Source organism: Anomaloglossus baeobatrachus, chromosome 12, assembly GCF_048569485.1.
Source record: "Anomaloglossus baeobatrachus isolate aAnoBae1 chromosome 12, aAnoBae1.hap1, whole genome shotgun sequence".
Taxonomy (NCBI): domain Eukaryota; kingdom Metazoa; phylum Chordata; class Amphibia; order Anura; family Aromobatidae; genus Anomaloglossus; species Anomaloglossus baeobatrachus.
The window spans coordinates 68382229-68507002 of NC_134364.1; the positions used below are offsets into that span (position 1 = coordinate 68382229).

General features: G+C 48.6%; 1 protein-coding gene and 1 pseudogene across 1 annotated transcript; both read left to right on the forward strand.

The window, feature by feature from the left end:
• The first annotated feature begins 2065 nt into the window (after positions 1 to 2065).
• On the forward strand, positions 2066 to 20118 carry LOC142257557 (cholesterol 24-hydroxylase-like; annotated as a pseudogene).
• Positions 20119 to 46260: 26142 nt separating this feature from the next.
• Positions 46261 to 118206, forward strand: LOC142258225 (cholesterol 24-hydroxylase-like). The gene is made up of 15 exons (XM_075330735.1): positions 46261 to 46414; positions 49206 to 49283; positions 57146 to 57227; positions 71530 to 71600; positions 75420 to 75506; positions 76405 to 76543; positions 82080 to 82194; positions 97684 to 97836; positions 101174 to 101236; positions 101434 to 101506; positions 102165 to 102249; positions 110506 to 110616; positions 117282 to 117370; positions 117454 to 117520; positions 117795 to 118206. Exons 1-15 carry the CDS (start codon positions 46278 to 46280, stop codon positions 117951 to 117953), a joined length of 1509 nt encoding a protein of 502 aa, XP_075186850.1. The 5' UTR covers positions 46261 to 46277; the 3' UTR covers positions 117954 to 118206.
• The last annotated feature ends 6568 nt before the right edge of the window (positions 118207 to 124774 follow it).

The window sequence follows — 124774 nt, forward strand, 5'->3', positions numbered from 1 at the left end:
CCAAAAGGGGAAATAATAATATTAATGTATAATAACATATTGCAGCACAAATAATACGGATCAGAGTTGTACAGACACCCAGTCCTGTATTTTAGAGTGAGTAACTTGTTGGCAACTGTCCATTCACCTATAGCTTTGGCTCTCATGAATATGATATGAACTACACAGGTTATGCTCCGTACTGCTACTGGTGATGACTGCTAGTTTCCTCGCTTTCTCCTTCAATGAGAGGCATCAAGTGACACTGATTGTCTGCAGCGGGCATAATGTGTCCTAACTGGAAGAAAGAACCAGGTGTCACATAGTGACTACGAGAAGTCTGGCGTACGGCGCAACACACAACAAAACAAGGGGTACAGCGAGGAAACCATAACAACGGTGAGCCCTAGTGCTAGTGTGGGGGAAGATGGGACACCCCTTTCACTCACCTTCAGCTATACCCTGCACTCCTAGCCAGTTCCTATACAGGTTACTCACTTGTTGCCGAACAGGATAGGTGAGACTTTGGCAGACCCTGTAATAACCCTGACTAGTGAGTTGGCAGGTGAGGAGCGCTAGCCCCACTGCTGCACTAATATAACATCAGGGAAAGGAAAGACAGGTGATAACAAAAGACAACGTCCAACTCATGGCTGCAGTCAGAACCAGGACTGCAGCCTACTCAGCAAACTAGTGATAAGGGCTCCACCAGCTCCTTCCACCTCAAGGCCAAGCATCTAAATGAAATCAGAATAACCGGCGCCCTATATTGGGAGAAGAGGGTATATATAGGGACTGGGAGTGGTCCCAAACCGGAAGCACCTGAGGAGAGGTAAGGAGAATGCTGCTGGCAAGGAAAAACTGATGTTAACTCTTTGCTCGCCAAAGGAAAGAGTACTACGTTTTAATATGGAATGTATTACTTGGCAATGAGAGACTCTAACCCTGAACCTGCCACTAGTCTCATACAGAAGAGAGATGGCCGTGACATCAGGACACTGTTTCTAAAAACTCATGCGAATCTTGGCTGCTGCAGCCAATCAGCAGAGTATGTTTAAACTATAAATTTATGATCGGAAAGGATCTATAAATCAAAGAGGTTGCAATGCAAAGACACCAAGTTGGATTAATATACTGCATTTATGATAACAAAAATGCTCTAGTTTTGATATTTTTTAAATAGAAAGTAAACACATTGTCCTGATAGTGTGGTAGTATGATGCTTCACCCCTACATGAGTACGGTTCACACCTCCCTTCTGTGCCTCCCAGAAATAAGCGCTTGCTTCAGGGAGTTTCCTCTCTATGTGTTCTTGCTTCTTGGATGACAATATATTGTGTTAATTGTAGCTTGTTAAAAACAAACTAACAATGGCTATGTCAAGTTCATTAAATTAACTTATATGGGAAAAATACAGCACAGTGACTTTTTGGATTTTGACCTCAGTGAATACGTCTGAAACAAAAATGACCGTAAGTCGTAGAAGTTGTTTTTTCTTTTTTTCCAATATTTCAGCGCTCATTGGAATTTTTGTTACGGTTTTTCAGTACAATAGTGAAGTAAATTGAATGAAGGTATCCAAAACTACAACCCATCCCGCGGGAAAACAAGCTCTCATGCAGCCTTATAGGTGGAAAAATAAAAAAGTAATGGCTCTTGGAAGAGGAAAAAAAGTGAAAGTGCAAAAAGTGCAAAAAAGTGAAAGGGTTGAAACTCATAATATTTTGCTTTTATTATATAGTCTCAGTTCTCCTCATACATTACTATATTGCTTTGATCATCAAGAGTGATCATGCTAAGCATCCTACTACTAAATACAAACTGTAGAACAGAGCTAAGAGAGCAGGGCATCTATATGTAAATAATGTTGAAAAACATAACAAAAAAAGAAAAAAAAAACAACCACTGAATCTTAATGTTTTTGTTAGAAGTTGGTGACTGAGCAACATCATATCAGACTGAAGCAAAAACCCAGCCCCGTCCTCTCTGTGCCCTGATATGAAGACTTAATGGCGACAAACTGTGCCATCCACAGAGCTATAACTTACAGCGTATAGTGTATATAGAGATCTGTTGTGCTTCAGACATGAGTATGTGGATTTGGATTCCGTGGGCTTTTATTTTGCTATTGGTCTGTTTTATATTTTACAGTGGATATATCTATTACATACATATGAAGTATGACCATATTCCTGGACCACCCAGAGACAGGTAGGCAACATTAATGCTCTGTGCTACCGACTTCACCTTTTTTTCACACTAAGATTTTTCCCTTTAATTTCTAGTTTTTTCCTTGGGCATTTGCCCTCCATATTGAGGGTTCTTGAAAACAATGGGCTAGTACATGATCTCTTCCTTCACTGGTAAGTTGCTTTCTGAATATACACATTAGACCTTTCGGAAGTTTGTTATTTTTGTTGGCTGGGGCTTGGGTGTCTTTTGCATGTCTGACATTCTTATGGAGGTATGGAACTGCTACTAATAATGGGGTATTATGGCTGATGCTTATATAGACAACCTGTGGTTGGCTCTACTATGGTGGCACTGGTATAAGGGCTGGTGATAATATGATAATATGGGGTCAATAAGGATGGGGTTGATATAAGGGCACTGTGGTTGGTGCTGATGCCAGGTCACTGAGGATTACTCTGCTATGGACACACTGGCTGGCTCTAATATGTGGGCACTGTGGCTGGCACTAATATGAGGACACTGTGGGTTAAGTTTATATGGGAGTAGTGTGGCTGGCGATGATATAAGGGAACATGTACTTGTTGATATGGGATCACATGCCTGGTGCGGGCATTGTAACTAGTTCTGCTATTGAAGCTGTGAGGATAACATTGATATGGGGCCAGTGGCTGATACTTTATTTTAGACACCCTGTGGCCGCTTCTGATATGTGGGCACTGTGGTTGGCAATTTAGATGGTGATAGTATGGGAGTCCTGTTGCTGGTGATGTTGAATTGTGAGGGTAGGCCTGGGCTATAGGTCGTTTGTCCAGATGTAATAAAATGATCTGTGTATGTAAATAATCAAAGTATAGCTGTCGTTGCATAATTATCTGTGTGTCTATATGACAATCGCATAGAAGCTTCATAATATGATTCTAAGATGTGTATTCTGCAAAGTGATAACAAAGATAAGGTCGAAAAAAGGAACAATGAATAAAGAGGTATTCATAACACACTGAGAGAGTTCATAATTAGTTGGTTCACACCATGTGGAATGTAAGATGTGGGATGTTGACTCCTTGTTCTTGCTCCAAGGCTGAAGTTGAATATTGTATTGTATAATTATAAGATTCTTTAATACACGGGTCAGAAGCTGGCTTCTGCTCAAGCAGTGAACACGTTTCATTGTCTGATTCATTTATACCTGCGCAGATCGATTTGAAATCCGTCTCTGTTACCCTGAAAAACCCCATTTGCGGTTTTCCCTAAATTCCAAACCTTAATAAAATATCTGAGGAGGGTGTTGTTTTTTTAAGGCCATTATGGCTGGCATTGATATGGGGGTGTCTAGCTATTGTTTGAGTTTTCATTTGTCCGTGAGTGTGCCACAGTTTGTGTCCATTCCTATACCTTCTGGGCCTCTGTCATATTCCATTATTATGTATCCTCCCCAAATTGTGGATTGTGGCAGATAAAAAACCATAAGGAGACTTACTATTCATAAATATGTAAACTTTTATTTAAAAAATGTTCTGTGCTTGCAGGGTTCAAACTTATGGTCCAGTAGTTCGCATGAACACTTTTCATAATGTGAAGATTCTTCTTTGTAGCCCAGAAGGAATAAAGGTATAAAATGAGATGCACTTACTGTATATGTACACCAAATATGTTTTTACTAATGGCAATTTTAGGTGTTGCATTACCTATAAAGAAGAACATTTAGATTTTTAGGCATAGAAAATTCTCTCATACATAACAGTGCAGCCTGTGGCTCAATGATAGGCCTCTTTCTGATATCCATTAACATCAGTCTAATCTCTGATCCCATTGCGTTTCCCGACCTAAGCATGGTAGTCTCATATAGTTCTATGAGACTGTCACACTCGGGTCGGGAGACGCATGGACAGACTATGTATTACGATCCAAGATTGGACCAATGATAATGGACGTCGGAAGGAGCCCTTAGAGTTTCTGACGTCTTTACTACAGATCCTGAGTTTGATTCCCAGGCTCAGCTACAAAAAATCAAAGCCAAAGAATTACTTACACTTATAAAGGCATCCACTGAGCATGCTCACAATCGGATCTAATCAGTTGATTTTTGTACATTGGCCCTTAGATTACTATAGAGAACAGAAAACTTAACAAATGATGATGGAAGGAGACACATAAATTCTGTTTCATTTCAGGAGATCCTTATGTCACCAAAATATAAAAAGGACGCAGAATACAGACATGCTCACAGCTTGTTCGGGGAAAGGTAGGAGGTTGTGTCCTGTTTTATTTTATACTTATTTATACCATACCATTACAATTATAGTCATATTATTAGGCAAAAGTGTTACAAACTACATCAGACCATCATAGGTTCAATGATGGACTCTGCTTAACCCATTCTGCAGACAGCAATAGCACAACACAGATGCTATAAAAAGCAAATCATGCAAAAAATTGTAAGCAAACCCAATAGCCAAAATGATCTTTAGCACTAATTACAAAATAATTGTCTTAATAAAGAATGAGTCATGATGATATGAATATATAGTATATGGATAAAAGTGGCACGAAATGCATTTGTGAGGTCAGGCACTGATGTTGGACGAGAGGGCCTGGGTGACCGTAATCTCTTTGTTGCTCATCCTAAAGGCGTTGGATGGGATTGAACTCAAGACTCTGTGCAGCTAGTCATGTTCTTACACACCAAACTCCCCCAACTATGGTGCTTGTTAATAAAGCTCCCGGTGAGGGCACAGTTTGAGCTAATATTAACATCAGAGCAGGTATGGACTCTGCAGAGTAACTTTTCTGGCCTCTGCTCCTCACCACTCGGCCTCTCGCTCTACAATATTATGAGGCCTCCACTTGCTGAGTTGCTGAGGTTCCTTCCACTTCTCAATATTATCACTCAAGAGTGATGGGGAAAGATTTATGATAAGAAAATGTCATGAATAGACTTGTATACCAGAGGCTCCTATTACAAGACGTGCTGTTATCAGTGAGCTACGCATCAGATGTTAGTAAAGGAAAACGGATGGATGTTATACATTTGAATTTAGTGATTAACATGTGTGTCCCAACAATGTTCTTTATACAGTGTACACCTTTCCAATTACTCCAACTATTCAGTGGTATTCCATTGGTCTTTGTTTACTTGGCTGCAATGACGACAAATTATCCATGACTAATGAATTTTCAGGTTCATGGGTAATGGTCTTGTGACGGATCAAGACAATGATCACTGGAGTAAGCAAAGGAAAGTGATGGATCCTGCTTTCAAGAAAGAGTAAGTCATGACATACATCAGATCTTCTACAGCAGTGGGGCACAACCTTATTTTTCTGAGTGCCAAATTTTGGGATTGTACCACTTGCAAGGGCCGTATAAAATTTGAAAGAGTAATCTGATCCAAACTATATATCGACAATACTATTCTTTCTTTCTTCTATCGCAATCTCGAGCCATGGTGACTTGATGGATGAACGCTCTGTAGGAAGATAGATCTTGTGCAGCCTCTAGACGTCCACCAGCGTTTTTTCCGCCTAGATAGGTCCACCAGGGTCTTCTCTGCCTAGATGGGTCCACCAGGGTCTTCTCCACCTAGATAAGTTCACCGAGATCTTCTCTGCCTAGATAGGTCCACCAGGGTCTTCTCCGCCTTAATAGGTCCACCAGGGTCTTCTCCGCCTAGATAGTTCCACCAGGGTCTTCTCTACCTAGATAGGTCTACCATGATCTTCTTCACCATTATCTTGATAGTATCAAGCCATTGGGTTGCTGGTCTTCCTATTCGCCTTGTTCCTTCTATTTTTCCGACCATGATGTTCTTCTCTAGTGATTGCTCTCTTCGTATGATGTGTTCGTATGATGTGACAGTACTATAAATGTCATAAACTAATAAGCGGGGATCAATTTCTGGAACTGCCACTATTGTAGACAAAGAAGATCTTCTGCTCCTGTATTTAGCATGCCTTTAAAAAGGAGTCAAGATGACCATACAATAAGCGCAGATATCCCTATAGTTTGAGAGTTACTGAACACAGAGGAGTCAGATATGGCTTTGGGGGTCAAACAGAATGGCATCATAGTCTTTCCTAGTTTTGCACCTTTGTATTCATTTTAGGAGGGGTCTGACTATACTTTTTACTATTTTGCTACATATTAATAAAGTGTATCTGCAATTTTGGCTCTTGAGGAGCATACACGTCTTTTTGCTTTTCCTGTGCCAGCTTCCTTATAAGATTAATGGAATCTTTTAATGAGAAAGCAGTAGAACTGGAGGAAAAATTATCAGAAAAGGCAGATGGAGAAAGTCAGATTGTAATGTACGAAATGTTGAGAAGCGTCACACTGGATGTAATTGCCAAGGTAATATTAAAAATCTCTCTCTTATTGTGTTTGTTTTTCCAATGCCCAAGCTAAGTAGGTATCACTCATTAAAAGGTTTAGAAGGCCTTCTTTTAGATACTCTATTAAATATTTAAAAGTTTAGGTCTCACAATGAGCTGGAGTATCCAACACATGCAAGTAGTAGTTGGGCAGCCGTCTATTTCTATGCCTGCTATGCAATACTTTACATACCCTGTGGTGGCGCTGTAGGGAAATTGAACGCTTACTGCTGAGTTCCCTAAAGATTATTGATGACCTCTGGAAATTAAAGTAGATAGACCATCTAGACTAAAGAACATTTTTAACCCCTTAGTGACATCTTCCAAATGTACAGCAAATTGCATGTGTGGACTCCGCTCAGAAGCAAAAAAAAAAAAAAAGGTGTTTCCAAAGGGTTAATTTGTTTTACATTTGTGCACACATGTAGAGATGAAACGGCAATGTAAATTCTGTTATAATATGACCTCCGACAGTGGCCTCAACCTTGTGTGGAAAAGTTTATGTACATACTGTGTCCTTGTACGCATCTACAACATATAGATTGACTGGTAATACCAAGCTGAACTCCTGTATGTACATGTGCACACAATTAAATAACTATATAGATCTATTTTGTGATTCCAGAATGGGACGTATGATCTCAAAGTTCATGGAAACTACCGTGGTCAATGATATTACACACATAAATGAACAAATACTCAGATGTAAGGAGGTGGACTGGTTGTTGTGTCCTTTCCTCCCACCTACCCCCGAAGACACGAATTGCGTTGTTGTAATGTGAATAATGTCTTGCGTTATTGTGAAGTAATGTACCATGTGAATTGTGATGTAATGTATAATGCGTCACATTGTTATATGAGTTTTGCCAGACTGTAGGGAAAGAGTTAGTTAACAGTTGGGACTAGCCCATAGTGGGAGGGGTTAGAATGCCGGGAAAGAGATGGTTTCCTGTTACATGCTGAGTTAAAACTCAGTGTGTCACGAAGACAGACCTACGGTCCGATTAGTTGTGTAGGCCACATGCAGTGGGTGACCTGCAATGGTAGAGAGGAGACTGTGACAGAGATAGCGTGCTCCTAAGGAATGGACTGAGACACTGAGAACTAACCAAAGACTGACAAAAGAATGGAGTCACCCAATAAGGAGTGTCTGGAGAAAATACGCCTAGCAGCAAGTCCACAAATGGCTTACAGCCCCATAAACATCAGAAGGAACAAACTGTGGACAAGAAAGCGCAATAGAGTCTTAACTGATAAACAGTATGAAAGGAAGGAAGGCTCACCTATAGGGGTTGTGCAAGTCACAACTTCCATATTGGCGTGATCACAGGGTGAATCAGCTGCAGCCCCGAAATATATAGGTATATGTGGTTGTAGTGGAGATCGGGTCTAATGCCGCGCTTTTCACCAATTCCAGGAGGCAGATAGGGTTAATCCATGTCTTTTCATTTAAACAAGAACAGGTCGTACAATTTCTCCTGATTCTTTTATATTGATTTAAAGGTATATTGGTAAGCCATTTCTGATAGTGATTGCTAGTATAATGAATATAGCCAGTATACTTTCTTCAAGGTAGTTGATAGCAATGGCTATATTCATTATACTAGCAATCACTATCAGAAATGGCTTACCAATATACCTTTAAATCAATATAAAAGAATCAGGAGAAATTGTACGACCTGTTCTTGTTTAAATGAAAAGACATGGATTAACCCTATCTGCCTCCTGGAATTGGTGAAAAGCGCGGCATTAAACCTGGTCTCCTCTACAACCACATATAGCTCCATAAACATAACAGGCCAAGACGGTATAGAATGGCAGCCGAAGTGACTGTCCCAGGCAAGAGTTCCCTATGCGTCAAAAAGCTTGAAACGTGAGTCCAACCATATTGGCAAACTCAATCCTCTAGGAGTAGAATTAGTTGTGGAACCGTGGGAAGATACAATGTCTTCTATGAACTGTAATGAGATGCTAGGTTGGGTTGTGCTGAATCACGCAAGACCTGTGAGAAGACTAACAACCCCAGTGAAAGAGGAAAAAGGATGTCTGAAGTTGCTCTGTGCTACTGAAACTTATGAGAAGTTGTGTACCCGCTATCTCATGTACATAGTTGCCATCAATGGAATGGTGAGTTATGCTATTATGTTGTCTTTAAAGAACTGTTGGTCTCCTTTCCTAAATGAGCCAACATTTGGTCCTGGCCAGCTGAAGCCATCGGTACCATCTGGCCTGTGTGGGTGTACCGCCCTCACGACACAGGTCCACACACCCAGCAACAAATCAATTTTTGTTGTACGGTGCTTGGATTTAAGACAACTGCCACTTGCCCATGACTACTGCCTCACACCACGTTGCACAGACATACATAAAGTAACAGACTAGTATTCAGTGTCAGCCCTTGTCTGTGTATTTCAGGCTGCTTTTGGTTTGGAGCTGGGGTGTCACACACTGATTCCACAAGCCATATCAGTTGTTACAAAGGGCCTGAATGAAGCACTTAATCCGCTTGCAAAGGTTTGTAATGAAGAGTGTTATCAGAAAATTACTTATTGTGTAAATCAAGTTTTAATGTTGAATGTAATTTTTTTTAATAACGTTTGCCATTTTTTTTTAGCCCTTTTTTATGTCTTTCACTATATATTAACACAAATCATTTCAGTCTGGCCAGAAAACTAAAATTAGGTTATGCTTCCTATTCTGTACAGATCACTTCTCCACAGTAATCTCATTATCATTACTGCATGATTACAATGAAAGGAAATGACTATTTACACGATACATGGGATTTACCATTCACAAAAGGTCATGTCACAGCTCACCTCCTCCTCCTCTCCCTCCTGTACAATGTGCTAGAAAATAGAAGCGCTAATAGAGTTTTACCCGATAAATAACAGGTTAGTAATGTAAATTAATACACTCACCCAAAATGGTTGTGAAGGGTCACAACCACCATAGATAGCATAGGATAATGGTGGCTGCCGCGGCCCCACGTGCAGAAGTCTTCAGTATAAGAGGAGAAAAGGGGGTTAAACCCGCGCACTCCGCCAAATAAGATGTAGAGATGTTGACAGATTAATCACTCTTTTATTCCATAGGTCTATGTGTTTCAAGGTAAGAGACCTCTTCCTCAGGACCAGAAAATCAACATATGAATGACTGTTAACACTTTTATATACAACAGCAACAAATTATGCAATTTGCATAAAAATAACTTTTATTAAATATAAAACATTAAAAAACACAGACAAGATGTCTCAAGCAAACAGACCCCTCAAAGGGTAAATATGTATCAAAAGATTATTATGTTGGGAACACCAGGTCAAAAAATCATGTAAAATTCACCCCGTATAGAGAAAATTATAATATATATATATGGATTAAGAGTACAAATAGTAACACAAGTGTGCGGTTATAAAGATATAATGGCTACAATAAACCATAAGAAAACCATAAGAAAAACAGGATCCATCATTCATAATAATAGATATCACAGCTCACCTCCTCTTCCTGTACAAGGACTGATAACACCTCTATATACAGTAGATAACAGAGGATCCACCATTTATAATATGAGATATCACAGCCCACCTCCTTCTCCTCCTGTACAATGACTGTTAACACCTCTATATGCTGAAGATATCACAGGATCCACCATTCACAATAGGGGATGTCACAGCTCACTTCCTCCTCCTCCTGTACAATGACTGCTCCCACCTATCTATATACAGTAAATAACACAGGATCCACCATTCACAATAGGTGGTATCACAGCTCACTTCCTCCTCCTGTATAATAACTGACAACATACTATATATGATTAGTTAGGCAGTGCTATGAGAACATTTATGCTTTTTAAGCTAACGTTTCTTTTCTCTATATAAAGTATATTCCATGGAAGCAGACCTTTATCAGGGAAGTCCAGAAAAACACCAGACTTCTTCGGGAAACGGGCAGAGAATGTATCAAAAAGCGACAGAAAGCAAAAGGGCGAGGGTAACAGCTGCCAAATGATGTACTGACACAAATACTCAAGATGGCAGGTATGCAGGTTATTATTACTCCAATGTGTCTGCAGCAGGCATGGCCTTAAACTATATAGAGAAAAACAAGTGACTGTGGCCTGAATCTCCCAAATTAACATTTACAGTTCATACTGAACTTTACCATATTACAGCACTGTCTAATAGACAAATGTTACAGCAGCACACATTACTTTATATTACTGACGTTAAAGACCAGCAGGGCACAGCAGGAGTTTCTTTGTCATAGGTCAAATCATATTGGCAAAGTCCAGTCTAATAAGATTACATTTTACCTGCTTTTTAATACACGTGACTTGAATATATATTCAGCAGTGTCCACTTCAGTCTGGCAGTGCAAATTATCAAGTATGGATGCTGAAAAACCAGATTGAGAGTTTTTTAAAATATTTTTTTGTCTTAGAACTACCATTATATTTTAGACAGATTAAGACTTTTCTTTTTTCCTGCAGATTTGTTTGGAAAATGATTGTGATCTTGAGAGTTTAGTGGATAATTTCGTCACACTTATCATTGGAGGTTTGTACATCATTTGTATCATATCTCACATTGGTTTTAGGGAGTCAGATAACCAGTGTGTGACGAGGGACTATGAAGATAGCAGGAAACCAGGATCCCTGAGCTGGCCCTCAGACAGGGGACCCTGTGCTATCTCTAGTCTCAGAGATACCCTTAATGGTAGGGATGTTTGAGTCTCCTTCTTGGCCGTGCTTCTGACCAGCACTGATCTTATGCCCCCTCCCCACCCCCATCCCCAGGGGGAGCCAGGACAGGGTTGTGATTTAACCTACAGCAATAGATAAACGAGAAACCAAAACTCTGTCACACGGCACATACACAAAGAGGTATAAGACAATAAGAGATTAGGAGGAAAACAAGAGCAGGGTGGAAACAACAAGAAGACGGATAAACTCCACAACTTCACCAAGCATAAAGCAGCTCCTTCTCCAGCGAGTCTGGGACATCACAACTCACAGACCAACACAGAATATACTATAGATGGCGTAGGTAGAAGATTTCCTCGTTTAAATATGAGAGAAGATGTGATTGGCTTCCTTACAACATGTGATCAAAGAAGCCTAACGAGCAAGCTAGCAGAGGTTAACTCTTGCTAGCCTGTCTATGAATAAGCAGACAACAGGTCGAAATCCCGGGTCTACCTGAGTTGATCAGAAACCCCAACTCTGCAATTTGAATAGAGTCTGACGCCGCCATGACAGTCGGTGAGTTTTATGCAAAACTCTGTGTGACACAATGGTATAACGAGGCTAGGCAAATTCTGTAGTCTTGGGTACCAAAGTCTGGGGGCATAACATTTTCCTCCCATCCCCAGTGTCAAATGCGTAGTAGTGAAAAATATTGATTCTTCTTGCAGGTGCGCTGGCACAATGAGTGCCCACCCAGCTCTGTTTATGTAGCTGAGACAGAGCCGGGGCTGAGAAGCTGATCAATGAAGGCAGAGCATGATTCAATATTGTCTTCATTCATTACTTCGAGATGCCTTTGCATTTTTACACCCTTTTTATAATCCATAACAAGCATTGGAGATAGGGTTATAGGCTATAGTTACGATTAGGGCTAGGTTTATGGCTATAGTAATAAAATAGTTATATAACAAAAAACTAAAAGATAAAATGTAAAAATTCAAAAGTAGAAGAAAATGCTACATTAAGGTGTTAAGGTGAACTCTTAACCAGAGATCACTAGTTGCCTACTGCCTGGTCTAATTGGTGTGGGTCGAGTGCATGCTTGAAAAATGAGATCAGACACAGTCGGATATTCATCTTTCCTCAACAGAAGTCAGCCCATGCTCTGCTTTATTACAACTGAGCTTGCTCTGATATAACCTTGCAAAGGGGCATGTCCGGATGTGTTCATTGGTCAGTGGGTCGAACAATGTATTAGTCCATGAGCTGATTGGTAGGCGTCATTGTAGGCGGGTCTATGACATCATTGGATGGATCCATGGCGAAGGTGATGGGAGGGACGTCATCTGGTGAATCCATGCTGGATGGTCTGGTCTGTAATGTCATCTGATCTTTGGGTTGATCTTCTCTTATATGGTATCTTCTTACACCTGGACATTCCTTGCATTCCAAGCAAGGTGTGGAGAAACAGGCAATGACAGCCACCTTTATATCTGTGTCATGTATATGATCTGAAACCTGAATTATGTAAGGCAAATCGACATATTTCCCACAATGCTCTATGTCCAGAGGTTAATTAAGTATTTCATTTTATGGCTCTCCTCAACAGTCCCCCCTAAATACTTTATTAACCTTCTGACCCTACCATGGTCCTCTAACACATCAGCTCTAATGCTTTAACTGCAACCTTTTTTTCGTTTTGCTATCCACTATACAAGCAATGCTAAGCCTTTGCCCCCGCTGGTACAGACTGCTGATCAGAGAGTTGATCACATCCCGCACACACAGTTCACAGAGGTATAGGTAACTAGAATAGACTATTTAATGCTGACGAGCTCACTCAGATTTCGAGATTAATCGATTAGAAAGAGTAAGGCAATTGTAAGAATAAGCTTCTTACTGTTATGCTGCAGCTTTTAGCGTTACTATTTCTGAAAGACTGATTCTCAGTCAATATCCAAGTGCTGTCCGCATCTTCGAGACTTTTCTACCTTAATACACCTAATTGTATCACAACACTAATGGATCTCTTCTTGTCTGGGGTCTATAATCTACCACCAGGAGGCCTTTAACAAGATTTCCCTTACACATGGATCCGATTACCTTCAGTAACACAGAGTAGCACTTTTACGGCTTCAAATACCAACAAATAAAACAATACCAGTTACCAATAAACGTATGTTATCCTTAAGTCACTTAAACCCTTAAAATAATTGATTGGTTCAGGTCAAATAATGTCTTTCCCACCATGAGCCCTTATTTGTGTAATGTTCCTGTACCCATTGTTCCCTTATGGTTATTTCCCATGTATCATCCCCAATCTAGAAATTCTCCATAAAGTTCTATGTGTGATAATCCAGCACTATGTGTGTTGTGACCCTCATTCTGCTGGTACGATGGACTCTTTACAGTGGTTGTTGTCTCCAGATGGGTTTTCCCTCAAGCTTCATGGAAGTCGCTGTGGTTGGGAAAAGCTGGACCGGTCCACCTGATTCTGACTCATGGCTCATTCTGACTTGTCTTTTTAGGATCACCCAGTCTCCTGGCTGGAGACCACGTGCTCCTGACATTGATTTAGGATCTGGAATTGGAGGATACACATGTTTAACACACTATACAGGCAGTTGTATATGTCTCATACATCACTGGTCAGGATATCACACTGTATCTGCAGTATCTGTGAGAAATATAATCACGTTCTAGGTACTAAACCAAAAATACCTTATGTAAAGATCTAATTATTAAGGAAAAGGAAAACGAACATTTGTTACATGATTTGCAGCATTCACCATTATCTTGTGGATCGTTACATGTTTATGTTATAATCATTAAAATTCCAAACAACATACACCCATTTGACTATAGACACAATTAAATATTCCAATAAAGGAGGGGCAGGGATTGGGGCAATAGCCCTAAACTCTCCCTACCTCGCAGCGGAGGTCGGCACCCTATAAGGCGAATTGGCGCCCCCGCTCACCGACGGCTCACCCTCCCTATCCCTACACTGCTAAGCTAATATGTGCTGCTAATGTCAGTGAGGGAATATAGAAACCGTGAGATACAGGGGATAAAAAGGCGTCAATATGCAATTATATATATCCAATTCATTCCCAAAGATTAAATATTCACACTCTGTATTTACATAGCTGTTTGGTAGCTTAAATCAATATGATACAGCAAATTCAAGAACCAAACCCTAAAAGAAATTAAATATCTCACATGTATAACATGTACCCACTGCATAAATATAATAATAATAAGGTCAGGTAAAGTCATGAGGAGATCTCGTCTGATCACAGACTCCCCACTGTCCAATTCACACTCAGGCTAATAAAATAAACGCATATTTATCAGACACTTAGCATGAAAGAAGCCCAACGAGTTTCTCCCCTCTTCGCAGTGGCAGATGGGTTAATCAGGGGCATCACCAGGTACTGTAAGATCTCTATAATGACCTGTGCTATAGAATATGTACTTTTACCACTTTTTTAGGAACTCCATCTTTACATACCACCAGCACCATGAGTTTTTCAGCAGTAATGTTTTCCATACTGGATATGTTTCAGAGCAGGCCTGAAAAGAAATTCACACAACACGCACAAAACTCATATAAACCTACTCATGGTAGATGTATATGACTAATCTGCAATCACCGGAGCAGTAGAGCGGATGAGGGGGGTGTTTTTACGAGGTCTTTACAGTTTTTCTATCTTAATAGGCACACGTCTTACAAGACTGGAGGTGTCTGGCCACCTGGGTACTGAGCAGTGGTGCCGGCCATATCTTGTCCATCCCAACACCTTTGTCACATGGGTTACCTGGGCCATTATTGAGTAGAACGCTCATGGCAGAGAAAGCTTACCGCCCTTTATCCACAGACCTTCCTCAGTCACTGGCTCCCTGCGTCTCACACTCCGTTCCTTGCTGAATCGCTTGTTCCTGTAAGGATTTAAGAACACAAGGAGTGACCAATGTCACGGACGACGTGACAGGAGCCACCGAGGTACTGGTCTGCTTTGTATAAGGACTCTCAACTCTAGGCCCATTCACTGCTTCTTTGTTGTGCACCTGTGCGAGCATCTCCTCCGGCTGCTGCCTATATCCACATTTTGACTATCTTACCCCTTTCCGCTCTACGAACCACAGTGATCGCAAATCTTCATCTCATTCTCCTATTCCGATGAGAGAGGAGTGGTTTGTTTTTTAATACCTCATGTTGTGTAACCTCAGCATATCCAGTGCAGAATCAACCAGCATCTTGGTATCTGGATCCATCTACGGAAAAACTCAAAATCTGCATTAGCAATGGCCTCATCTGAGACATGTTCAAAACCTGACAATTCTTGTTACATCAGAGCAATCATGAGATATGTCTGTCTACTGTATCCTCCTTACAGATAAAAATATAAAAAACACTTAATAGAAAAACCCAATCGATGAACAAATTAAAACCTTAAATAATACGTGTGATTTTCCACATCATCTTTCCCCCCCTTTTTGAATCTATTATCCAAAGCATAATTAGATTCAAAAAGTGTGTGGCCCCGGAGCTCTACATTTAGGCATGAAAGTCACATTGTGTAGATTGTACCTAATCGGGAACACCAGAAATATTGTGTTTATCTGTAACTTAATAATGGAAAACCCTTTCAATGGCTTTTATAACCTTTGCTTGGACCACAGAAATCTGCACTGCAATCATTCTTTCTATAAAAAGAAAGCAGATTATTCAATACATTAAATATAAAACACAGAATTCCATAAATCATCCACATTCCTTAAAACAAATTATTGTAATTATTAATAAATATATTAATAAATTATTATATTATTATTACTATTATTATTAATAACTATAATAACGTAGCACACCTTTGGATATTGGATGTAGGGGCGTTCATTTTTGAATCAGAGGAGATTATCAGCATCTCTGTGATACTGTCCTATAACTTGAAGGGATAAAAGAATCTAGAACAAATAAACTGGCCATGTGGGAAAACAAAATGTTGATTTGCCATAGAAAAATCATCTAACAGACCTCTATGCTTGAAAAGCTATCAATGAATGTAAACATGTCCACAGTTGACTTTTATTTCTTTGGGATAAAATTAGTAAAATAAAACTATTGTCAATGACCTTTTTCCAATATAATTTGCAATGAATTCCCCTTTTTTTTTTCTTTTTGGCTGCTCTCACAATAGATTCCAAGGGGAGACAAAAAAACCCTGTTCCACAAGTTTTTAAGATTGCTCCTCCCCCCCAAAACCAGATGGAAAGAGACCTCCTCAGCTGCAAGAGACAAGTCACATTTCCTTTCTTCTATTGATTTGTTTATTTTTATTTTTTTTTTTAAAACATGCAACTCTCAGGATAAATCTATCAGATCCATAACGGAAATATTTACTATTTACTTCTTTATCATGACCTCTACTGCAAAGGTACGTTATTTAAAGGTTTATTTTCTAATTTTATTGCATATTAATTAATAAGATATTCCTCCTTGTGACTGTCCTGACTCAATCCAACCTGCACACTGGATCTATATTTAGTGTTTTCCACAACTCCCAATCATTCAATGTTCCATCTTTTAGTGCTAATAACATTTACTAACACTTCATGTTATTCAGTGGCTGCAGTTTTGTCAGCTCCACTGAGGCCTATAGAAAATGGCCCCACAGCACGTGATTTCCTTCTCTTTGTTGGGATTGTAATCATGTGGGGGAGGGGAAGGTAAACTTTTTTTTTTTTTTTTTTTCAACTATTTCCCCCTATATTCTATAGTCTGGATATTATACATACACACCATTGCACATCCCCCACTCACTCTCTGTCTTTGTCTCAGTCATGCCTCAGCCATGTGCTTCATCCACCATTTTAAAATCTGTAGGAACATGTGGCAGAGGAAAGGGAAAACTGACCTCACACCTGCTCAAACTCTGTCTCCCCATTTTCTATAGTCTGTACTTATACATATATATATTTATACACACACACATATGTCCTAGATCTAAGTCTAATTATAGACAAAAACACTTATTTTTCGGTCTAAGTATATAGTACTCCATCCAATCCATTGCTCAAACATTTACAGAGCACATGGTCTTCTTCACACAAACCCCTGACTCACTTTGCTTTCTTTGTCTCAATCATGCTGTAGCCATGTGCTTCATCCACCATTTTAAAATCTTACCTAAAATGTCTGCCTCCATGACTAGCACATGGTTTATCACAGGATTGCGGCCTAGAGTCCCCACATCCCAACAAAGTCCACTTTCATCCGGATCTTTCCGGCACAACTAGACACCGCTTCATTAATTTTTCCATCTTTCTCTCAAGATAAACAACACCAAACAAGCAATCTTTCTCTATGCATACCAGATAAAAACAGACAAACAAAAAGACGGGGGAGATGACAAATAACTGAAACACTAAAGAAAACCTGCAGTTTGCAGCACACACTTCCAAATCCTTCCTTATACTGCCACGTGGTCCCTGTCTGATTTCTGCGTTCCGTAATATACAAAAAAATACCTAGTATCACCACTGACTACAAGGTGTCTATACCGGCCGATTCGCCTCTCTTGGAGGACTTACAACTAGCCTAATAAAAAACCACCTAGTATCACCCCTGACTACAAGGTGTCTATACCGGCCGATTCGCCTCTCTTGGAGGACTTATAACTAGCCTAATAAAAAAACACCTAGTATCACCCCTGACTACAAGGTGTCTATACCGGCCGATTCGCCTCTCTTGGAGGACTTACAACTAGCCTAATAAAAAACCACCTAGTATCACCCCTGACTACAAGGTGTCTATACCGGCCGATTCGCCTCTCTTGGAGGACTTATAACTAGCCTAATAAAAAACCACCTAGTATCACCCCTGACTACAAGGTGTCTATACCGGCCGATTCGCCTCTCTTGGAGGACTTATAACTAGCCTCTATAACACAGACTTCCGCTAACCTGCCTCTCTTGGAGGACATGTTAACTAGCCTCTACAACACAGACTTCCGTTAACCTGCCTCTCTTGGAGGACATGTTAACTAGCCTCTACAACACAGACTTCCGTTAACCTGCCTCTCTTGGAGGACATGTTAACTAGCCTCTATAACACAGACTTCCGTTAACCTGCCTCTCTTGGAGGACATGTTAACTAGCCTCTATAACACCGGCTCCCATTAACAAATTTGAGAGCTCGTGAAAAACACGTGCCTAACCTGACCAATTAAAACTTGCGCTTTATCTCTAGGCCTCTCGCCGAGTCATTCACTCTAGGCCTCGAGCCACAATTCTATTTAAATCTCCACCAGAACTGCAAAACATATGACAGGCAACAACCAAAAACCGTACTACATGGAGTGTCCTCCACGTTTCCAAACACCGCTCAAAAACTCACTTGCTATCCTAACTACCAGTCAATCTCCCCTCTAGACAAATACAGAAGAGACAGCAGGCAACTGAATATGTGACGGTTCTTCCGAGATTAATATGGCCAATAGCCGTGAGACCCGTCTGCCCGTCAACAGATACCCCAACAAACCGGACACAGTCAGGCAATCAGTGCCACACACCCCAACGAGACCAAGGGAAGACTACAGATTATGAAAAATCAGCAGACCTACCGTACTCTCGTTCGGAAGTGATCAGTTTCCTGGGATGTCCAGCACGTCATGCCATTCCAGTTGCCGGTTCATCAGGATTTCAGGTGTCTACGTCTATTGGCCCTACGTTGGGCGCCAATAATGTTAAGGTGAACTCTTAACCAGAGATCACTAGTTGCCTACTGCCTGGTCTAATTGGTGGTGTGGGTCGAGTGCATGCTTGAAAAATGAGATCAGACACAGTCGGATATTCATCTTTCCTCAACAGAAGTCAGCCCATGCTCTGCTTTATTACAACTGAGCTTGCTCTGATATAACCTTGCAAAGGGGCATGTCCGGATGTGTTCATTGGTCAGTGGGTCGAACAATGTATTAGTCCATGAGCTGATTGGTAGGCGTCATTGTAGGCGGGTCTATGACATCATTGGATGGATCCATGGCGAAGGTGATGGGAGGGACGTCATCTGGTGAATCCATGCTGGATGGTCTGGTCTGTAATGTCATCTGATCTTTGGGTTGATCTTCTCTTATATGGTATCTTCTTACACCTGGACATTCCTTGCATTCCAAGCAAGGTGTGGAGAAACAGGCAATGACAGCCACCTTTATATCTGTGTCATGTATATGATCTGAAACCTGAATTATGTAAGGCAAATCGACATATTTCCCACAATGCTCTATGTCCAGAGGTTAATTAAGTATTTCATTTTATGGCTCTCCTCAACAAAGGTATAACTTTTCTTTTTAAAACTTTGTCAGCTTTCAGAAGAAATTCTGAAAAAATAGAGGTCAAAATGCATGCTATAAATAAGTTGTAACTTTCTTATACATTACATGTGCTATTGTGGTTGTACAGTAATTCTAGGTTCAAGTTCATTTACATCTGCCTTTTTCCATTGTGTTGTCCCTGTGTATGTTTTACAGGGATGGAAACAACCGCCAATTTTCTCTCATTTGCAGTCATGAAGCTTTCACAAAACCCAGAAATACTAGAAAAGTGAGCATGAGATCGTGCTGAAAATCCTCCTTGTGATACATTGATGGTTATAGACTATTTTCCTATTTATCTGCAGGTGTATTTTACTCTTTTACTGTCATATTGTTAATTCAGATCATTTAAAGTTTTTCTACATGGGTTAATACATTAGTAGATCTATGATTACTTGGATTTATTATATGTTTTTCCACATGTAGGGTCCAGCTTGAGGTTGATGGAATTTTGCAAACCAAAGAAGACATTGGATATGATGAAAAAATCAGAATAAGGAGCCAGCACAAATTCTAAACTGTACTTATTAATAAATGGAGATTTTTGGCAAAATATTGCAATACTTTGAGCTACCCCGCCACTCCACGGCAAATCTCAAGGGGCAGTCCTACACTAATATTTTATTTATCTGAAGGGTGCCATGCGGCCTCACACATTAAAAGCAGGACTATTTAAAACAGCACCTACCTGATGCTTTGCAATCCCGTACCTGTGACTGACATCACAGCTGTGGGCGGGACAGGACCAGGCAAGTGCTGCTTGAATTAAATAGCCTGTGGACAGGGCTGATGGCTGTGTGTGAACAGTCACCACTTGCCAAAAACCAGACAGCTAGAATGACCAAAAAAGGGTGCACGGCTTGGTGGGGGCTAACCACCTGCCAATGAAAAAATCAGAATAAGGAGCCAGCATAAATTCTAAAATCTGTTTTTTGGACAAGCTTGTGATTTTTTTTAACCCCTTAGATACAAGCAAACCTATACATGTTTGGTGTCTACAAACTCGCACTGACCTGAGGCATCACATAGATATCTCAGTTTTACCATATAGTGAACACAGTGAATAAAATATCCCAAAAACTATTGTACGATCACACTTTTTTTGCAATTTTTCCGTACTTGGAATTTTTTTGCCGTTTTCCAGTACACTATATGGTAAAACTTATGGTTTCATTTAAAAGTACAACTCGTCCCGGAAACAACAAGCCCTCATATGGCAAGATTGATGGAAAAATTAAAAAGTTACGCCTCTCGGAAGAAGGGGAGCAAAAAACAAAAACGCAAAAACGGAAAGTGCCCGGGGGCTGAAGGGGTTAAACAAAATCCCTTTTACCTTGTACAAATCTCCCACTTTACCAGCACCAAAGCAGCACCAGGTCATAACATTACCTCCACCATGCTTGACAGATGGCGTCAGGCACTCATCCAGCATCTTTTCAGTTGTTCTGCATCTCACAAATGTTCTTCTGTGTGATCCAAACACCTCAAACTTCGATTCTTCTGTCCATAACACTTTTATCCAATCTTCCTCTCTCCAAAATTTGTGTTCTTTGGCCCATATTAATCTTTTCCTTTTATAAGCCAGTCTCACATATGGCTTTTTATGTGCCACTCTGCTCTGAAAGCCAGCATCCTGGAGTCGCCTCCTCACTGTAGAAAATGACACTGGTGTTTTGCGAGTACTATTTAATGAAGCTGCCAGTTGAGGACCTGTGAGGCATCGATTTCTCAAACTAGAGACTCTAATGTACTTGTCTTGTTGCTCAGTTGTGCAGCGCGGCCTCCCACTTCTCTTTCTACTCTGGTTAGAGCCTCTTTGTGCTCTCCTATGAAGGCAGTAGTACACACAGGTGTAGGAAATCTTCAGTTTCTTGGCAGTTTCTCACATGGAATATCCTTCATTTCTAAGAACAAGAATAGACTGTTGAGTTTCACATGAAAGTTCTCGATTTCTGGCCATTTTGAGAGTTTAATGGAACCAATAAATGTAATGCTCCAGATTCTCAACTAGCTCAAAGGAAGGTCAGTTTTATAGCTTCTCTAATCAGCAAAACTGTTTTCAGCTGTGCTAACATTCTTGCACAAGGGCTTTTAAGAGATTTCTAAACATCCAATAGCCTTCTAACACAGTTAGCAAACACAATGTACCATTAGAACACTGGAGTGGTAGTTATTGGAAATGGGCCTCTATACACATATGTAGATATTGCATTAGAAATCAGACGTTTGCAGCTAGAATTACCACATTAAAGAGAACCTGTCACCAGATTTGGTGTCTATAAGCTGCAGCCACCACCAGTGGGTTCTTATATACAACATTCTAACATACTGTATATAAGAGCCCAGGCCGCTGTGTAGAACGTAAAAAAACACTTTATAATACTCACCTAAACGGGCGGTGCGGTGGGGTTGGGTCAGATGGGCGTCTTTGTTCTCCGGTGCCGGCGCCTCCTCTTTTGGCCATCTTTGTCCTCCTTCTTCTGAAGCTTGGGTGCATGACGCATCCTATGTCATCCACACTCGCCGGCATTGAGGTCCTGTGCAGGTGCACTTTGATCTGACCTGAGCAGGGCGGATCAAAGTATTGTGGTGCGCCTGCGCTGGACCGGCGAGTGTGGATGACGTAAGACGCGTCATGCACACAGGCTTCAGAAGGAGGACGAAGATGTCCGAAAGAGGAGGCGCCAGCAGCGGAGAAAGGAGATGCCCATATGGCCCAACTCCACCGCAGCGACCGTTTTAGGTCAGTATTATAAAGTGCTTTTTACGTTCTACACAACGGCCTGGGCTCTTATATACAGCATGTTAGAATGCTGTATATAAGAACCCACTGGTGGTGGCCGCAGCTTATAGGCCCCAAATCTGCTGACCGGTTCCCTTTAACAATGTATAGAGTGTATTTTTGTTTAATTTAATGTTAGCTTCATTGAAAAAAATATGCTTTTCTTTAAAAAATAAGGAAATATTTAAGTTTAGAAACTTTTGAACTGTAGTGTATACATACAATAAACAGCGTCACTTCTGACACCATAAATCCCATAATAAAAATGACAACACTGTTGAAAGTAAATAAAACATTCATAAGAGATATATACCACTATTATATTTTACTAGTGCTACAAATCTACAACTCTAAAGGGGGCTTTACACGCAGCGACATCGCTAGCAATGTCGCTGGTGAAAGCACCCGCCCCCGTCGGTTGTGCGTCACGGGCAAATCGCTGCCCGTGGCGCACAACATCGTTAAGACCCATCACACGGAACTTACCTGCCTAGCGACGTCGCTGTAGCCGGCGAACCTCCTACTTTTTAAGGGGGCGGTTCGTGCGGCGTCACTAAGCGACCGCCCAATAGAAGCGGAGGGGCGGAGATGAGCGGGCGTAACATCCCGCCCACCTCCTTCCTTCCTCATTTTGAGCGGCCGCAGGTACGGTGATGTTCCTCGTTCCTGCGGTGTCACACGTAGCGATGTGTGCTGCCGCAGGAACGACGAACAACCAGCGTCCTGCAACATCAACGATTTTATGAAAATGAACGACGCGTCAACGATCAACGATAAGGTGAGTATTTTTGATCGTTAACAATCTCTTGGAGCTGTCACACACAACGGCGTCGCTAACGACGCCGGATGTGCGTCACAGAATCCGTGACCCCGGCGATATATCGTTAGATACGGTGTTGCGTGTAACGGGGCCTTAAATATACCCTGACAACCTAAAACGTCAATCCCAGAATACTGTCTTCGATTTTGTAAGACTTTGCAAATAAGAAATAATTAATGTTGATACATAAAGATGAACATATTGCCTTGCAGGTTCTAAAGGAAACTGAAACTTTATCCGCCAGCTCCAGGGACATCACAGGCTCTAGAGGATGAAATTTTCATAAATGGTGTGAGGATTCCACCTCCTGTCACTGTGATGGTACCTTAATATTATGGCTTTATCTTATACAGCTTACAAAGGGGATTTTTTTTAACAATATCTTGACAAATACGTAAGTTGTGGTATGCTTTTACATGATATATATTAGTGGACATACAGAACATACAATATAAGGGTATTCCTTCTACCATTTGCACCAGAAGTTGTAATCTTATGGCCAAATTAGAATGAGGTATGTATTCCCAAATATCGAATAGAGCAAATATGCTGTCACTCACTCAATGAATGCGGGGTACACTCATTCATTGGGTAATCGCATAGTTTACATCAACATAAAAATCGTCATTATTTGCAGCACATGGTGATTGTTGGATATCTCGAGAGTTGTTTCCAGCAAACAAATGCAAATGGCCTGTACTTTGTATTAAATGGCCTTGTTTTGTAAACTGTACATTGGTTCTTATGCAAATTTTGGTAAATATTTGCTCCCTCCGCGCTTCTGTATCCCATATATAAGTATTCAGATCCTAGTCCTCTTTGCCTAACCTACGCACCACTCAGGGTGTACTCACTATTTGTAGGACATTACAGTTCACTGAGAGTCAATTTTCTCTCATCAGACCCCAGACTCTAATGTTGCTTCTTCCACAAGTAATTTATATCTAGATCTGGCATTTGTAATAAAGAATCACTCCCATCAAAGTTTTTATCCTTTTAATATATTCCAAACATCATATTGTATAGCACTGTGTACTTAAAATTGCTTATGTTGCCTTTCTACCCAGTTAATTCTTCTCTTTTCTCTGCTGTATGTAGAAACAGGAAACCACTTTTCCCTTCATGAGTCATCCCCCACTTCAACTCCTGACCCAGCTGCTCCACTCCTCTTCCCTGACATTGACTTTTGCAATGATGACTCATTCAGTGAAAAAGGACATGCAGTTTTTACATAGAGCCTAGAAGGATTCAGCTAGTCTGTTTTTAATCACATGATGTCATAAACCTAATGGAAAAGAGAATAATTAACTGGCTGGAGAGGCAAAATGATCAATTGTGCTATACACGGTATTATATAATATGATAACTTCAATATATTAAGAGGATAAAAACTTTGATGGGAGTGCTTCTTTAATAGCTTGATCTTAGGGCATAGAGTAATACCAGGACTAAATTACAACAGATGCTCACTACAGTCTTAAGCTGCACATGTGCAGGACCTACAATATATCTGGTGACATTGCTGGCACTCAAAAAGGATGGGGTCAACTCTGAAAATATGAAGCATCAGTACTTTTTATTATACTACAACATCATCTATTGTGAATGGTGAATCTTGTGTTTACTACTGTATATAGTGGAGTTATCAGACATTGTACAGGAGGGGGGGGGAGGTGAGCTTAGGCATTATTGTGAATAGTGGGTCTATGACAGCCTCTGAATTGTAAATGATTTTGGAAGGCTGTCCTCCATTATTATACCAGGAAGACCTATGAGCCATCCATAGCTTCCTATTGTCTCTAATGAATAGTTTACTATGCAGGTTAACTCTTACATCATGGGTCTATTGGAGCACTGTTATTATGACCCCTTGATCTTCAACCCAGACAGATTTCATCCAGATGAAGCCAGGTATGACACTTTCTCCTCCAGATGCATCTATTTCAATGTCTTTTCTCATTATATTTAATCTTTGGGTTTTACTTTCTATTGATTTTATTTCACAATTCTGGTTGACTTCTTATGTGTGTCTTCACAGGCTCATGTTATCATCTTATGTGTGTCTCATATTTTCCATTTTCATTGGGGCCCCGCTCCTGTATTGGAAAAGAGTTTGCACAGGTAAGAAAATAAAATCCCTTGGATGTGTACTTGATTTTGGAATGTTGAGAATTTAATGCTCATCCAATATAATTCTGTGAATTTTTTACATCAATGAAGTGAATGTATCCCACATTTTTTTCACCTATCTTTGAGCTAAACCTTCTGTTTTCTAGATGATATCTAAAGTGATAATTGCTAAACTGGTTCACAGTTTTCATATTCAACTAGTAGAAGGACAGTCATTGAAGATCCTCGGTACTGGAACTTTGCACTTGAAGGATGGGTTAATCTGTAGGCTGAAACATCGCACAATTAAAGTAAGGGGTTGTCCACTACTTATTTTTATTTTACAAATGATCCCATGGTGGTTTTAAAAAACAAAATCATTCTCATTTACCAGACCATTGTTGTTCTTCAGCACTGCTTCTTGTGTACCCTCCTTGGTCCGCTCTCTTATTCTTCCAGCATGGGTGATTATGGGACTGCTGCAGTGAATTATCGGCTACTGATTGGCTGCAGCATTAACATTCTTTTTAACCCAGAAGAGACTGTGTCATCTCCGCTGCAGCCAATGAGCAAACACAGTGGTCGTGGGATGTTTGTTGCCAGAAAAAGGCATGAGGAAAAAGGCACATTGACACAGTCAGTGGTGCAGAGGATTCCTGGGGATTTCTGTGTTTTATTTTATAACCATCATGTCCCATTTATTACAACCCCCGTTTATTATTTTTTGTGAAGTCAAAGATGTTTCTTAAAATACAGAAAATAAAAATCTGGGGTCCGATTCCCATATTTGGAAAGGCAGTGCTGAATAATTTCTTAGGATTTTTCGTTCATCTTTTATATAGTATATTTTGATTTTCCCCCTTTTAAAGTTGTATTTAGGGTTAAAACCTAAAAATAGTTAGATGGTCTCATCCTCCATAACAAGTTAAAACTATTTTTGTTCCACATGCCAGTCTAATATATTCAGGCATTGTTCTGATTTTTATACTCTGTAACTTGCCATCCACTGTTTTAAGTGGGTGATTCCTCTTCATCAACATTGTACAAGGAATATAGGTACTGCCAGTTTTTTCACTCACTTATCAGCAGCTATCATTGTCTAAAGATTTGCCTATCCTGAACCAAAACCTTGCCTCTCTGTTATGCCTGTACTTGACGAGGAGCAGACAGACAAAGATTGGCCCCCACTTTCCGTAGAGGAGTAAAGATCCTCTCCTAATTCCTGTAGAGTGTTAATGACACACCCCTATTTCCTGTAGAGTGCTAAAGACCCACCCCTACTTTGTGTAGAATGTTTAAGACCTGCCCCCTACTTCCTGTAGAGTGTTAAAGATCCACCCCTACTTCCTGTAGTGTTAAAGACCTACCCCCTACTTTCTGTAGTGTTAAAAACCTGCCCCCTACTTCCTGTAGAGTGTTAAAGACCTGCCCCCTACTTCCTGTAAAATGTTTAAGACCTGCCCATTACTTCCTATAGAGTGTTAAAGACCTGCCCCTGAGTTCCTATATTGAGAAATAGCCTCACCCCTATATTGTGTAATCCATCTCATGCTTTCTGCTGTGAGAGACAAGTTACAATTGACAGCAGGCTGTGAATAGAGAATAAAACAGTGGAGAGGCACCTTGAGGATGGATTTTTGGAGAGATTTCTTTTTGGGGAGGAAGGGTAGAACAATATATTTTATAAGTAAAGTGATTTGCAGTTTGTCTGTTATCACCTTTATTAAATAAGATCAAGTTGTCTGAAATTGCAATGTCACGTAAGCTTATCTAGAAATAAAACAATATGGATGTTGAAACCACATAGAAGTATACAATTTCATGTTTATTTTCTCTGACAACACAGCAGAGACGCACAATATTTTTCTGTAGTTTTATATACATGCAGCTTGAAACTTGCCCATTTCCCTTGCATTTGTGCATCTGCAACCGGATATGTAATTGTTTATGAACAGAGTCCATTATTGTAGCATGTGTGACGAGCATTGTTCCTAGTGAGTCTACATTGTGTAATGTAAAGTGGAGAGTGAAATCAGTAACACAATGACCACCATAACAAAAAAACACACGGCCACCAAAGCAAGTCTGTGAACGGATTCTTACAGCCGTCCCTAATGTTTGCGCCTATTGCTTTTTTTCATTACATTGTTTGATTTAGCTTTATATGGGAGACATTTCTTCTTGAGCCATGTATTAAAGTTTGAAGTCCATTCACTCGAAGAAGTCCCCATTTAGCACTCATGGATATCTGGACCCTAAACTTTTTTTTTTCTCTCTGAAATGCAACATTGTGCAAATATGTTTCAGAGTTACCCTCCTTCATCAGGATCATCACATTTACCTGTGCGATGATCCTGATGAAGGAGGGTAATTCCGAAACATTCTTTTTTTTTCACCAATTCACCACACTTGTTTCTCCCCTCCCCCATTTTCACTACATTGTATAGATAAAGTGATGGTAACAATTAATGGCAGACAAAAGAAAGCCCCCATATAGAAATGTTGACAGAAAAATAAAGAGATTATGCCTCTTGGAAAATGGAGAGGAAAAATTGATGGAACCCCCCAAAAAAATTGCCTATCCTTAATGGGTTCTAATCATGTCAATTAGAATTTCTAGGTTATTTACTGTTTTTATTGGTTTTATGGTGCAGTTGTGAGGTAAATCTGGAGATATGATGATAAATTATGATATTCAGTCATGTCAGCCCTCCTGATGTCAACCCCCCTCCCCTCACACACAGAGCTGCTTCTCAGATGCCCAACATCTGGAAAGGTGTCAAATCCACTAACACATCCAAAAGCAATCTCCTATGATATGGAGATTAGGTGTCCTATCAGGCCTTTACAACAAAGAGAGAGGAAGACCCCCTGGGGGGTTGTGTCCATTCATCAAAGCGAGTGGACAGGGACCTAGCAAAATCAAAAGGAAGCTAGTCACAGCAGGAGAGCATACGGCTGGCTCCGTAATATCATACACAGTTATGATATTACCGTGCGTCTCAGCCATACACCCCCTACATCGTTAGAATCGGGACTTCGAGCCGAATCTCTGCATATCCTCGAAGTCTATGTGGCGCCCTGGGGCGGTGAGATATAGAGAACTGCCAGTAGGAGTCCGATAAATGAGTCGTGCTCGGACTCAAAATGCAGAGGGGTCCCGATCGGACCTCCCAGTCCGGAGTTGCGGGTAATAGTCCCTTCTGGGATATTATCTGACTCAAGGCAGGGGGAGTGGCAGTGCTTCCCTCTGAGGTCACGAAGGTAGAAGGGGACAGGGATCCGGCCAGGTTGATAACCACAGTTCGGACATTTTAGCTTGTTCTTTTGCCGGGGGTCACGTGTGGATACACTAGTGGGAAAAGTTCCTAGAATCCTGGTCTACAGCGCCCCCCTGTGGCCAGACGCACAAGGTAACTGCTTGAATTGTATGCCTATTTGTAAACCATGCTTTATTCGTAACTGTACTCTGACCTAACTGTATATTCTGTAGATTCCCTATTGTATATATTGTAGTTTCTAGTGTGGTTTAGGCCGATTAAATTATATAAATAATCTTGGGCTGTTCTGTTATCTCGATCTTGAATCCCACGTCTGTGGGCTCGGTTAATAGTTACCGTAAAACGGTTGGTGGCAGCGAGTTTATGCCAAGGATCATTGTGGGGCGGCCAGTGAGATTTGGGGAGGTTTTTATATATTCCGTCCGCGGAGGTCGGGGGAATATATACCCTACTCTCACCGGGAACCCTTCAATCATCGGCATAAGTAGAATAGCGGCCTCCTTGCTTATTGTCGGGCAATTCCATAATTGGTCTGACTATAAGAGGGTCGTCACGTGCTCTGTCTGTCGGTCGGGAGGTATAAAGGAGGGGTGTGACTCCCGCTTGTTACCCCCTGATCGTGACATATTGGTGGCAGCGGTGGCATCGAGATAATAGTATGTGTGAGTGTGAGACCCATACTCCCAGACACTAAAGACTGCCAGCAGCAGCTGTGGCTGCTGGGGTCTTCAGACCAGACCAACACTAGAGTGTCAGAGTGCAGATACTGTAAGGTTTGTGGGCACATCAGGTGGCAGTTCTGTGTCAGTGATCAAAGTCTGAATAATGGCTGAGGGTACCAGGAGCTACAAAGCTAAAGAAATGGCCGATGCTCTGGCCAGAGGCGCGGAGGTGGAGGACGGTGCTGTGGACAGCAATGAGGAGGTTGTCCACGAGCCCTCCAGGAGCCCGACGCCAGAGAACAGCTCTGCAGAGGACATCGCAAAACCTGGCACTCATGGACAAGATGAGGAGCAGCTCACCCAAATGTCCTCAGGGAGCCAGATGCCAGTCCTCCGCTCTGAAATGGACAGTGAATCACCTGGCTCTGCAGCGTGCCGCAGATTACCACTTGCCAATCCACAGAGCCTGGCAGGCTCGGATAGCCTTCTACAAATGGCTATGGCCCTACTCCAGGCTGAAGACCGGGAGGGCTACAAGGACCTCATGGCAGAGCGCAAGGCAGCGCGTGAGGCTGCGGAGCGCAAGGCAGAGTGTGAGGCTGCAGAGCGAGAGCGCCAGGCAGAGCGTGAGGCTGCAGAACAAGAGCGCCATGCAGAGCGTGAGGCTGCAGAGCGAGAGCGCCAGGCAGAGCGTGACCACCAGCTGCAGCTAGCTCAGCTCCGGCTCTCATCAGCCACCCGTGACCTTCGAGACACCAAACTTCCAAAGGTCCGTGTTGAGGACTTCCCAGTGCTGGAGAAGGATGGAGACTTGGACTCTTTTCTGACCGCCTTTGAACGGACTTGCCGGCAGCACGATCTGGACAAGGACCAGTGGGCCAAATACCTGACCCCCTGTTTAAGGGGTAAGGCCCTGGATATCCTTATGGACTTGCCTGCTGGGACAGATCAGGGCTATGACACCATCAAGCAGGCCCTGATCCAACAGTACAACCTCACTCCGGAGTCCTACCGCAAGAAGTTCCGGAACCTACAGAAGGGACCAAAGGACTCCTGGGCTGACCACCGGCGGGCACTTGCCTGAGCTGCCGACCACTGGACCCAAGGCCTGCAGCTTACCACCGGACCGGAGATCCTGGACTTGTTCATCACGGAGCAACTCTTGTGGAACTGCCCTGAGGATCTCTGCCAGTTCATCCGAGACCAGAAGCCAAAGGGGTCCACGGCTACAGCTGCCCTGGCAGATGACTACACCAACAATCGGGCCCCTGAGGCCAGGAGAGCGGCCGCCAGCAGCACCTGGAGAGGGGGTAAGATGAATTCTGCGACTGCCCCACCTGCCCCTAGACTGCAGGGGGTTTCCCCCTCAACTCTCCTCTCCAGGCCCGTGGCAGAACCAAGGCGGTACCACCAGTGCAACCAACCCGGACACTTCAAGGCCATGTGCCCTCAACGCCCCAAGGCACCGGCCCCGTCCCAAAAACCGCCCACGGTGTTGTGTGTGGGTGGGAGTGGTGGTAGGTCCCTGGACAACTTCCAACCTGTCACCGTTGGCCGATCTATGACCATGGGACTGCGAGACTGCGCCGCTGAGGTGACTCTGGTACGGCCTGAGATTGTTACGGGGGGCTGTCTGATAATAAAACCTAAAGGAATATCAGACAGTCAGGGTCCACCGTGCAAAGACTCTGCTGCAAACTATGGCAGAGTGCAATACCTCTGTTAAACTCACAGAGGAATATAATTAGTAAATAAGGCAATTCCTCCCTTACTTGGAGGGTGTGTGGCATGATCTCTGTTAATGATCACAGAGACAAAAGCAGTGAGTGTGAAATGGCACCTACCTAGGTCCGTTCCTCTAGTGGTGCCAGGAGACGGACAGCAGCGTAAGCCGCACAAAGCTCCTACCTGCGTTCGCTCCACTAGTGTGCGAGGACACGAACCACTAGATATGGCACCTGCCTAGGTCCGCTCTTCTAGTGGTGCAAAAGAGACGGACAGCAGCGTAAGCCGCACAAAGCTCCTACCTGCGTTCGCTCCACTGGTGTGTGAGGACACGAACCACTAGATATGGCACCTGCCTAGGTCCGCTCTTCTAGTGGTGCAAAAGAGACAGACAGCAGCATAAGCCGCACAAAGCTCCTACCTCTGTTCGCTCCCCTAGTGTGCGAGGATACGAACAACTGCCAGATGCAGTATAAGGAACGTTACCCTAGCGGCAACGTCCACCTACGAGTAGAATCACAAGGCCCAGCCGGACCATGTGCCTCAGGCACCTGCCTATGTCCGCTCCACTAAGAGGTAAGGATACGGACTCCAGCCGAAGCTGTAAGGTATAAGAACGCTACCCTGCCGGTAGCGCTCACCTAACATAGACAGAGAGATGCCTAGAGGGACGTGCACAGGGCGTCTACCCTCATGCATGAACCAAGAGGACTGAGCGCCGGGCGGCGTGCGTCAGGGTCTTATATAGACTTTGTGCCTCATCCAAGATGGAGGACACCAGAGCCAATCTGCTGCCAGAACGACAGGAATGACGTCACGCTGGCCTATCACCGAGCAAAGCGTCACAAGCACATGACCAGCGACCAATCGGCATAGAAGGTGTCAGAGACATGTGCCACGTGTCACAAGCACATGACCAGCGGCCAATCAGCTTAGAAGGTGTCAGAGACATGTGACCTCGTGTCAGCGATGATGTCACCCGCACATGTGCAATGGCTCCAAGATAGGACTTAGTCTCCAGCGCTTGCACATGTGCAGTAGCAAGAAATCCAAAGATAGTCTCGAGAGCCACAGCAACCGTAACAGTACCTCCCCCTCAAGGGCCCACCTCCCGGCGACGCAGGTAATCGGCAACTAAGTCGGGAGCATAGACAGCCTCCTCAGGCTCCCAAGAGCGATGTTCTGGGCCGTAGCCCTCCCAATCTATCAAGAAGAACCTGCGCCCTCTAACCATCTTAGAACCAACTATGGCTCGTACCTAATAGCTAGAGCGAGAGGAATCAGAGGCAGGAGAGTGCACTTCACGAGCGTGAGGTAAAATAGCTGGCTTTAGCAGCGAAACATGGAATTTGTCATGGATCCTAAGATGGACGGGTAACTTCAATTGGTAGACTACAGGATTTACCTGTCGAAGAACCTCATAAGGACCCAGGAAGCGAGGAGCAAATTTGACAGAGCTCACTCTAAGTTTCACGTGTTTTGCAGAGAGCCACACAAAGTCCCCTGGAGAAAAGACAGGAGCCGGGCGACGAAACCGATCGGACACCGTCTTCATACGGTCCTTAGCTGCTTGGATCGACTCTTGAGTCCAATCCCAAACCTCTCTGGCATTAGTTGCCCAGTCGGCCACAAGAGGAGGAGGTGCAGCAGCAGGAAACGGTACCGGTACCCTAGGGTGTTGCCCATTATTGAGTACGAACGGTGTCTGCCCAGTGGCCTCAGCCAGTGAATTGTTAAGGGCAAATTCTGCCCAGGGTAGGAGGGAGGACCAGTTATCGTGGTTCTCAGCAACAAAGTGTCGAAGGTATATAATCATGGATTGATTGGTACGCTCAACCAAACAATTGGTCTCCGGATGGTATTCCGAAGAGAGATTTAACTCAATTTGCAGAAGGCTACAAAGATCTCGCCAGAAACGAGAAGCAAATTGCGGGCCTCTATCACAAATGATACGATCTGGCATCCCGTGAAGCCTAAAGACATGCTTGAGGAATAGTTTGGCTAGTACCCTGGAAGATGGGATTCTCGATAACGGTACGAGATGAACCATCCAGGAGAAATGGTCCGTAATGACCCACACAAATCTATGTCCCTGTGAACACGGAAGATCACCCACAAAGTCCATGCCTACCACCTCCCATGGTCTATCTGGCACTGGCAAAGGATGCAAGAGCTCAGCCGGTCTCTGCCGTAACGGGCGGTTGCGAGCACACGAGTAGCAGGAACCGACATATCTCTTGACGTGGCTGGCTAAGTGTGGCCACCAATACCACCTCTCGAGTAACTCTCGTGTCCGTCTAATACCAAAATGCCCACCCACCTTTGAGGTGTGGGTCCACGACAGTATATCATTCTGTCGATCCAGGGCGGAACAAAGGTCTTGCCCGGTGGGATTTGGTCTAACGTCACAGGGGAGAGCGTATGAAAAACCCTGGAGGGAAGAATAATGCCTGCTTTACACGCTTCAATAAATCTTTCAATCCGTCATCGGGGTCAAGTTGTAAGTGACGCACATCCTGCATCGTTCGTGACGTATTTGCGTGTGAAACCTACGTGCGATCAAGATTGAACGAAAATACGGTGATCGCATACACGTCGTTTATTCCTCATACATTGGACGTTTTGTTGTATGAACCTAGTCAATTGTAACGTGTGACATCCCTCATACGATTTTGGTGTCTGAGGCTATGTGCGCAGGTGTGCGGTCTGCACCGCAGCTTAAAAAAGGTCCGCTTCAGAGCGCAGCTGAAAAGCTGCGTTCTGAAGCGCCTCACAATGTCTGTCATTCACTAATCTCTGTCAGTCCGTCACTATCTCTGTCCCTCTCTCTCTGTCCATGTCAGTCTATCCCTCTTACCCCCTCTCTCATACTCACCGATCCCCGATCCCCGGCCTGGCTCTGCACGGCATTCACACTGCTCCGGCGGCTTTTACTGTTTTCAAAAAGCCGGCCGCCCATTAAACAATCTCGTATTCCCTGCTTTACCCGCCCACAGGCACCTATGATTGGTTACAGTGAGACACGCCCCCACGCTGAGTGACAGGTGTCACACTGCACCCAATCACAGCAGCTGGTGGGCGTGTCTATAGTGTGCAGTGAAATAAATAATTAAATAATTAAAAAAAACAACGTGCGGTCCCCCCCAATTTTAAAACCAGCCAGATAAAGCCATACGGCTGCAGGCTGGTATTCTCAGGATGGGGAGCTCCACGTTATGGGGAGCCCCCCAGCCTAACAATATCAGTCAGCAGCCGCCCAGAATTGCCGCATACATTATATGTGACAGTTCTGGGACTGTACCCGGCTCTTCCCGATTTGCCCTGGTGCGTTGGCAAATCGGGGTAATAAGGAGTTATTGGCAGCCCATAGCTGCCAATAAGTCCTAGATTAATCATGTCAGGCGTCTATGAGACACCCTCCATGATTAATCTGTAAATTACAGTAAATAAACACACACACACCCGAAAAAATCCTTTATTAGAAATAAAAAACACAAACACATTCCCTGGTTCACCACTTTAATCAGCCCCAAAAAGCCCTCCATGTCCGGCGTACTCCAGGATGGTCCAGCGTCGCTTCCAGCGCTGCTGCATGGAGGTGACCGGAGCGGCTGCAGACACCGCCGCTCCGGTCACCTCCACACAGCAAATGAAGACAGCCGTGCGATCAGCTGAGCTGTCAGTGAGGTTACCCGCTGTCACTGGATCCAGCGGTGGATGCAGCGGTGGCCGCGGGTAACCACAGTGACAGCTCAGCTGATCGCGCTACTCACCTCAGTTGCTGCGTGGAGGTGAGAGGAGCAGCGGTGAGTAGCGCGATCAGCTGAGCTGTCACTGAGGTTACCCGCGGCCACTGCTGCATCCACCGCTGGATCCAGTGACAGCGGGTAACCTCACTGACAGCTCAGCTGATCGCACGGCTGTCTTCATTTGCTGTGTGGAGGTGACCGGAGCGGCGGTGTCTGCAGCCGCTCCGGTCACCTCCATGCAGCAGCGCTGGAAGCGACGCTGGACCATCCTGGAGTACGCCGGACATGGAGGGCTTTTTGGGGCTGATTAAAGTGGTGAACCAGGGAATGTGTTTGTGTTTTTTATTTCTAATAAAGGATTTTTTCGGGTGTGTGTGTTTATTTACTGTAATTTACAGATTAATCATGGAAGGTGTCTCATAGACGCCTGACATGATTAATCTAGGACTTATTGGCAGCTATGGGCTGCCAATAACTCCTTATTACCCCGATTTGCCAACGCACCAGGGCAAATCGGGAAGAGCCGGGTACAGTCCCAGAACTGTCGCATCTAATGTATGCGGCAATACTGGGCGGCTGTTGGCTGATATTGTTAGGCTGGGGGGCTCCCCATAACGTGGAGCTCCTCATCCTGAGAATACCAGCCTTCAGCCGTATGGCTTTATCTGGCTGGTTTTAAAATTGGGGGGGACCGCACGCCGTTTTTTTTAATTATTTAATTATTTATTTCACTACACAGTATAGACACGCCCACCGGCTGCTGTGATTGGGTGCAGTGTGACACCTGTCACTCAGCGTGGGGGCGTGTCTCACTGTAACCAATCATAGGCGCCGGTGGGCGGGGAAAGCAGGGAATACGAGATTGTTTAATGGGCGGCCGGCTTTTTCAAAATAGTAAAAGCCGCCGCAGCAGTGTGAATGCCGTGCAGCGCCGGGGATCGGGGATCGGTGAGTATATGAGAGAGGGCTGCTCAATTCAGTTACTCAGGAGATTAGCGGTCACCGGTGAGTCCTTCACTGGTGACCGCTAATCGGGACGCGACACAGACAGAGCCGCAGCATGACCATGAAGTCGGGTGAGGTTCATCCGAGTTCATTCTGACAGTGCGGCTCTTTCTGTGTCTGCTGTCATCTGCCATTCACCGCTGCTACATGGCTGTCTGTGTCTGCTGTCAGCGGCCATGTAGCAGCGCTGAATGGCAGATGACATAGTAAAAACGCATCTTTACACATTACACACGCTTGGCAAGTCAATAAATAAAAAAAAAAAAAAGGTGCCCAATGCATACGTCACAGAACACATGATCTAAAGCAGGGGTGGGGAACCTTTTTTCTGTCGGGGGCCATTTGGAAATTTCTACCAACCTTCGGGGGCCGCACAAAATTATCAATGTTTAAATGACCCTGCTATATTGGGTGAAGCAATTAATTAACTGGGGGCACAGACACCACACGCGGGGCTGGGGGCACAGACACCACACACGGGGCTGGGGGCACAGACACCACACGCGGGGCTGGGGGCACAGACACCACACGCGGGGCTGGGGGCACAGACACCACACGCGGGGCTGGGGGCACAGACACCACACGCGGGGCTGGGGGCACAGACACCACACGCGGGGCTGGGGGCACAGACACCACACGCGGGGCTGGGGGCACAGACACCACTGTGGGGAGGCACAGACACCACTGTGGGGAGGCACAGACACCACTGTGGGAAGGCACAGACACCACTGTGGGGAGGCACAGACACCACTGTGGGGAGGCACAGACACCACTGTGGGGAGGCACAGACACCACTGTGGGGAGGCACAGACACCACTGTGGGGAGGCACAGACACCACTGTGGGGAAGGCACAGACACCACTGTGGGGAAGGCACAGACATCACTGTGGGGAAGGCACAGACACCACTGTGGGGAAGGCACAGACACCACTGTGGGGAAGGCACAGACACCACTGTGGGGAAGGCACAGACACCACTGTGGGGAAGGCACAGACACCACTGTGGGGAAGGCACAGACATCACTGTGGGGAAGGCACAGACACCACTGTGGGGAAGGCACAGACATCACTGTGGGGAAGGCACAGACATCACTGTGGGGAAGGCACAGACATCACTGTGGGGAAGGCACAGACATCACTGTGGGGAAGGCACAGACATCACTGTGGGGAAGGCACAGACATCACTGTGGGGAAGGCACAGACATCACTGTGGGGAAGGCACAGACATCACTGTGGGGAGGCACAGACATCACTGTGGGGAAGGCACAGACATCACTGTGGGGAAGGCACAGACATCACTGGGGGGGAGGCACAGACATCACTGGGGGGGAGGCACAGACATCACTGGGGGGGAGGCACAGACATCACTGGGGGGGAGGCACAGACATCACTGGGGGGGAGGCACAGACATCACTGGGGGGGAGGCACAGACATCACTGGGGGGGAGGCACAGACATCACTGGGGGGGAGGCACAGACATCACTGGGGGGGAGGCACAGACATCACTGGGGGGGAGGCACAGACATCACTGGGGGGGAGGCACAGACATCACTGGGGGGGAGGCACAGACATCACTGGGGGGGAGGCACAGACATCACTGGGGGGGAGGCACAGACATCACTGGGGGGGAGGCACAGACATCACTGGGGGGGAGGCACAGACATCACTGGGGGGGAGGCACAGACATCACTGGGGGGGAGGCACAGACATCACTGGGGGGGAGGCACAGACATCACTGGGGGGGAGGCACAGACATCACTGGGGGGGAGGCACAGACATCACTGGGGGGGAGGCACAGACATCACTGGGGGGGAGGCACAGACATCACTGGGGGGGAGGCACAGACATCACTGGGGGGGAGGCACAGACATCACTGGGGGGGAGGCACAGACATCACTGGGGGGGAGGCACAGACATCACTGGGGGGGAGGCACAGACATCACTGGGGGGGAGGCACAGACATCACTGGGGGGGAGGCACAGACATCACTGGGGGGGAGGCACAGACATCACTGGGGGGGAGGCACAGACATCACTGGGGGGGAGGCACAGACATCACTGGGGGGGAGGCACAGACATCACTGGGGGGGCTGCACAGACATCACTGGGGGGGGCTGCACAGACATCACTGGGGGGCCTGCACACACGACTGGGGGGGCTGCACACACGACTGGGGGGGCTGCACACACGACTGGGGGGCCTGCACACACGACTGGGGGGCCTGCACACACGACTGGGGGGCCTGCACACACGACTGGGGGGCCTGCACACAGGACTGGGGGGCCTGCACACAGGACTGGGGGGCCTGCACACAGGACTGGGGGGGTGCACACAGGACTGGGGGGGTGCACACAGGACTGGGGGGGTGCACACAGGACTGGGGGGGTGCACACAGGACTGGGGGGGTGCACACAGGACTGGGGGGTGCACACAGGACTGGGGGGGTGCACACAGGACTGGGGGGGTGCACACAGGACTGGGGGGGTGCACACAGGACTGGGGGGGTGCACACAGGACTGAGGGGGTGCACACAGGACTGAGGGGGTGCACACAGGACTGAGGAGGTGCACACAGGACTGAGGGGGTGCACACAGGACTGGGTGATGGGCTGCACATAGGATTGTTTGGGGGTGCACACAGGACATTGGGGGGCTGCACACAGGACTGGGGGACGGGTGCACACAGGACTGGGGGGGCTGCACACAGGACTGGGGGGGCTGCACACAGGACTGGGGGGGCTGCACACAGGACTGGGGGGGCTGCACACAGGACTGGGGGGGCTGCACACAGGACTGGGGGGGCTGCACACAGGACTGGGGGGGGCTGCACACAGGACTGGGGGGGTGCACACAGGACTGGGGGGGTGCACACAGGACTGGGGGTGCACACAGGACTGGGGGTGCACACAGGACTGAGGGGGTGCACACAGGACTGGGGGGTGCACACAGGACTGGGTGATGGGCTGCACATAGGATTGTGTGGGGGTGCACACAGGACATTGGGGGGCTGCACACAGGACTGGGGGAGGGGTGCACACAGGATTGGGGGGGTGCAAACAGGACTACTGGGTGATGGGCTGCACACAGGACATTGGGGGGGCTGCACACAGGACTGGGGGAGGGGTGCACACAGGACATTGGGGGCCACACTGCGCTGAGAGTTTCATGCAACTCTGGGGGAGAGGGTTTACAGAACTGGTGTGGGGAGGCACAAAGCATTGGGCAGGGCATATAGCAGCAGAGGGTCGGCGCTGGACTCACAGCAGCATTGCACTCACATCACCGGAGTGCAGGAGCCGGACACACAGCATCAGAAGGAGAAGGCAGGCACTGATCTCCGGAGGGCAGGGGGCGGACACACAAGGCAGGAAGCTGTGAGGCTGCTGTGGACCCGCCCACAATTGGCACTGGCCGACGGGAGAACACATTGCAGCACAAACAGCAATGTGTGGATTTAAAGGGCCGGCGGCAGCAAACTGCGGTGACAGCACCAGCACTGCCTCCCCCGGGAATCTGCCCGGGGGCCACATAAAAGGTCATGGCGGGCCGCATGCGGCCCGCGGGCCGGAGGTTCCCCACCCCTGATCTAAAGGATCGCACATAAAATTGATCAATTTAACATAGACTACTAACGCACGTGTGACAGCAAATGAACGACCTACGTGCAATCTCATTCAATCGCATATGCGACCTGGGCGTGTCACATCGCATACGAGATCGCACACCTAATTGTAAGGTGTAAAGCTGGCTTAAGACGAGGTTCGTCAATCTCTTCCTGGGTAGAAACCATAGAGCGAGACAGGGCGTCTGCCTTGTTATTCTTACTCCCAGACAGATAGTTGATGGAGAAGTGAAAGCGGGAGAAAAACAAGGACCAGCGGGCTTGGCGAGGATTCAGACGCTGAGCGGTTTGTAAGTACGTCAGATTCTTATGGTCTGTATAGACCTGGAAAGGATGTTTCGCTCCTTCTAGCAAGTGACGCCACTCCTCCAAGGCTAGTCTCAGGGCGAGCAGTTCCCTATCCCCAATGGTATAGTTTCTCTCTGCCGGTGAAAAGGTTTTAGCAAAGAAGAAACACGGCCTTTTTCTACCTGCACCGTTCTTTTGATACAAGACCGCACCAGCACCCACTGAAGAGGCATCAACCTCCAAGAGGAAGGGCTCATTCTCATCGGGTCTTTGAAGAACGGGAGCAGTTGAAAAGTGTCTTTTTACTGCCTCAAAAGCCTGGGATGTTTCAGTAGACCAGACTTTTGGATTAGCACCTTTCTTAGTCAAGGCCACCAAAGGGGCCACCAAAGTAGAGAAATGGGGTATGAACTGCCTGTAATAATTTATGAATCCTAAGAAGCGTTGCACCGCCTTCAAGGAATGAGGTTCGGACCATTCCAGGACAGCAGAGAGCTTCGCAGGATCCATAGCCAGACCCTCTTGTGAGATAATGTAGCCCAAAAAAGGCAAGGATGACTGCTCGAATACACATTTTTCGAGTTTAGCAAACAATGAGTGCTCCCTTAAACGGGAAAGGACACGAACGACATCCTGACGATGAGTCTCCAGATCAGGAGAAAAAATCAGGATGTCGTCCAGATACACCACGACGGAGGATAACAGTAAATCCCTGAACACATCGTTTACGAAGTCCTGAAATACTGCGGGTGCATTGCATAAACCAAAAGGCATGATGAGGTATTCATAGTGACCGTCTCGGGTGTTAAAAGCGGTCTTCCATTCCTCACCCTCTCGAATTCGTACCAAGTTATACGCACCCCGCAGATCCAACTTCGTAAAAACCTGAGCTCCCCTCAGTCTGTCAAAGAGCTCCGAAATTAAAGGTAACGGGTATTTGTTCTTTATTGTGATTGCGTTGAGACCCCTGTAATCTATGCAGGGACGCAAATCACCCTCTTTCTTCCGAACAAAGAAAAACCCAGCTCCCGCAGGAGAGACAAACTTCCGAATTAACCCCTTCTCTAAACTCTCTCTTATATAGGTCGACATGGCCTCTGACTCAGGTATTGACAGGGGGTAAACCCTGCCCTTAGGTGGAACCGAACCTGGGATAAGGTCTATGGCACAGTCATACGGCCTATGAGGTGGAAGAACCTCAGCACCCTGTTTGGAGAACACGTCAGTGAAATCCAAATAGGGTGTAGGTATGGGAGAGAGATCAGTTGATGCAACCGCAACGACCTTAGGTGGTAAGGGAAGACATCGGGACTGACATTTCGAACCCCAACTAATAATGCTGTCGGACTCCCAGTCAATTAGAGGAGCATGAGTCCGAAGCCATGGGAGACCCAGAAGGACGTCGTCTATACCCTCAGGCAAAACAAGAAAAGAAATCTCCTCTATGTGACCCTGAGACAGGGAAAGGCGCAAGGGAACTGTCCTCAATGTAATGGAATCAGACAACATAGTCCCATTAACAACACGGACAGGAATAGGCACCTCTAACATGATAGAGGGAATATTGTGTCTCTTTACAAATCCTGAGGACACAAAAGTCCCGTCAGCTCCGGAATCCACAAAAGCCATAATAGGCCATGTATTCTCAGAGAATGAGAGCTGACCTGGGATACTACACTTAGAGGGTGCAGAAGACGTCTCTAGTAACCCCCCTCTAATGGTTACTAGGCCTGGGAGTTTCCCTGACGGCTAGGACACTTGTTGGCATAGTGCCCAGCCTGACAACATACGTAACATATAGGAGGACCAGACTTGCATAGTCTGGAGGACGTATGACCTAACTCCATAGGAGTGGGAGATGTTTCAGATGCTGAGGAAGATGGTAGTGGAGCCTCAACAACTGGAATAGCCCGATGCTTAGGGCGTGAGGAAGAGACCTCGAGTCTACGTTCCCTATGGCGTATGTCGATCCTCGTTGCTACTGTGATCAAGTCCTCCAGAGAAGCAGGGACCTCATGAGTAGCAAGAGCATCCTTGACATAGCCTGCCAACCCTCTCCAGAAGATAGGAATCAACACCTTCTCTGGCCAATCTAGTTCTGCCACCAGAGTTCTAAAAGCAATGGCATAAGAACTAGTGGATAACGAACCCTGAGATAGATCTAAGAGTCTCAGGGCCGCATCATGGGTAAACTGCGGACCCATGAATACCGCCTTAAGAGCATCAAGAAAGTTTTGATGTCTCAGAGTAACCACATCAGAGCGCTCCCATAGGGGAGTCGCCCATTCTAAGGCTTTGTCCTGAAGTAAGGAGATGATAAAGCCTACTCTGGACCTCTCCGTAGAGAAGCGAGAAGAGTTGACCTCTAGGTGTATCTGACACTGACTAATGAAACCACGACATGATCTGGCATCGCCAGAATATCTGTTTGGCAGAGCAAGTCGAGGATCATGTGCAGATGTCACCATGGTCTGAGGTTTATCCTCTATACTCTTGAGCCGCGACTCAAGTACTTGTATGTAACGGTGTAACTGCTGATATTCTGCCATAACTGCCAGACCCTTGGCTCAGTCCTAATGTTACGGGGGGCTGTCTGATAATAAAACCTAAAGTAATATCAGACAGTCAGGGTCCACCGTGCAAAGACTCTGCTGCAGACTATGGCAGAGTGCAATACCTTTGTTAAACTCACAGAGGAATATAATTAGTAAATAAGGCAATTCCTCCCTTACTTGGAGGGTGTGTGGAATGATCTCTATTAATGATCACAGAGACAAAAGCAGTGAGTGTGAAATGGCACCTACCTAGGTCCGTTCCTCTAGTGGTGCCAGGAGACGGACAGCAGCGTAAGCCGCACAAAGCTCCTACCTGCGTTCGCTCCACTAGTGTGCGAGGACACGAACCACTAGATATGGCACCTGCCTAGGTCCGCTCTTCTAGTGGTGCAAAAGAGACGGACAGCAGCGTAAGCCGCACAAAGCTCCTACCTGCGTTCGCTCCACTGGTGTGTGAGGACACGAACCACTAGATATGGCACCTGCCTAGGTCCGCTCTTCTAGTGGTGCAAAAGAGACAGACAGCAGCATAAGCCGCACAAAGCTCCTACCTCTGTTCGCTCCCCTAGTGTGCGAGGATACGAACAACTGCCAGATGCAGTATAAGGAACGTTACCCTAGCGGCAACGTCCACCTACGAGTAGAATCACAAGGCCCAGCCGGACCATGTGCCTCAGGCACCTGCCTATGTCCGCTCCACTAAGAGGTAAGGATACGGACTCCAGCCGAAGCTGTAAGGTATAAGAACGCTACCCTGCCGGTAGCGCTCACCTAACATAGACAGAGAGATGCCTAGAGGGACGTGCACAGGGCGTCTACCCTCATGCATGAACCAAGAGGACTGAGCGCCGGGCGGCGTGCGTCAGGGTCTTATATAGCCTTTGTGCCTCATCCAAGATGGAGGACACCAGAGCCAATCCGCTGCCAGAACGACAGGAATGACGTCACGCTGGCCTATCACCGAGCAAAGCGTCACAAGCACATGACCAGCGACCAATCGGCATAGAAGGTGTCAGAGACATGTGACCACGTGTCACAAGCACATGACCAGCGGCCAATCAGCTTAGAAGGTGTCAGAGACATGTGACCTCGTGTCAGCGATGATGTCACCCGCACATGTGCAATGGCTCCAAGATAGGACTTAGTCTCCAGCGCTTGCACATGTGCAGTAGCAAGAAATCCAAAGATAGTCTCCAGAGCCACAGCAACCGTAACAGAGATGGTGTCCCCCCCAAGACTTGGTACCCGGAAAAACCCTCGCTGTCTCCGGGATTGGAGGCATTGACCCAGCGCTGCCCGTCGCCAGCCTTTAGTTGGACTGGGGCGCAGGACGAGGGGTGAGGGAGGTGGGGATAACTGATCGGATCTCCGCCAAAGTGTTACTTGGGACAGATTTGGGGCGGATAACCTCCCAGTTTGAGGCCCCCGAATCCCCAAGGGCTGATCTTTCAGCCAATACGGACATCCCCCCCCCCGACAATGTTGACGTGTTATCTATGCATGATGTAAGGGAGGAGGGAGTGAACTCTGATTTTTCTGCTTACACAGACACCATAGACACACACACAGCTGCAGCTGTGACAGGGGAGGGGGTTGGAGAAGGGCGTGACAATGCCTCTACAAGTGATCAGCCAGTGAGCTGGGATCTGTTGCCCTCTGCAGGGATAAGCAGAGAGCAGGGTACTGCAGGGGGAGAACCAGTGTGTGGGATGGGGGCTACCACAGCAAATGCGGCGTCCCCAGAGATTTCACAGCGGGGTTCTGTTGCTGCAGGGGGGGGAATGGGCAGGTGAGATTGGGGCTGGCCCAGGAGCGGAAGTGCTCCCAGGTAAGATCTCGGTGCTGGGTTCCCCCACAACTGGGGTGTCAGGAAGCCAGGTAGGTCTGCCTGAACCGGCGACTTGGTCAGGAACGGAGGAGGAGCAGGCACGACCCACGGTAACAGCGGCTGTGGCCGCTGTCACCCGCAGTGGGAGTGCTGGAAGCCAAGGGGCCTCCCGGAGGTCCGATAGCTCTTCCCCTTCTGACCAAGTGGCAGCCGAGTCAGGCGGAGGCCAGTACACAGGTCCCGGGGTACTGACCGAAGATGTGACAGTCTCGTCGATTGTGGCCACATCTAGTCAGGGTTTTCAGGCAGCGTTAGAAGCTGACGACAGCCTGAAAGCTCTTAAGGAGCAGGCGGCACAGCCTCCCTCGGACCCGGAGCGAGTGGTCTGGGACCAAGGACGGCTGTACCGGGTCACGGTCCAGCCGGGTTCACCAGAGGCGTGGCCCAGGGACCGACAGTTGGTAGTACCCTATCCGTTCCGGACGGAGTTGTTGCAGATTGCACATGAGATTCCGATGGCCGGACACCTCCCAGTCCGGAGTTGCGGGTAATAGTCCCTTCTGGGATATTACTCTGACTCAAGACAGGGGGAGTGGCAGTGCTTCCCTCCGAGGTCACGAAGGTAGGAGGGGACAGGGATCCGGCCAGGTTGATAATCACAGTTCGGACATTTTAGCTTGTTCTTTTGCCGGGGGTCACGTGTGGATACACTAGTGGGAAAAGTTCCTAGAATCCTGGTCTACAGCGCCCCCCTGTGGCCAGACGCACAAGGTAACTGCTTGAATTGTATGCCTGTTTGTAAACCATGCTTTATTCGTAACTGTACTCTGACCTAACTGTATATTCTGTAGACTCCCTATTGTATATATTGTAGTTTCTAGTGTGGATTAGGCCTGTTTCACACGTCAGTGATTCTGGTACATTTGTGCTTTTTTTTAAACGTACCAGAATCACTGACATACACAGACCCATTATAATGAATGGGTCTGCTCACACGTCAGTGATGTTTCACTGACCATGTCTCCGTGCAGCGTTCACGTGTGTTCGTGATTGCCGCACGGAGACATGTCCATTTTTTTCTGGCATCACTGATGTCCCACGGACCACGCAGTGGTGTGGCCCGTGAAACACGTGCCAGAAAAAAACGTGCTTTTAAAATAAAAAACATTTTTACTCACCCGGCTTCAGCGGCGCTCTCTGCAGCTCGTTCTGCTTGCTGCTTCAGAGCCGGCTCATTACTGTCGCGCATATTCATGATGCACGACACAGCCGACCCGGAAGCAGCTGCTGCAGGGGTCAGCGCCGGCTGGATGCTGCACCGCGGGAGCGATCAGCACCATGGAGAGCGGGAGCGCGCACATGTGAGTTGATTTCTAAGTGCAATCACGGGCCACGGAGAACGGAGCCCGGATTGCACTTAGACAACCCACGTGTGTAATTCACGGTACACGGAGGGACATGTGCGTGTTTTACAAGGCAGTGAAAAACGTCAGTGTTTTTCACTGACGTGTGAAACGGGCCTTAGGCCGATTAAATTATATAATTAATCTTGGGCTGTTCTGTTATCTCGATCTTGAATCCCACGTCTGAGGGCTCGGTTAATAGTTACCGTAAAACGGTTGGTGGCAGCTAGTTTATGCCAAGGATCATTGTTGTGCGGCCAGTGAGATTTGGGGAGGTTTTTATATATTCCGTCTGCGGAGGTCGGGGGAATATATACCCTACTCTCACCGGGAACCCTTCAATCATCGGCATAAGTAGAATAGCGGCTTCCTTGCTCATTGTCGGGCAATTCAATAATTGGCCTGACTATAAGAGGGGCGCTAGGGAGCGTGTCACGTGCTCTGTCTGTCGTTCGGGAGGTATAAAGGAGGGGTGTGACTCCCGCTTGTTACCCCCCCGATCGTGACAGCAGTATTGGATTATCGCATATTAATACCTTCTTTTTCTTACACAATGTCGGGTGTACACTTTGTAAAGGGTCTGTAATGTTATATAACAATGTAAAAATAAAGCGTTCAGCAGAATTGTGTCATTGTTGCTCTTTAGGAAACATTTATCATTGTGTGCTTCATTCTTTCTAGGAAATAAGTGCTTTCCTTTATGTACAGGGCCTCTGCCCAAGAATGTGATAAACACCTCCTTGTGCTTCTGGAGGGAGGGACGCGGGGACTGATCTATAGGCTGCTGCTCACAGCTTGCTCTGGGTTACAGTAAAGCAGCTTCTGTCCTGTTCTGGTACAAGAAGAAGACATGGGGGTGTGGAGTTTTATTTTGGGGGCTGTTTTTTTGCTCCTGATCCTGGTCGTCATCTGTTTCCTTCTTTACTGTGGCTACATCTACTACATGCACATGAAGTATGACCACATCCCTGGTGCCCCTAGAGACAGGTAAGGAGTTAGGAGACGGAGCATGTAAACAGAGCAAAACATGCAGCTGACAAAAATAGCTTGCCGATTTACATGGACAACATATAGATTTCACAGGTGCAAATGTCAGATGTAGGCACATCCCCATCTCCTATATGGGCGATTTACGGCCTATGCTGCGCCCATGTATGTATATGGGTGTATTGGTACATTGTACACCATGTATACTAAATAATTTCGTCTTCATATACAGCCGGTACATTTGATCCAGTGGCTTTAGACTGTTGCAACACGGTGACATGAGTGATGCCACCTCAATTCTCAGTCACTTGAACAAAAGCAATTGTGTGACTTGCTGACAAGTCACTAGTAAAAAACAGCCAAACTGCAAAATATCCACAGTCGCAAGCGATTTGTGTTGAAGTCTATAACAAGAATGCTGCGTGCAACTTATAACGGCTATTGAAAAACAAACAAATTTGGAAACATTTGCAACTCTATGTCGCCGTTGTGGAGGTCGCAGGACATATTGCTGTATCGCAATCTTAAAATCACACCACTCGTATCGCTGTGTAGCCTGATTCTTGACCGGCATCGCAGTTGCCTATCTCAATTATAAAGTAGCCAAACTCTCAGCTGTAAAAAGACACTTGTCTTTATGGATCTTTCTGGGTTACATAGTTACATAGTTACTTAGGTTGAAAAAAGACCTAGGTCCATCTAGTTCAACCTTCCTCCACCAGTTCTACATTTGGTCACTAAATCATTTATAACCAGCAATGTTATGTGTACTGAGGAAATCATCCAGCCCTGATATAAAAGCTGTTATAGTAGCTGCCATTACTACCTCTTGTGGTCGGCATTCCACAGTCTGACTGCTCTATCTGTAAAGAACCCTTTCCTATTTATCTGCCGGAGTCGCTTTTCTTCCACTCGCACTGTATGCCCCCTGGTCCTTAGTATTGTCTTTGGAAGAAATAAGTCATGTGCCAGTCCTTTATATTGACCACACATGTAGTTATACATATAAATGAGATCTCCTCTGAAGGTTAAAAAAGCAGTTTATTCTAATATTAAAGCACCACTCCAGTGTATTTTTTTATCGTTCTGCTGGAGTGATTCTTTAAATCTAAGTCCCCTGCCCTCTGGTTGCTTCATCTTTTATCACCGTCGCTCCAGTTGGTCTCCAGAGATTTGTGATCTTCTGGCTGCTCCGGTGTTTCACAACTCAATACGGGAGCCTTGTTCTGCCTTTCACAACTCTATGGGAGCCTTGTTCTGGCTCTCATAGACTTGCATAGGGAGTTAGTGATGTAACTTCTAACTTTCAGCAAGTCAAAAGGTATAGTCACAAGATGGACTTACATATAAATCCCCACTACAGCCCTGAACAAAAAACTCAGCTGGAGTGGTGTTTTAAAGGAACTCTTTATTCATCAATTATTAAAGAGGTTTTCTAAGGCCTCTTTCACACGTACGTGCCTACGGTATGTGTTTGGCAGTTTTCCCACGTACCGGAGACATGTACACACGTAGACCTATGTAGTCCTATGGTTTTGGACACACTTAAGTATTTTCGTGTCCATTCCGCACTTACGTGTGTCCGTGTGTTTCTCACGGCAACATGTCCGTTTTCTCTCCGGCATCACGGGTGTCACACGGAACGCAAACGTGTCACATGTAATGCAAACGGACCACACGGATATGTTCCGTGTGACACACACCGGAGAAAAGACGTGTCTGTGAGAAAAAAAACCAAAAAACTTTACTTACCTTCTCCAGCCCTCCTGTCTCTGCCGCTGCTGTCACTTGCTTCAGACTGCCGCTCATTATGCTCATTGCATATTCACTTCACTGCGGCCGGAAGCAGCAGCAGCGGGGAGTTGGCAGGACCGGAGACCTATGATCAGCACCACGGATAGCAACGCCAGGGACAGGTGAGCAGAAAGTTCCCGTTCTCCGTGTGTTATCACGGATAACACACGTAGTCCATAAACACGGCTCACAGAGGGCAAAACGTACCTCTGACACGTCCGTGAAAAACGCGCGTGATTTTTCACGAACGTGTGAAAGAGGCCTAAGACAGTAATGATCTATCTTTATGGTAGGTCTTAAATATCGGGACAACGGAGGTCGAATATCCGGCACCATCACCGATCAGCTATTTGCAGCTTTAGAAGCGGCTGGATATACATAGTGTACAGAAACACAACAGCTTTATACACTGTCTACTCCCGGGTACACTCAAGTTGTGTTTTAAAGCAACTCTTTATTCATCAATTATTAAAGAGGTTTCCTAGGACACTGACATATCTATCCTTACGATAGGTCTTAAATATCGGGTCAATAGCGGCTGGATATACATAGTGCACATACTCTGTCCATTCTCGGGTTCCTGCAGTTCAGTTCCAATTGAAGTGACTGATCTGAGCTGGAGGACGGTCAGTCACTACAGAGAATGTTTATTTTGCAGTCACGCTCTTGGACAATGTTTTTATGTGTACATTGGTATCTAACAGGTCACCAGAGTTTCTTCCTAGTTATATTTTTCAAAAACACTGACTGATAAATAAAAACTTGTTTCCCTGGTCATAGCAGCTCTAACCAGCTTCTGTATATGAAGCAGAAGTGGCTGTTACACAAGCCTGTTCACATGCTCCATACACATAGATATGTATTATAAAGCACCATTTTTAAGGCATGTTTTAATGTGATTGTTGCAAAAAATCTATACCCATCATCTTGTCCTAATAAACCATAGGTAACCAAAGTAATAGATAATTGTGTCATGCAGAATTTGTATATTTTGCAGTTTCCTATTCGGACACTCACCCACAATAATTAAGCTGATGAGGAATAATATGGTCATATATGACACCTTTCTGGAATGGTAAGTTATCACCAGATAATGATTAGTGATAATTAATGTGGGTATTTTGAAGCTTATTAAAAAAGATTTTGCAACATTTTTTTCTAAAAAAAAAAAGGCTCAAAAAGGAAAGAGAAACAGCTGAGCTGTCACTGAGGTTACCCGCGGCCACCGCTGGATCCAGTGACAGTGGGTAACCTCAGTGACAGCAGCTGATCGCACGGCTGTCTTCATTAGCTGCGTGGAGGTGACCGGAGCGGCGGTGTCTTCTGCAGCTCCTGTCACCTCCATGCAGCAGCGCTGGATGCGACGCTGGACCATCCTGGAGTACGCCGGACATGGAGGGCTTTTTGGGGCTGATTAAAGTGGTGAACCAGGGTATATGTGTGTGTTTTTTATTTCTAATAAAGGATTTTTTCTGGTGTGTGTGTGTTTATTTACTGTAATTTACAGATTAATCATGGAGGGTGTCTCATAGACGCCTGACATGATTAATCTAGGACTTATTGGCAGCTATGGGCTGCCAATAACTCCTTATTACCCCGATTTGCCAAAGCACCAGGGCAAATCGGGGAGAGCCGGGTACAGCCCCAGAACTGTCGCATATAATGTATGCGGCAATTCTGGGCGGCTGTTGGCTGATATTGTTAGGCTGGGGGGCTCCCCATAACGTGGAGCTCCCCATCCTGAGAATACCAGCCTTCAGCCGTATGGCTTTATCTGGCTGGCATTAAAATTGGGGGGGACCGCACGCCGTTTTTTTTTAATTATTTATTTATTTAGTTTACTGCACAGTATAGACACGCCCACCGGCTGCTGTGATTGGGTGCAGTGAGGCACCTGTCACTCAGTGTGGGGGCGTGTCTCACTGCAACCAATCATAGGCGCCGGTGGGCGGGGAAAGCAGGGAATAGGAGATTGTTTAATGAGCGGCCGGCTTTTTCAAAATAGTAAAAGCCGCCGCAGCAGTGTGAATGCCGTGCAGGGCCGCGCCGGGGATCGAGGAACGGTGAGTATGAGAGAGGGGGGGAAACTTCAGTCACTCGGGGGATTAGCGGTCACCGGTGAATCCTTCACCGGTGACCGCTAATCAGTACTCGACACAGACAGAGCCGCGGTATGAGGATGAAGTCGGGTGAAGTTCACCCGAGTTCATTCTCATCGCGCAACTCTGTCTGCTGTCAGCCGACATTTATAAACGACATTGTGCATCACACACACGGACATTACACACGGACATTCCACGTACACATACACGTTAATTCCACACGCACACACGGACGTTCTGCACACAAACACGGCTAGCATACGCAATTCACACAGGTGCCACACGGACCATAAAAACGGACACAAAAACGGGACACGGACCCGAAAAACGGCCCGTAACACACGTGCGTGTTTTTCACGGACGTGTGAAGGGGGCCTTAGATATAGCAGAAGAGGGTTGTGCACGATTTACCACAATGGACAGATGAGAAGCCATGTACAGTCTCAGTGTTACCATGTCAAAAAAACCTACTAATATTTCCTAAAAGGAAACCGGTCCCATATAAACCCAGAAAAAAGGGAATACCCCAATAAAGAATATCACTAAGGAGAAAGGAGAAACCAGAAAAAAAAGGACAATGTGACTGCACCAGTTGCGCCAGGTGCAGAATATACACAGCAAGCGGCATAACACAGAGGGAACATCAGGGAACAATATAATGGAGGGTCCTGGCGCTAGGGAGAGGGGAGCGGGATCACCTCCAAACACTCACCTGAGGCTGATCCCTGCAGTCCCTAATGTCCCTAGACGGATCCTTCCCCCATACACTGATCATGTGCCTAGGCCCTCGTTGGCCCTGAACTCATCCTGACAAATGAAAGTCAATAAGACCCTAGCAATAAGACAACGTAAGGGAGGCAAGACATACCAGTGGGGAAAGACACAACAAATAACCATCAGGAACTTCTCAACTGCAACTGAAGCCACACCTCAGCTTTCTCCAGAGACTGGTGTGAAGCCCCACAGGTGTTGTGTCAGTGCATTACCTTCAGGGACTCCACGTGGAGAGAACAGTCTGGTCACAGGTAGGGAACCTCTGTTTTAGGATTTTCGTGACGCCACTCTCGGTATTGCGGTCAGGGTGACCGCCACGGCAGATTAAGGGGTGCCTGGGGCTGATGGTGGGTGCAGTCAGTTGTAGTGGCCTCCCAAGAGTGAGGCAAGCCCCAGGGCCTTGTGTAAGTGTGTGGAACCACAAGGCACAGAATGACTCAAACACAGAAGCAGAATGTCTTTCAGGGGTTTTACTCACATTAGGTGGCAGGGTGAGTAACCTGGGTGTAGCTGGGATGAACCAGGTATCCTTCCGGCTGGCTGATGAGGGTGACTACCAACTTGCCTTCCTTAGCCATGTGTGTTTTTGTGGTGACCCCGACTTGAAGTCCCTACGGGGGTCACCCAGGGAAGTTGCTGCAGCCTGTTCTTACCTTGTTTCGACCCGTTTGCTTGTAGCCTGGACCAGGTCACTCCGGCTGCTGGCCTCCTGTGAACTATGGGCCCTCTCTTTTCTACGTGGCTGCGGACTTTGTGGTGTTGTCTTAGAGGTCTGAAGTGGCCCCTCAGGCAGGTTTGGCAGAAGAAAGGTGAATCTATCTCTGCCCTGGGACCTGTTACCCTTGCGGGCCTGGTACCTCCCTGGCAGTCCCCTTACTCTGCCACCTCTTTGCTCTCTCTAGCCTTGGGTGGATTTCGGGTGGCACTACCAGGTGACCGAGCTCCCCCGTCGGTAGTCACTGCGCGGACGCTGTTAGACTGCAACAGCTCCAGGGTCTGCTCCTCATGTCTGCTCTCCCTGAGCTGCACACTAAACTGGCTCAGTCGTGGGTCCTGCACGTCTGCTCTCTCTGAGCTCCACTTCGAAACTCCACTCTCCTCTCTCCTCTCCCCACTGTGCCTGCCTACGCCACCTAGCAACCAGGCTCTCCAGCACACCCCTTGAGTGGACATGGAGGTCACGCCCCCTCCTGGAATCTCTCAGAAGTCCTCCCAAAGGTAGATGTGTGAGACCTGATTACTATGTGCCTGTGTAGTCACACCTCGGTCAGCCTTCTGGATTACCTGTATTATATTGCCCCCAGCATGGGTGCAGTACTCAGTGGTGCCTAACCAGGTCAGGGGCGCCACATTCCCCCTTAGTTATCACCAGTACGTCCTCGGGCTGCAAGACAACATTTTAAAATGCATAAAACAGGTAAAACATTTAAAACATTATAAAACCACCAGGTACCATACATCACCACCCTCCACCCACAAGTCCGTTAACCCACACAAAACCCTCTCAGGAGGCAGGTCACCGGTCCTTTTAGCAACCAGGTCTGGCCCATCCGTTTCCCCAGACCTTTCCTCCAATCTTCCTCTCCCGTCGAGCCGCGTCTTCAGCCACTTCTGGCAGGATGTAGAGGCGGCTTTCTTGGTCTGGTGGTTTTCAGGGTATACCTGGCCTGGTGGAGCTGCGCCTTCATCCTCTTCTGGCAGGATGTAGAGGCGGCCTCCACAGCTGGTGTTTACCAGGTACCCTCTTTGTGGTGGAGAGCCAGGCCCCATAAACAGGCGTGCTACATGGTGACAGGCGAGCCAGGCCCCTAAACAGGCTGGCTCTGGTGGTGGTACCATTCAAGGTAACTATAAACGCTGCGAGAGTTTGTGGCTATAGCCAGTTCATAGCCTATGGTCCGTAGATAAAGTGCACAAAACCTGGTGCAAAGTGTGCTTAGAAAGGGTTCTCACATAAGTTCATGTGGGCACATGCTTGAATTTGAACGTTGCAGAACTTTACTTTGACTAGCTGTACTTTACTTTATTTCTTCACTCCTTTGTACAAGGGCTTTGGCCTGTAGGGCTGTGGCACCTGTCATTTTCTACATTTCTGTCGTCGTCATCATCTGTAGTATCTTCCATTGGTTTCTTGTCTTTGTTGGTGTCCATTTCCAGTTATTTATCTTCTTCTTCTGTTTCTGTTTCTTTTTCTCTGTCTTGTTCTATTGCTTTTACTGTAGAGTTTGGGGTTGCTTTGAGTGGAAACTGCTGAGCTACAATATGGATTTTTGGGACATGGCGTTACATCTAATGCATACCATCCATGTTCTCCTTGATGCTTAGTGAATTCCACTAGATCTCCCATCTGCAAGTTTCTTCCTGGATGTCCTCTTGGCAAGTGGGCTCTCACATCTCTCCGGCTGACAAAGATTCCTTCTCTGACACCAGGTGCGACTATGAAGCCGTATCCACTTTTGAAACTGAACTCCTCTACAACTCCACAGCAAAGGGGACCTCTGACCTGAGATTTAGCTCTCCTTAAAGACTGCTTCTCCTCCAAGTCTCTGGCTGTTACTTCATACCGGTCTGGAGACTGCTGCGTGGCGGCTGATCTTGCGCGAGCGCGGCGCTGAGCTCTGGTTGTGGGGCTCTTCTGTATGGCAGGCTCCCAGGTTACATACATGCTTGGGGCCAGTACTGTCAGCTCTTCATCAGCAGAGGGTGTTGGGCTCTCCTCATCCGAGCGGGAGTACGGCAGCATCTCTGGCTCTGGGCCTCTCCTCCCCCTTAGTGGTCTTGAGCACTCCTCCCGTGGTAGCGCCGGGGATGGGTCCTCATCAGCAGGCCAGGGCGGTGGGCTTTTTATCGTGGATGTTACTGGAGTCTTCTTGTGGGCATGCGGAAGGAGCAGATACCGGTCCACCATCTCATTTGGGAAATGAGCCTCCAGATCAGCCTTGAGCCTCAGGTATTCGGGGTCCTCACTCGGTGGGGACGGGAGGTCCAATTCCTTGGGCTGGGGAGCGGTGTCTGCTCTGGCCTTACAGGCCAGGGCAGATAACTGTATGGTCTCGTCTTGGCGGGCCGCGCAGCGGCCTGGTCTTGACGGGCCGAGCCTGGCATGGCGGCGGCCTGGTCTTGGCGGGCCTAGCATGGCGGCGGCCTGGGTCAGCATCACTCCTGCGGCGTGGATAAGTGTCCCCGCTGCGGCAGGATCTTTGCGGGCCGGGCAGGGCATCGCTGCGGCGGCCTCATCTGGACAGGCCGGGCTGGGCATCGCTGCTGCGGCGTGGTCTTGGCGGGCCGGGCAGGGCATCGCTGCGGCGGCCTGATCTGTGCGGGCCGAGCCTGGCGGAGCTGCGGCCTGGTTCAGCGTCGCTCTTGCGGTGTGGATGGGTGTCGCGGCTGTGACGGGATCTTGGCTGGCCGGGCCTGGCATGGCGGCGGCCTGGGCTTGGCAGGCCACATCTGATGTGGCTGCAGCCTGGTTCAGCATCGCCGCGCCGAGCGTCTCTCTGGGGACCGCGGGCATGGCAACGGGGGTCGGGGCACTTGCGCAGGCAGGGTCATCAGCTGACTCACCCCTCGGCGGCATCTCCGGTGTCCGGGCAGTCGCTGCTCCACGCGTCGCTTGCCTCGCCGTCCATTTCTCATGGGCCCAGGCGACTCCAGCCATCTTGCTGAGCTCTGCGCGTGCTTCCTGGATCTGCTGCATCACCTACCTTCGCCTCCAGCCTTTTACACCACTGGTCCAGCTCCCAGTTCCACCAGGCAGCGGAGCCCAGCTGTGGATCGCTGCGTGTGAACGCCATTTTCTATGCGTTGTCGCTGCTCTCCAGATCTTCTTTCAGCAGCAGGCTTGTCACTTCCTGTAACTTTTCTTTTAATAGCAGGCTTTCTCTTTCTCCTTCTTCTTCCACCAGCCTTGTACTTCGCCTCCCGGTAAGGTCAGAGCTCCTTCCATCACACCCAAGGTCAGTACGCTGCAGGGGATCTCTCTCTGCCACTAGCCACACCTCTTCGTGGGCGGTAACTTCTGTTTTCGCGCGCTGCTGTTTTTTCTTGGCGCTCTTTTCATGGTGGCAATATGGCGGCGCTTCAAACTTTTTAAGCAGACTGCCCAGGCACATGGTCACCTGTCTGTACAGGTCTAGTCCTTATCCTGTTCGTGACGCCAGATGTGAAGCCCCGCAGGTGTTGTGCCGGTGCATTACCTTCAGGGACTCCACGTGGAGGGAACAGTCTGGTCACAGGTAGGGAACCTCTTTTTTAGGATTTTCGTGACGCCACTCTCGGTATTGCGGTCAGGGTGACCGCCACTACAAATTAAGGGGTGCCTGGGGCTGATGGTGGGTGCAGTCTGTTGTAGTGGCCTCCCGAGAGTGAGGCAAGCCCCAGGGCCTTGTGTAAGTGTGTGGAACCACAAGGCGCAGAATGACTCAAACACAGAAGCAGAATGTCTTTCAGGGGTTTTACTCACATTAGGTGGCAGAGTGAGTAACCCGGGTGTAGCTGGGATGAACCAGGCTGGAACCAGGTATCCTTCCGGCTGGCTGATGAGGGTGACTACCAACTCGCCTTCCTTAGCCCGTTGTGTTTTTGTGGTGACCCCGACTTGAAGTCCCTATGGGGGTCACCCAGGGAAGTTGCTGCTGCCTGTTCTCCCCTCGTTTCGGCCCGTTTGCTTGTAGCCTGGACCAGGTCACTCCGGCTGCTGGCCTCCTGTGAACTATGGGCCTTCTCTTTGCTACGTGGCTGCGGACTCTGTGGTGTTGTCTTGGAGGTCTGAAGTGGCCCCTCAGGCAGGTTTGGCAGAAGAAAGGTGAATCTATCTCTGCACTGGGACCTGTTATCCTTGCGGGCCTGGTACCTCCCTGGCAGTCCCCTTACTCTGCCACCTCTTTGCTCTCTCTAGCCTTGGGTGGATTTCGGGTGGCACTACCAGGTGACCGATCTCCCCCGTCGGTAGTCACTGCGCGGACGCTGATAGACTGCAACAGCTCCAGGGTCTGCTCCTCACGTCTGCTCTCCCTGAGCTGCACACTAAACTGGCTCAGTCGTGGGTCCTGCACGTCTGCTCTCTCTGAGCTCCACTTCGAAACTCCTCTCTCCTCTCCCCACTGTGCCTGCATACTCCACCTAGCAACCAGGCTCTCCACCACACCCCTTGAGTGGACATGGAGGCCACACCCCCTCGTGGAAGCTCTCAGGAGTCCTCCCAAAGGTAGATGTGTGAGACCTGATTACTATGCACCTGTGTAGTCACACCTCGGTCAGCCTTCTGGATTACCTGTATTGCACTGCCCCCAGCATGGGTGCAGTACTCAGTGGTGCCTGACCAGGTCAGGGGCGCCACACTGGCACCTTCCAAGTGGACATCATAGGTATGCGCTATAGCCGGCATGGGAAGGAGTGAACAGCGGATACTTATAGCAGAAGGGTATGTTTGCAACTGAGGTTACAACTACCTATCAGATCACTGGAGGATAGAAATTCACTTTAACCCCTTCAGTAACAGATGGAAATAAATACTCTCCAACTCAGAATAAACAATGAGTGGCCACTAAAGCGGAGCTGCAATCAACTATAGGCTGTGACCTTCTGATCGCAAATTTCCCTGAGATCACATCAGGCTGCAACACACTTATAACACTCAAGGAGGGCAGAGACTCTTCATGCTGGGAAAGTAGGGAAGTCCATGAAAATTAATTGCAGGATAGAAGCTGTGATTATGTATTAGCTACTGAGAACCTCAGCACCCTGGATAGACACTGGGCACACATCCATGATTATTGCTGGGAGGGACAGTTACACAGGGCTTGGCTTCTCTGACCATGGTCAGTCCTCTGTTGGAATGGCTGGCATAAACTGCTGTAGTAAAAATCTGTAGCCAGCTGCAATTTTTTTTATGGTTGAAAAGTCGGAACTACAGCAAGCATTCAATTTCCAGCAAGACTTTCTACTAAAAGCTGTTGTTTGGTATCTACAGTTTCCTGTTAAGATTTGTCAACTCACATACAGTATATCCACCCAAACACATTTCTGTAATGCCATAATAAGTTGTTTTTTTCCCCCCTAGGGCTGAAAAGTATGGTCCAGTAATACGGGTTAATGGATTACACAATGTAATGGTCCTTATTATCAGCCCAGAAGGAGTTAAGGCAAGTAGCCAAACATGTCTATGTAGCCAGATAAGTCACAAATCACTCGGCTCTGTGACGGTTATTGATGTCTTTCGTCTATCTTTGTGATTTCCCAACTTAACAATGTACCCAATTTCTATACTGTATATCCATAATTAGTATTTCAGCTAATAGAACTTAATATATTTTTGTTACTTCTTCCTGACTGGCATAGCCTGATACTCATAATAGGTTATGTTCACATAACGTTTTTATGATCTTATAAAAAGCGCTTCATAGCTACCACTTAGAAAAAAATAAAGGTGAAGCTAATAATTAAACTCTCACCTGATACAGTAATGCTGGGAGCATAACATACAAATATGCTGTGAATACAAATAGCTGTAGTTAGGCGGTAGCCGGTCCTCTCCTCTCCCGATATTCTGAATTGGGATCGCTGAACAGTTTAGTGGTTGGAAAAAAACACTGAGCCGTGTGCTATGGTTTTTATTTATCCGTAAACAAAAACAACCCATTTTGGGGACTGATCTTCTCCTTCGTCAGGTGTATCACACCAATATAATTGTGTCACGCTTGCCAAGTGTGACGAGCATGGCTTGTGTGTTCAGACCTATGGGTGTCTGACGCACAACAAAAAACACAACAAACAAAGGGGACCCCAGGGACACTGGAGCTAGTGAGAGGGGTAAATGGGACACCTCCTATGCTCACCTGCAGCTATCCCTATTCTCCTCGCCAGTCCCTACACTGTTGCCAAGCAGGAAAATGAGACCCTGAGAAGCCCTGTAGATGCTCTGGCTAGTGAGAGGCAGGTGAGGTTCACTAGACCCACTGCTGCACTAATAAGAAAGAAAAAAAGAAAGACAAACTGGGGAAAAAGCAACGAAAAAAGGATAAAGCCCAAGTTCAAGACAACTCCTCAGCAGGACCTTCCACAAGGTGGCCAGAGAACAATGTTTATATCTTCAGTAAAGATTGCTGGGAAACACCACTACTTAAACCTGAAGGGGCATGGCTACAAAGCAGTTGCAGCTGAAATGCTCTGATAAAAGCTGCTGGCGACAAAACTGACATTAACTCATGAGGCACTGAAAGAAATGAAACCACGTTTAATTGTAGAGTCCCAGAAGGAAATGAGAGATTCCAACCCTGAATACGTCACAATTCTCCAAAAATAGAGAGACGATTATGACACATTCATACACTTCTAGGAGTAGTTTACATGTTTTTGAATATATCCCACTTTGATGAGTCCAAACGGTATCAGAAAGGATGTAAAACTCCTTCATGAGGCTTAGATGTTCTCAGGGAATTTTTGGAAACAAACGAGTCTCTGATAAAATTCCCAAGCATGCTCAGGGATTTCAAGTGGAATATACAGTGCCTTGAACCTTGAAAAAAGTATTCGTACCCCGTTAACTTTTCTACATTTTTTCACCTCATACTACAGTGATTTTATGTGATATACCAACACTAACTAATTTGTAAAGTGTAAAGGTTACTTAGGTTATTATCGGTTAAACTTGATGTCTACTTGTGTCTACCTTCAGCCTTAAAAAGTGACATTGGAGCCAAGTAGAGTTCAATAAAGCAGTCCAACACTCTTTTATCTGTTTGCACTTTGTACTCCGTCTGTCTTCCATTCCAGCAATGTCCATCTTTTTTAGGTGGAACAAAAAATACTGACACTATAGGAAGTGTGATACCAATGTGATATGACTGAAAGAATGTGTGATTAGATAGGCATGATCATAATCATAAAAGATAGGAGTGATCCCAGATATTATTTGACCTATCAATAATTCAGTATCAAAGAGATGTCCTTTGGAGGGCCAATATGATGACCAAAGAATACATGTCTTGAAGCAGTTTTCAAGATAAAGGAAGTAACATTCACAGTTCCACTTGCCGGAAACTTGTGGTTAGCTTAAAAACAGGTTTAAGGAAGCTTGCATATGAAATTTACGGCTCATTGCAATATTTCACTAACACAATGGTCAACTGTGGTCGGCCAGTTGACCACTGGCTAAATGTGCAGGAAATGTGCAGGAAGCTACTGGTGCCCACAGCAGCTTGTGGTCAAGTTACATGAACATGACTTAGCTGTCATATGCTGGTGACCATGTAAACCCAACCTACAATATTTTCCTATAAAAAATACACCGAACTCGCTTAATGTTAGGGGATAACTGTTACGAGGGGGACCCGGGGAAGCGTGCCAAGATGGGAAATGGACAGCTTCCGCCGGTCAAGGTCCACTGTGCGGTGTAAGGGACCGCCGCTATGGTGGGTGAAGAGTGAGCGGGTTGCTGCTAGCGATCGTCTGGAATGTCACAGACGATCTATGTACACCGATCTGCCCTAACCCGTGAGGGTTGTATGGCACGGATCTCACGGCTCGGTGTACCTGTTGCACGGGGAAGCACAGAGGTGCCCACGCACGTGTGCCAGTGGAAGTCACGAGAATATGGCACGAGGGTAGCACAGAGGTGCCCACGCACGTGTGCTTTCAATAACCAGGTGAGTCCGGTGGAGACTCGAGGAGCTCACCTGGGACAGGAACACGGCCTGTTGAAGGGGATACTGCCGGAGCAGCAAGGCAGGAACACGGCCTGCAAATGAGGTACTGCCGGAGCAGCAAGGGCCAAGCCCACAAGAGACAGTAATGCCTGAGCAGTGGCGTGGCAGCACGCTGCCAGACATCCAAACATAGAAGGACGGTCGCGCGCCGCCATGATGGCAGGGGGAGCTTTTAAGGAGGTGCAGCTCCACCCGAGGGCGGGCGCGAGGCGGAGATGACGGACTTGACCCAATCAGGGTCCACGACGTCCCAGCCTGGCCAGTCAGGATTCACCACGTCACCAGCCTTGTCATCAAGCCGTGTGACGTCAGTGAGCGAATCAGGACCCACCACGCATTGCACATGCTCACCCTCCTGCCTATGGGAAATAGAGGCGGGATCCTCGGTCTCACAATGTGCAGAGATAACGGGAATCTCACTGCTTCCCTGAGCAGTAAACCTCTGCACATTGCGCAGCCTCGCAGACCTTCGGGGCCGCTGAGCAGGAGAGTCTGCGGCAGGCCAGGAATGGACTGCTTCACTCCTTGTAACAGGAGAACCACTAGGTGTCACCCTTCTGCTGCCTCTCTGAGAAGGTATCTCCTGCACACTGCGCAGTCTGGCAGACCTTCGGCGCTGCTGAGCAGGAGTGCTCGTGGCAGGCAAGGAATGGGAGACTGCCTCAGTCCTTGCCTCAGGAGAGCCACGAGATGTAACATTACCCCCCCGTCTAGGCCCCCCCCCCTGTCCGTGCTCGAAGGCCGATATCAAACCCGGGGCGCGGATATGATCCTCCAACTCCCAGGATCTATGCTCCGGACCACGGCCGGCCCACTCCACGAGGTAGTACCTCTTGCCCTGTATGACTTTTGTCTCCACAAGTTTTGCCACCTCAGGGTCGTCGGACGGGGAGTCGGTTTGAGCCGGCAGGGACCCCGAGAATTTATTAAGTCGTACGGGTTTCAGGAGGGACACGTGAAAGGTGTTGGCTATAGCCCAGCGTGGAGGGAGCTGGAGTCGATATGCCACTGGGTTTACCTGCTGTAGTATTTTAAACGGACCCAGATACCTAGGGGCGAATTTGGCTGCCTGTACCCGTAGGTTAACATTCTTAGAGGACAGCCATACTAGGTCACCAGGGGCGAAGGATGGTGCAGGGCGGCGGCGAACATCAGCCGTTGTCACCATCCGGTCTTTAGCCCTTTTAAGAGCCTCTTGGGTGTCATCCTAGATCTCCCGGGCCTTGGTCGCCCAATCCTCCACTCTAGGATCGGGTGACGTAATGGGCATCGGAACCGGGATTCTGGGATGTTGTCCGTTGTTGAGTAGGAACGGAGTCTGGCCAGAGGATTCATGGACCGAATTGTTAATGGCAAATTCGGCCCAAGGAAGGAGGTTAGCCCAGTTGTCGTGGTGCGCGGATATAAAATGGCGGAGGTAAGTTACCAAGGTCTGATTAGTCCTCTCCACTAGTCCATTGGTCTCGGGATGGTATGCGGAGGAGATGTTCAGCTCTATCTGCAGGAGCTTACAGAGCTCTCTCCAGAAGCGAGACGCGAACTGGGGACCCCGGTCGCTCACCACCTTGTCAGGCATGCCATGCAACCTAAATACATGCCGAATGAACAAGGTGGCGAGAGCACGTGACGTCGGGAGTCGTGGGAGAGGCACCAAGTGGACCATTTTAGAGAAGTGGTCCGTGATGACCCATACGACCCTGTGCCCTGCTGACTTGGGCAGATCTCCCAGGAAGTCCATCCCTACCACTTCCCAGGGACGATCCGGCACTGGCAGTGGGTGAAGAAGACCTGCCGGTCTCTGCCGGGACGGCTTATTCCGAGCACACGACATACAGGCTCCCACATACTCCTGTATGTCCTGGGGAAGTCTCGGCCACCAATAATGCCTGGTCACCAGGTCTCTGGTCCTTTTGACCCCGAAGTGACCCCCAACCTTGGAGGCATGGGCCCACGATAGCACCTCGTTCCGTAGTTCAGGGGGAACGAGGGTCTTGCCAGGTGGCACCTGGTCCAAAGAAGTGGGAGTGACCATCCTCAAGCTGTCCGGGGGTAGTATAAGACGAGGCTCCTCCTCGTCCTCCTCCAACACAACCATACAACGTGACAAGGAATCGGCCCGTCCGTTCTTCTCACCGGCCAGGTGGCGGATAATAAAGCGGAACCGGGAGAAGAATAAAGACCAACGGGCCTGCCTTGGGTTCAGGCGTTGTGCTGTCTGGAGGTATGTGAGGTTTTTGTGGTCAGAAAATACCTCAAATGGATGCTTCGCACCCTCCAGGAGATGCCGCCATTCCTGGAATGCTAGTTTCATCGCCAGTAACTCCCTATCCCCTATGGAGTAGTTCCTCTCGGCCGGAGAAAAGGTCTTGGAGAAAAAGAAACAAGGATGCTTCCTTCCTCGTTCGTTTTTCTGGTACAGGACTGCACCTGCACCGACCGAAGAGGCGTCTACCTCCAGTAGGAAGGGTTTGGAGATGTCTGGACGATGAAGGATGGGAGCTCTGGAGAAGTGAGTTTTGAGAGTGTGAAATGCCTCTACCGTTTCTCGTGTCCATGCTTTGGGATTAGCGCCCTTGCGGGTAAGGGCAATGATGGGTGCTGCCACCGTCGAGAAGTTGGGAATGAACTGGCGATAATAATTGATAAACCCCAAGAATCGCTGGATCGCCTTCAGCGAGCGGGGCTCAGGCCAGTTCATCACTGTCTCCAACTTCCCCGGATCCATTGCTAACCCCTGACTGGACACGATGTACCCCAGGAACGGCAAGGATTCCCGTTCAAAAACGCACTTTTCCAGCTTAGCATATAGCGAATGGGTACGGAGCCTCTTAAGTACTCGGATGACATCCCTCCGATGGGTGGTAAGATCGGGGGAGAAGATAAGAATGTCATCCAGGTATGCAACCACGGAAAGATACAAATCCCGGAAAATGTCATTCACAAAGTCTTGAAATACGGCGGGGGCATTGCAGAGTCCGAAGGGCATTACTAGATACTCGTAGTGACCGTCCCTGGTGTTAAAGGCGGTCTTCCACTCATCGCCCTTTCGGACTCGCACTAGATTATACGCCCCGCGTAGATCCAGCTTTGTGAAGACCTTTGCCCCGCGGAATCGATCAAATAGCTCAGTAATGAGGGGCAAAGGGTATTTGTTCTTGATCGTGATTGCATTTAATCCCCTGTAATCGATACAGGGGCGCAGATCCCCTTCCTTCTTCTGCACAAAAAAGAACCCTGCACCAGCCGGTGAAATAGACTTGCGAATGAACCCCTTCGCCAGGCTGTCCTGAATATATTTGGACATAGCCTCCGTCTCTGGCGCAGAGAGTGGATACACTCTGCCCCTAGGGGGCTCGGAGCCTGGCTTCAGGTCTATTCGGCAATCATATGGCCGGTGGGGAGGAAGAGTATCTGCCGCCCTTTTTGAAAAGACATCCCTGTAGGCCTCATAAGGTGTCGGTAAACCCGGCCCCTCTGTATTCCCTGAGGACCCTACCGACCTAATGGTAGCGGGTGGTTCGGTAGTCACGAGGTGCTCTCTACAGGATCCTGCCCAGGATGAGATCTCCCCTGTTGCCCAGTTGAGTATAGGAGCATGCTGTCTCAACCAGGGAAGGCCCAGTAGGATCTCATCCGTCCCCCCTGGAAGCACCAGGAAGGACACCTGCTCATGGTGTCCCGGTGGTACATCCATCCTGAGAGGGATGGTGATCTGGGTGATAGGATCGAGTAGTATGGACCCGTCAACTACCCGAACCCTGAGTGGCTTGGGCAACAGAACCAGGGGAACTGAGTATCGGGTTGTCAGGGAGGTCGAGATGAAATTGCCTTCAGCGCCTGAGCCCAAGCAAGCCAGGGCAGAGAAGAGAGTAGTGCCGAACTGCAACTGGGCGCTGATAGTCAACCTAGAGGGAGAGGTAGCGTCTAGAGTCCCCCCTCTGATAGAAACTAGACGCTGTCTTTTCCCGACGGTTTTGGGACATCGGGTAGCTATGTGTCCCCTCTGCCCACAGGAAAAGCAGATGACACAAGACCGAGAACCTGGGGCAGAGGAGACCACCTTGGACACCTCCATTGACTCCACGGAGTCGCCTACAGGACTGGCTGGGAGACCTGTCTGATGGAAGACGGGAGGCAGACGCTTTTTAGGCCGAGAAGACGTGGGTGCTGAAGAGACCTCGAGCCTTCGCTCCGCCTGGCGGATGCCTATGCGAGAGGCAACCTGAATCAAGGACTCTAAAGTGGCAGGCACCTCACGCGTGGCCAGTGCGTCTTTGACAAACCCTGCCAGGCCCTCCCAAAACACAGGGACAAGGACCTTATCCGGCCAGTCTAGCTCTGCGGCAAGTGTCCTAAAGTGTACCGCAAAGTCCCCGACTGAAGCGGACCCTTGCCGAAGTCGTAGGAGGCGCAGTGCGGAGTCGTGGGTGACTTGAGGCCCGAGGAACACCATTCTCATGGCCCCAAGATAAGCTGTTAAGTTATTCACCACCCGATCTCCGCGCTCCCACAACGGCGTGGACCACTTCAGCGCTCTCCCTGTGAGCAGGGACTGGACGAAGGCTACCCTCGCCTTCTCGGTAGCGTAAAGAGTCGCGGACAGCTCTAAGTAGGTGGTAACCTGGTTTATAAAACCACGGCACTCAGAGCTGTTGCCGCTAAAGCGTTCTGGAAGCGCAAGGCGAGGAGACCTTCCGCCCAATAGCACAGCCTGGGTAGCCGCCTGGGTGGCGACTGTCGTCAGAGTAGTCTTATCGGAGGAAGACTGCTCCACTGCTGCCAATCGTGACTCCAACTGCTGCACATAACGCAGCAACTGCTGCTGCTCTTCAGCCATAGCCAGACCTTTGGCGCGACCGTAATGTTACGAGGGGGACCCGGGGAAGCGTGCCAAGATGGGAAATGGACAGCTTCCGCCGGTCAAGGTCCACTGTGCGGTGTAAGGGACCGCCGCTATGGTGGGTGAAGAGTGAGCGGGTTGCTGCTAGCAATCGTCTGGAATGTCACAGACGATCTATGTACACCGATCTGCCCTAACCCGTGAGGGTTGTATGGCACGGATCTCACGGCTCGGTGTACCTGTTGCACGGGGAAGCACAGAGGTGCCCACGCACGTGTGCCAGTGGAAGTCACGAGAATATGGCACGAGGGTAGCACAGAGGTGCCCACGCACGTGTGCTTTCAATAACCAGGTGAGTCCGGTGGAGACTCGAGGAGCTCACCTGGGACAGGAACACGGCCTGTTGAAGGGGATACTGCCGGAGCAGCAAGGCAGGAACACGGCCTGCAAATGAGGTACTGCCGGTGCAGCAAGGGCCAAGCCCACAAGAGACAGTAATGCCTGAGCAGTGGCGTGGCAGCACGCTGCCAGACATCCAAACATAGAAGGACGGTCGCGCGCCGCCATGATGGCAGGGGGAGCTTTTAAGGAGGTGCAGCTCCACCCGAGGGCGGGCGCGAGGCGGAGATGACGGACTTGACCCAATCAGGGTCCACGACGTCCCAGCCTGGCCAGTCAGGATTCACCATGTCACCAGCCTTGTCATCAAGCCGTGTGACGTCAGTGAGCGAATCAGGACCCACCACGCATTGCACATGCTCACCCTCCTGCCTCTGGGAAATAGAGGCGGGATCCTCGGTCTCACAATGTGCAGAGATAACGGGAATCTCACTGCTTCCCTGAGCAGTAAACCTCTGCACATTGCGCAGCCTCGCAGACCTTCGGGGCCGCTGAGCAGGAGAGTCTGCGGCAGGCCAGGAATGGGAGACTGCTTCACTCCTTGTAACAGGAGAACCACTAGGTGTCACCCTTCTGCTGCCTCTCTGAGAAGGTATCTCCTGCACACTGCGCAGTCTGGCAGACCTTCGGCGCTGCTGAGCAGGAGTGCTCGTGGCAGGTAAGGAATGGGAGACTGCCTCAGTCCTTGCCTCAGGAGAGCCACGAGATGTAACAGATAACCTTCCAGGACATTGAAGTGTACGCACTGTTCCTGTGATGCAAGATGCCATGATGTTGATTCCTTTATCATTAACTCGAGTTCCCTCCGATGTGAAAGGATTGCTACAACAAACGGTAATGTTGATGCATATTTCTGTTATTGTATAAGATTCTAAATGCCTATGTACCATTAACTATTCATGTGCTATTAAAATAAATAGTATCTTGCTATAAAGAATATTAGTATTCGTGCCTGATTAGGATATCAGTGAGCGCTTCGTAAGTACGGGCTTTCAGCCCCCTTTTTAGTAGAATTTAGCAAGACATAAATTGGCGTAATCGGCAGGATTACTTCTATAAGAAGTAATTAACGATTTTTTTTTTTGTAATTTAGAAATTAAAAACATATATTTGGCAAATTTCCAGATATATTTTCTCAACCTTTTTGCATAGTGTCAAAATGTTCAGAAAACGTAAGGATAATGTTAAGGAGGTTGTTGTGGAGATCCCGAGCTGGATTGAGGCTCCCTACAATCTTATAGCACATGAATTGGTCGATTGTGGATTGGCAGAACAATGGCAGGACAAGCTTATGGGTAGTGAAGCTACTGATGTTGTGAATGTACTCAGTAGTGCCCCTGTGAAAACAGGTGATGTAGTGTCTTGTGGATTGGCAGAACAATGGCAGGACAAGCTTAAGGGTTGTGAAGCTACTGATGTTGTGAATGTACTCAGTGGTACCCCTGTGAAAGCAGGTGATGTAGTGTCTTTAGCACGGCGCAAACAATGGCAGGATAAGCTTAAGGGTAGTGAAGCTACTGATGTTGTGAATGTATTCGGTAGTGTCCCTGTGAAAGCAGGTGATGTAGTGTCTTTAGGACGGCGCATCTGGATTTTGGCAAGTGCATATAGTGTAATGCATGAGCGTAATCTAAAGATGCAGAAGAAAAGTTCCCAGATGGAACAAAAGATGATAGAATTAGGTTGCCTGAAAACAGTTCTGGAAAGTAATACCAGACTGTTGAAGGATAAATTGGAACATTATCAGAATGTGGCAGAAAAAGCTGCCATAAAAATTGCTCAAAATAAGTACAAGAAAAGAAGAGGAAAAGTAAATAAAACCAAAGTACATAAAAGTATCGCCTCAGCTTCTATAAACTGGGATCCCGATACTTGGGATGGGGATGTGTGGGATTCATCTTCATCATCTGATGAGGAGGATTACCATAAAGGGAAGATTCAGGCTAATCCCGTAAGGAGGCGCCTAGAGAGGACAGAGAATGAGATCATCCGGGAACATGTCCGGGATGGTCAGGGGAATCTGCAATATGACGAAGATGGTAATGCCATCATAAATGAGAGAACGATTCCTCATGTAAAAAATCGAGTAACCATTGAAGATTACTCTCAGGGAGAAGTTGATAGCATTTTAACACAGTTTAGACAAAAACCAGGAGAAGGAGAAATTCCCTGGTTGGTCAGGGTGCACGATCTCGGAGGAGGTGGAGTGCACTTTGACGCTGGAGACGTGGCAAAATTTGTCACCATGTCTCATGACCCAGAAATTCAGAGATCAATGAAAAATTATTTTGTTGATCATAATGAGCATGGTACTCAAAACTTAATCATGATCTTAGCCCATGCTTTTCTGGACAAATATCCATCAGAAGCAGACTTTCCTATCAATGATAAACCTTGCTATACCTTAAAAGACGGTATGGAAAGGCTGAAGGAAGAAGCAATGAGGAATGCTCTTCCTCTTTTGGGAATGGATGATGATTATCTCCAGTACCCATTGACAGCCAGCATAAGAAATAGGCTGGTTAAACATGCTCCTCCAGCATACAAAACAGTTATTTTAACCTTAACTGTAGCGCTGACTGGAGAATCAATCGGTGTAGTTCTAGGGAGGATGAGGGAGTTACAGGATATGGGACAGTGGGATAAATCGTCCCCTGGAGGCCATGTTGGTAACAGTAAGCTAAACAATCCTGATTGGAAAGAGAAATCAGTAGGGGAGGCCGCACGGGTGTCTCGCAAAGACATGTTCCAGGCTTTGCTTAAAGCCGGGATCAATAAGGAAAGGATTGATGGAAAGGAGACAGGAGAATTATGGAAGTTGTACAAACAGAAAGTTCTATCCACAAAGAAAGTGACCACTACAAATGTGGAAGGGGGTTCAAAAACCCCCAAGGTAAAGAAATCAGAGGGAAAAGGGGAAAAACCCCCAAAGAATGTGTCTTGGGAAGATTTTCAGTCAGTTTATCCATGGGAAGAACTGGCTGCAGCCGTGGCCACAAAGGTCACGGAAGGAAGGACTAATACACAGACTGAAGTCTGTGTAAATGAAAGTTCAGAAGGAAGTGATTTACTATAGGTAGCCAGCCAAGCCCCCCTATTGATAAAAAGGGACGAACCTCCCTACGTCAATCTTAGCATACATTGGAAAGGGGGAAATGTTCAAAGAGTCCCAGCTTTGATTGACACGGGGGCGGAGGCTACTTTAATTCATGGAAACCCAGAAAAAATAAAAGGACCTCGAGTAAAAATTGCTGGACTAGGTGGTCAATTGATCACCGCGGTTCAGACACAGGTAGCTTTGAAGATAGGTAATTTACCTATCAAGAAGTACACGGTGCTGGTAGTTCCTATACCAGAATATAATTTGGGAATTGATATCCTAAAATGGATGACTCTTAATCTAACCGAAGGAAAATTCTCCTTTGGGGTTATGTCTTGTCATAAGGAAATGCAGATTTCACATTATATCAATGATATAATGATACAAGGACAAGATGAGCAAAGTGTGAAAGATCAATTGACAAAACTGGTTGCTCATATGTGGAGTAAAGGATGGGAAATCAGTGATGCCAAGGTTCAAGGACCGTCTCAGGTGGTAACATTTCTAGGGATTCAGTGGAACAAGGTGCACAGAGAGATCTTGCCCAATGCCAGACAGAAAATTATTAATTTTCCGGTCCCTAAATCCAAACAGGAGACTCAGTCTTATATTGGATTGCTTGATTTTTGGAGACAACATATCCCTCATTTGGGACAAATGTTGGCTCATTTGTACAAAGTAACGAGGAAAAAATATGAGTTCCACTGGGGAGAGGAACAGCAAAATGTGTTTGAGATGGTCAGGGAAGTGTGGCAAGACATTTAAGGAATTATTCAATCTACCAAGACCACTGTATTTCATGTCGATGCTCATGTCCCTACTAACTCACTTGATCGTTTGTTTAATTCAGAAGCAGATAAAGCAGCAGCCATCAGACAAGTCAGTCCAACAGTTGACAAGGCAAGGTACAGCTGTTTGGGCACACCAGAAAGAGCGACACCTTATTCCGCAGGTTTAGACCTCAGTACATTGGAAACTGTCGTGGTACCCCCAGGTAAGGTAAAACCAATTTCAACAGGATTGGGTTGCCAGATACCAAAGGATCATTATGGTCAAATAGCCACTAGTTCTAGTTTAGTGTTAAAAGGAGCCATAGGGGTGGGAGGGGTAATAGAGGCAGATTATCAGGGAGAAATCAAGGTACTGATGCTAAATTTTGGAAATGAACCTTTGATATTGATGAAACACCAGAGGGTGGCTCAGATGTTGATTATCCCAATAAACTTGTCTGAAATAAGAGAAGGAACTGCCCCAGCAGAATTAACAATACGGGGTACTAAAGGTTTTGGATCCTCTAATATTACAAATGTAGGAGCAAAAATATGGATTCAAAACCTCCAAGGACCGCCCTCAGAGACAGAGGTAATAGCGGTCGGAAAAGATCGTACTCTCCTGATAATGAGACCAGGAGTGGAGAAGTGGGAATATGTCCCACAAGAAAAATGTTATTTACGAGAATAATAGTGTATCTTTATTTGCAGAAGGTGTGGTAAATAAGCGGAATCCATGGTATCGGTTACTGGGAAGAGCTCGATAGTGATGAGATGGAGAAATTCCTGTGTTTGATGTTTGCCTCTCTGGTCGTTGGATGGACAAGTCTACATCAGGAGGAACCTGTGGCGAATGAATTTCTGATGCACCATCACATTTTCAACACACAGATTGCTGGATCTGTACACATTCCTCGGTTACAGCCACCAGTATCCCTTATCTGGATGTCCCGGTATCGATGGAGGAAATCTTAAAGTAGAAAAGTTGTTCTGATCATCTTGCTGATAAAGACACTCAAAGTGTTCGTCTATAGAATACTACAGTACCCATTTCCATAGTGGGATGGATCAATCTTCCATGGTGGCAAGGCAATTTGAATGCAACAGTCACCAATTTGCAATATCTGGCTTTTAAGGGAGGAATTTGGGTACCAACAAATAAGACTGGACTGACTAACCTGGGATTCATCCCTATGGGGAATATAAAAATAAGTTTTGGGACAGCTATAAATACTGTAGATGCTTTTAAACCCAGCTTAGTGGAAAAGACAATTCATGATATGTTATGGCCTTATGCCAATATGTTCATAAATGGGACTAGTGAAACTTGTAGTAACATATCGGGAAATGTAATGTGTAATGATTCCTTTGAATATCGAGCAAATGCCAAAACACATGATATTCAAGGGAGCTTTTCAGATAATATTGCTTTTAGTTTTAATATACATAGTAGTGAAAGTGATTATATTTGTGATTCAACGTTTATCTAAACAAACCAAGAAAACAAAATTTGTGGCAAACAATATTTCTTGGTCATGGTATGGTATATTCCGAGTGATCTTCTTCTAGTGGAATACTGATGATGGAAAATAATCCCTGGGATCAAGGACCAATTGTAATACCAATGTGATATGACTGAAAGAATGTGTGATTAGATAGGCATGATCATAATCATAAAAGATAGGAGTGATCCCAGATATTATTTGACCTATCAATAATTCAGTATCAAAGAGATGTCCTTTGGAGGGCCAATATGATGACCAAAGAATACATGTCTTGAAGCAGTTTTCAAGATAAAGGAAGTAACATTCACAGTTCCACTTGCCGGAAACTTGTGGTTAGCTTAAAGACAGGTTTAAGGAAGCTTGCATATGAAATTTACGGCTCATTGCAATATTTCACTAACACAATGGTCAACTGTGGTCGGCCAGTTGACCACTGGCTAAATGTGCAGGAAATGTGCAGGAAGCTACTGGTGCCCACAGCAGCTTGTGGTCAAGTTACATGAACATGACTCAGCTGTCATATGCTGGTGACCATGTAAACCCAACCTACAATATTTTCCTATAAAAAATACACCGAACTCGCTTAATGTTAGGGGATAACCTTCCAGGACATTGAAGTGTACGCACTGTTCCTGTGATGCAAGATGCCATGATGTTGATTCCTTTATCATTAACTCGAGTTCCCTCCGATGTGAAAGGATTGCTACAACAAACGGTAATGTTGATGCATATTTCTGTTATTGTATAAGATTCTAAATGCCTATGTACCATTAACTATTCATGTGCTATTAAAATAAATAGTATCTTGCTATAAAGAATATTAGTATTCGTGCCTGATTAGGATATCAGTGAGCGCTTCGTAAGTACGGGCTTTCAGCCCCCTTTTTAGTAGAATTTAGCAAGACAGGAAGGGAGGCCAGACTCCACCTGCCCGATTATAGTGAGTGGCTCCGTCACAGTTCTGTCCGAATCCCGCTCAGTATTTCAGGGCTTCAAGTGCAAACCTGAATAGAACCACTAACATTACAGAAGCCTAATGTGAACATTGCCAATATCACACAGTGGCTTAATACTCATTTTTATCCCATCATGCATTTATTCTTTTTGTTGTTGGTTTTTTTTATAGGAATTCTTGATGTCACCAAAATACACCAAAGATCCTTTCTATAAACGTATTGAAAATTTGTTTGGAACAAGGTAACAATGGATTACAGAATTTACAGAACTGAGCATGTCCTCCTTTGCATTTTTTTATCAATGCATCTAAAATTTAGGAAAAAAGTTTTAGACCTGGTGACCTTTTGGTATAGGATACAGTAAGTGGCAAGTCAATGGGATGTTGTATAATATAGTGAGAATTATTCCCAAAATCACAAGCTATCCTCTATCCATAGATCCAGAGAATCAGGCTCAGATCCCAAGAACGAGGCTCTGCAGCCCTATTTTGAATCTATCAAAGCTGTACATGCTCAACCTTCTCTCCATTCATTGTCTATGGATCCGTGTCAGAATGGCCTTGGGATAATGGGAAAACCGGGGCTCCTAAGCTGTCCCTCAAGCTAGGGGACCCTATGCTATCCCTAATCTCTGGGAATACTCCTGATGGTGTGGAGAGGCATGAGTCTTCTTTCTGGCCCGGCTCCTGACCACTCCTGATCTGATTCCCCCTGCCCTCAGATTAGGACAGAAAAGGGAAAAAACAAAACTCTGTCACACAGAGCACACACACACACACACACACAAAAGTAAAGATAATAAAAGATTCAGGCGGAAAAACGACAACAGGAAGGAAGCTACAAAACAACTGGGGCAAACTTCACAACTGCTCCAAACAATAGGCACAACTTAAGCACAACTTTCACCAGAGAGTCTGGGACACCATGCCTCACAGACCAATATAGAATGAACTATAGCTGACATGGGTAGAAGGATTCCACCTGCATAAATAGGAGAAGGAGCAGATGTGATAGGTCTCCCCACAACATGTGATTAAAGGAGTCTAAAAAGCAGACTAGCAGAGATTAACTCTTGCTAGACTGCCTACGAATCAGTACACAGCAGGTCAACGCCCAAATCTTCCTGTGTTGATCACAGACACCAGATAAATTATCGAGCGGAGTGTCAGAATCTGCAATCCGATAAAAGTCCAATGCCACCATGACACTTGGTGAAGTTTGTGCAAAACTCTATGTGACAATCCGCTGATGATTGTTAAGTATAGTGTTCTACTATTTCCATTGGTCATATAGACAGTGAATGGAGCACATGTAAAATCCACGTCGTCGGCCAGATTGTTGACTAGTGTTAAGAATCGCTATGTCCTCATACGGTTTGTGTTGGCCTATGTGAACGAGCCTTGAAATGAGCACCGAACAACTTATATAAATTCAATCACCGCTCATGGATGGGGAGAAATCTCCATGAAAATGGGTATAAATTAACCCTTACAGGGAAGTGTCCAGTCTTTATTGCTATCTACTAGTTAAAGGAGTTGTATGGAGTAAATTTATTACACCCTACTGATAGGACAGGTTATGATGTATTGATTGTTCAACCTCTATGGCCCCCAGGGATCCTGATAACAGAATGGAGCGGAGGTTAATAATGTACACCCCTGCTCCATTCAGACATAGCATAACAAAGCCCCATTTTAAGGCTTCTTGGGGGTCATAGAGGTTGGACTCCCAACAATCAGTCATCATGTCCTATCAGTTGGGGTTAGCTTATTAACTTGTCTCTTTAAAGGGGTTATCCGGCTTCTTTGACTTTTTTTTTTTTATTTCCCTATTGGGCTACATTGGGGCAGGTAAGTAGATAGAGACCACTTACCTGCCCTGCTGTCAGCCCCTCTCCCCCGGCTCAGAGCGGTCATGTGACCGCTCCTGCCGCGATTTTGCTGCTTCCGGTCTTTGCACGTCTACATGGGCAGGGCCATGTTGACATGCAAATGTGGAGCAGCATGTCACCTCCCTGCTGGGTGTCTACAGTGCGAGGAGTCACCGCCCCCTTCCCTGCACCCTCCCACACATTCCCCCGCACCTCCAGTAACCTCCCCCTGCACTGCTGTGGGGGTCCGTGACCTGGGGGCGGGGCCTGGCGGCAGCTGCCGTGGTGTCAGCTCCAGCACCGGGCCCCCTGCCCAGGATCGCACATTCAAATGTACCGGCATCACAGATCACCGATGCCGGTACATTTGAAAGTGCTGATGAGAAGCAGCGCAGCGCTGCTTCTCATCACTGTCCCTCCGGCTGTCTGTGCAATCTGCAGCACAGCGGTGACGTCAGTACTGTGCTGAACAGAGCACAGACAGCGCACGAACGTGCAGGAGCGGCGGGGACCGAGGACAGGTGAGTATGTACTCCACATGTGTTCCCTATGGGGATGGGGATGGGGGGGCTGGCAGAGCCATATGTGTGCGTGTGCAGAGCCATGTGTGTGCATTTACGGTGCAGAGCCATGTGTGTGCGTGTACGGTGCAGAGCCATGTGTGTGCGTGTGCGGTGCAGAGTCATGTGTGTGCGTGTACGGTGCAGAGCCATGTGTGTGCGTTTACGGTGCAGAGCCATGTGTGTGCGTGTACGGTGCAGAGCCATGTGTGTGCGTGTACGGTGCAGAGCCATGTGTGTGCGTTTACGGTGCAAAGCCATGTGTGTGCGTGTACGGTGCAGAGCTATGTGTGTACGGTGCAGAGCCATGTGTGTGCGGTGCAGAGCCATGTGTGTGCGTGTACGGTGCAGAGCCATGTGTGTGCGTGTACGGGGCAGAGCCATGTGTGTGCGTGTGCGGTGCAGAGTCATGTGTGTGCGTGTACGGTGCAGAGCCATGTGTGTGCGTGTGCAGAGCCATGTGTGTGCGTGTACGGTGCAGAGCCATATGTGTGCGTGTGCGGTACAGAGCCAATGTGTGCGGTACAGAGCCATATGTGTGCGTGTGCAGAGCCATGTGTGTGCGTTTACGGTGCAGAGCCATGTGTGTGCGTGTACGGTGCAGAGCCATGTGTGTGCGTTTACGGTGCAGAGCCATGTGTGTGCGTGTACGGTGCAGAGCCATGTGTGTGCGTGTACGGTGCAGAGCCATGTGTGTGCGTGTGCGGTGCAGAGTCATGTGTGTGCGTGTATGGTGCAGAGCCATGTGTGTGCGTTTACGGTGCAGAGCCATGTGTGTGCGTGTACGGTGCAGAGCCATGTGTGTACGGTGCAGAGCCATGTGTGTGCGGTGCAGAGCCATGTGTGTGCATGTACGGTGCAGAGCCATGTGTGTGCGTGTACGGTGCAGAGCCATGTGTGTGCGTGTGCGGTGCAGAGTCATGTGTGTGCGTGTACGGTGCAGAGCCATGTGTGTGCGTGTACGGTGCAGAGCCATGTGTGTGCGTTTATGGTGCAGAGCCATGTGTGTGCGTGTACGGTGCAGAGCCATGTGTGTGCGTGTACGGTGCAGAGCCATGTGTGTGCGTGTACGGTGCAGAGCCATGTGTGTGCGTGTACGGTGCAGAGCCATGTGTGTGCGTGTACGGTGCAGAGCCATGTGTGTGCGTGTACGGTGCAGAGCCATGTGTGTGCGTGTACGGTGCAGAGTCCGATGTGGGGCTGTTATTTGCAATGCTGTAGTGATACCAGGTCAGGTGCTGGGGAAGAATATACTGACAGGGAATGTGTGCAGGGGGCGGGCAGAGGGTGCGGCTGGACACTGGGGTGGGGCTGGACACTGAGGCTGGGCGGTGACAGCTGTGACTGGGAGGTTTTGCACAGGAAGTGGTCAGTTTGCTAGAGCTGAATGTAAACAAGAAGCTGCAGAGAATAAAGGTATAATTCAAGAGGAACAAAAGTTAGAAAACAAAAAATAACAATGTAGGTGTGATTTATATGACAATACAGCACAGATAAACTCAAACATTTTTGTTAAGCTAATGTCGGACAACTCCTTTAAGTGTTTAGTCTATAAAGATCCCTGTCTATCAATTCTGTATATACTAAACTGACACATTAATTCAGTATTTCACATTTTTATCTACTACAGATTTATGGGGAAGGGTTTAGTGACGGATCGAGATTATGACCATTGGCACAAACAGAGGAGGATTATGGACCCAGCATTCAGCAGAACGTAATAACCTATTTTTGTTAGCTCAATTCTTGATGGTATTGTTACAGTGCCGCTCCTCCCAAGGTGATCGGCCCCCCATCTAGTGTGTATGGGGGCTTCCCAATTCTCCTCATTAGATGTTGTTAGAGGGGAGCTCAATGGCTCTTCCCTGGTAGACGGCACAATCCAACCAAAAACCGCTGAGCTCACTGATAGGCTGCAGACAGTAACAGGAGACTCAGTGCTGGACCCGATGAGGGTGAGTAAAGCATAGTTTGTTTTACAGAGGTTTTTTGAAACCAGAAAAACCCTTTAACTTTGTTTTTCTGATATAATAACCATAAGATAACATGCATTTCCATGCAAGTTGTACTGAAAAATGTGGAAAAAAATCCAAGTGGGGTAGAATGGAAACAAAAACAGCACTTTTTCCGGGTTATTAGGTGTCGTCTGTGGTATGTTTTGTCATTCTGAATACAATTGTGCAAATCATCAAGATCCTCTGCTGGCAGCTCCTGTGTACTTGTAGTTCTTGAGGGGAGATAAGTCTGGAAACTTCCTGAGTGACAGCTCATTCTTCCGTGTATGTAATTTTAGTCTTGTTTGTATATTGGGATCATCAGCTCTGCTCTGTGGGCCACACCCACTTGGCCAAAAACGCTAGAATTACATACAGGGAATAGAATGCCATATCTCAGGACTGGAGAGGAGCAGAAACAAAAGAAAAATATTGCTAAATTCGGGAAAATGAGGTAATTTAAACCAGAATTTAAAAAGTACATATTTATATATTTATGGCATATGACAGGCCTCTTAACCTATTCAACAATGATTTCTTTATACCAGAAAGCCCCTTTAAAAATCTGCAGTAGACAAAGAATCAACCTCAGAACTCAATGTCATTACTTTTCTTCCCAAGTTACTTGATAGGATTAATGGGGACGTTCAACGAAAAAGCAGAAGACCTGGTGGACACGCTGGGGGATAAGGCAGATGGAAAATGTCAGGTTGGAATGCACGATATGCTGAGCAGACTCACCCTGGATGTCATTGCAAAGGTAACTATGAAGATATTGAAGAACTGGGTATATATCACAAAGTAGGTATATACAGGACTCACAACGCCCCCCCACACACTGAGCAATATTCTCAGACTCCTACATTTTACCGAATCCTAAATGGATAAGCCCCAAAGCCAATTTGACTCTTTGGATAAGATTACGACCTCCTGCATTTCTTTGTCGCTCCATTGGGAGACCCAGACAATTGGGTGTATAGCTTCTGCCTCCGGAGGCCACACAAAGTATTACACTTTAAAAAGTGTAACCCCTCCCCTCTGCCTATACACCCTCCCGTGCCTCACGGGCTCCTCAGTTTTATGCTTTGTGTTGAAGGAGGCACACATTCACTCAAGCTCCCATTTTAGTCAGCAGCAGCTGCTGATTGTATCGGATGGAAGAAAAGAGGGCCCCCACAGGGCCCCCGGCATGCTCCCTTCTCACCCCACTAAGTCAGCGGTGCTGCTAAGGTTGAGGTACCCATTGCGGGTACAAAGGCTGGAGCCACATGCCGTTTTCCTTCCCCATCCCTTAGAGGCTCTGGGAGAAGTGGGATCCTAACCGGTCATCCATTCACTGGGACCGGGCTCCCTCCGCAGCCCCTGTGGGAATCTGACGGACAGGAGACTTGGTATCATCAGGGACAGGGCCCTGCATCTAAAGGTACTCTGTGTCCCCTTGGGGACGGTGCATAGAGCGTTTTTGTCACAGACGCTGCAGCGGCTGCTGTATTTTTATGACGACCGGGACTACCGCGCCGACCGCGCCTGTTTGCCGGCCGCGGTATTAAATTTAGTCCCCGGCTTCATGCGGCCTAGTACCATAACTCCCGCCCCCGGGCCTGCCAGTCAGGGGTAAGGGCGGGACGGTCGACCTGACGTCGACAGTGAGGGCTGGAGCATACTTTAGGTGTCCTCCTCCCCCCTCACTAATCACTGTGGTGCACCAGATTCCCGCACTTTATTAGTCGCCGCCCACGGCTCCCTCCTCCCCTGAGAGCTCCGGCAGCCATTTTTTAAACACATTCTGCCGGTGGAGGACTTCTGGCTGCAGCTCTGGGAGACCCAAGGCAGGGAATCTGGTGGACACACACCGCTTTGGGCGGTCGGTAAGCCACACCGGTCACCCGGTGATGGTCCCCCTAGGGTGCCGAAGTGTATATATATATATATATTTGTATACATTTTCTCTGTTCGGCCGCATTGTTTTGCTTTTGGCTATATACCCTCAGTGATCACTCTCCTAGGAGACAACAGCATGTCGTTCACAAGGAGCAAGGGTGCCAAGACACAGGGTTATTTTGCAACCTGTACCTCTTGTGCGGCTATGCTACCTGCAGGTTCCACCTACCCTCACTGTAAGCAATGCTCGGGCCCTGTTGCACTCGCTCAGCCGGAGCCTCGGGCACTGGTGGGACCCTCGGCTCAGGTAGAACCGCCGGCTTCCCCTGTCCAGGTGGCAGGGACAGAGTTTGCAGTTTTAGCTGAGAAACTCTCTGAGTCGCTTTCACAATCCATGGCTCAGTCTATGGACAAATGGTCTGCTAAGATACTAGAAGCCTTGCAGTCCAGATCGGCCCTTACACAGGCCCCGGGCACTGCGGGATCATCGCCCCAAGGCCCCTCTCGGTCTGCGCCGCAGCGTGCTCCTGGGGTGGCACCTAGGTCTCACGGGGAGGACTCCGGCACGGACCGCAGTCCCAGACCGGCTAAGCGGGCTCGCTGGGAATCTTCCCCGACTTCATCACGCTGTTCGGGGTCTCAGCTTGAGGACTCTCTGGAGGATGAAGCAGAGGTCGCAGCTCAGGGCTCTGACCCTGACGTTGCTCTCAATCTTGATACACCTGAAGGGGACGCCATAGTAAATGACCTTATAGCGTCCATCAACCAGGTGCTAGATCTTTCTCCCCCAACTCCACCTATAGAGGAGTCGGCTTCACAGCAGGAGAAACACCAGTTTAGGTTTCCCAAACGTACACGGAGTGCTTTTTTCGATCACTCTAACTTCAGAGATGCTGTCCAGAAGCACAGAGCATTTCCGGACAAGCGCTTTACTAAGCGCCTTAATGACACACGTTACCCCTTCCCCTCTGACGTAGTTAAGGGTTGGGCTCAATGTCCCAAGGTGGATCCTCCAGTTTCTAGACTGGCGGCAAGATCCGTAGTATCAGTGGCAGACAGTTCATCACTCAAGGATGCCACTGACAGGCAGATAGAGCTCCTAATGAAATCCATCTATGAAGCCACAGGCACGTCTTTTGCCCTGGCCTTTGCAGCCGTGTGGGCACTCCAAGCTATCTCAGCTTGTCTGTCTGAGATTAATGCGGTCACACGTACCTCTGCTCCGCAAGTTGCGTCTTTGACTTCTCAGGCGTCGGTATTTTCATCCTACGCCATGAATGCCGTCCTGGACTCTGCTAGCCGTACAGCGGTAGCATCCGCCAATTCGGTGGCAGTCCGCAGGGCCATGTGGCTACGCGAATGGAAGGCAGACTCTGCTTCCAAGAAGTTCTTAACCGGTTTGCCATTTTCTGGCGACCGATTGTTTGGCGAGCGATTGGATGAGATTATTAAGCAATCCAAGGGAAAGGACTCGTCCTTACCCCAGTCCAAACCAAACAGACCTCAGCAACGGAAAATTCAAGCGAGGTTTCGGTCCTTTCGGCCCTCAGCCAGGTCCCAATCCTCCTCGTCCAACAGGCCACAGAAGGGCCAGAGGAACTCTTATACATGGCGGTCTAAGTCACGTCCTCCAAAGACCGCCGGAGGCACCGTCTCCAAGGCGGCCTCCTCATGACTTTCGGCCTCCCCAAACCGCATCCTCGGTCGGTGGCAGGCCCTCCCGCTTTTGCGACGCCTGGTGGCCACATGTCCAAGACCAATGGGTGAGAGACATTCTGTCTCACGGTTACAGGATAGAGTTCAGCTCTCGTCCTCCGACTCGTTTCTTCAGAACATCTCCGCCCCCCGAGCGAGCCGATGCACTTTTTCAGGCGGTGAACACTCTGAAGACAGAAGGAGTTGTGATCCCCGTTCCCCTTCAGGAACGTGGTCGCAATTTTTACTCCAACTTGTTCGTGGTGCCAAAAAAGGACGGATCATTCCGTCCCGTTTTGGACCTCAAACTGCTCAACAGACACGTGAGATCCAGACGGTTTCGCATGGAATCTCTCCGCTCTGTCATCGCTTTGATGTCCCAAGGAGACTTCCTAGCATCAATCGACATCAGGGATGCTTATCTCCATGTGCCGATCGCACCAGAGCATCAACGCTTCCTGCGTTTCGCCATCGGGGAAGAACACCTTCAGTTTGTGGCACTGCCTTTCGGCCTGGCGACAGCCCCACGGGTCTTCACCAAGGTCATGGCATCCGTTGTGGCAGTCCTACACTCTCAGGGCCACTCGGTGATCCTTTACTTAGACGATCTCCTAGTCAAGGCACCCTCCCGGGTGGCATGTCAACACAGCCTGACCGTTGCTCTGGAGACTCTCCAGAGGTTCGGGTGGATCATCAATTTCCCAAAGTCAAAATTGACTCCGACCCAATCACTGACTTACCTCGGGATGGAGTTTCATACTCTCTCAGCGATAGTCAAGCTACCGCTGGACAAACAGCGTTCGCTGCAGACAGGGGTGCACTCTCTTCTTCGGGCCCAGTCACACCCCTTGAGGCGCCTCATGCACTTCCTGGGGAAGATGGTGGCAGCAATGGAGGCAGTCCCCTTTGCGCAGTTTCATCTGCGTCCACTCCAATGGGACATTCTCCGCAAATGGGACAGGAGGTCGACGTCCCTAGACAGGAACGTCTCTCTTTCTCTGGCAGCCAAAACCTCTCTTCAGTGGTGGCTTCTTCCCACTTCTCTGTCGAAGGGAAAATCCTTCCTGCCCCCATCCTGGGCTGTGGTCACGACGGACGCGAGTCTGTCAGGGTGGGGAGCGGTCTTTCTCCACCACAGGGCTCAGGGAACCTGGACTCCGACAGAGTCCTCCCTTCAGATCAATGTTCTGGAGATAAGGGCAGTGTATCTAGCCCTAAAGGCGTTCCATCGGTGGCTGGAGGGCAGGCAGATCCGCATACAGTCGGACAACGCCACGGCGGTCGCGTACATCAACCACCAGGGCGGCACGCGCAGCCGTCAAGCCTTCCAAGAAGTTCGGCGGATTCTGCTGTGGGCGGAGGCCACAGCCTCCACCATCTCTGCAGTTCACATCCCGGGCGTAGAAAACTGGGAAGCAGACTTTCTCAGTCGCCAGGGCATGGACGCAGGGGAACGGTCCCGGAATTCCTCCCTAAGGTGGTATCCCCTTTTCATCTCAATCAGGATATCTCCTTACCTTCATTTTGCCCTCATCCAGTTCACCAATGTGAAAAGGATTTGCACTTGTTAGATCTAGTGAGAGCACTCCGGCTCTACGTGTCTCGCACGGCGCCACTGCGCCGTTCTGATGCGCTCTTTGTTTTTGTCGCTGGCCAGCGTAAGGGGTCGCAGGCTTCCAAGTCAACCTTGGCTCGGTGGATCAAGGAACCGATTTTTGAAGCCTACCGTTCTTCTGGGCTTCCGATTCCTTCAGGGCTGAAAGCCCATTCTACCAGAGCCGTAGGTGCGTCCTGGGCATTGCGGCACCGGGCTACGGCTCAGCAGGTGTGTCAGGCGGCTACCTGGTCTAGTCTGCACACTTTCACGAAACACTATCAGGTGCATACCTATGCTTCGGCAGATGCCAGTCTAGGTAGGCGAGTCCTTCAGGCGGCTGTTGCCCACCTGTAAGAGGGGGCCGTTGTCGGCTCTTTTTATCGGGGTATTCTTTTACCCACCCAGGGACTGCTTTTGGACGTCCCAATTGTCTGGGTCTCCCAATGGAGCGACAAAGAAGAAGGGAATTTTGTTTACTTACCGTAAATTCCTTTTCTACTAGCTCCTATTGGGAGACCCAGCACCCGCCCCTGTTCCCTTCGGGCTGTTTGTTCTTTTGTGTACACATGTTGTTCATGTTGAATTGTTCCTTTGGTTCATGGTTTCAGTTCTCCGAACATCCTTCGGATTGAATTTACCTTAGACCATTTATAAGTTTCCTCCTTCCTGCTTTTGCACCAAAACTGAGGAGCCCGTGAGGCACGGGAGGGTGTATAGGCAGAGGGGAGGGGTTACACTTTTTAAAGTGTAATACTTTGTGTGGCCTCCGGAGGCAGAAGCTATACACCCAATTGTCTGGGTCTCCCAATAGGAGCTAGAAGAAAAGGAATTTACGGTAAGTAAACAAAATTCCCTTCTTTGCAGGTACGTGAATCGGATACTAATAGAAGACGACGTGTCGCTGTGTCAGAGCTTTGATTGCTCAGTGTGTATTCTGAAATTAATATGAATGTGCAAGGTTTTGACCCAGTTCTGCATTTACATTGTCTTTTCTACTTTATTGTGATGATGGCCCAATTAAAATATACATATCTGCTCCATATGAACATACTCTTACTGCACTTGGAAATTAGGAACATTTTTACCATAATGAACATTTTTTCTTATTCTTTGGATTTACCAGGTCGCCTTTGGGATGGAGCTAAATTCTCTTCATAACGATCAGACACCATTCCCCAGAGCCATTTCAACCGTCATGAAAGGAATGATCGAGACACGGAATCCTTTAGCGATGGTATATATTATACTCTGCCGACTTATACCCAGCGATGAGGCAACCACATATAGTCAATAACCGTAACGAGAACCATGGAGATAGAGGGAAGCCAGTTCTTCTAAGCTGACCCTCAGGCTAGGGGCCCTGTTCTATCCCTAATCTCGGGGATACCTTAAGGGTACCTTCACACTTTAGCGATGCAGCAGCGATCCGACCAGCGATCTGACCTGGTCAGGATCGCTGCTGCATCGCTACATGGTCGCTGGTGAGCTGTCAAACAGGCAGATCTCACCAGCGACCAGTGACCAGCCCCCAGCCAGCAGCGACGTGCAAGCGACGCTGCGCTTGCACGGAGCCGGCGTCTGGAAGTTGCGGACACTGGTAACTAATGTAAACATCGGGTATGGTTACCCGATGTTTACCTTAGTTCCCAGCGCACACCACTTAGCTTAGTGTGTGCAGGGAGCAGGAGCCGGCACTGGCACCGTGAGAGCTGCGGAGGCTGGTAACGAAGGTAAATATCGGGTAACCACCTTGGTTACCCAATGTTTACCTTGGTTACAGCTTACCGCAGGCTGTCAGACGCCGGCTCCTGCTCCCTTCACATTCAGGATTGTTGCTCTCTCGCTGTCACACACAGCGATGTGTGCTTATCAGCGGGAGAGCAACAATAAAAAAACGAACCAGGGCTGTGTGTAACGAGCAGCGATCTCTCAGCAGGGGCCAGATCGCTGCTCAGTGTCACACACAGCGAGATCGCTAATGAGGTCACAAAAAACGTGACTCAGCAGCGATCTCAGTAGCGATCTCGCTGTGTGTGAAGCACCCCTAAAGGTGGGGATGTCTGAGTCTACTTCCTGGCCTCTCTCTTGACTATCCCTGATCTTATACCCCCTCCCCCGGTAGGGCCGGGACAAGAATGTGATTTAACCCACAGAAATAGACAGACAGAGGAAACCAAAACTCTGTCTTACAGCACACGCACACAGAGGTATAAGACAATAAGATAAGGAGGAAAACAAGAGGAGGAAGGAAACAACAAGATGACGGGTAAAATCCACAACAACTCTAAGGGTACCTTCACACTTTAGCGATGCAGCAGCGATCCGACCAGCGATCTGACCTGGTCAGGATCGCTGCTGCATCGCTAAATGGTCGCTGGTGAGCTGTCAAACAGGCAGATCTCACCAGCGACCAGTGACCAGCCCCCAGCCAGCAGCGACGTGGAAACGACGCTGCGCTTGCACGGAGCCGGCGTCTGGAAGCTGCGGACACTGGTAACTAAGGTAAACATCGGGTATGGTTACCCGATGTTTACCTTAGTTACCAGCGCACACCGCTTAACTTAGCGTGTGCAGGGAGCAGGAGCCGGCACTGGCAGCGTGAGAGCTGCGGAGGCTGGTAACGAAGGTAAATATCGGGTAAGCACCTTGGTTCCCCTTTGTTTACCTTGGTTACAGCTTACCGCAGGCTGTCAGACGCCGGCTCCTGCTCCCTTCAGATTCAGGATTGTTGCTCTCTCGCTGTCACACACAGCGATGTGTGCTTATCAGCGGGAGAGCAACAATAAAAAAACGAACCAGGGCTGTGTGTAACGAGCAGCGATCTCACAGCAGGGGCCAGATCGCTGCTCAGTGTCACACACAGCGAGATCGCTAATGAGGTCACAAAAAACGTGACTCAGCAGCGATCTCAGTAGCGATCTCGCTGTGTGTGAAGTACCCCTAAGCACAAAGCAACTCTTTCTCCAGCAAGGCTGGGACACCACAACAAGCAGACCAACACATAATAAACTATAGTTGGCGTGGGTTGAAGATTTCCTCCAGCCTAAGGGGCACTTTGCACACTGCGACATCGCAGGTGCGATGTCGGTGGGGTCAAATTGAAAATGACGCACTTCCGGCATCGCATGCGACATCGCAGTGTGTGAAGCCTGGATGATACGATTAACGACCGCAAAAGCGTCGTAATCGTATCATCGGTGCAGCGTCGGCGTAATCCATGATTACGCTGACGCGACGGTCCGATGTTGTTCCTCGCTCCTGCGGCAGCACACATCGCTGTGTGTGAAGTCGCAGGAGCGAGGAACGTCTCCTACCGGCCTCACTGCGGCTTCCGTAGGATATGCGGAAGGAAGGAGGTGGGTAGGATGTTTACATCCTGCTCATCTCCGCCCCTCCGCTCTGATTGGCCGGCTGCCGTGTGACGTCGCAGTGACGCCGCACGACCCGCCCCCTTAACAAGGAGGCGGGTCGCCGGCCACAGGGACGTCGCACGGCAGGTGAGTGTGTGTGTGAAGCTGGCGTAGCGATAACTTTCGCTACGCCAGCTATCACCACATATCGCTGCTGCGACGGGGGCGGGCACTATCGCACTCGGCATCGCAGCATCGGCCTGCGATGTCTTAGTGTGCAAACCCCGCCTAAATGTGAGGGGCAGATGTGATTGGATTACTTACAACATGTGATCAAAGGAGCCAAACGAGCAGGCAAGAAGAGGTTAACTCTTGCAAGCCTGTCGACGCTTGGGTCTGCCTGTGTAAATCAGAGAAACCATCAGACGGAGTGTCAGAATCTGCAATGTGAACAGAGCCTGACGCCGCCATGACAGTCGGCGAGGTTTGTGCAAAACTCTGTGTCAATAACCCATTCATGTACAGGCATCTTTTAATTTTTGCGCTTTCGTTCTTTATCCTCCCCTTCTTCCAAGAGCCATAACTATTTTATTTTTCTGCCTCCATAGCTGTATCAGGGCTTGATTTTTGCAGAAAAATTGTAGTTTTGAATGATATCATATAATGTACCAAAAAAAAAAGAAATCCCAAGCATGATGAGAATGTCCCGCAATTCTGCCATTGTTTTTTTGGGTTTTCTTTTTGTGGTAAAACTGACAAAACAACATGATTCCCCAGGTCAATACAAAAATTCAGAGATTACAGATTAACGCCCCGCATCACCAAATAGGTGCTCTGGAGAAAGATACAGTAATCTTAAGGAGGAACTCCGGCACACTACCCCGAAAAAATAAAGAAAAAGAAAAAAAGAAGAAACAACGTCCTTGCAGTCAAAAAAAGAAAAATGTATTGGTGAACAGCTTCAGTAATGGGGACCTCCCACTTATATTAAGGAAATGGCAGCCTGCTATTTAGAATATGAGGCATATGAAGAAATAACCCCAAAGGGGCAGAAACAGGGTCAGATGCCAGACATGTTAATTGCGTGTGTATCCCGGTGTGCCGTGCACACGCGATTAACATGTCTGCCATTTCCTCAGTATAAGCGGGAGGTCCCCAATACTGAAGTTCACGCATGATATAACTTCTATTCACTTTAGCTTGCTTGAGTTGCAGGCTGCTGTCCTTTTCAGGCATCTGTAGCCTTTATAGCAACCGGACATCTATATCCGGTCTAATCTACAGATCCCAAACCATATGACGGCATCTGTCAGCTATCTATTTAGGCCATTTCTTTACTGCAGCCCCTCATATCAATAAGCACATCTTTCCTAGATAGCCCTGTCTGATGAAAGCCGAAAAGGCCGAAACGTCACAATATGTCAGATTGAGCAATATGTCAGATTAACTACAATTTTCAACCTGTACACCGATACATTTTTCTTTTTTTGACTGCAAGGATGTTGTTTCTTCTTTTTTTTCTTTTTCTTTATTTTTTCGAGGTAGTGTGCCGGAGTCCCTCCTTAAGAGTACAAAAATTCGGAACTTGGTGAAAAATAAAAAATTGGTTTGTTTCACCATTTTCAGAGACATGTAATTTTGACAGTCTTTTACATACATGACAATATCAATGATGTTATTTAAAAAAAATAATGGTAAATGTCTTAACTTTCTGTTTGGAATATGATATAACATTCTTTATTTATTTTTTCAATTTTAAAACTTTTTAAAAAACTATTTACCCTTTTCTTTGTCGCTCCATTGGGAGACCCAGACAATTGGGGTGTATAGCTTCTGCCTCCGGAGGCCACACAAAGTATTACACTTAAAAGTGTAAAGCCCCTCCCCTTCTGCCTATACACCCCCCGTGGATCACGGGCTCCTCAGTTTTTATGCTTTGTGCGAAGGAGGCACACATGCACGCATAGCTCCACAATTTAGTCAGCAGCAGCTGCTGACTATATCGGATGGAAGAAAAGAGGGCCCATAACAGGGCCCCCGGCATGCTCCCTTCTCACCCCACTCTGGTCGGCGGTGCTGTTAAGGTTGAGGTACCCATTGCGGGTACATAGGCAGGAGCCACATGCTGTTTTCCTTCCCCATCCCATCAGAGCTCTGGGCGAAGTGGGATCCTAATCGGTCTCCAGGCACTGGGACCGTGCTCCCTCCGCAGCCCCTGGGGAATCTGCTGGACAGGAGCCGGGTATCGTCAGGGACAAGGCCCTGCTACTGTGAGGTACTCTGTGTCCCCTTGGGGGCGGCGCATGGAGCGCTTGTGTCATACACGCTGCAGCACTGCTGGGTGTGTTAGTGCGCCGGGACTACCGCGCTGACCGCGCTTGTTTGCCGGCCGCGCTTGTAACTTTAGTCCCCGGCTTCTGCGGCCTAGTACCGCATACTCCCGCCCCCAGGCCTGCCAGTCAGGGGAAGGGCGGAACGCTGCACTGGACGTCAGCGCTGAGGGCTGGAGCATACTTTGTATCCTCCTCCCCCCTCACTGAGCACCGTGGGGACCAGATTCCCACACTTTCTAGGGCACGCCCATGGCCCCCTCCTCCTCACAGAACGCCGGCAGCCATTCCTGTCAGCACTTCTGACGCTGGAGAGGAGAGACAACACGGCTCTGGGAGGCCCAGGCAGGGAATCTGGTGGTCACACAACCGCTTGGGCGGTCGGTAAGCCGCACCTGTTTCTAGGTGCTAGCCCCCCTGGGCGCTGAAGTGTATATATATTGTGAGATAGTGGGTCCATTGATATGTGACGGACGGTACGTATCTCCCAGAATGCGTACAGAAACATATTAGAGCCCTAGATAGTGGTCAGTCCTGTAACCTCCAGGCCGGGTTATGCAGGTGGCTCATGTCCACAGTTCTCATTTAAAAGCTCTTTGTAAAGGCCTGGGTGTGGCAGAGTTGCTTTGTAAGCTGCAGAGCAAGAAGCTGAGAGGAGTTCAGACCCGTGTGGTGTGATAACACAGGTCTGTGGGGCTCCCTGAAAAGCAGTACGGGGTACAGTAAGACCGTCTTCTAAGGCAGCGGGTACCTGTGTGACGTGGTAACCTATGGACTGTATATAGCCTGGATGTATCCTGAAGGACGTATTTTCCTGTGCAACAGCGGTAAATAAACTTATGTTGATTGGACTTTCTGGGTCACTGCCTCTTTGTCGTCCTGGGGGACCCCCACCCCGCTACATTATGGTGGAGAATGCGGGCATTTAGACTTGAGGCATACCCCACCGCTGCATGTCAATAATCAAGCCTGCTACGCTACAGTATAAACCCGCTGACAACATGGAGGAGCTTCTGCGGCAGCTGGTAGTCACTCAGCAGAAACAACAGGAGCAACTGGGTCTGTTCCAGCAGCAACTAAGTCTGTTCCAACAGTACCACCAGGAATCCCAGCAGCAGCACCAGGAATCCCAGCGGCATCATCAGGAAACCCAGCGACAACAACAGGAGGCGAACACATTTCTACAGCAGCAGGTTGCGACCCTGCGTGAGACAGCGCCAGCAACTGCCTCCAATCAACGGGTACCCCGGGACAGGGTTCGCTCTGCCCTACGGAAGCTAAGCCCGGAGGATGACGTGGAGGTCTTCCTTACGGTATTTGAGCGCACAGCAGAGCGGGAAAAACTGCCAGCGGATCAGTGGGCGGAAGTGGTGGCTCCGTTCCTGATTGGGGACGCCCAGAAAGCCTGCTTTGACCTCAGCCGGGAGGATGCCTTGGACTACGAGAAACTGAAAGGTGAGATCCTTGCCCGTCTGGGGGTCAATACCTACGTGCGGGCTCAGCGGGTATTTGCCTGGACCTATGTGGAGACCTGTCCGGCCAGGTCTCAGGCATATGACCTACTTCAATTGGTAAAAAAGTGGCTGCAGCCGGAGATGTTGTCTCCAGCCCAGATGGTGGAACGGGTGGTGGTCGACCGGTTGGTGCGGACTCTGCCGGTCGCTATACAACGCTGGGTGGGGCAAGGGGACCCGGGTAACCTGGACCAGGTGGTGAGTCTAATTGAGCGTTATACCGCCATCCAGGACTTTATACGAGACTCTGCCCCAGGGCGTCAGGCCCGGCGGCCACATGACCGGGGCCAAGAGACACGTACGGCGCAGGTGAACCCCAGAAACCAAACCCACATTGAGGGGGTAACCCGCACTGAGAGTGGCAAAAGACTAGTCCCCCCAAGAATTGTAACAAAAACTGGTGGGGCCACCGCTATGAAGTGCTGGAGATGTCAAGGGCCCGGCCATATTGCAGCTTATTGCCCTTTGATTACGGAGGCCATGGATTGTGACTACACCCGCCGAATGTCTATGTATGCTAATACGGTGTGTGCTGCACACCCTTTTCTTGAACCCCCTCTCTGTCCTGTGTATATAAATGGACATCGGGCAGAGGCCCTGTTGGACTCGGGCAGTATAGTGACCCTCGTACATGGGTCGCTGGTATCGGGGTTGGAGTCCACGAAGAGGGAGGTTGGGATTGTATGTATACATGGAGAGCTCCGCAAATATCCAACAGCAGAGGTAGGCCTCTCCACTCCGTGTGGAGATGTGACACATGTAGTAGGAGTGGTGAAAACTCTACCATACGGGGTAGTGCTGGGCAGGGATTTTCCGTTGTTCTGGTGCTTGTGGGAGAGAAATGGCACATCTTCCCAAGCAAGAATGGGTTCGGGTGCAGAGCCCGACGATCCCGAGGCGGGAATACCTGCTGTAGGGATCACCGACCTTGGGACAGGGGGAGAACCTGACCGGGGTCCCCTAGAAGTATTGGCGGGAGACAGCGAAGAGACCGTAGCGATCCCGGAGCTGGACACGTCCCGGGAGGCCTTCGGGACGGCACAGCTGAGGGATCCTACCCTCTCCCAAGCGTGGGGTAACGTAAAAGAGGTGAATGGGGTGGCCCAACAACCAGGGGCAGAAGCTGTCTTTCCCCGCATGGCGGTTTATAATGATTTACTCTACCGAATAGACAAAATCAGGGAAGAGATAGTAGAACAATTGGTAGTGCCCCAATCCCACCGTCGGGTAGTGCTTAACATGGCTCACACACACCCCCTGGGGGGGCACTTAGGGGTTAGCAAGACACAAGAGCGTATTTTACAGAGGTTCTTTTGGCCGGGAGTGTACGCAGAGGTACGGAAGTTCTGTGAAACCTGCCCGGACTGCCAATTGACTTCGCCCATTGCAAGTTTCCGGAGTCCATTGGTGCCTCTCCCTATTATAGAGGAACCTTTTGAACGAATTGCAATGGATCTGGTAGGACCCCTGGTAAAATCCGCGCGCGGTCACCAACACATATTGGTGGTTGTGGATTATGCCACACGCTATCCCGAGGCCATTCCGCTGCGCCATACCTCCGCTAAGCTTATTGCTCGGGAATTATTCGCCATGTTTTGTCGTCTTGGGCTACCAAAGGAGATCCTGACTGACCAGGGAACCCCGTTTATGTCCAAGGTGACAAAAGAATTATGTAAACTGTTGAAAATAAAGCACCTGCGCACATCGGTGTACCATCCACAAACCGATGGGCTGGTAGAGCGGTGTAACAAAACCCTTAAGTCCATGCTTAAAAAGGTGGTTGCCAAGGACGGGAGGGACTGGGACATGCTGTTGCCCTATCTTATGTTTGCGCTCCGAGAAGTACCGCAGGCGACCACGGGGTTTTCACCATTCGAGTTGCTCTATGGCAGACACCCTAGGGGCTTGCTGGACGTAGCCAAGGAAACATGGGAACAGGAGCCCACCCCATATAAAAGTGTGATTGAACATGTGGCCCTAATGCAGGACCGCATTACAGCGGTTTTGCCTATCGTAAAAGAACATATGACAAGGGCACAAGGGGCACAAAGGCGCACTTATAACACACGAGCCACCCTCAGATCTTTTAATGTAGGGGATCGGGTCTTGGTTTTGGTGCCCACTGCCGAGAGTAAACTGCTGGCCAAATGGCAGGGGCCGTATGAGGTTCGGGGAAAGTGGGGGAGGTGAACTACCGAATATATCAGCCGGGGAGGAGGAAGCCGGAACAAGTGTATCATGTTAACTTGCTTAAAGCCTGGAAAGACCGCGACTGTATGGTGACGGGAGTAACACCGGTGGGGGCATGTGAGGGTCCTGTAGTGCCGCTCATCCTGGGACCCGAAGGGGGGGTACACCTAGGCGACACCCTCACTAAAACGCAGCGTCGTGAAGTTCGGAAGTTGGTACAGCAGAACTCGGATGTGTTTTCCGAGTTACCCGGCCGTACTTCGGTTATCCAACATGACATTGTCACCGAGCCTCGGGTAAAGGTGCGTATGAAACCGTACCGGGTGCCCGAGGCCCGGAGACAAGCCATTGCAGCAGAGGTGAAACAGATGCTTACTCTAGGGGTGATTGAGAAGTCAAAGAGTGACTGGGCTAGTCCCATTGTGCTGATTCCAAAACCCGACGGGTCGCTACGTTTCTGCAATGATTTCAGGAGATTGAATGAGGTTTCCAAGTTCGACCTTTACCCTATGCCCCGGGTGGACGAACTTATTGAACGGTTGGGAAAGGCTCAATATTTCACGACGCTTGACCTCACCAAAGGCTATTGGCAGGTGCCACTGACAGAGTCGGCCAAGGAAAAGACGGCCTTTATTACACCAGAGGGGCTCTATCACTATGTTGTCTTGCCTTTCGGTTTACATGGAGCCCCGGCTACTTTCCAAAGACTGATGGACATAGTGTTGGAGCCCCATCAGAAGTACGCATCCGCCTATCTAGATGACATCATCATCTTCAGTACCGATTGGCAGACCCACTTGTCCCAGGTCCAGGCCGTCGTTAACTCCCTGCGGGCGGCAGGATTGACCGCAAATCCAAAAAAATGTGCAATCGGTCTGGAGGAAGCCCGCTATTTGGGGTACGTGATTGGCCGCGGGGTGATCAAACCTCAAGTAAATAAAATAGAGGCCATCCAAAAGTGGCCCAGACCTGTGTCCACTAAACAGGTGAGGGCGTTCCTCGGCATTGTTGGGTATTACCGGCGGTTTATACCGGACTTCGCCGGGAGAACAGCGGCTTTGACTGACCTGTTGAAGGGTAAGAAGGCGGCTATGGTACGCTGGACCCCTCAGGCTGAGGAGGCGTTTCGGTCCATGAAGACTGCCTTGTGTGGTCAACCGGTCCTCATTAGCCCCGATTTCGGTAACACCTTCTTGGTGCAAACAGATGCCTCCGAGGTGGGTCTGGGGGCCGTACTCTCGCAAGAGGTGAACGGAACTGAGCACCCGGTTACCTATCTGAGCCGGAAGCTTACCCCGGCAGAAAAGAATTATAGCGTAGTGGAGAAGGAGTGCTTGGCTATTAAATGGGCCTTGGAGTCCCTGCGCTATTATTTGCTCGGGCGACAGTTTCGGTTGGTAACGGACCACGCGCCCCTTGTCTGGATGAGAAATGCGAAGGAACGGAATGCCCGGGTCACCCGCTGGTTCCTGTCCCTTCAGAATTTCAGTTTTACGGTGGAACATCGGGCCGGTTCATCCCAGGGCAATGCCGATGCCCTGTCACGGGCGGCCTGTTTGGGAGCGTCCGTTCATCCCCTCGGGTTTGAACGGAGGGGGGGGGTATGTGAGATAGTGGGTCCATTGATATGTGACGGACGGTACGTATCTCCCAGAATGCGTACAGAAACATATTAGAGCCCTAGATAGTGGTCAGTCCTGTAACCTCCAGGCCGGGTTATGCAGGTGGCTCATGTCCACAGTTCTCATTTAAAAGCTCTTTGTAAAGGCCTGGGTGTGGCAGAGTTGCTTTGTAAGCTGCAGAGCAAGAAGCTGAGAGGAGTTCAGACCCGTGTGGTGTGATAACACAGGTCTGTGGGGCTCCCTGAAAAGCAGTACGGGGTACAGTAAGACCGTCTTCTAAGGCAGCGGGTACCTGTGTGACGTGGTAACCTATGGACTGTATATAGCCTGGATGTATCCTGAAGGACGTATTTTCCTGTGCAACAGCGGTAAATAAACTTATGTTGATTGGACTTTCTGGGTCACTGCCTCTTTGTCGTCCTGGGGGACCCCCACCCCGCTACATTATATATGCTTATATGCTATACATTTACTCTGTACGGTCGCACTGTTGGTTTTTGGCTATATACCCTCCCGGATTGTAATCAGAGGAGACAACAAGCATGTCGTCCGCAAAAAGCAAGGGTGCCAAAGCACAGGCTTACTTTGCAACCTGTACCTCATGTGCGGCTATGCTACCGGCAGGTTCCACCTACCCTCATTGTGTGCAATGCTCGGCCCCTGTGGCACTTACTCAGCCGGAGCCTCTGCCACTGGTGGCCCAAGTGGAACCACCTGCTACCACTGTCCAGGTGACAGGGACGGAGTTTGCAGTATTTGCTGACAAACTTTCTGAGAGTATGGATAAATGGTCTGCTAAGATACTAGAAGCCTTGCAGTCCAGACCGGTAACACAGGCCCCGGGCACTGTTGAATCATTGACCCCAGGCCCCCCTCGGTTGGAGCAGCAAAGTGCTCCTGGGGTGACTCATAGGTCCCAAGGTGAGGTCTCTGACACGGACCGCAGTCCCAGACCGCCTAAGCGGGCTCGCTGGGAAATTCCCTCGACTTCATCACACTGTTCAGGGTCTCAGCAGGAGGACTCTCTAGAGGATGAAGCGGAGGTGGCAGATCAGGATTCTGATCCTGAGGCCGCTCTCAACCTAGATACACCTGAAGGAGACGCCATAGTGAATGACCTTATAGCGTCCATCAATCAGGTGTTGGATCTTTCTCCCCCAGCTCCTCCAATTGAGGAGTCAGCTTCTCAGCAGGAGAAATTCCGTTTTAGGTTTCCCAAGCGTACAATGAGTACGTTTCTGGATCACTCCGACTTCAGAGAGGCAGTCCAGAAACACCGAGCTTGTCCAGATAAGCGCTTTTCTAAGCGCCTTAAGGACATATGTTATCCCTTCCCCCCTGACGTTGTCAAGGGCTGGGCTCAGTGTCCCAAGGTGGATCCTCCAGTCTCCAGACGGGCGGCTAGATCCATAGTTGCAGTGGAAGATGGGGCTTCACTCAAGGATGCCACTGACAGACAGATGGAGCTCTGGTTGAAATCCATCTATGAAGCTATCGGCGCGTCTTTTGCTCCGGCATTCGCAGCCGTATGGGCACTCCAAGCTATCTCAGCTTGTCACTCGCAGATTAATGCAGTCACACGTGCCTCTGCTCCGCAGGTGGTGTCCTTAACCTCTCAGGCGTCGGCGTTTGCGTCCTACGCCATTAATGCTGTCCTGGACTCTGCGAGCCGTACGGCGGTAGCATCCGCCAATTCGGTGGCAGTCCGCAGGGCCATGTGGCTACGTGAATGGAAGGCAGACTCTGCTTCCAAAAAGTTCTTAACCGGTTTGCCATTTTCTGGCGACCGCCTGTTTGGTGAGCGATTGGATGAAATCATTAAACAATCCAAGGGAAAGGACTCATCCTTACCCCAGTCCAAACCAAACAGACCTCAACAACGGAAGGTACAATCGAGGTTTCGGTCCTTTCGGCCCGCGGGCAGGTCTCAATTCTCCTCGTCCAACAGGCCTCAGAAGGATCAGAGGAACTCCGATTCATGACGGTCTAAGTCACGTCCTAAAAAGACCGCCGGAGGAACCGCTCCCAAAGCGGCCTCCTCATGACTTTCGGCCTCTTCACACCGCATCCTCGGTCGGTGGCAGGCTCTCCCGCTTTTGCGACGCCTGGCTGCCACAGGTACAAGACCGTTGGGTGAGAGACATTCTGTCTCACGGTTACAGGATAGAGTTCAGCTCTCGTCCTCCGACTCGATTCTTCAGAACATCTCCGCCCCCCGAGCGAGCCGATGCTCTTCTGCAGGCGGTGTGCACTCTGAAGGCAGAAGGAGTGGTGATCCCTGTTCCTCTTCAGCAACAGGGTCACGGCTTTTACTCCAACTTGTTTGTGGTGCCAAAAAAGGACGGATCTTTCTGTCCTGTTCTGGACCTAAAACTGCTCAACAAACACGTAAAAACCAGGCGGTTCCGGATGGAATCGCTCCGCTCCGTCATCGCCTCAATGTCCCAAGGAGATTTCCTAGCATCAATCAACATCAAAGATGCTTATCTCCACGTACCGATTGCACCAGAGCATCAGCGCTTCCTGCGTTTCGCCATAGGGGACGAACACTTTCAGTTCGTGGCACTGCCTTTCGGCCTGGCGACAGCCCCACGGGTCTTCACCAAGGTCATGGCAACAGTGGTAGCAGTCCTACACTCTCAGGGACACTTGGTGATCCCTTACTTAGACGATCTGCTTGTCAAGGCACCTTCTCGAGTGGCATGCCAACACAGCCTGAACATTGCTCTGGAGACTCTCCAGAGATTCGGGTGGATCATCAATTTTCCAAAGTCAAATCTGACACCGGCCCAATCACTGACATATCTCGGCATGGAGTTTCATACTCTCTCAGCGATAGTGAAGCTTCCGCTGGACAAACAGCGTTCACTACAGACAGGGGTGCAATCTCTCCTTCAAGGCCAGTCACACCCCTTGAGGCGCCTCATGCACTTCCTAGGGAAGATGGTGGCAGCAATGGAGGCAGTTCCTTTTGCGCAGTTTCATCTGCGTCCACTTCAATGGGACATTCTCCGCAAATGGGACAGGAAGTCGACGTCCCTCGACAGGAACGTCTCCCTTTCTCAGTCAGCCAAAGCCTCCCTTCGGTGGTGGCTTCTTCCCACTTCATTGTCGAAGGGGAAATCCTTCCTACCCCCATCCTGGGCGGTGGTCACGACGGACGCGAGTCTGTCAGGGTGGGGAGCGGTCTTTCTCCACCACAGGGCTCAGGGTACCTGGACTCAGCCAGAGTCCTCCCTTCAGATCAATGTTCTGGAGATAAGGGCAGTGTACCTTGCCCTAAAGGCGTTCCAGCCGTGGCTGGAAGGCAAGCAGATCCGAATTCAGTCGGACAACTCCACCGCGGTGGCATACATCAACCACCAAGGCGGAACACGCAGTCGGCAAGCCTTCCAGGAAGTCCGGCGGATTCTGCTGTGGGCGGAAACCACAGCCTCCACCATATCCGCAGTTCACATCCCGGGTGTAGAAAACTGGGAAGCAGACTTTCTCAGTCGCCAGGGCATGGACGCAGGGGAATGGTCCCTTCACCCGGACGTGTTTCAAGAGATCTGTTGCCGCTGGGGGATTCCGGACGTCGACCTAATGGCGTCCCGGCACAACAACAAGGTCCCGGCATTCATGGCACGGTCTCAAGATCACAGAACTCTGGCGGCAGACGCCTTAGTTCAGGATTGGTCGCAGTTTCAACTGCCTTATGTGTTTCCTCCTCTGGCACTGTTGCCCAGAGTGTTACGCAAGATCAGGTCCGACTGCCGCCGCGCCATCCTCGTCGCTCCAGACTGGCCGAGGAGGTCGTGGTACCCCGATCTGTGGCATCTCACGGTGGGTCAACCGTGGGCACTACCAGACCGACCAGACTTGCTGTCTCAAGGGCCGTTTTTCCATCTGAATTCTGCGGCCCTCAACCTGACTGTGTGGCCATTGAGTCCTGGATCCTAGCGTCTTCAGGGTTATCTCAAGAGGTCATTGCCACTATGAGACAGGCCAGGAAACCAACGTCTGCCAAGATCTACCACAGGACGTGGAGGATATTCTTATCCTGGTGCTCTGATCAGGGTTTTACTCCCTGGCCATTTGCCTTGCCCACTTTTCTTTCCTTCCTTCAATCCGGATTGGAAAAGGGTTTGTCGCTCGGCTCCCTTAAGGGACAAGTCTCGGCGCTCTCTGTGTTTTTTCAGAAGCGCCTAGCCAGACTTCCACAGGTACGCACGTTCCTGCAGGGGGTTTGTCACATAGTCCCTCCTTACAAGCGTCCGTTAGAACCCTGGGATCTGAACAGGGTGCTGATGGCTCTTCAGAAACCACCTTACGAGCCAATGAAGGATATTTCTCTTTCACGCCTTTCGCAGAAAGTGGTCTTCCTAGTAGCAGTCACATCACTTCGGAGAGTGTCTGAGCTAGCAGCGCTGTCATGCAAAGCCCCTTTCCTGGTGTTTCACCAGGACAAGGTGGTTCTGCGTCCGGTTCCGGAATTTCTCCCTAAGGTGGTATCCCCCTTTCATCTCAATCAGGATATCTCCTTACCTTCTTTTTGTCCTCATCCAGTTCACCAATGTGAAAAGGATTTGCACTTGTTAGACCTGGTAAGAGCACTCAGACTCTACATTTCTCGTACGGCGCCCCTGCGCTGCTCGGATGCACTCTTTGTCCTTGTCGCTGGCCAGCGTAAAGGGTCACAGGCTTCCAAATCAACCCTGGCTCGGTGGATCAAGGAACCAATTCTCGAAGCCTACCGTTCTTCTGGGCTTCCGGTTCCCTCAGGGCTGAAGGCCCATTCTACCAGAGCCGTGGGTGCGTCCTGGGCTTTGCGGCACCAGGCTACGGCTCAGCAGGTGCGTCAGGCGGCTACCTGGTCGAGCCTGCACACTTTCACGAAACACTATCAGGTGCATACCTATGCTTCGGCAGATGCCAGCCTAGGTAGGCGAGTCCTTCAGGCGGCGGTTGCCCATCTGTAGGAAGGGGCCGTTTTACGGCTCTATTACGAGGTATTATTTTACCCACCCAGGGACTGCTTTTGGACGTCCCAATTGTCTGGGTCTCCCAATGGAGCGACAAAGAAGAAGGGAATTTTGTTTACTTACCGTAAATTCCTTTTCTTCTAGCTCCAATTGGGAGACCCAGCACCCGCCCCTGTTCCCTTCGGGCTTTTGTTTTTTGTGTACACATGTTGTTCATGTTGAATGGTTTTCAGTTTTCCGAACTTCCTTCGGATTGAATTTACATTAGACCAATTTATAAGTTTCCTCCTTACTGCTTTTGCACCAAAACTGAGGAGCCCGTGATGCACGGGGGGGTGTATAGGCAGAAGGGGAGGGGCTTTACACTTTTAAGTGTAATACTTTGTGTGGCCTCCGGAGACAGAAGCTATACACCCCAATTGTCTGGGTCTCCCATTTGGAGCTAGAAGAAAAGGAATTTACGGTAAGTAAACAAAATTCCCTTCTTTTTAGGGGGGCCATTTAGAGTTTTGTAATCTGCAATCATTTGATCGTGGGCACTGTATACTGTAATACCATGGTACTATTCTATTGCAGTATATAGTACAATTACCGATCTCCTATGAAGGCCAGTAATACAAAATTGAACACTTGCTGCCTAATTCAACCTATGATCAAAAAGTGATTTTCCAAATCGGAGCCTATGTTTTAAATATCGTGACTCTGCGCCAGTATTAGTTACAGGGTAAAACCACTCACGTTTCCTTCCCTAGTGCACTACCAGGAAAACAGGCCTTCATCAGAGATGTTAAAGAGAATATCAATCTCCTGCGGAAAACTGGACAGGAATGTATAAAGAGAAGGATGAAGGCAATTCAGGAAGGAGATGACATACCCGTGGATATCCTGACACAAATTCTTAAAGGGGCAGGTATGCGTGGATAAATTGTCATTATAAGGGTTTATACACATGAGCATATAATTCGGACAAGTGTGTGGCACCCCAGTAGTCCGGTTGCAACAGTAGCGTTGCCCTTCTCACAGGATGTTATTCTATGCCTAGAAGCAAGAAGGGGGTCCCCCACATTAGGTAGCACCAGCAGCACACGTTTCCCTGACTCTATACCAGAAGGGTGAACTCTAAAACCAGTTCATGGGGAGCTTCCCTATGCATTCTGGCCTGGGGGAGGGGTCAGCTGAAAGGGAAGGAGAGGAGAAAAGGAAGTGAATAGAGTAGAAAAAAAGTCTGGGGAACAGAGCAATGACAGAGCTCTCCCCAGAGCAGAGCGCAGAGACACAGGATGCCGGAGTTCTAGGTTGTACAGGATCTGAGGTCCCAGCAGCTGAATCCGGAGGGCAGGAGACTGCATATCTCTGGCCATATATAGAACACCCGGCTGCACAGCAGCATATGAGAGCCCTGAGAAGCTACCAGAGGAGCAGCACCAGTAAAAAGGCTCACACTGCCTTCCATATGAATGAGAAACAGTACAAACACCAGGAAGAGGGCCACAGCATAGCTTTAAGCAGCAGGGACCTACACAGAACAGCACAGAAGGAAGGCCTCTGAACCCACCTGGCTAGGTGGATCCCCAATTGCTTCCAGGCTGCCGACTGAACCAGTTTCCCTGGCCTGCACCATCCACTACCAGGTAAAAAGGTAAAGGAAACTACAATCCCTGTGTCGTCCAGTTATTAGCTGCGTTTTTAGTCCTGCACTCCAATGTTAATTCCTCCATCATAGACTATACCGGTTGCCCTGGGGCCCCACTCCACCTGTGGGGAGCTGTACCATCATTGCTGTATCATCTTCTGCCCCAGCGGTCCCATCCAGCAGCGTCGGCCATACATTGCCGAATACTACAGGTGGCGTCACGACTCCTCCCCTGTAAATATCCCTCATCTAAACGACACCGCCAGGGTCACGGAGTCGGGCCCTCCCGCCGTGACCTCCCAACAGAATCGCCCCTGTTCCGAGTGCCCCACAGACCTGGTGGGCGTGTCAAGTGCAATGCAATAAAAAAAGGCCTTGCACTCAGACCAATGTTATTCTATTCTGTGTTTCTTTTTCTCAGCTGTATTCGGTCGATGGAAAAAATCGTAGCAAGCTGCGAGTGGGCCCATAAATCAGACGAAACTAACCAATTCAAGTCTATGGGTGCAAGGACAAAAATTGGATGCCGCATGGACCATCTGTGTGCCATCCACTTTTTACGGATACATTACCATTCTGTAGCATAGAACACTGTAAAAGATTGTTGAGTAATAGCTGTTGAGAAAAAAAAAACCGCATTGCATACGGATGGCATACACGTCATATGGATGCAAGGCAAGAAAATAATTGCACGCTCTGATTGCACTCGCATTACATACGGAATACCAAACAGATGTCACTCTGGATGAGAATGGGACCAATTTATTATATGCCAGTGTGAGCGAACACTTAGGGCGGCTTTGCACGTTGCAACATCGCACGTGCGATGTCGGTGGGGTCAAATCGAAAGTGACGCACATCCGGCGTAATTTTCGACATCGTAGTGTGTAAATCCTAGATGATACGATTAACGAGCGCAAAAGCGTCGTTATCGTATCATCGGTGTATTCTCCGACATTTCCATAATGCTGGTGCAGAGACAGGTAGGATGTTGTTCCTCGTTCCTGCGGCAGCACACATCGCTGTGTGTGAAGCCGCAGGAGCGAGGAACATCTCCTACCTGCCTCCCGGCTGCAATGAGAAGGAAGGAGGTGGGCGGGATGTTTACATCCTGCTCATCTCCGCCCCTCCGCCGCTATTGGCCGCCTGCCGTGTGACGTCGCTATGATGCCGCACGACCCGCCCTCTTAGGAAGGAGGCGGATCGCCGGCCAGAGCGACGGTCGCAGGGCAGGTGAGTGCATGTGAAGCTGGCGTAGCAATAATGTTCGCTACGCCAGCTATCACAAGATATCGTACCTGCGACGGGGGCGGGGACTATCGCACTCGACATCGCAGCATCGGCTTGCGATGTCGTAATGTGCAAAGCCGGCCTAAGGGATGGTGTTATGGACATAAGTATTCCAATACTGGGAAATAAAGCCTATCTTAATGCAGCCGCACCTGCACCTTACTGGTTCCTGTACTGACTAGTATCCCTAACTGCATAGCCCCAATAGCTCCTGCACAGGCTGCAATATCCCTAGCAGCAACACTAGAAATCCATAAGGCTGCTTTCACACCTCCGATTTTTCCTGTGCGGCACAATCCGGCACTTTGCAGGAAAAACGCAACCGGTATTTTTTGCTGCCGGTTGCGTTTTTCCTGCATAGACTTTAATTAGTGCCGCATTGTGCCGCATGGGCTTGCTTTCCGTCCGTTTTTTGCCGCATGCGGCAGATTTAGCCAATGCGGCGGCCGGATGGAACGTTGCCTGGCACGTTTTTTTGTGCGGCAAAAAAACCCGCATCGTGCAGCATCCGTCCGATGCGGCGCATTTTTTAATGCATGCCTATGGACGCCGGATGCGGCACATGCGGCAAAAAACGCATCCGGCCGCCGCATGCGGTTTTTGCCACTGCACATGCTCAGTAGCATGCCACAAGCGGCAAAAACCGGATGGGCCGCATTTAAAAAACTTATGCAAAGGATGCGGCTTTTTCGCCGCATCCGTTGCATAGGTTTTAGAGCCGGACTGGCCGGCTCTGCACCTACCGGATGTGTGAAAGCAGCATAACTCGAACCTGTCTGCCTAAAAGGCTGTCAAGTTTTTCTCATACCTCCTGAGGAACCAGAGAAGAGGTTGCTACGCACTATAAACCAAGATATGAAAAGTGTGCAGAGATACATACGGTAGGTGCACAAGTGGATCAAAGAGAAATAAATGAAAGCAAGGGTAAACTCCTAACAACCTAACGAAAAAAAAAATACATGCAAAAAAGGCAAGTGAGAAAATATAGAGACAACAAGACTGGTCTCTGCTTAAATCCCTTAGCGGCAGAACTGGAACTCATTAGTATTAATCCACATAGAAATAGAGCCAGCAGAGAAGGCTAGTATCAGGAGAGTATGAATAGCCCCACTCAGTATGTGATAGGACAGATGAAAAAATGATCAAGTGAGAACACCTGATAACCGCAAACCAAAAGGACAGAAGCAAAGCTAAAAGGCAATCAGCATTCGGACAAGGACTGACCAGGGAAGGAAACTGACCACGCAGCACAAGGTCACCGGATCGGGTCACAAAACCCGATGCATGACAATATCTTATTATCTTCTTCTATTTTTCCTTTCAGAGTTGGAAGATGGCTGCAATCAGGAGGATTTAATAGATAACTTTGTCACATTCTTCATAGCAGGTTAGTAATTTCAGCTATGGAAAGGATATATCTATCTACCTTTTTATCGATCTAACCCTCTATCTATCTATCTATCTATCCACCCACCCACCCATCCATCCATCCATCCATTCATCCATCCATCCATCCATCCATCCATCCATCCATCTGTCTTTATGATACTATGAATTGGACCACTGATTTGCTTATGGTTTCAGGGCAAGAAACAACGGCCAACCAGCTTTCCTTTGCAGTGATGGAATTAGCACGAAACCCAGAGATCCTGACGAGGTAAATCTATGTTATTCAAAAATGAAGTATTTTATAGCTCTATCATTCAAGTGGGAACTGAGGAACAAAAGTGCAATAGGGTCTCAACTGGTAACAACCTGGATAGTCTATAGGATACTTTCTTACCTTGAAAGGTTGTGTACAGACAACACTGACCAGGATTATATATGACAGCTGCTGCAGAACTCATGGACTGCAAGGCCAAAGGGAGACTTGTATGGGATGAACACGTGGATTTTCTCGCCTGAAAAGCCGCGTTTTCATTCCACGCAAGTCTCCTTTCTACCATTGTTGTAGTAGCCCAATCTACTTCCCAAAGTGTGAGCTCTTGAGATCATGTTCAATAGCTTCATCCAGAGAGCACAGAGACAACACACTTATGTGTCAGGTCTATATAACTCCAAGGGTTATCCCAGAGTCAATTTTTATTTATATTTTATTATAAAGCAGTTTAGACTTTAGCCATGTCTACAAAGTGATACACATGCAATGCTAAATGACAGTAAATAAATCATTGTTTCTCAAAAAATGGTGAGTACTATCACCAAACTGGAAAACCCATCTGCCGAGTGAATCTATGTAAGATATATTAATATAATAACTCTAGCACCATTATGTTAATTCTTGGACAGAAAATACTGTAATTCTGATTCCTCAGGGTCCAGACTGAAGTGGATGAAGTTATTGGCTCCAAAAGAGACATCGAATATGAAGATCTTGGGAAATTGCAATATCTGTCTCAGGTACCTGGCACATTATCATTTTTTCCATATCTGCCCAAGACAAAATACCACCTGGTGTCCATGCTATACAGTCTGCACAGATCGCATCTACCAAATAACTTACAATTCAAATATTCTTAATTACAGCAACGTTTAATGCAAATAATAATAAAAAAACCCATAAAGGTTAATCTTGAAATTAGGTTCTGTTCACATTTGAATTTTAGACATACAGTACTTACCTTACTATGAAACACTGGACACCACAGTGAAACTCTGATGGACCCTGTTGTTGTGAAAATTGTCCCTTACAATGGCTATCAATTGCTATAAATGAAAGCCACAATCCAGAGTAACTAAACAAATAAGAAATCTATAAAAAAAGAAGGGAATTTTGTTTACTTACCGTAAATTCCTTTTCTTCTAGCTCCAATTGGGAGACCCAGACAATTGGGTGTATAGGCTATGCCTCCGGAGGCCGCACAAAGTATTACACTAAAAGTGTAACGCCCCTCCCCTTCTGCCTATACACCCCCCATGCTCCCACGGGCTCCTCAGTTTTGGTGCAAAAGCAAGAAGGAGGAAAAAAATTATAAACTGGTTTAAAGTAACTTCAATCCGAAGGAATATCGGAGAACTGAAACCATTCAACATGAACAACCTGTGTACACAAAAAAACAGGGGCGGGTGCTGGGTCTCCCAATTGGAGCTAGAAGAAAAGGAATTTACGGTAAGTAAACAAAATTCCCTTCTTCTTTGTCGCTCCATTGGGAGACCCAGACAATTGGGACGTCCAAAAGCAGTCCCTGGGTGGGTAAAATAATACCTCGTAATAGAGCCGTCAAACGGCCCCTTCCTACAGGTGGGCAACCGCCGCCTGAAGGACTCGTCTACCTAGGCTGGCATCCGCCGAAGCATAGGTATGCACCTGATAGTGTTTCGTGAAAGTGTGCAGGCTCGACCAGGTAGCCGCCTGACACACCTGCTGAGCCGTAGCCTGGTGCCCCAAAGCCCAGGACGCGCCCACGGCTCTGGTAGAATGGGCTTTCAGCCCTGAGGGAACCGAAAGCCCAGCAGAACGGTAAGCTTCGAGAATTGGCTCCTTGATCCACCGAGCCAGGGTTGATTTGGAAGCCTGTGACCCTTTACGCTGGCCAGCGACAAGGACAAAGAGTGCATCCGAGCGGCGCAGGGGCGCCGTACGAGAAATGTAGAGTCTGAGTGCTCTCACCAGATCTAACAAGTGCAAATCCTTTTCACATTGGTGAACTGGATGAGGACAAAAAGAAGGTAAGGAGATATCCTGATTGAGATGAAAGGGGGATACCACCTTAGGGAGAAATTCCGGAACCGGACGCAGAACCACCTTGTCCTGGTGAAACACCAGGAAAGGGGCTTTGCACGACAACGCTGCTAGCTCAGACACTCTCCGAAGAGAGGTGACTGCTACTAGGAAAACCACCTTCTGTGAAAGGCGTGAGAGAGAAAAATATCCCTCATTGGCTCGAATGGTGGTTTCTGAAGAACCATCAGCACCCTGTTCAGATCCCAGGGTTCTAACGGCCGCTTGTAAGGAGGAACGATGTGACAAACCCCCTGCAGGAACGTGCGTACCTGTGGAAGTCTAGCTAGGCGCTTCTGGAAAAACACAGAGAGCGCTGAGACTTGTCCCTTAAGGGAGCCGAGCGACAAACCCCTTTCCCAGTCCAGATTGAAGGAAGGACAGAAAAGTGGGCAAGGCAAAAGGCCAGGGAGAAAAACCCCGAGCAGAGCACCACGACAGGAAAATTTTCCATGTCCTGTGGTAGATCTTGGCGGACGTTGGTTTCCTAGCCTGTCTGAGATTTGATGTGTTCTTATGCCTGATGGTCCTGAGGAAGGGAGCTGAGACTCCAGAAACGCGTAGACCTGTGCAAAATAAAGATCCATTAATCTGAATACCTGAGAAGTGATCATTGGCGCGGCTCAAATAAACCCTATTTTCCTCTATTGTTCTCTGTAACACCCTGGGCAACAGTGCCAGCGGAGGAAACACATAAGGGAGCTGAAACTGCGACCAATCCTGAACTAAGGCGTCTGCCGCCATAGCTCTGGGATCTTGAGACCGTGCCATGAACGTCGGTACCTTGTTGTTGTGCCGGGACGCCATGAGGTCGACGTCCGGCACCCCCCAGCGGCAACAGATCTCCTGAAACACGTCCGGGTGAAGGGACCATTCCCCTGCGTCCATGCCCTGGCGACTGAGATAATCTGCTTCCCAGTTTTCCACGCCTGGGATGTGAACTGCAGAGATGGTGGAGGCCGTGGCTTCCACCCACATCAAAATCCGCCGGACTTCCTGGAAGGCTTGCCGACTGCGTGTGCCGCCTTGGTGGTTGATGTATGCCACCGCTGTGGAATTGTCCGACTGAATTCGGATCTGTTTGCCTTCCAGCCACTGCTGGAACGCTTTCAGGGCAAGATACACTGCCCGTATCTCCAGAACATTGATCTGAAGTGAGGACTCTTGCTGGGTCCACGTACCCTGAGCCCTGTGGTGGAGAAAAAACCGCTCCCCACCCTGACAGACTCGCGTCCGTCGTGACCACCTCCCAGGATGGGGGTAGGAAGGATTTCCCCTTCGATAATGAAGTGGGAAGAAGCCACCACCGAAGGGAAGCTTTGGTCGCCTGAGAAAGGGAGACGTTCCTGTCGAGGGACGTCGGCTTCCTGTCCCATTTGCGTAGGATGTCCCATTGAAGAGGACGCAGGGGAAACTGCGCGAAAGGGACTGCCTCCATTGCTGCCACCATCTTCCCCAGGAAGTGCATGAGGCGCCTCAAGGGGTGTGCGTGACCTTGAAGGAGAGATTGCACCCCTTTCTGTAGTGAACGCTGCTTGATCAGCGGAAGCTTCACTATCGCTGAGAGGGTATGAAACTCCATGCCAAGATATGTCAGCGATTGGGCCGGTGTCAGATTTGACTTTGGAAAATTGATGATCCACCCGAAACTCTGGAGAGTCTCCAGAGTAGCGTCGAGGCTGTGTTGGCATGCCTCTTGAGAGGGTGCCTTGATCAGCAGATCGTCCAAGTAAGGGATCACCGAGTGACCCTGAGCGTGGAGGACCGCTACTACAGTAGCCATAACCGTGGTGAAAACCCGTGGGGCTGTTGCCAGGCCGAACGGCAGTGCCACGAACTGCAGGTGTTCGCTTCCTATGGCGAAGCGCAAGAAGCGCTGGTGCTCTGGAGCAATCGGTACGTGGAGATAAGCATCTCTGATATCGATTGATGCAAGGAAATCTCCTTGGGACATTGAGGCGATGACGGAGCGGAGGAATTCCATCCGGAACCGCCTGGTCTTTACGTGTTTGTTGAGCAGTTTCAGGTCCAGGACAGGACGGAAAGACCCGTCCTTCTTTGGGACCACAAACAGGTTGGAGTAAAAACCGTGACCCTGTTGCTGAAGAGGAACAGGGACCACCACTCCTTCTGCCTTCAGAGTGCCCAGCGCCTGCAGAAGAGCCTCGGCTCGCTCGGGAGGCGGAGATGACCTGAAGAATCAAGTCGGGGGACGAGAGGTGAACTCTATCTTGTACCCGTGAGACAGAATGTCTCTCACCCAACGGTCTTTTACCCGTGGCAGCCAGGTGTCGCAAAAGCGGGAAAGCCTGCCACCGACCGAGGATGCGGATTGAGGAGGCCGAAAGTCATGAGGAAGCCGCTTTGGTAGCGGCACCCCCGGTGGTCTTTTTAGGACGTGACTTAGACCGCCATGAATCAGAGTTCCTTTGATCTTTCTGAGGCCTTTTGGACGAGGAGAATTGGGACCTGCCCGCGCCCCGAAAGGACCGAAACCTCGACTGCCCCCTCCTCTGTTGGGGTATGTTCGGTTTGGGCTGGGGTAAGGATGTATCCTTCCCCTTGGATTGTTTGATGATTTCATCCAAACGCTCGCCAAACAATCGGTCGCCAGAAATTGGCAAACTGGTTAAGCGCTTTTTGGAAGCAGAATCTGCCTTCCATTCCCGTAGCCACAAGGCCCTGCGGAGTACCACCGAATTGGCGGATGCAACCGCCGTACGGCTCGCAGAGTCCAGGACAGCATTAATAGCGTAAGCCGCAAATGCCGACGTCTGAGTGGTTATGGACGCCACCTGCGGCGCGGACGTGCGCGTGGCTGCGTCAATTTTGGCTTGACCTGCTGTGATAGCTTGTAGCGCCCATACGGCTGCGAATGCTGGGGCAAAAGAAGCGCCGATAGCTTCATAGATGGATTTCAACCAGAGCTCCATCTGCCTGTCAGTGGCATCTTTGAGTGAAGCCCCATCTTCCACTGCAAGTATGGATCTAGCCGCCAGTCTGGAGATTGGAGGATCCACTTTGGGACACTGAGTCCAACCTTTGACCACGTCAGGGGGAAAGGGATAACGTGAATCCTTAAGGCGCTTAGAAAAACTCTTATCTGGACAATCATGGTGATTCTGGACTGCCTCTCTGAAATCAGAGTGGTCCAGAAACATACTCGGTGTACGCTTGGGAAACCTGAAACGGAATTTCTCCTGCTGAGAATATCCAACATTTGATTGATGGACGCAATAAGATCGTTCACTATGGCATCACCATCAGGAGTATCAAGGTTGAGAGCGGCCTCAGGATCAGAATCCTGATCAGCTGTCTCCGCATCATCCACCAGAGATTCCCCCCGCAGAGACCCTGAACAATATGAAGATGCCGAGGGAATTGCCAAGCGAGCTCGCTTAGTCGGTCTGGGGCTGGGGTCTGTGTCAGAGCCCTCAGCCAGGTATCTATGAGGAACCCCGGGGGGACATTGTTGGTCCAACTGAGGGGGGCCAGGGAACAATGATTCAACAGTGTCCCTGTGCTGAGATACCGGTCTGGACTGCCAAGGCTTCTAGTATCTTAGCCATAGTCTCAGAGAGTTTATCCTGCGGCGCAGGCAGCATAGTAAACCTGTGTTTTGGCACCCCTGCCTTTTGTGGGCGCCATGCTATTGTCTTCCCTGAGCACACAATAGGGTATATAGCCAGAAATCAACTGTGCACCATACAGTGTAAATATACATATAATTTATAATTACACTTCTGCACAATGGGGCTAGCACCACAGGTGCTGCTTACCACCCGCTTAAAGCGGTTGTGAGGCCACCAGAATCCCTGCCTGGGTCTCCCAGAATATGTCCCCCTCTGCAGCGTCCGAGGAGCTGACAGGAATGGCTGCCGGCGTCCTGAGGAGAGGAGGGAGCCGTGGGCGTGACCCAGAAAGTGCGGGAACTGGAGCCCCACTGTGCACAGTGAGGAGGGTGGAGTATGCAAAGCATGCTCCAGCCCTCATTGCTGCTCGTCCCGAACAGCGTCCCGCCCTTCCCCTGCCTGTCAGGGCTGGGGGTGGGAGGAAAAGAGACTAGGCCGCAGAAGCCGGGGACTCGAGTAATAAACGCGGCCGCCGTAAAAGCGCGGCCGCGCGGAAGTCCCCGGCGCACTACAAGTCCCAGACGCGCCTCAGTGTTAAACATGGCAGCGGCGGTCAGCGCGGTCGTCCCCAAACACAAACACACTCAGCGACGCTGAGTGTGTAATGGCACATTTAACCCGGTCAGCGCCGCGGTCCCCGGTGCACTAGCACACCCAGCAATGCTGGAGTGTTGCTGTGCGCGGTCCCCACGGGGACACAGAGTACCTCCAAGTAGCAGGGCCATGTCCCTGAACGATACCCGGCTCCTATCCAGCAGGCTCCTCATGAGTTGTGGATGAAGCACGGTCTCAGTGCCTGGAGACCGATAGGATCCCACTTCACCCAGAGCCCTAAGGGGGATGGGGAAGGAAAACAGCATGTGGGCTCCAGCCTCCGTACCCGCAATGGATACCTCAACCTTAACAACACCGCCGACAAGAGTGGGGTGAGAAGGGAGCATGCTGGGGGCCCTATATGGGCCCACTTTTCTTCCATCCGACATAGTCAGCAGCTGCTGCTGACTAATCTGTGGAGCTGTGCTGTGCATGTCTGCCTCCTTCGCACAAAGCAAAAAACTGAGGAGCCCGTGGGAGCACGGGGGGTGTATAGGCAGAAGGGGAGGGGCGTTACACTTTTAGTGTAATACTTTGTGCGGCCTCCGGAGGCATAGCCTATACACCCAATTGTCTGGGTCTCCCAATGGAGCGACAAAGAAATATACAACTATAATAAAAAAAAATTATATATACAATGTAATATCAGGACAACAGGTGGCAAATTAACTCTATTAGTCTTAGCTTACATTTTTATTACATTTGTTTAAAAGCCTAATAGGATGTAGCCACTGTTTAAAGAAATGGGGAGCTTTGATCGATGGGGTGTCTGGGCCCGAAGACCCCAATAATTCCACAAAGAAGGTGCAAAAGCATAAATGGAGCTTGAGCAAGGCGTTGGACAGGCTCAGTAGAAATTCAAAGGTTCTATACATCTCTCTACTTGTGGTCAAAGATAAGTTGGGCTCTTATGGATTTTTCTTTCAGTAAAAGGTGGGCGTCTCAGGACACAGACCCCACCAATAAAAGTCAGGTGCAGAAGCTAAATCGGTAGTCCAAGGTCACCAGTTCACAGCCCTGTAAACCTCCTTCTTTCTACAATCATCTGCAACCCCTCTTGAATTCGTAGGCCTGGTATGATGTCATTGCGGTGACGTGATGCACACATTGGCCTGCAAGTCAGAAGGGCTGCGGCCAATCCCAGTAGATAGTAGTAGGCTCGAAGGGAACTGGTCTTAAGGCCATTGAAAACTGTCCGCTAAACTAGGTCCTTCAAATCTTTCATTTAGCCCCACTAAACTGTCAAGGCAATATATTAAACCTTTTAAAAAGTTTAGTTACCTTCTTATGTCACAGATAGTAAAGATACATTTCCCAGTGTTTTAATATTACATCAGGGAGTTCTTCCATCACACAGCATATTCCCCCTTCAAGCTTCAGAATCAAGATCCTACTGTATATTAAAAAGTTGCATCCCATCCTATTTACACCCTTGGAGAAAAGACGATTGACGAAAATTAATGAGCCGCCATAGCTTTCGGCCTTTTCACATCTCTTGGGTTCTTGCTAACAGGAATGAGGATGTAACGTTTAAAATGAAAACAGAAAGTGCTCTGTTTTTTATTGCCATTTTATAACAACGTACGGTATTTTTCGGATTATAAGACGCACTTTTCCTCCAAAACATTTGGGAGGAAAATGAGGGGAGTGTCTTATAATGTGAATGTAGTTTACCAGGAGGTGGAGAATGTGTGCTGTGCTGGCTGCGGTGGGGCTTTGCTGGCTGCGGTGGGGGCTGTGCTGGCTGCGGTGATGACTGTGTTTGGCTGTGGTGGGGGCTGTGCTGGCTGCGGTGATGGCTGTGTTGGCTGTGGTGGGGGCTGTGCTGGCTACGGTCAGGGCTGTGCTGGCCTCGATGATGGCTGTGCTGGCTGCGGTGGGGGCTGTGCTGGCTGCAGTGATGGCTGCGTTGGCTGTGGTGGGGGCTGTGCTGGCTGCGGTCGGGGCTGTGCTGGCCTCAATGATGGCTGTGTTGGCTGTGGTGGGGGCTGTGCTGGCTGCGGTGGGGGCTGTGCTGGCTGCGGTGATGGCTGTGTTGGCTGTGATGGGGTCTGTGCTGGCTGCGGTGGGGACTGTGCTGGCTGCGTTGGGGGCTGTGCTAGCTGCGGTGGGGACTGTGCTGGCTGCGGTGGGGACTGTGTGGAGCAGGGCGATGCAGCATGTGAGATGCTCTGTCAGCGGTGCGGGCTTCAAATAATATTGCCCAGAGTCAGCGTGTGCGCAAATGGAACTCTTGGATCAAGATCTCATCTGCGTACGTGCCTCCTCCGGTCCATTGATCTCCCAGCAGTAGACAACAAAAATGGCGCCCGGAGGTGGCGCATGTGTAGATGAGATCTCGGCTTGTGATTGAGCCGAGAAGTCAATCTGCGTACGCGCCGACTCTGGACGCCATTTCTTTGAAACCTGCACTGCTGACAGAGCATCTGTGACACCCACCGCACTGCCCTGCTCCACACAGCCAGCACAACGCCCGCAGCCAGCACAGCCCCCACCACAGCCAGCACAGACCCACCACAGCTAACACAGCCCCCACTGCAGCGCCTGCACCATCACCCTACTCCAGCACTGCCCCTGCCTCCTGTGACCCAGCTCCACCATAGCTGCCGCCCCCCCTCTAAATTCGGGGTGCATCTTATAATCTGGTGTGTCCTATAAAACTAAAAATACGGCAACTAATTTTTTTTTTTTTTACTTTTTTTTTACCAGACCTTAAAAGAAACCTTAAGATTATACCCCACAGCTCCTGGAACATCAAGAGTTCTAGAGGAGGAAATGGTGATAGAAGGAGTGAGGATTCCTCCGAGGACAACTTTGATGGTGAATTATAGACTGTGACGTTCCAGAGTATCCTGGAAGGAATAATACTGTGAATCATAGTCAGTCCAACACATACGAAATTTCCTTAAATGTTCACTGTCTTTTCAACAAACTTTACATATATCAATAGTTAAGGTGACAATTAGAAACTTTGTTAGATATCTAACTCTATTCTACAGCCAAATTGGTTCAGAGATGAAAACAGGTGAAATTAACTCATTTTGCGGTGCTGAAAATGAATATGATGCTTAAAGGGGTTTTCCAACTACTAGGACAACCTCTTCTGATTCCACATATTTCCCCTTGTAAAATAATAAAGCCTATACTCATCTCCCATACCGGTGCTCTTCCAGCGGTGTCTCCGGGCTTGCGGTAGTGTTGTGATGTCAAGCGAGCCCTGTGTCCATTCAGCTCCAACGTCTGTCTCACCACCTTCAGACTAATTTTCAAGATGCAGAGGAAGTTGTAATTACTTCTGACAGCTTTCATGCAGGCTTATAGAAAAATGGCACCTTTATTTTTTCATAATCATTATTGCATTCTTAGCATCTACTCTATCACATCATTTATTAGTATATTGAGCCAATCAGAAAACACCAACTCAGCTCCGATGACGTAATCCGAGTTACTGTTGCAACACCTATTTCTTCATCGTTCCTTATGGGAGACCCAGACCATGGGTGTATAGCTTCTGCCTCCGGAGGACACACAAAGTACTACACTCAAACGTGTAGCTCCTCCCTCCTAGCATATACACCCCCAGGTAGCCAGTCCTAGCCAGTTTCAATGCTTTGTATTCAGGAGGTCACACACACACATGCATCCTCTGATTTTTGATTTTTGATTTTTTGGATTTCAAAGATTTGGAAGAAAAGCGGGTCCAATCTGGACTCCCGGCTTGTCCCTTCTCACCCCACTGTGTCGTCGGTGCTGTTAAGGTTGATTTTACAAGGCTGGAGCCTTCACATGCCGCGCTCCTTCACCATCCCCTGGGGCTCTGGCTTGAAGTGGGAGCCAACACGGTTCTCACTGCTTTGCAGGAGACCGGTCTCCATCCGCAGCCCTGTTCAGGATTCTGCCGGACGGAGCGTTTAACCCCCCCCCCAGGGACATGGCCCTGCGTCTCAAAAGCTAAGTATTGAGACGTCTTTACCACAGAAAGTGGTCTTTCCAGGGGTCCCTTGTACTTTATTTATTGGGGGGAGTGTGTTATATGTCTGTGGTAACATTTCCGGCCGGTTCTCCAGTTTTCACTGGAGAACCGCGCCAATGGTGCCTGCACGCTGGCCGCATGTTTAAATCTAGGCCCCGGCTTCGCCTGAGGCCTAGTTTCGGTTTCACTGCCCCTGCATAGTAGTTATGCAGAGGGACAGTGTGGCTCCGCCCAGCGGCTGTGCAGCACAGGGAATGGACACTCCTCACTGAGGAAGGATTCCCTCCCCTGTCTACATCATTTGCCCGCTCTCAGAGTAGGCCCCGCCCCCTCTCCTCGCTCCGGTCGCCATTTTATCAGCGTTCTCAATGTCTGCATAGGCACAGAGATACCACATTGTGACAAATGGGGGCCTGGGCTGGGGGACTGGAGGGCACAGAAATGTATGTTAAACGGTCTGGCAAGCCACAACCTCCATTTGTGCAGCTGCTTATATTCTCTGTTTATATACTCTGTTGGGGGTCATTCTGGAGATGCATTCCCTCACAGAGCCCCCACTTCTGCAGCATGTCTCACATCAGAGCAAGGCTGCAAGACTGTTCTTAATATGCACTGCATGTAGACTCGTACTGCCTGTACTGAGCACATAACACAGTGGTCCCTCAGCCTGGAGGCTCATCAGTGGTCCCTCCAGCTGCTCCGGTGGTGCTGAGCATGCATTAGCCCCCTTCAGGGCGCTTCTGCTGCTACGGCTTGCTCAGCAAGCTCTCAGAGGACTCTTCATCTGGTCTCAGTCCCCGTCCTCCTAAAATGGAGACGCAGGGTCCCCTGTCCTCCCCGTCCCGCAGCTCTGATTCACGAGCTGACTCACTGGACGAGGAGGGTGTCTTTACTGGGGGCTCGGACGCTACTTAATGTGCCATTGATCTGTCCAAAGGTGATGCAGATGCTAATGATTTGATTGCGTCCATTATATTTGTACTGGACCTCAATCCGCCTGTATCAGGGGAGTATCCCCCTCTGGCAGAAAGGCATCAGTATACCTTACAGAGAACAAGGAGTGTGTTCCTTAACCACTCCAGTTTTCCGCCCACTGGACCAAGCCCAGAGCCTGTCCTGACAGACGCTCCCAAAGCGTGGTTCTGATGACTGTTTCCCCCTTCCACCACAGGTGGTCAAGGAGTGGGCTCCTTCACCAAGGGTGGTCCCTCCGGTGTCTCGTATTTCAGCCCGGATAGTTGTATCAGTGGCTGACGGCACCTCTCTAAGGATCCCAGTGTACATTAATTCTGTACTGGACCTCAATCCGCCAGTATCAGAGGAACAACCCTCTCTGGCAAAAAGGCACCAGTTTACCTTGCCTAAGAGAACAATGAGTGTGTTACTTAACCACTCCAGTTTTCAGGCCACTGTGACCAAGCCCAGGGTCTGCTCTGGCAAACGCTTCCCAAAGCGTGGTTCTGAGGGCAGTTTTCCCTTTCCACCAGAGGTGGTCAAGGAGCGGGGTCATTCACCAAAGGTGGTCCCTCCGGTGTTTAGACTCTCAGCCCGGACCGTTGTTTCAGTGGCTGATGGCTCCTCACTTACGGCTTTGCTGTCCGCCAGGTTGTCCTTCTGGACAAATCTGTATGGAGGCGGCAAGGGCCTCGTTCTCCCCAGCTCTTGCAGCAGTGCGGCTTTCAAAGCCATCTCTGCTTCTCTGGAGGAGATGCATTCCCTCACAGGGACTCTTTGCCCGAAATGGTTGCCTTAACTTCCAGACTTCAGTCTTTTCATCCTATGCCATGTCTGCCATGCTGGAGACTCTCACCGCACTGCGGTGGCCTCGGCTAATTTCCTCGCTATCCGCAAGCTCCTGTGGCTTCGGAAGTGGAGGGCGGATGCTTCTAAAGAAGATCCTTGCTGGGCTCCCTTTGGCTGGGACCAGACTATTCGGGAACAACTGGATGAAATTATTAAGGAAGCTCTTGGCGGGAAGAGTTCTTCCATGCCACAAACCTAAACCAGGAAACCTGTCCAGGGCAGGAATCAGTCGAGGTTTCGTTCTTTTCGTTCCTCCATCTGATCGTTCTCTAAGCCCTCGGCCTCGTCCACTGGCTCAGCCAAGGATCGTAAACCCAAATGGCGCACGAGAAGACCGCAGGAGATGCTGCCACTAAGTCAGCCTCCTCCTGGCTATCTGGCCACGCCAGCAACGTCCTTGGTCGGTGGCAGGCTCTCCCACTTTGGCGACGTATGGTTTTAACACATCTCCGATCAGTGGGTGCGAGATACCATCTCCCACGGCTACAGGATAGAATTCTATCCAGCCCGCCAAACAGATTTTTTCTCCAACTCCCCCCTGCTCCAAGGCCGCCGCCTTCTCACAGGCTGTGGCATTTTTGCAGGCCACTTGAGTAATTGTACCGGTTCCCGACTGGGAACGGTTCTGAGATTTCTGCTTAAATCTATTCCTAGTACCCGAAGAGGGCGATGCCTTCCGACCTGGATCTCAAGCTTCTCAAGCATGTTCAGGTGCGGCATTTTCGCATGGAGTCTCGGCGATCAATCAATGACCCAAGGAGATTCCCTAGCATCCATCGACATCAGAGATGCCTATCTGCATGTGCCAATCGCAGTTTCACACCAGCGTTGGCTACGTTTTGCATTCAGAGTGGTCCAATTCGTGGCTCTTCCCTTGGGGTTAGCCACGGCCCCTCGAGTATTCTCAAGGGCGGGGCAGCTGTGATTGCGGTCCTGCACCTCTAGGGGTTGGCAGTGATCCTTTTGTCCTGGACAGCCTTCTAGTCTGGGCTTCATCCAGTGCAAACTGTTAGCGGAGTGCCTCGCTCACTCTCGCCACTCTAACCAATTCGGGTGGTTTGTCATTCTGTCCAAGCCCCACTCTGACTTCGACCCAGAAGTTCATATTCCCAGGGACGCAATTCGAGACTCTGTCGGCACTTGTGAAGCTGCCCTTAGTCAAACAGCAGTCCCTCCGCTGGCGGTCGACGTCGTTCCATCAGGCACCTAATACAGGTGCTGGATCAGATGGTGGTGTCAATGGAAGCGATCCCCTTGCCCAGTTCCATCTGCGTCCTCTGCGGCTGGATATTTTCCGCTGTTGGAACAAGCGGACTTCTCCTTCCACGGGGTGGTGGCTTCGCCACAGACCAGGGGCTCGTTTCAGTGGTGGCTTCGGCCCCTCTGTCTCAGGGACGCTCCTTCCTGGCTCCGTCCCGGGTGATCCTCACCAAGATGATAGTCTATCCGGCTGGGGAGCAGTATATCTCCACCATGGAGCGCAGGGCACTTGGACTCGGTCCGAATTAGCCCTCTGGATCAACGTGCTGGAAATCAGAGCTGTGTTTCTAGCTCTCTAAGCCTTTCGCCATCTGTTGGCGGCCAGGCACATTCGAGTCCAGTCAGACAACGCTACAGCGTTTGCCTACATCAACCTCCAGGGCGGGACACTCAGCCGCCTGGCAATGTTGGAGGTTCATCGCATTCTTCAGTGGACGGAGGACTCCTAGTCCACCATATCCGCAGCCCACATCTCAGATGTGGAAAACTGGGAGGCTGATTGTCTCAGCCGTCAAACCGTGGCTCCACGATCCTCAGGTTTTTGCGGCAGACGCACTGGTTCAAGTTTGGTCCCAGCTTCGTCTGTCTTACGTGTTTCACCCTCTAGTGCTTGCCCAGAGTCCTGCGCAAGATCAGAAAGGAGGGCCGTCGGGTCATTCTCATTACTCCAGACTGACCCAGGCAAGCTTGGTACCCTGACCTGCTCCATCTGTCCGTAGAGATGCCATAGCATCTCCCGGACTGTCCAGACCTTCTCTCACGAGGTCCGTCTTTCCGCCAGAACCTGCGGCTCTCAGATTGACGGCGTGGCGTTTGAGTCATGGATCTTGACGACTTCTGGTATCCCTCCTGAAGTCATCTCCACTATGACTCGAGCTCGGAAGTATCCTTTGGCCTTTTGGCCTTGCCGACCTTCCTGTCCCTTCTACAGTCCGGTCTGCAGCTAGGACTATCCCTCAATTCCCTTAAGGGACAGGTCTCGGCTCTGTCAGCGTTGTGCCAGCGGCGTATCGCCCGGCTGGTCCAGGTGCGCTCCTTCATGCAGGGCGCATCTCACATTATTCCACCTTACCGGCGGCCTTTGGAGCCCTGGGACCTTAATTCGGTCCTCACGGTTTCCGGAAACCCCCCTTTGAGCCTCTTAGGGAGGTTTCTTTGTTTAGTCTTTCACAGAAAGTGGTCTTTCTAGTGGCCATAACTTCCCTCTGTTTTGGCCGCACTCTCTTCGGAGTCCTCCTTCATCAAGACAAGGTGGTTCTCCGTCCGACTCCGGACTTTCTCCCTAAGGTGGTTGCTGCTTCCACCTTAACCGGGGCATTTTTTCCTGCCTTCCTTTTGTCCGGCTCCTGTTCATCGCTTTGAAAGGGCGTTGCATACTCTGGATCTGGTGCGAGCGCTCCGGATCTATGTGTCTCGCACCGCTGTTCTTAGGCGGTGCACCTCTCCTTTGTGCTGACCGCTGGTCAGCGTAAGGGCCTCTCGGCATTTAAGCCGACCCTGGCTCGTTGGTTTAGGTCGGCCTTTTTTCCGATACCTACCAGTGTACTCAAGTGCCTCTCCCGCCGGGGATCAAGGCACATTTGATCAGAGCTGTCGGTCCCTCTTAGGCTTTCAGGCCCAGGCTACGGCTCAGCAGGTCTGTCAGACTGCCACTTGGACTAGTCTGCATACCTTTTCGAAGCACTACCAAGTGCATACTCATGCTTCGGCAGATGCGAGCTTGGGCAGACGCATCCTTCAGGCGGCTGTCGCCCATTTGTGAAGTTGGTTTCGCCTACTTCTCAGTTTTTCTGTTTATTCCCACCCATGGACTGCTTTGAGACGTCCCATGGTCTGGGTCTCCCATAAGGAACGATGAAGAAAAAGAGAATTTTGTTACTTACCGTAAATTCTTTTTCTTATAGTTCCGACATGGGAGACCCAGCACCCTCCCTGTTGCCTGTCGGCAGGTTTCTTGTTCCGCGTGTTATCACCGGCTGTTGTTGTAGACAGAGGTTCCGGTTGTTCCGGGTTTTGCTCTGTCTCTACTTGTGGGTGGATGTCCTCCTTCAGCTTTTGCACTAAACTGGCTAGGACTGGCTACCAGGGGGTGTATATGCTAGGAGGGAGGAGCTACACGTTTGAGTGTAGTACTTTGTGTGTCCTCCGGAGGCAGAAGCTATACACCCATGGTCTGGGTCTCCCATGTCGGAACTATAAGAAAAAGAATTTACGGTAAGTAACAAAATTCTCTTATTTTATAAATGCTCTCTGTATACAGTTATACAGTTTTAGGATATCTTCGCTTAGTTTTTTTAGCATATTGATATGTTTCTATATTTTCTTTTCAGCTATACCTCGATAGTTTTTGCTACATATGCGGAGAAGTCACTTAGATTTATCTCAGATCTTCTTTATAGCTAAGCAAAATATGGTGTTAGTAGGTGTTAACATAATTTTTCCTTTGTAGTTTAATTCTTACATTATGGGCCGGATGGAGAAATTCTTTCATGATCCTTTGGTCTTCAATCCAGACAGATTTCATCCTGACGCGCCTAAGTAAGTGTCACGTCCGTACTGTAATATCATCCTTATTGCTCTATGTGTTATGTAGTGAGTATTTCACCATTTTCTGTTTGCAGACCTGGTTATGCATACTTTCCATTTTCTCTTGGACCACGATCGTGTATTGGTCAAGTTTTTGCTCAGGTGAGTTCATATTAAAAAGTGAATAAAGATGTTCCTGGGAAGAGTTTGCCAAGAAGAACAATATTTTTTGGAGCTTGTAGATTTTCTTACCTTATCTCTCTTGAGAGATATCTATTGGGCACATTGAAGCGCAATTGAAGTACTAAAAATGGAGGAGCATCCAAGAGAAATGACCCCACCATAATGTTCGAATTGGAAAAAAATGTATCCTTTGAATATGTATAAATTTACCAATGCTCACCCCCCATGTAATGTCTACGTTCTCTCTGTACAGATGGAAGCGAAAGTTGTAATGGCCAAACTTTTGCAGAGGTTTGAGTTTGAGTTGGTGGAAGGACAAACCTTCAAGATTTTGGATACCGGGACCCTTCGCCCTCTGGATGGTGTAATCTGTAAACTGAGACCTCGAGCAGAACACAAATCCAAAAAATAATCAAAAGCTCAAAGAAATTAGAACAATAGAAGTCAAATAAAAGTTTAGCGCCGTATCCCAACATGACTAGACTAAAATTGGATTAAATGACTACTAGTTGGGATCAGAGCTTTTTATATGGTATATTACAATCAGCAAATTATTACTATTGTACAGACTCCAATGTCTATATATGGTAGATACTGGACGTATTGAAGCATTGTACTGTTTGTTACAGGAATGAGTAAAAAAAATTTATGGAAAACAATCCATTTCTAACACATAATCTAGAGCTGTTCACCTATGTTATTGTAAATGTATAGTAAAGGTTTTGAAGAAGTTTTCTGACTTGTAGTTTTCACACATAGCGAATGTGCTGCGAATCTGCACAGAAAATCATAGGATTTTTGTTTAGTAGAAATAAGTACCAGAAAACTAAGTTCATTACATAAATATAGCACCAGAACCATGCTCATTGCACATATATAGAACAAGAATTAAATTCATAAAACAAATACATCACCAGAACCAGGCTCATAAAATAAATACAGCACTAGAACTATCATCATTACATAAATACAACATCATAATTAAGTTTATTGCATATTTATGGTACTGGAACCAAGCTAATGACATATAAACAGGAGCAAAACCAAGCTCATAACACAGATACAGTACTTAAACAAAGCTCAATACATATAAACAGCATTAGAACTAACCTTAATGATTCAATACTGCACCTGAACTAAAGGGACCCTGTCATATGTAAAAAAAAATGGCCCAGGACATTCAGCAACAACCAACGACCTCACAGCAGGGTCCAGGTTGTTGCTGGATGTCACACACAGCAACATCGCTAGCAACGTCACAAAAGTTGTTCGTTAGCAGCGATGTTGCTAGCAATGTTGCTTAGTGTGACGGGGCCTTTAGTCTTGCTGTATTTTTTTCTAAAATCATTCTCTGCTGTAATTATCTGTACACACCAGGGGGTCCTAGCTGAACAAGGGTTAAGCTGGTGTCACACATAACGACGACGACAACGACGTTGCTGCTACGTCACCATTTTCTGTGACGTTGCAGCGACGTCCCGTCGCTGTCGCTGTGTGTGACATCCAGCAACGACCTGGCCCCTGCTGTGAGGTCGCCGGTCGTTGCTGAATGTCCAGCTTCATTTTTTGCTCGTCACTCTCCCGCTGTGACACACACATCGCTGTGTGTGACAGCGAGAGAGCGACGAAATTAAGCGATCAGGAGCCGGCACTGGCAGCTGCGGTAAGCTGTAACCAGCGTAAACATCGGGTAACCAAGGGAAGACCTTTCCCTGGTTACCCGATGTTTACGCTGGTTACCAGCTTCCGCTCTTGCTGCCAGTGCCGGCTCCTGCACTGTGACATGTGGCTGCAGTATGCATCGGGTAATTAACCCGATGTATACTGTAGCAAGGAGAGCAAGGAGCCAGCGCTAAGCAGTGCGCGCGGCTCCCTGCTCTCTGCACTGTGACATGTAGCTGCAGCACACATCGGGTTAATTAACCCGATGTGTACTGTACCTAGGAGAGCAAGGAGCCAGCGCTAAGCGCGGCTCCCTGCTCTCTGCACATGTAGCACAGCGACGTTATGATCGCTGCTTCTGCTGTGTTTGACAGCTAAGCAGCGATCATAACAGCGACTTACAAGGTCGCTGTTACGTCACCGAAAATGGTCACGTAACAGCGACGTCGTTGTCGCTGTCGCTAAGTGTGACACCAGCTTTAGATATAGTGTTATCTCGCTCTTTCTTCTTCCAGTTATAATTAGTTCTGTGGATACGTCCTCAGACCAGAGTGATAACTTATGAATTTTATAATTTCTCTATGACACACAGGACTAGAACCCAGCTTATAATATACAGTATATACAGAAACTAAACCAAGCTTATAAAATTGATACAGCATGGAAACATGGACACAACATAAACACAGCAACTGAAGCAAGCTCATAATATGAATACAGCACCATAACCAAGCTCATTACATATACTCAGCATCATAACATGAACGCAGAAGCAAGCTCAACATCAATGCAGCACCAGAATTTAACTCATATAAATATAGCATTAAGACTAAGCTCTTTACATTAATACAGTATCAGGACCAAGGTTATTACCTATATACAGCATCAGAACCAATGTCTTTACATAAATAGAGTACTACAAACAGGCTAATTACATAAATACAGCACCAGAACCAGACTAATAAAATTAATAGAGTAAAGAACCAGGCTCATTAGATATATACAGCATGAGAATGAAACTCATAATAAAGCACCAAAACTAAGCTAAATGTATATATTTAGCCCCTTAGCCTAGTTCAGTACATGAAATCAGCCCCGAAACTAATTCCACCCATTAACATGCTTGAATTTTTGCAGTCAGTGCTACAGTAGTGATCACAATTGGTGGAAGAATAAACATTTACATTCCTATAGGTGAATGGGAGTGGTTTTATTTTTTTGGGTCCAGACCATCATGATGACTTCTAGCCTTGTTTCAATCTTTATTTGGCCTAGACCATCATTATGATTTCTTCTGGCCTTGTTTTTTTTTCTTTCTTTGGCCCAGACCATCATGATGATTTTTTCTGGCCTTGTGTCATTCTTTCTTTGACTCAGGCTGTCATGATAACTTCTTCTAACCTTGATTCATTCTTTCTTTGGCCGAGACCATCATAATGACTTTTCTTTGTCGCTCCATTGGGAGACCCAGACAATTGGGTGTATAGCTTATGCCTCCGGAGGCCACACAAAGCATTACACTTAAAAGTGTAAACCCCTCCCCTCTGCCTATACACCCCCCCGTGCATCACGGGCTCCTCAGTTTTATTGCTTTGTGGAAGGAGGCACACATCCACGCAAGCTCCACATTTTAGTCAGCAGCAGCTGCTGACTATATCGGATGGAAGAAAAGTGGGCCCATACAGGGCCCCCAGCATGCTCCCTTCTCACCCCACTCTGGTCGGCGGTGTTTGTTAAGGTTGAGGTACCCATTGCGGGTACAGAGGCTGGAGCCCACATGCTGTTTTCCTTCCCCATCCCTTAGGGGCTCTGGGTGAAGTGGGATCCTGACCGGTCACCAGGCACTGGGACCGTGCTCCCTCCGCAGCCCCTGGGGGAATCTGCTGGACAGGACACCGGGTATCATCAGGGACAAGGCCCTGCTACTCTGAGGTACTCTGTGTCCCCTTGGGGACGGCGCATAGAGCGCCTGTTTAATGGACACTGCAGCAGCTGCTGGGTGTGTTTGTGCGCTGGGACTACCGCGCTGACCGCGCTTGTTTGCCGGCCGCGCTTATAACTTTAGTCCCCGGCTTTTGCGGCCTAGTACCGCATATTCCCGCCCCCGGGCCTGCCAGTCAGGGGTAAGGGCGGGACGCTGCACTGGACGTCAGCGCTGAAGGCTGGAGCATACTTTGTATCCTCCTCCCCCCTCACTGAGCACCGTGGGGCACCAGATTCCCGCACTTTTACAGGCACGCCCACGGCTCCCTCCTCCTCTCTGAACGCCGGCAGCCATTGCTACAGCACTTCAGACGCTGGAGAACTTCAGAGGGGAGACAACTCCGAGCTCCACAGCTCTGGGAGGCCCAGGCAGGGAATCTGGTGGTCACACAACCGCTGAGAGCGGTCGGTAAGCCGCACCTGTTACTAGGTGCTGGTCCCCCTGAGTGCCGAAGTGTATATTTATATGCTTATATTGTATACATTTACTCTGTACGGCCGCACTACTAGCGTTTGGCTATATACCCTCACTGATTACTAAGAGGAGAAACAGCATGTCGTCCGCAAAAAGCAAGGGTACCAAAGCACAGGCTTACTTTGCAACCTGTACCTCATGTGCGGCAATGCTTCCTGCAGGTTCCACCTACCCTCATTGTGTGCAATGCTCGGCCCCGGTGACACTCACTCAGCCGGAGTCTCAGCCACTGGTGGGACCCCCGGCCCAGGTGGAACCTCCGGCCCCCACTGTCCAGGTGACAGGGACAGAGTTTGCAGTATTTGCTGACAAACTTTCTGAGTCTATGGATAGATGGTCTGCTAAGATACTAGAAGCTTTGCAGTCCAGACCTGTAACACAGGCCCCGGGCACTGTTGATTCATTGCCCCCATGCCCCCCTCGGTCGGAGCAGCAAAGTGCTCCTGGGTCGACTCATAGGTCCCACGGGGAGGACTCCGACACGGACCGCAGTCCCAGACCGACTAAGCGGGCTCGCTGGGAGCTTCCCTCGACTTCATCTCACTGTTCAGGGTCTCAGCATGAGGACTCTCTGGAAGATGAAGCGGATGTGGCAGATCAGGGCTCTGATCCTGACGCCGCGCTCAACCTTGATACGCCTGAAGGGGACGCCATAGTAAACGACCTTATAGCGTCCATCAATCAGGTGTTAGATCGTTCTCCTCCAGCCCTTCCGAGTGAGGAGTCAGCTTCTCAGCAGGAGAAATTTCATTTTAGGTTTCCCAAACGTACACGGAGTGGGTTTCTGGATCACTCCGACTTCAGAGATACAGTCCAGAAACACCGAGCTTTTCCGGATAAGCGCTTTACTAAGCGCCTTCATGACACACGTTATCCCTTCCCCCCTGACGTAGTCAAGGGTTGGGCTCAGTGTCCCAAGGTGGATCCTCCAGTCTCTAGACTGGCGGCCAGATCCATAGTTGCAGTGGCAGATGGTGCATCACTCAAGGATGCCACTGACAGGCAGATAGAGCTCCTGATGAAATCCATCTATGAGGCTATCGGCGCGTCCTTTGCTCCGGCATTTGCAGCCGTATGGGCACTCCAAGCTATCTCAGCTTGTCAGTCTGAGATTAATGCGGCCACACGAGCCGCTACTCCGCAGGTTGTGTCATTAACCTCTCAGGCGTCGGCGTTTGCGTCCTACGCCATGAATGCTGTACTAGACTCTGCGAGCCGTACAGCGGTAGCATCCGCCAATTCAGTGGCAGTCCGCAGGGCCAGGTGGCTACGTGAATGGAAGGCAGACTCTGCTTCCAAAAAGTTTTTAACCGGTTTGCCGTTTTCTGGCGACCGCCTGTTTGGCGAGCAATTGGATGAAATCATTAAACAATCCAAGGGTAAGGACTCGTCCTTACCCCAGTCCAAACCTAACAGACCTCAACAACGGAAGGTACTGTCACGCTCCCCGGGTCCCCTGCGCTGCCTCCCGGCTCACCTGTCACGCTCCCCGGCTCCCCTGCCTCGCTTCCCGGGTCCTCGGTCCGGTCACCGCCGCTCCCCGCTCTCCAGCATCCATTGCCGGCGCGTCCCCGGCGTCCTGGTCCCCACTCCCGGCGCCCGTCGGCTTCTCAGCCCCAGCCCGGCCCTGCTGCTTCCTCCTCGCAGCTTCCTGCTCTGGCTTCTGGCACTCGGGCCGCGCGCATGCGCATTAGGGCGCGCGCGCGGTCATTGACCCTTTCTTAAAGGGCCAGCGTCCATTCTCCGGTTACGTCAGGGGACTCTGACGGTGGGTCAATACGCAATCCGGTTTCGCACCTTGGCTTCGGAACTGGAACAACGAGGCCCTAACCGCCGCCTTCTGGGAAGGACTCTCGGGGCGAATTAAAGATGAGCTGGCAGGTCGTGACGTACCGACCACCCTGGATGCCCTGATTGCCCTAGCGACTCGAGTGGACATTCGCTTTCAGGAGCGATCCAAGGAAGTGTCCCGTGAGAGACGTCCGGTACGGCATTCCTCTCCTCCGCAGAAGCCCTCCGTACTTCAGTCATCGACAGCTGGGGCCCCCGTCCACGAGCCCATGCAGATCGACCGAGTGCGGCAGTCTGAACAACGTCGAGCAGAGCGGCTCGCCAAGGGTCTCTGCTTTTACTGCGGAGAGGGCACACACCTGCTACGCTCCTGTCCAGAGAGGCCGGGAAACTCCAAAGCCTAGGGTTGGTAGGAGAGGCCACCCTAGGTGCTGGGACTCTCTCAGACCCGGTTACGTGGACTGTGCAAGTGACCACGGGAGAGACGCAGTTCACGGCTGAGGCATACCTCGATTCCGGGGCAGCAGGCAATTTCATCCAGCAGGCCACGGTGGACAAGTACCAGGTGCCTGTTACTCCACTCGACAAGCCCCTAGTGATTGCCTCTGTGGATGGGAGACCCCTCTCTGACACCATCTCCTGAATCACCAGGCCGGTCGAACTACGTATCGGTGCCCTGCACACCGAGAACATCGCTCTCTACGTCCTCCCACACATGTCCCATCAAATCCTGCTGGGACTTCCCTGGTTGCGGACACACGAACCATCAGTCAGCTGGGGCACTGGCGAAATCACCCGATGGGGCTCTTCGTGCCAGGAGAAGTGTCTAAAGACCATACAACCCATCCGACGACCTCCGGTTCCAGAGAACCTACCAGGACTGCCCTCGGCCTATTGGTCCTTCGCAGACGTCTTTGATAAAAAGGAATCTGAGGTACTTCCGCCACATCGTCCTTACGATTGTGCCATCGACCTGCTCCCAGGAACAACACCACCTCGAGGACGGATATATCCATTGTCTCCAGCCGAAACAAGGGCCATGTCTACTTACATCTCAGAGAGCCTGGCAAGGGGATTCATTCGGAGATCCTCCTCTCCTGCTGGAGCAGGCTTCTTCTTCGTCAAGAAGAAAGAGGGCGACTTACGCCCATGCATAGACTACCGGGGATTGAATCAAATCACCGTAAAAAACAAGTACCCTCTGCCGCTCATCCCCGAATTGTTTGACCGGCTTAGAGGAGCTCGTGTGTTCACCAAGCTGGATCTTCGGGGTGCTTACAATCTGGTACGCATCCGCTCAGGGGACGAATGGAAGACCGCGT

Coding starts and splice junctions, on each gene's coding strand:
- LOC142258225 (XM_075330735.1), top strand. CDS start 46,278: ATGGGGGTGTGGAGTTTTATTTTGGGGGCTGTTTTTTTGCTCCTGATC. Junction 57,228..71,529: donor TCAGCCCAGAAGGAGTTAAG/GCAAGTAGCCAA, acceptor TTTTTTTTATAG/GAATTCTTGATGTCACCAAA. Junction 101,237..101,433: donor TGTCACATTCTTCATAGCAG/GTTAGTAATTTC, acceptor TTATGGTTTCAG/GGCAAGAAACAACGGCCAAC.